General features: G+C 38.6%; 2 protein-coding genes and 1 long non-coding RNA gene across 50 annotated transcripts; 2 read left to right on the top strand and 1 right to left on the bottom strand.

Annotated features, from left to right (window-relative positions):
- Positions 1 to 25,716: 25,716 nt before the first annotated feature.
- LOC310880988 lies at positions 25,717 to 82,699 on the top strand. Its single transcript, XR_014572033.1, has 12 exons — positions 25,717 to 25,791; positions 27,594 to 27,675; positions 27,815 to 27,921; positions 32,813 to 33,060; positions 40,876 to 42,222; positions 49,878 to 49,938; positions 58,862 to 61,421; positions 66,153 to 66,318; positions 70,625 to 71,668; positions 72,149 to 72,347; positions 75,316 to 75,443; positions 82,585 to 82,699. It is a non-coding gene; the product is annotated as an uncharacterized lncRNA (long non-coding RNA).
- LOC310880987 (uncharacterized protein) lies at positions 25,769 to 137,750 on the bottom strand. 46 transcript variants are annotated; one of them, XM_083797571.1, is made up of 13 exons: positions 132,293 to 137,749; positions 97,313 to 97,458; positions 96,648 to 96,715; positions 91,918 to 91,969; positions 91,434 to 91,532; positions 88,426 to 91,015; positions 81,272 to 81,362; positions 66,555 to 67,623; positions 65,594 to 65,723; positions 64,139 to 64,312; positions 57,006 to 58,597; positions 54,652 to 54,827; positions 46,330 to 54,200 (listed from the first exon to the last, which is right to left on the bottom strand). In XM_083797571.1, the coding sequence occupies exons 1-4, from the start codon at positions 132,667 to 132,669 to the stop codon at positions 91,919 to 91,921; spliced, it is 642 nt and encodes a 213-aa protein (XP_083653697.1). In that variant the 5' UTR covers positions 132,670 to 137,749; the 3' UTR covers positions 46,330 to 54,200; positions 54,652 to 54,827; positions 57,006 to 58,597; positions 64,139 to 64,312; positions 65,594 to 65,723; positions 66,555 to 67,623; positions 81,272 to 81,362; positions 88,426 to 91,015; positions 91,434 to 91,532; position 91,918. The 46 variants fall into 46 exon arrangements, with proteins under 46 accessions (XP_083653692.1, XP_083653711.1, XP_083653690.1 ...); XM_083797584.1 differs by lacking the exon at positions 91,918 to 91,969 and having other exon boundaries at positions 88,426 to 88,632; positions 96,648 to 96,711; positions 132,293 to 137,750; XM_083797574.1 differs by lacking the exon at positions 91,918 to 91,969 and having other exon boundaries at positions 88,426 to 88,632; positions 132,293 to 137,748.
- Positions 112,787 to 117,681, top strand: SLITRK2 (SLIT and NTRK like family member 2; the record flags this gene model as incomplete). 3 transcript variants are annotated; one of them, XM_083797550.1, is made up of 2 exons in its annotated part: positions 112,787 to 113,268; positions 114,284 to 117,681. In XM_083797550.1, 2 exons carry the CDS (start codon positions 112,787 to 112,789, stop codon positions 116,829 to 116,831), a joined length of 3,030 nt encoding a protein of 1,009 aa, XP_083653676.1. In that variant the 3' UTR covers positions 116,832 to 117,681. The 3 variants fall into 3 exon arrangements, with proteins under 3 accessions (XP_083653676.1, XP_083653678.1, XP_083653677.1); XM_083797552.1 differs by having other exon boundaries at positions 113,179 to 113,268; positions 114,215 to 117,681; XM_083797551.1 differs by lacking the exon at positions 112,787 to 113,268 and adding an exon at positions 113,444 to 113,779 and having other exon boundaries at positions 114,215 to 117,681.
- Positions 137,751 to 144,179: the final 6,429 nt, after the last annotated feature.

Raw genomic sequence — 144,179 nt, 5'->3', positions numbered from 1 at the left:
GTGAATACATATATTGATAATTAGTCTTATTCACAGAGGTATTTTGATAACAAGTCATTCTGATTCTGTGCTATAAATTCAATTTATTAAATGGCTGTGCTGCTGTTTTCAAAACTGTTTGGCTTGGGTGGTCAAGAGGACAAGAAATGGGATAGTTCACATGGGGAAAATAGGAGTTCGGCACAAAACTGGAAAAATGATTTATTATTATTTTTTTAACCATGCAATATGCCATTAGTGTTGAACTTTATGGTATTGGAATTTGTTGAGGGGGGAAAAAATAGCAAGATCCAAAAAGCAGTCCAATATGTAGGCTAATAATTGGAGTATTCAGAGTAAAAGTAATTATTATTATTATTATTATTAATAATAATAATAATAATAATAATAATAATAATAATGTAGAAGTAATACCGAACCTTCATCTTCAACCTGTAGAGGTTTTTATAGCTGGAAAAATGGAGAGAGATAGTTGTTTCATATTTGGCTGCTTCCCTTTTGTAATCTAGTGTTGGGTGCTGGTGGAGATGATGAAGTAGGTGGGCTTGGCTTCAATCTAGTATGACAATGTTTCTGTTACCAAATTCTTTTCTTAGGCAAAGAAGTAGGTTGCCTAGTTTCAGAGGAATTAAATAGCTACAGTAAAGATTGAGGGTTAAGCATAGACAAGGATGGAATGATATTACTCAGCACTGAACTTAAACTTGCGTCTGCCCTGGAGCATCTAAATAGGTCATTTGGCTTTTTACATTTTTATAGTCTGGCAAATGTTCAAGTACTTTGTAGTACTGGGATGCAAATACCTCAGCAGAATTGTCTAACTTTGTCGAACTTTGTACATGTAAAACTAGGTAAATAATTTAATTTCTTGCTGCTACAGTTAGCGGAGAGATAACCTGTCTTCCTTCTAGTATACATATTACAATACTGGAGTACATCTTTGTCTACATCTTTGTCTTATGCAAAAGCCCTTATTGTGTTCTCACTGCACATCATTTTATAACTGTGCGCTTCAATGTGAAGAACACACTGTAGCAGCAAAACTTGCTGGTAAAAAAGTGAAAATGTGAAGTTGCATCTTGAAAAAATGCAAAATACTGTTTCAGCTTAGTGCCTCATCATTCTTCATGGAGGGTATTCTCTATTTTGAATTAGCAACACACCTGTTCTGACTGGGCAGATGAAGAATGAGATTTATAGATGGGGTTAATTTAGTCACAGAGGCATTGACTTTCTGCAGATTACTAGCATATGGAAAACTGGGGAAAATGTGTTTGTAAATTCATTTCAACCGGGGGAAACTTGAAAAATTCATATAGTCATTTGTCCCAAGAAGCTACCATATTTCTACATGTAAAAAAAAAAAAAAATTCTCTTCTATCCAATGGAATTTCAAAATATGTAAATCAAAACCCCACGCCTTGACAGCTGTATCATTTGGCATTAGTATTTGAAGAAATATAATATTTCTTCAGAAAGAACTGTTTCTTGAGGGAGAGATAGGCTACTGTTAATTAAAATAAGTTTCATTATTAGTTGCTGTCTCTAAAATAACTGGATGAAGTCTCATTTCCTTGGATTATTGGTAGGTGAAGATGCATGACATTGTTCTTCCTTTTATTTTCCTTTAAAAAGGTTAATAATTCATTGATCTCTTATATAAATTTTGTTCAATGCCATAAGCTTCCAATATAATTAGGTAATGTAACCAATTTGTGACTATTGAACTATCCAAACAAACATTATAAAAGTCTGTGCAAGATACAAAATAAAGATTTTCATGCTACTGCAAAAGCGAAGCACTAATTAGGAGGATTGCCTAACTGGAAGATTTTTTTATTTTTTTTAACAATTTAAAGTTGCAGTGATTTCTATTAATCGTAGTTCAGTGTCATGAAAATTTGCAATCCAATTAACCTGGGATTCTGTAAATTTAACGAGATAGCTGAAGGGATGTATCCACTATGTGGTGATTAGGAAGAGAATAAAATGGGATAGGAAACAGTGAAACATTTTCTTTATGCTTTAATTTATGAAGTTCCCATTCCAAGTGGAACTGAACTTTCTCTGTGGGACAGAACTTCCATATTTCTCATCAATGAACATGGAGATCATCAGCTTTTCTCTGTGAAGAACGAAAGAAACACCAAAATCCTAAGGTCAGGTTTAACCTTTAGCTATGGAGACTAGACATAAGTATAAGGTCTCTGTTTCCTGAGTTCTCATTTTAAATATGATAAATCAACTAGTTGATGACTCAGCTGGCCTGCAGCTAATCATTGTTGTCACTAGCACAGATTAGAAAACTACCAGCTTTATTAGTCTTACTGGTGTCAGCTGCAATGAGGAGAGACATTTTATATTATTATTTTTTAAATTGACAGATGAAATTAACTTTTCTGGTGTCTGTACAGCCTGTAGTTTCTGTGGTTAAGGGAAATCACTGAATTGAAAATGAAATTGGTGTTTATTAACTAAGATTTAGCTGTATTGAACCGATTAAACAAATGTTTCTCATCACTTCTATTTCTGACAAACATTTGTAGTCTGTATAAATGATCCCAGTTAAGACAGGGAAATCCGATTCCTGACAACAACTAGGCCAGAGCTTTACATTTTCAAAACACTGCATCAATTGTTTGGCATTCTTTTCCATCACTCCCCTGTCACAGATTCAAAAGAAATTGTTTGGTGGAGGCTGAGAGGTTAGTCTAATATGCCACTGATATGAGAAGAAAGGAGATAATTTGCAAGATGTATTATCAGAAATTCACATAGCTATTAACCGTATTGAACAAAGATAAGCAGATAAATAATTTGTAGCAAGTTCTCAGACTGACAGAATAGGCTTGAAATATTATTGATTTTTATGAAAGTTTCATCAGTCCATGCAAAATGGATCTTAAATAGTCTCCACTCTTAAGTATAGGAAGTTAAATCTCGGCCTTGTTACAATCAATACCATGTATCCTGTTGACTTCTCTGGGCCAGAATGTCATCCCAAATTTTCATTAAATATACAGCCCTATTAGCAGAAAAATGCAAGCTTGCAGGAGAGGTTGATAGTAAATAAAGTTTTTGAGACTAGTATGCATTGATAGTTTATTATGGTAGTTAAACTGGGAAGTATTACATAGTATATTAAATATTATCAAACTCTAAGAGGAAAAGTTATTTTTTGTTAACCCGTGTATACCCTTACTTAACGTAATGATGTTCTCTTTAAAGTTTTCATAAATGACTTGGATGCAGGACTTGAAGATGTACTAAATAAGTTTGTGGATGACACTAAATTGGGAGAAGCTGTTGACTCTCTTGAGGGTAGAGAGATATTGGCAAATCAGAGGGCTGGGCAATCACCAACAGCATGGAATCCAACAAGAGCAATTGCCAGATTCTGAACCTGGGATGTGGCAACCCTGGATATATGTACAGACCGTAGGATGATTATTCTTATTATTCTTCTTATTATATAAAGGCTAAAAATAATCTTTTGTTTTTCCACACCATTAATGAGTAATTTATACACACGTTTCTCTTTGTCAGAATCTTGTACATGAACATGCTTGTGTGTTTGATCCTGATGAACAAGGCTTATGAATTTGCAGACATCAGCATTATTAATTTCCAGTGGCAAGATTGATTTGCATGCTTTTTCTAGAGACATTCCTGATAAAGGATATGATAGTATGTAAGAGAAATCCAAAACACTTTTAAAAGTTATTCTGAGTTGAGTCCCAATGACAGATTTATGTTTCTAACGGCTTCAGACTAAGTCTGATTGCCAGTGTAATTGCTATTGCTATTAAATGTGTGTTTAATTAAATGTTTGTTGGACCACAGATGAGAATGGGAGATGAAGAATGGAAAACTGATTTTATAAACTAGCAGTTATGGCATTCAGCTGAGACATGGGAGAGAGAAGTCCAGGAAATTATTTATTTGCAGCACCATAATAACTTAAGCAGGAGTCAGAAATAGAAACTCAGTCCAAACTACCTCATAGCTTCATGGTCAGGCTATAACCATGGTTCACATCAAATCTAGTTATAAGTAGCTGCTTCCAACCAGACAGGATATTAATTTAAAAACTATCTTCACCTTTAGACCGGACAGGGTGCAGATGTACAGTTCCTTTTCATTGCCCTGTTTTTTGGGGGATGAGACCATATCCAATAGATGTAATACCTTTGAGACCACGTGATTTAGAAAGGAGATATTGATTTAGGAATAGCCCAGTGGCTATAAGTAAGAGATGGGTGTGAAAGTGCTCTATGGTATGAAGATTTATGTGGCTTTGTTTTTTGTTGGTTATTGAAGACCTAGGCAGATAGATGAATGCAAGCAGAAGTACTAAATCACTGAGTATAAACATCTAAAATCGTAGACTGTGTTTGTTAGAAACCTTTAACCCTTTTTTAGCTTAGAACTCACTGATGGTAGGCTTAAAAAAAAAAAAAGATAGTGAGTAGAGCTCTTTTAGGCAGAAGATATTCTATATAGTGAGAATAAAAGTCAAGAAAAATAGAGTGGGTCAATCTTGTAGTAAAAACAGTAGAAAGGAAAATCTTTAGTTCATCATTGAAAAGTCATACTTTGCAAAACTTTTAGGGCATGATCCCTAAAAAAGATCAACAGTTCTGTTTCTTATTTAAAATGTATAATTAATACCATCATGAAGAAAATTAATATTTAAATTCTGTCCATAACTATACCAACTTATTCCCAATTGTTTTGTGTGTAAAAGCAGCAAAATTATCTAGCAGCAGATCAACCCAAATTAATTTGAGTATTTATATATTTCTGAAGACACATGTGCATGAAGCTTTTACTGTTTTGCTTAGGACAATATAACTAATTTCTTTAGCTTGTGTTTTTATTTTATATCTGTGAATAATAAGGTGCAGTTTTAGATTTTTGTTGTTGTTTTTGAAACATTTCCCTCATATCTTTTTTCCCACCCTTACTGAAAAACAATAACAGACAGTAGTGAATTAGGTTATTCACAGCTGTCTTTCTTGTGTTCATAATTAATTTGTTTCTCATAACAGAATATAGAGAAATCTAGCTGTCTGTTAGCCCTAGTAGGGAAGGAACATAAGAAAGCTCTGTAAAGTTCCCTAGTTCCATAGTCAAGCTAACATTTGAAATTAGAGTGAAAGTTTTGGGCTAAAATCTGTATTTTTAAAGGATTATTTAGATATCCTGGTATCTAAGATAGAAATAGGTTAGAAAAATGAGTTTCTCATCATGAAGTTTTAAGTCTTTTTCAGTGTCTTCAGTACAAAACTTGTCTTCCTTATTTATTGACAAAAATTTCACATCTTCAATTTGCAAATTACAAAAATACATGATTTATGATGTAACTGATTTTAACTTTCTTTTAGAAATGATCAAGATGTCTGTGTAAGGCAGTTATCTATTTCCCAGAGAGATTCTCCTATAGAATATTTGAATTCTGCATTGTTAGTTAGGTGGCTAGTCACATGAATCACCTACTCTGGTGCACTAGATGCAGAGCATTTCATAGGACTAACTAAGCCCTCATTCTCTAAGCAGTTACTAATGAAAGTTGTCTTGAGGAATTCAGATATGAACATTTCTGCAAGCTTGGAGTCATGAGTTGGAAGAGAACCAAATCAGCAAATTTTCAATAAATATAAGTAGCTAGTCCCTATATCTGAAGGCAATGAGTTAATATAAATCTTTATAAAAAGGCTCTTGTGAGGTGATATGGAGAGCATGATATATATTTCCAATTTATTAAAGATAAAATTTACAAAGTTGATGACTCAATACAGTTCAAGGAGCAGTCAATGCATGTGATATCCACCTTCTTGGCTGTCATGCTGGGAACTGAAACAGGAACCTGCATCTAAGAATGAGTTTTTACTGTAGAGTTTCTCAAAACTGTCTGCTGGAAATCTTGCCTCTGTTTCTTTCAAAGTCCCATTTCAGTAGTTGAGCCAGTTATGGGGTCTTGGTTGCCAGCCTGAGTTCTTTGGCTGAATTTTGAACTGACTTGTGATCTGGCTCATAGTGCTGCAGCCTCTTGCATGGAACAGGTGACCTTTGGTTTCATCTACTGCAAAGCAAATTGTGAGTTAGGATTATAACAGAGACCCAGCTTCTGTGAATTGTGCACATATGGGGACATGCCATCCTCATGAAAAAAAAAAAAAAAAAAACCAACGGGTAGCGCTAGTGTATGAGATTCAGCCTCATCAGATTATAAATCTCCACCAAGTGTACCCGAGGAGGGTCAGGTAACTCCCTCTGAAGAAATTAATTCAAAAGTGAATTCTGTGGGTCACTTCTGTTAAACTGTAGCTACTTTCTCACTATCAATGTTTCTCTCCCTCCTCTGACTTTGTGTGTGTGTGTGTGCGCATTTGTAGAAAGGCTTGGGGTGGGAGCCAGGACTATAATTACCATTCTATTCAGTGTTGTACTGCTTGTTTTCCCCATGTACAACAGCGGATGTGGGCCTGCTGATGTAATAAATGGGTACAAAAGGTTAAATCCTGTTCAGCATATGGGAAGAAAATTTAGATAGGAGGAGGGTGCAGCCCCTTTGCCAAAAATCTGATTCATGCAAGAAAAGGGGGGAGGAGGGATAGAGGAGAGAAAGGCTGCTGTTATTCTTTAACAAAAGACACTAGAAGCACAATCAGTAGATTCTGTCTTGACTGGAATTACATTGTTTTGAGCACATAATTGTTGGAAAAAATTGTCTGGAAGCAACTAATGCTTGCTTTCCCAGAGCATCTGTAGTTAGTTGCATTTCATGCTAACAATCTTAATCTTTTAAAAACCTGACAAATTCATGTTATGGATTTAAAATGAAGCAATTAAACAAGAGAGGCTGAAAATATGGGAATTTGCCTTTTTCTGGCAATTAACTTCTGGTATAATTTTCTTTTGGTCAGTTGTTAAATGACTGACATTTTGACAGGTTGTATTATGCAGCTCCTTCTGGGGTTTTAGTAAGTTCAGTGATATTTGAGTTTAGCTCATACCTAAATCCCAGAACCCTTTATAGTTTTGACTGACTGATTTAGTTCCTTCTGTGCAGAAGATGGAAAGGCATGAGATCCCTAACACTTAGCATCTCAGGCGTATCGCTCAAATTTAGAGAATGAAAGACACAGGATAAGACAAGTGCCAGTAAAATTTCTTTTATAGCACTGAAACGCTGCTTTTGTCTTACCACACTCTTCTCATGAGAATATGATATTTTTCACATAAAATCAAAATATTAACCCCTGATTGTACCAGCATGGATTAGAATGCTAACCCAGAAAGGAGAGTCAGGCTGTTCTCTTAACAAAGAAGCAAAAGCAGCACTGAACTGAGTGGCAGAAAAGAAAGCTGCTGTTATGGACTGTGGCTCAGCAAAGACCACCTTATAAAAAACAAAAAGAAACGGGACCAAAATTCAACAATAAAAAAATAAACTTAGAAAATAGCAATAAAGACAGATCTAAAGATAACCATTTGAGGGAGGAGAGAAATAACTAAACCTTAGCAGAAGTGCAGCTGTAGCTTGAAGTGACTAAGGAACATAGAAGAAGAAGAGGCGGGGTGTTTGGATCCCTTGCTGGTAGGTGACTTAGCAATTGCATGAGTGGATACTGCCAGCTCTGTAGGACATGGCATTTGGTTGTCACTCAAGAGAAACTGCCATTTAATTCAAAGTGAGAGTAACAACAGAAAGAGACAGTTCAGAGAAGTTACTCTGGATAGATTAAAATGGAAATTTCAGTCCAAGTGACTGTGATGATAGCTATGTTAGCTACCTAACAATAAATTTGTATTTATTTATTTATTTATTTATTTTTAGGTTTGATGGGAGGACAATGATTTTATCCAAATTATAAAGGGCAACATTTTCAAAAGTTGCTATTTCAAAAGATGCTTAGACTTAAATTAGGTAACTGAAAATAAGGTATATTGTAGAGTGGCCCACAGACACGTTCTATCATGGGAAAAGAGTGAGAGGGGAGAGAGGAATCACCCAGAAGGATGGGCCTCCCACTGCTTCTTTTCATTAACCATAGGCACAATCTAGGCAGTTACTATAGACAAGATACTTTCCTGCTGGTAAATTCAGGTAAAATCAAATGCTGTAACTGGGCACTTTCGATTCTACATTATGTTACCATATGTTGTCTGAGGTAATATTGTCTGTCAGGTATTTTTGATAGCTCTATCTAAGATTGGTAAGCAGCAGTACTGGAAGCCATCAGACTTGGTATTAATTGTACTGTCTGTTCTGCAGACAATGTTAACTTTCAGCAACTGATAGCCTAAAAGAAGGGAAGGAAAAGACTAATTTCTAAAAGAAAAGACAATGGAGAAAAAAATCATTTGGAAATGCTGAAATACATATTTTCTATATCATAGAATCATAGGATGGCTTGGGTTGGAAGGGACCTTAAAGATGGTCTAACTCCAACCCCCTGCCAAAAGCAAGAATGCCACCCACCAGATCAGGCTGCCCAAAGCTCCATCCAGCCTGGCCTTGAACACCTCCAGGGATGGGGCATCCACAGCTTTTCTTGGCAACCTGTTTCAGTGACTCACTACCCTTACACTGAAGAATTTTCTCCTAATGTCTAGTCTAAATCTATTCTCTTTTAGTTTAAGACCATTCCTCCCTGACCTATCATTATCTACCCGAGTAAAGAGTCCTTCTCCAAAGGTTAAATGAAGTTAAATATTCTATTATTCATAACATCTAAATGATTAGTGTAGTAATAGTAGTAAAAGTAGTTTTATGTACCTTTATCATAATACAATTATTACATTATGAGAATGTAGATCTAGTTAATGTTTTCACTCCTGATTTAATAGGATACAATTTCTTTTAATGCATCTGTGACACACAGTTCCATGAAACACAGTGGAACTTGACTGCAATGAAAATGGTGCAATGCTTCATGGAAAAAACGTCTTCGGATCGTTCTGACTACAAAAGAAAGGGGGGTGGTGTGAGGCAGAATTGCAGTACACATTAGGAGATATATCATAAGAAAATGATGTTTGATACTTGGTTAATCGAAGTGAGATATTTTGAGGCAGTTAGATTGTCAGAATATCCCAGTCAATTAGACTTTCAGTAAAATGTTAAATTTTTATTAATCTCCAGTGGACAATCAACATCTTTTGGGAGAATTTTTGTTCTTTCCAAAATTGAATTTTATGTCAGAAAATCATTATAATAGAAGATTCCCAAATGATTTTACTTAAATGCTGATATGATCTGCCAATTGTTTCTAGAACTGCTTCATAACTGTCTTAAAATTTATAACCTCTGTTCTTCTTTTGGAAATGGAATATATTGAATGCTTCTCTTATTCTGGTAAGAACAGCATGGCCAACAAATAAATGTATTATCCATTCTCTTACCAGTCAAAATTTAATTAACCTCATGTTTATTCTCACCTCTTGGTCATCTCTCAGTTGTTGTGTGATAATAATTCATTTTGGTTGGCTTAACACAAGTTAAATTTACACAGAGTGAATTTGGCTGAACCTCAGCTGTATATGCCAGATGACATTTTAATGTATCTGTATTGTGAAATGAATTCTGTGGAATCTGCCCGTTGTACATTCAGGCATCCTTAAGGCTAACCACCTGGAGTACTGTGTTCAGCTTGGGGGGCTCCAGCATACGACCTATTAGAAGGGGTCCAGAGGAGGGCCACAAAGATGATCAGAGAACTGGAGCACCTCTCCTACAAAGACAATCTGAGGGAGGTGGGGTTGTTCGGCCTCTCCAGGGAGACCTTGTAGTGACCTTCTGATACCTAAAGTGGGCCTACAGGAAAGCTGGAGAGGGACCTGGTTGTTTTTTTCACTTTTGTTTTGACATTAGTTGCTGTCTGAATAGCCAAGTTTATGAGTCAGTTATCATGGAGTGTACGTATTACATTCAATGTGCAAACCAGGTCACGAAGAGAAGGAATTACCATGAACTTCTTTTCATTCCTGCACCCCCATCCCACCCTCTCCACCCCCCATGGTAAATTTTCTTATTCGGGGCCTATACATTTCCCCAAAAACAATATATATTTTATATGTATATATATATATATACACACACATATGTACACATATATTTTTTTTTCCAGAAAGTAAATTTTATCTTAAAAAATATTTAGACCAGAAAAAAAGTCCTTGTGCTAAACCCAGAAAATCCTTCAGTATGACATTTTAAGCTTTATGTAATTATTTGTTTCTTTAAGCATGTCATATTTCATATACATTTAGTTTACCCTATTTTTAAGAACTAAAGATCATACATGCAACGTATTTTCTGTATAACAAGTATTACTACATCACACGTTTCTGCGGTTATGAAGATGAATTTAATTTTTATTTACTTATATCTCTCATTAAGTACCATAACGAATCAAGCTAAAGTTGCTCTCTTAGCTCTGAGTTTATTCTAAAATATTCAGAAAAAGTTTTCAGTGCTGCTTTGCCTCCTTAAGTGCCACCTAGATTTTCAAGTATAAGAACTTAGAAACAAGCCTTTTTGCAGCAAGGCTTTTCACAACAGACAGTCTTTTTGTTCAGGTGTTCAGAAAATCTCTCTTCTTTCTCCTTGTTAGCCCAGCCAATCTTCATATTAGCTGATATATATTTGGTTTGTAATTGAATTTCAGTTTAATGTATTACTAGAAATTACTTTAAAAAAAAGAAATTTAAAAAGAGGGAGACAGAAAGATGCCTTGGTACCCCTTTACCAATCTGAAAAATAACTTCCCCTGCATATACACTATCCAGATTTATTAGCTTTGTCTTTCTAACACAGAACACAGGTTGCTGGGTATACACATACATATATGTATATATATATATAATATATATATAATGTGTTATATATATATGTAATATTATATATATATATATATAAACAATAGTTAACCTCTTGGGCTAAGGAAAATATTCAACTTTCACTCTAAGTTAGTTTTTTTTTTTTTTCTGCTTGTTGCCAAACAGTTGAAAATGAGAAAATTTGAGGAATGAGCTTTCTCTACGTGTGAGTACACAACAGTTGATGCTAGCAGGGCATTTGACAGTAATAAATAGTATCTGGAATGTAACTCTGTTCAGTTGTCCCTGTTCCTTCTATTCTGGGTACGGGTGGATGTATAGTCTTATTGTTTCTAAATGCCATCACCTTCTAGCTGGGTATAAAACATAGACTTATCTTCAACCTGGAGTCATTGTAATGCCATTTTTTTTAAACAGCATTTAAAATCTGCCAGTGTAATATCGATAGCAATGCCAGTTAGGCACTGTCTTGTTTTTGCTTCTCATTTAATGACACATCTATGCGCTTAATATTTACATGTTAGTCTGAAAAGCTTTTACTACAAAGGCAAACTTGCCCATTTTTTTTTTTTTTTAGTGGAGCAAATCATGTTCCTCTGTTATCTGTTTCCATACAGAGTTATTTCTATTGAGGGAAAAAAAAAAAAAGCAATAATTCTCAGGTTACTCTATTACTGTTTTTCATAATTAAACCATCGCAACTGAAACATACTACAGGCTACTTGTAAAATTTCTGGAGAATGTGTGTGTGGAATTTAATATCTGCAGCACACAGAAACATCTAAGCTACAAAGTTAACAAATAGTGTATAGGAAGGAGAAATGCATTCCCTGGTTAAGAAATAGTTGTGCATACTGGTCAGGGAAAAATTGAGTAGTAATACCAAAAGTTGCCTTCTTGATGGTATAAAATAAATCTATGGTTTGGATACCCAAAAATATATCTCAAGTGATAAAGCAGAACAAGGTTAATTTGGAGGTAGTAGATCATTAACTAGTAGACAATAAATATATTTCCTTTTTCATGCAGCTTAAGGCAAAAAGGTTTAAAAAAAAAAAAGGTCTTATCACGCTGAGAGCTCTCGGGGAGAAAAGGAAAAAAAAAAAGTGTTATAGTGGTGAATGAATGTAAACTCTAAATGGCTTCCTTGTGATTAACTTCATGAATTCTAATTCTATTCTACTGTATCATGATGCATGGATGCTATGTGCAAAGTAATTTGAATTAGAGTGCAGGGAAGCCTGCTTTGATATAAAGTAGCTGTTGTATTCTCTGTAGGATGTAAGAAACAGAGATATTTGCATCATCTAATCTGCATTCTGGCATACTACAGATTATTTAAATTAATTCTGTTATATCAATAATTAATAGCTGTGTGATGATATCAGATTAATGGGTTTAAAATATATATATTTATTTAATTTAAAAGTAAGAAAAAAGAAATACAGGATAAAAACAGAATATGTAATTAAATCAGTAAGTTGCGAAAGGAGTGATAAAGTTATGATGAATAATAGTCATATATTCAGAACACGATTAATCATATATGATAAACTAAAAAACTTGGCCTGATTCTCCTTCTGTCTGCTAAAATGCTTACGGAGTCAGAAACTGTGTGAGTACTATTTAAATATATGCTATTTTGACAACTTTGCTCATACTGTCATTATGGAAATCACTGGCTTGCAGATATCTTTAAAACACCATAAATCCTATATTCTGTATTATTGCAACACTTCCGGACTCAAAAATTGGTGGCAAATCTAATAATAATATTGCTGAGGCCAAGATTTTATTATTTAGGAATTTTAGATTAGAGTACTAATCAAAGGTACTAATCACACATAGGTACAGTGCTATGTAAGGGAACTCACATATGTATTGCATTTTATGCTTTCAGCACTATTGATATAGAAAGGAAGTAGTAATTGCCTCAGAAAACTTTAAGCGAGTCCAAGTTGGTGGCCCAAGGACAGCTTGAGCTCTGGTCAGTTAACAAAGGTAAAAGTAGTTTCAAATGCTACAGCTGCTTTTGATTCTCCTGCCACTTTGTAGCTTCATAAACCTTCCCCCCGCCCCCCCCCCCCCCCCCCCCCCAAAAATAAGAAAAAGAAAAAAAAGAAAAAAGAAAAAGTTGCTTCTTCTTTAAAGCTGTTGCAGAAACCTGCGGAAGTTGGGAGGGCTGATGAACTGCCCTTGGGGACTGTTGTGATTACCTGAACAATAGTAGATATGAAAAGAAAAGACAGAAGTGTCATTTTTTTCTTTTTTTTCCTACCAGTATTCCTTCAAATAATATCTATTTCCAAGTATGACATCTCACTGGAGGAGACTGTGATTAGAACTCTTTTCTCCTTCCATGTGCTGCTAAGAACCCAGAGGTTTTATAGTTACATAATAGCTAAAAAATCAATGGGTCAGTGGATTTAACTGGCCTCCACTGTATGGGAAATATGTGATTTCCTCTGTACCACTGTACTTTTTGGAAAGAAGGGAACAAGTTGATAAAATGTATTTTCTTTTAACAAGTTTAGAAAGAGGAATTCTTTCTTGTTGGAATAGCAGGTAATAAAAAAGAAAATTGAGAGGTCAGGTAAGAAAAAAGTGCTTGAAGATGGGGAAAACAATTGAAAGCTATTTTTAGTAGTTTTGCTAAAGTATCCATTGAAATATTTTTATTCCTTCCATCTCTGTCTTCAGAAGAAGGTTTTATAATAGTAAAGGCATCCTCCTCATAGCAACCAATGATATGTCTATTAGAGCAGCTGCATCTATGTTTTTCTTTCTGTTTTATATCATCTGTGACACTTCTTGTGTTTCTTCTCACCCACTTCCTAAAGTATAATTACAAAGAGATGGAAATGTTTGTGACCCTGACTTATTATTGTTAAATAGGTTATAATTGTAACCTGAAGTAACTGGCTTTTGCAGGAAAACAGTGTTAACCTGTCATAAGAATTTCTCTAATGGCCTATGCTTATGGTCATTCTAGATAATAAAATTCTAACCTTTGTTACACGTATCCTAGCACAGTAGTGTTAAGGCAATTGTCCCAGTCCTCAAAATATCTTTTACTTACATTTATGAAATAGACTAAAAGTATCCATGTTAAATGTCTAGGTTTGTTGCACAATGGATCTGAACAAATACATGTACTTTAAGAGATACATGCAGCATGGATAAAACTGGGGTAAAAACTGTCCTTAAGCTGGAGTTTTCAGTGCGTGGTTTGTCACACACAATGTGTATGATTGTAATACAATATTAGTGCAAGAACAACATACATCTGTACAGCAAAACAAGTATCAGTACCACTAGGAATGAAGCAAGTGTTTTGGAGATTACAAAATTGGTCCTTACATTGGGATAACTACCATAAATTCTGGATTTATTGCCTAGATTCTTCCTACCTAACGTAGTTTCCAACTGAAGCACCTGAAGTGCTGCCCTTAGGCTGTGTGTGCAGATCAGAAGCATCTGCAGAGGGTGATTCATGCCAAGCAGGACCTTGAATGTAATCTGGAGCACAGCTCCCTCCCAAAAGGCTATATACAGATGGAGATGAGGGTGATGAGACCTCTCATTTAGGCAGGTCAACAAGACACCCAAAGCCAGAAGAAGTGTAACAAGACTGAAGTCCCATATTGGCTGTTATCATTAATAACCTTTATCAGAACAATTCAGAGAACTTCTTGATCTCTTCTTTATGATTATTTTTCTTCATGATTAATGATACCTTGCCCACCCACTGCCATGCAAATAGATGTTTGTTAGTATCTCTGCAAAACATGGATCTGTGCAGGGTTTAAATTCCCACAACCACTGTAACTAAGCAAACATTGTTATCCCATTTTATACACAGGGAAATTGCAGTTCAGAAAAGAAAAAATAATAAAAATTAGCTTAATTGCCTAAAAGATACCCTAATGCCTTAAGAGATTAAGCAGTAATACGAGATTTCATTGAGTATAATTCTGCTCTGGGATTTCCATTAGTTTGTTTGCTTTCTTTGGCAAAGGTCTGAAGTTTTGATGCTCTTTTCCTCAGTTATGGTAAAAGCGTTTTTTATGTTACCTCCGATTCTGAATGCTGGAGGGTAGCTTTAAAATTCTGGTTCAGTCACGCTAGGAAAGTCTTCTGTGTATTGGATCAGGTTGTTTCAAAGCCAGAAAAGCTGCTTTAGTCAGTGAACAAGTGCTTGTAACACCTCTTCCATCATCTCCTCCAGCCTGCCTGATTTAACACATCCAGTGTCCTGAAGTTATTGGGAAGGCCTAGAGAAGCATTTCACTTGGTGCATCACTATCTCCAACTTGCTGGCTACAAGCCTTGTGATATATTACTATTCTCAATCTAAGCTTTAATTAAACCATCAAAACTTACTGGGACAATTAACACATTTTTCATGAAATTATTTAATAATACCTACATTATCACAAGATAATTAAATTGAATTGTAAACTTATTTTGACGGTTTCTGAACTTCCTACATTTTTGTCAAAGATCACCATTTTGATTGGCACAGTATGATTGATCCACTGCTTTCCTGAACTGAAATTTTGTTCACAATAACACTTTCTAGGTGTGTTTATAGCAGAAAGTCTTCAGTTTGAGGATTTACTCAGACATGTATGCATGCATACTCCTATTTGGAGTACAGGAGTTGGAGTTTTTGGGTACACTTGCCTGAGTAGTTGCATATTGTTCTCATTAATTTCCTTTTTAACTTTTGTGGGATGGAGATTTACAGCATTGGGCCATTGTTTTTTAAGGGTTTTTAATTCTTTAATATTATATAAATTTGTAAAGTTATTATTTTTTCCCCTTTTCTCATTTGTCTTGCATAATTTATTATAAATTTAGTCAGAACATACCATCAAATTGCACTAGTTCTGTCCAGTAATGAATAGCTCTTGAGACAGAGATGAGGATTTTCTGAATCCCTCATTATTGACTTACTCCTGCTTCCATCAAAGTCAATGGAGATTTTAGAGTTATTTAAAAAATAAAAATAAAATTAAAAAAAAAAACACAGTCAAATTCTAATAGTATTCTAATTGTGAACAGAAGAACACCATACTGAAATAGCAATATCAGAAGTAATGAAAAATAGTCTGAGATAACTGTAGCAATTTTGATGTAAATATAGACAGGGAACCTCAATGTATTTACTACTGATGTACATAACTTTTGATGACTGTAATCTACAGAAAAACAGGCTGTTCTTTACGTGCCCTGCACGAAAAAAACAGTGAACTAGATAAGTTATTCTCTCCACCTCTTTTCCCAACTTCTTTAATTAAGGAGTTAGATTAAAATAAATAAATAAATAAATAAATAGAATGTTTTGATAGAGAAACTGAATGTGTTACATCTGTATGAGTGAATAGGCACAAAGGGAAATATCCTAAGGAGACTGCAGCTATTTACAAGGACAAAGAATATATAGTTTGTTCTCACAGAACTGTATTATTTTATCTAACATTGTCTTGTAATTTTCTTTTCTTTTTTTTTTTGTCTGTTTTTGTAAGAGTCTACTTGACTGGAGACTTGTTCTTTTTTCATAAGGTGAAGAGCTATGCAATAATGAATGATACACTTAGAGAAGACGTTAAAATTGAACAATTAGAGAAATGCAAATATAAAAAATAAGACAATAGAAATATTCCCAGAGAACACACTAAACAGAATTTCTGAAAGCATTTATCTGTTGATTTGTCCTTGTAGATCAAGCCATGGTCCTTTAAGGGGATGTTTTCAGTTCATTGCCATAGACCAGGACTAAGAACCATGGCAGTAATGACAGAGGAGGAGGATGGACAAGTGGTAATTACCTAGTGAAAGTTTACAGTGTTCACCTTATTTTAAATTTGTTTATTTATTTATCCATGTCCAGTAGCTAATAGATCTGGAAAGTGCAATACTGCTTAGAAAAATAAAGACATTTCTGAAGAAGGAAATTAAATTTTTTTTAGATGCCACTATAAACTTTGGAGAAGACATTTGAGCTCTGTTTTTCTGGTTTTAAGCTCATAAGGATGCCATTAGGTATCTAACGGTTCTAAAAAGCGCTTTCAGCTGTGTGCATATCTTCCTGCTGTCTATTGCATGCCTGCAAGTTGTTTCACATTGAAAAACTCAGAGCAGGTATTTTTTGTAAAAAGTACTTGACAAAAAGACAGATTTGACAAAGAAAAACTCACATGAAACACCAAGGAATGAGAATGTAGTATGTGATATATTCAGTTTTAGTATCTGATGTTGAAGAATAAGTTGTAAGTTGCATGATAGAAAAGTGCTAATTGGGACAGGAGTGGTGAAAGTTGAGTAATTTTTAAGTTCATCTTAGAATTACAGAAACAATTGGAAGCAAAATACCATTCCTGTATTATAGCCAAGGCAAAATTAAGCACTAAGGGATACTTAAAATTAGTTTGCCCACCCAGTTAAGAAAATATAACTTAACGCTGCTTTCATGGGTGTGCTTGTCCTTGTTTAACAGAACACATAATTAAAATATTTCCCGAGTTTCAGAAGTAATTTTCCTTTTCATAGCTTTAATTCAGTATGAATACCTTTTGGATTTACAGGTAGCCCATACATTTATTCACCTTTGTTTTGTTGCTTAAATCAAGAAATCTTGCCCTCAGTCAAAGAGACTCAGGCACTGACTGATTCGTGAGCTTTGAATTCCCATTTTTTCTTCATGAGAGGATGGATCCAAATATAGTAACTGAAGTTTTCATTTGCTATAATTTTATATTTGCCTTGAATGTGGTGTCTAGTCCAATGCTATGTCGAAGGAAGGAAGTAGAACAATCAGGTAGAAAATGCCAACTGAAAGCTGAGATCTGACTGGTCCTCCTCTCCCATGTGGAGGTATACCTGAGGAAACACGAAAACTTCATTTTTCTGAGATGTAATCACAGGCTAATTTTTAAAAAATATTTTTATCTTCTTTTGTTGCTACAGGAGAAATTGATTCTAAAAATACTTAGTTACAATATTTTTGTCAAATGGCTAGTATTTGTATCCATCATCTGTTTCAGTTGTACTTCAAGGCAACATTTGTTCTTCAGTTACATACTGTGTTTAGATAGTTACACGGACTTTTTTCCCTAATAAATTTAGTTCATATGGAGTAGCAGCACAGACTTTGCTGACATACAGATAATACCAATAATTATACTAAACTCTTGTTATCTTGTGTGGTGATTTATCCTGAATTGTGATTTATATTGAAAGAGTAAGTGTCTGAGAAATAACAGTCCAAGTTTCAAGAAGCTGATGAGGCCATTGCCCGTTTATCTCATGCACACTTGTCTTAAAAATGTGTTCTTGTTTGTATTGCACTAATGCTCTTCAAATCCAACTTCTCGGAGGTCTGTGTGCATTGAAGAAATGTTCTGTGATCACTTAAGAAGAAAGGAATCACAGTCACTTGTCTTTTATTACTCATCTGCTTCAGAAAGGTACCAAGTTTCATGTTGTAAACAGTTTCAACATATAAATTCTTACAGAAAAAAAAAGTTTTTTTCATTCTTTAAGATTTTATACCTCTTGTTGTAAAAATAACATGGCTTTATGTATTTTCCCAGAGGAAATATTTATATATCAGTAGGAATTCACACTAGTTCTTCCCACTGGTAACACTGTATATCTGATTTCCAAAACAAGCTGAGTACGTCAGTCATTTTTTGTTGGTTTTGTTGGTTGGTTTTTAGCTGCCACTCTAAATTACAGGTAGGAGTTTCCATGAAAAAGATCTCATGATCTTTTACAACTCAAAAAAAAAATAATAATTGTCAAATGTTCAGTTGTTTACTTTGATCCATCTACTTGCAATTTGCATAGAATAGATGCAGCAGAAGATGAAGGCCTCACGGTAATATCATCAAAGGATGATGATTACTGAGCTCTCCCCAGTGGATGTAGCTGCTTGCTAGGGTGGGGTGCTAAGTAGTGGTAACTGTGCAGAGTGCACTGGGACAGAGCAGGGAGTCCAGCAGTGGGCTCAGCTGGGTGCGCTGTCCCAAGGTACGTGAGAGGCAGGTGTGATGAGCTGAACCAGAGCTAAACACAATGAGGGGGAGGAGTAGGAAGGAAATGCAATGTGAAGGTAGAGAAAGGAACAGTAGGAGTCTTGGAAGATATATGTGGAGATATATCTGGAAAATATATCTGGATATATCAATATGGAGACAAAAGCAAAGGTCTGTTTTTGCCTATTACTACACCTAAGAAAAATTAAGCGCTATTGTCTCTGCTCCCTGCAGAAATAGGGGCATGAATTTAAAGAAGCAAATAAGTGGGGTGGCTCAGGAGTTGGAGGGAGAGAGCAGCAGCAAGTCCCCCAGGGATGGGGAGGCTGGGAGGCAGCCCAGAAGGGCTGGAAGAGGTGGCAAACAGTGCAGGAAGAGGATGCCAGGGAATAAGCCTAGCCAACATAAAGTTTGGGAAACATAAATCTTCATTATGATAAGTACAAATGATATAGATACACCCTAAAAGGGTATATTAGTCAAAATGTAAAGAAAAAGAAACATTTCTTTAATTTTTGAAAAGTGAAATGTGAATATCAGAATTTACATCAGATGCTTTAATTTCTATCATTCTGTTTGAAAAACCTGGCAAAATGATTTCCTCTCTGTTCCTCTAGTTTAATACTATTTTGAGGTGAACGAATATTTTAATGAACTCATTTCATTTCAAATCATTAAATATATTCATGCTTGATAACATGCATCAGTTCTTTCGGGGGGGGGGGGGGGGGAGATTATTACTAGGAATAGTGCAGTGCATTAAAATTGTATTAAAATGTAGATTTAGGCCATATTTAATTTCCTCCTGAGCTCTGTGTTTTCCAAGAAGTGTACAAAACAGATGTAGTCAAAAGTAAAAATTGACAGAATCAGCTTGTGCCTGCAGGGGTCAGCAAAGAAGTTGTTCAAGTTCTGCCCCTCTCAATCTGCTCTGATTTCATTTGGTCTGTAGAGCACAGTATGCTCTGATAGAACCAGCACACACGTTTTGAATTAATCAGTCATCTCAGCATTAATAATGCAGTGCAAATTATAATAAGCTGATCTGCAAATGTACCTTTGAAAGTCAGTGGTAGAGCTCTCCTTCACAGTCAAGCTGCAAAATCTGAATCTTACTGGAAAAAAGATTGGAAGTCCCCAAAAACTGTTGTTATATTCAGAGTCAATTTCATAGTGTGACCTTTTCTGCTTTAATGAGTCAGCAGGGTGATGAAGAGATGATAAAGAATAGGATCTTTTTTGAAAAAAAAGATTCTCTAGCATTGTTGGTTTATCTGAGCTTCATGTGGGAGAGTCTGCATGCACGAGGATGTAAAGATAGACCTCTAGCTCTGGAAGACGGTAAGTAATATTAGTCATGATGGAAGATTCTTCTCCTCAAAGAGAAAAATCCAAAGATCTGTGGTTTCATTTCATATGCTTTCTCAGCACTAAACTGGCTTTCTTCTAACTTCAGAGTTTCTGCAAAAGAAAAATCTATGTCAGTAAAATTCACTGTCAGGAAATAATTTATTTCTGATCAACCTTAGCTTTTGTCTGTTTGAGCCAACAATAAGTAATGGGAACTGAAAGCTGGCCAAAGAGGGACAGGGTTTTGTGGTTCCCTCTGGACAAAAAAGTGACTCAGATAGGCCAGCTCAGCTAATGTCTGGATGAAATTAAAAATTTCCTTTCAGGTCAGCAATTGGAATGAAGTATTTCACTATTTTCACATGCATTTTTAATGTTATTTTATGCATAGAATGGATATAGCAGTAACAGTTATTTCAAGTTTGATTGAAAACAATAATAAATTCCAGGATGATGTGACAGAAGATTTTTTTTGGTCACTTTTGTATTAAATATGAAACAATAATTCAGAAGCTGATTTTTTTCTAATATTCAGAAATATAGTTAGCAATGGCATTTTGTAGAAAAAAAAAAAAAACACATTCTGGAAATCTTTGAAATAAAAGAAATATACATATTGAGGAATAAGACAATTACACTGCATACCATTATCCTTACCTTTCCTGAAGTATAGTTCTCAAAATGAACAACAGCTGATACTGTGGTCTCAGCCTGTGAAGTGGGAGGATTTTGTCCCATATCCAATAGAAAATATTCCGACTTAGGCATCTCCTTTTAACCTTATCTTTTTTTTTTTTTTTTCAGTAGCTTGGAATTATTGTTTCAGTCTGTGAAACATTACAGTTCGTAGATTCCTTTCAGTATGACTGTTGTCTAGTGAATTATTCCTTATCCAGTATGTTTGTAGTTTGGTTTTCCCGCCCAAGGGTCAAACAACTGTCTTTTTTTTGAATGGCATCTTAGTGTTTTTTTTTCATGGAATATTTTCTCAATGCGTCAAAGTCATTTTGAATTGTAAACCTGTCCTCCAATGTGCTTGCAGCCCCTCCCTGCTTAGTGTCACTTGTGATTTAAATAAGCATATTTTCTGTGCCACCATGCAGTTTGTAACAGTTTTTAAAGTTAAGGTGCATGTCCAAGTAATTTAATGTAGTTTATTACTAAAAAAAAATAAATCAGACAGTGGGCGGGTGTTGTTATTAGTTTGGCAATAACACATTCAGATTGACAAAGGCCCAGTCTTGGTTGTCCCACTGCAATATTTGATAATGAACTGAACATGTGATATTATTAGCAACTAAAATTACTAAAATAAAATGAAATTTGCTTGAGTTCCATTCCAAAACTATTTCTGGTCTATAAGGTTGATTCTAGTAAATGAAAGCCTTTGGACCCAGATTCCAATGTCCTAAATTTTACTACAGGCTCTGTGCCTGGTGTGACTTTCATTCAGCATGTTCAGCCAAAGGGAATTAGAGGGACTTAAAGGATCCAAAACCAACACACAATCAATGCCAGAGGGCATTTCTTCCTCTCCTCGGAGAGACTCATTGACTAAAGAGGGAGCCAGAGTAACTGGTGCAAAAAGGTGTGTGGTCACAGCTAGCTGAAATAATTCCCACCACATCATGTCTCTGCATATTTTACTGTCATGATGTATTCCTAAATCCATCGGAACCTAGATCTACCACTAGATAGCATACAGCAATGACTTTCAAGCCTCAGTTCTTTTGGTACTAATAGGGAAGTGGATTGAGAGTATAGCAAATAAATTAAATTAATTATGTAGCAGGCAGTGAAATATGACTAAATGCATTGGGATCTTGTTGTTGTTCCTGATGATGCATGTGAATCATTCACATCTTCTGAGCTGTTCTGTTTTCTGGTGGATGCACTCCTATGAGAGAGTTCAACGCTACCTACAAAGTATATGCTTGTGTGAATCTAATTTAGAAAACATTAGCAATTATCATGGAAGCCCTGGTTTATATTTAGATTGTAATCATTCACTCAATTTATAATGCCTTTGGACAGGGACTGTCGTTCTTTATTATTGGAATCCTGTGACTATAAAAACTGTAATCAGAGTCGCTAACTTTTGTTTTCGCACTACAGGTAGGCAATAGCTATGAAAGAACAGTTTTAAGAGCACAACAGTAAAAGGAGGTTTCACATGCTTAAAGCAAGACTCTAAACAAAATAAAAAGTGCAGGAGAAAAAGATGTATGAATTTTAAGAATTTTAGATTAAATATCATGCATTGGAATTTAAATCTCTGGCAAAGGTAAAAATAGCTGCCAGTGGTGATCTCAGAGAAAAAGTCTACATAGTTGCACCTAATCTCATCACTTTCTGTGAGACCTGACAGGTTTGTCACACTGTATTTGGCTAAATATATATATATATATATATATATATATCTCAAATAAAAAAGACTGTTCTTTACATTAATTAATTCAAGAAAAATAGGAAGATGGGTGAAACACTATAAACAGACTTGCATGCAACTTTCTGAGCCAGTTCTCTCATCATTTAAATATTCTTTGGACAGAATGTTCCTGTCCTGGACGTGACTGGTCTCTATTAGGGACTAGCTGTGGCTGCTTTTTCTTTGGGAACCATTTTCTCCTGGGGTCTTTTTACTGAGATTGTATCAGTCTTGTATCAGTCCTGCATTTGCTTTAAAATACTGATTTCTATAGTTTTTTTTCATATATTTTGTTCTTGTGTGATTTCAGACAATGTGACATCCTTAAATTTAATCCAGCTTGTCATCCTAGTTTGTTTTCGACTAGATGGGCACTTAAGTATTTTTTATCTTCTGTAGGGGATATCCTCATTGGGAAACGGCCAATGTAGCCCTATTGGCAATGTTTATTGTGTATGAACACTGATATATTCAAAACACAGATAATAATTCTCAAATTGTATATAGAAATGTTTCTCAGTCACTTTCTGCAAAGATCCAAGAACCAGATGAAGCCACTGTTAGCCACTGAAAGACTGGCAAAGAAATAATTTTGTCATCTGCTTCTGCAAAACTTCTTTCAGGTAGGCTTTTCCTGAAAGCATTTGCTGAGCTGATTAAGGTTACTTCTTGGTTGCTAATGCATTGCAGTAAGGTTCAGGTGGTAAAAAGCCTCTAAATATTTCTTTGGTTTCTAAAAGTCATCCTTATTATTTATAATGTACCAAGTTATTATATTGTTTAATATTTAAATGGAATGGTATTTTAAGCAGTAACTCAACAACAAAGTAATTTAAGTTCTGCTATGAGATACTACATCTCACCCATTTGTGTGCATCATGCTTGCTCTAAATCAGAAGTAATTTATAGATCTAGAATCATTTTTCTGTAGTGCTTTCAATTCATTTTTCCATTTTTAAACCTGTAACACCTTTTGCGCTAGCTACACATATTCACAGTTCTTTCTTGTTGATATTCCTCTAACTCTGAAGTGCAATTATATTGTATTTCCTTGCTATTTGCAAGCGTAGAAAGTCTTTATTGACCCTAGTGTGATAGAAACCTATCTCTGGTATAGTAACCAATAAATCTTGGAGTTGAAATATGTCTGCTTTAATCTTCACTGTAATCAATTAAGCTCTGAGGTTAGAACTACTAAGATTTAATTCAGCTGAGTGTTTGCAGAAGTCTCTGAACTGCCTTTTCTGAGGAATTGATTGTAATATTAAGATACGTTAGTAGAAGAGCAAATCTATACACAAGATCTAAATTTGGTCACAGCTATAAAATAGTGGTTGAAGTATACCACTGGGTAATGTATTATGTCCACTTTTTGGTCAAAAGGTCAATAATTTATAAGGTTTAATGACATAAGTGATTTCTAGTTTGTACAGAAAAAATGGTATACATGTGTTACTAAAGTCCCACGCAACTTGTTTTTATCCAAGCAATTATTTTTAATATGAGTAATGACTCATGCATTAGTCAGACTGTTGATATGAATGGTCATTTCTAAATGCCACGTAGTAACAGTTCCTGCTACTACTTCTGCTTCTGTTATTGTTATTTTTTTCTATATACTCCTCCAAAATTCAACTCTATGATCCCTCGCTGTCTGTCACTCCTTCAGAAATAACAGTCAGGCTGCAGATACATTTTAGCCTTCAAGACACTTAATCCAAGAGCCTCAGGGAACCATTAAACATTTCCTCAGAATGGCAAATGTGATGTTATCCTTGATTTGACCATTCAGGAGAAGCACCCATGAGCTAGATTGCACCATGGACTTACAAGGACCCAGGACCTAGAGAAGATATCCCTCCCAAGAGTCTCATCAAACACTGTTGGAGGAGGCATTAGTCAAAAGGGTTACCAGCCATCATGGCAAATTTCAAACATGGCAAGACTCAAATCATCCAAGGCCTTAGTGCAATACTGTCAGTCCTCCCCATGCAAGCTCACTGCCCGTGACTCCTATGAGGGATGTATGGAATGACTGTGATGGAACCTCTGTTACCAGCCTTGACTTTCATCCACCTTTTTTCTCTGCATACTTCGCAGTTCCTCTTCAATCTCTTCTTTCATTTTCCAGCGCAAGCCCTGGCTGTCTGAAGCTATGTTATTTTCTGTCATACAGGCCATGTTTCCTCGCTGAGCTGATCTGTGTGTAGCAGTATGGGTAGAAACCTTGCATCTTGTAAGTCCCTCATAAGCTTCCTATCTCTGCTTCAAAACTCTTCAAAGAAGAGTTCTCATCTGTCCCCTCCATTTCCTTTATTATTATCTTTTTCTTGGCTCCACCAAAATAGAGCAGAGGATGATGCTGGTCTGGGGAATAAACTCCTTTTTTCTTGTGAAATGTAAAAACACTTCAGTTGTTCATTTTTTTTCCACCTTCCATCCAAGCCAGGCTTTGTCAAGCCTGAACAATAAACGTCTCATGTTTTTCAGAACAAGGTGGTATCTCTTTTTATCTCCCTGACTTAGTGGCAAAAAAAAAGAAAAGATTCATCAGAAAGCAAAGATTCATTTAAACTGAAAAGCTCTTGTGGTGATATACGAGTTTCACCAAAAGTTTTCTATTGGAGAACAATGCACAAAACAGCAAGGCCCATCCTTTCCCCAGGCAGCTGGGAGAACAATGTTTAGGGCACTTACCTGGCTTGTAGAAAGTGCAGGTCCAGCTTTCTGTGTTGCCTAATTTAGAAGAGAGACTGAAACCAAAGTCTTCCAGCACGCTGGCTGCATGACCTTAGAGTCAAAGTGCTCAGAACATTTTTCAGTGCCTTGCAGGATTTTTCTAAGACTTTTATAAGGTCCTAGTTTTAGCTTGAACATTTTTGCAAGATAATAAATCTTTATTTGCTGTGCGTTCTAACATTGTACCTCATCAAGAAGAGATTCTAAAGAATGTACAGCTCTAAGAACAGTGAGTTGTTGTGAAATACAAGCTCACAGTTTGATTATTTTCTTACATGTTTTCTTAATTGTCCTTAATTGTCATTTCTACAGACAGAAACTCTGGAAGAGGCACCTGTTAGATCATGAAGTAAAAAGAGAAGTAAAGTGTGGAAGAAATGGTGTAAGGTAAGGAACAGCACTGCAATCTTCCAGTCTGCTGAAGCTGTGATGTGGCACCACTTATTTCCCTCTCCAGCCTAATTCCTTACCTCTACTGGCAGAAGTAGGCATCCTCCTCGTTGTAACCTTTGATAGTTTTGTTGATGTTGTTGCCATTTTTCTGAGTCACTTTTCAGATGGATCATTTCCTCGGCCTGGTTTATCATTTAGCTACATGCATGCTTGAACCAGTTCTCTAAGGGTAGAAATGTACAGATAACATAGGAGGAGTTGAAGGAGCCCCCAGTCAGCAATGTTATTGTGCATATTAACTTAAACTGAACATAAAACAACAGCACAAATCTCTAGAGGAGATCCATTATTGATTAAATTACTTGTCTACCAAGTACAGAATTTTACAATGACTCATGGTGGTTGGTTGAAGTCCTAGCTGTAGTGAGGAGATCAGTGCACTCCTAATAGGAATTTCACTAGAACCAAGGATTCAAAGTCATTACTTTGAAGAGGCTTCTGTCTTCCCTGAAAAAAAAAAAAAAACCTTCTGTCTGCATAGAGCTGTTCCTGTGAGTGGTGTCAGAGATATGCCAGGAAACAAACCTATACCAACCTACAAGCAGAAATCAACAAAGATAGAATTTAGGAGCAATAAACATCACACAAGAACTAGAAACTAGAATAGCATGAGTAGGGACTGCTAAGGTTGCATTGCTGCCTCCTACTGTTTTTCAACTGTGTGCCTCTTTGGTTCAGTTTATACAACGTGCCATAGGGTCATGTTGATGACTTTTGCCCTCATAAGCATTCGTTGTGTACTGTGAACAGAACTCTGCACTGAACAGGAGCGTATCTTATATAAAAGGCATAGAAAAGCAAAAGGATATGTGCTAGCAGGGCAACACAATAGGAGAATTTGCACTTTCAAAAGAAAGACGAAGAAGAAGAAAGCTATTTTCTGTTGAAATTCCACTGCTGATAAAGTTTCCATTGTTGCATGACTGATAAATTACTTTTTTGTGTGTGACATATGTGAATACATACATAAATGAGGAAAAGAAAGTGATTAAATTGTTAGTATGTTCTTGTTTAATTTAAAAAGACATTAATAATAATAAGCGCCTGTTTTATTCTTATAATGAAAAATAAAAGGAGCTGGTATCTAAAGCACTGTATATGAAGGTTTACTCGTTTTATGAATATGAATATGAAAATATGAAGGTTACCTCCAGGTTCAGTGAACTCACTGTGCATGTTCTATTATTCTGATGATGGCTAAAGTGAATGAGGTGTCTCAGGTCTCAGACAGAAATCAGGTCACCAGGTAGCACAGGCTTGCTCCTGACTGTGTTGACTGAAACAGCTGGACACAGAACTCTACTTCTTTTTGACAGACACCTTCAGTTAGTCTTAACATGACATACATAAATAAGGTAAAAATAATGCATAGGTGGAGAATATGTAATTTTCAAGTAATTTTTGTTTCTGATATAATGAAAATATCACATTTGAGAGCAAAACCTAAAAGCTTACTAAATAGTAAAGGGTTCTCTAGTTGAGCTTTTGAGAAATTTTCTGCAGCATATTTTTCTTCAGGGAAATACTGTTTTGGAAATTCTGCATGACCTTTTTTTTTTTTTTTAGGAAAAAAAATAAACATCCCATTTCACTGTGAAATCACTTCTTAAAATTATAACATTTAAGATGCTAAAAAGCCTCATTAAAGAAATCCACCAGAATTGCAATATTTTGGGATGAAGGAACACTTATGATTTTCTTATGAAATCTTTAAAATCTTTGCTAACTTTTCTTAGTTTATATCGGGAAGAACTACCTTAAATTACAAAGAAGCCTTCAGTATGTTCAAGCCTGTTTATACACAGCTGTATACATGAGGTAAGTTGTATAAGACAGCAATTCAAAGTAAACCCAACCTTGTAATTTGAGTGGCTTTTCGTAGTAACACTCCAATACCTGACTTTTCTCATTATTTTCTCATTATTATATGTATTTTTTCTTTTCTAAAACATCACAGAAGAACTGATCTGAGCATTTTGAAGTTTGGCTCATTCCACTGATTTTAAGAGGCTTTGAATCCAGCGCCACTAGTTGGCCATTGGCCATTGTTTCTGATATTCAAGGGTATGTGTGTATCCAATTTTCCAACAACTACTGGTAGATGCCTCATCTCATTTTAGTGCATGATTATAAAAACACTAAAGTAGCACATTTCTTAGCTGGATAGATATGTTGCTATTTATGGGGGTTTAGTCATGTATATTTATGAGCTTCTAAAATTGTATATCCATTTTCAGAATTTCTTTAGTGTCTAAATCTCATGAATTATAACATACATGTTTTAATATGCATGATTATTAACAATACATAAGAAAATACAAGTAATATTGTGACTAATTTCCTGTGGGGACTGATAAATTGCCCGTATATTTATTTCTTGTAGGAAAATCTGACTTCATAATTTCATATGATTCCTAGGTAGAATATTTGTCTTTGACATTTAAGGCAAAATATATTTGACATCCATTTACTTGCCATTTAGAGAGCTTGGTGTACATTAATAGAAAAATACCAACTTTTTTTTTCTTTTTTCCAGCCAACAGGATATTGACCTGTCACTTAAAAATGATAAGAATTTATTTGGTACTATTTCCACACCTTTATTGTTTTCATTTATGGACTGATTAGTACTTTCATGAACCTGTAGCCAGACTCAGCATCAGCTCAAGCTTGCAAGGGTGTCATTTATTTAGGAGAAACAGATGAACACTTTTCAACAACCCATTGTTCTCACTGCTGAAATTTTCTGAACTTGTTTATCACGCCCTGTTAACAAATGCTGGCAATATATAAGCATTTTAAATGTTGTATATGAATTAAGAGATTTATGTATGTGCTGGCTTATGCTTTGTTGTTTCTAAAAGTGTAAAATGATTCCCTTATTAGTTACCTAAATAGCCACAAATGATATTTCTCTCTGCATAGAGTGCCTAGTGTCATAAGGGATGAACTCAAGCCGCAGCTTTAGAATAATTCAGCTTAAGATTCCTTCAGCCATGAGATACAGATCCCCTGGGAATTGGGTTTTGTTCGTTAGTTTCAGAAATATTTGTTTGAAAAATACAATGATTTTTAAAGCAAAGGATGAGAGGAGACCTCTAGTTTTCGTTACAAAAATCAAACAATCACATTCCCCCCTCCCCCCAAAAAACAAACAAACAAAAACCACACATTTGCCATAATGCACAACTATAGAAATCTCAAAAATATCTGTGGCATGAGAAAGCTGTTTCCTGCTTTTCTGAGGAATCTCATGCCTTGTTTTAAATGTTCAGTAAACAGTTTCTGCTATCTCATATTTGATAAATGTAATTTATAGCCAGTTACAAAACATGCCTCAGTGAAGAGTACTTAGGAAACCTCTGTTACACATCTACGGTTTTATTTCTTGACTGCTACCATTTCTAGCTGTGATATCATCTCTTTCCACATCAAAGTCGCTGCTGCTTATTTTGTGGAATGGGATATAAAAGTGGAGTTTCAAGCAAGGCATTCTCTAGTATATGTGGTAGATGTAGTAGCACAGAGACCATTCCATGTAAGCTTTTAGCCCCCAAGTTTCTAGATTATCATCCAAAATGTTCTAAAGAGCATTAATGATTAAAATATTCTCAAGCTTTTCTGGTAACGACAGTTCTGCTAAACATAGATTTGGATAAACTGCTAAAATCAACACTTGCTTGGATTTTGGCAAGAGTATTTTTCCACATTACAGAACATATAACAATTTCAGGTAATTTGATTTAAAAGAAGTCCAGGTAAGAGCAATTTGCAAAGCACTTCCTTGTTAAAACTTTGACGGGTTGTATTGTGTAAGGAAGCACAGGTAAACACACTTTACATGTACACAATAACCGCGTCATTAAATTCGGCAACACAGAGTAACCGAGTTTGTCTTCTTTGTGTTCATCATTGCACAGTTGCATTTTCCCATAAATTATGACCACCCGAGTTAGTAGTGTAATGATAGTAGTGTATCAGCTAAGGATTCACAAAAAACCTGCTTGTAGAAAGGCATGCTAAAAAAAAAAAAAAAAAAAAAAAAACAAAAAAAAAACCTGCAGTGAATTTTAAAGTTACTTAATTGTATCCAAATGGGATGTGGAGAAAATAGCATTTAAACCAGGCATTTTTGTAGTATTTTGGATTGCATATCTGGGAAGGATTTAGCAGTCTAAGATTGCAAGTGAAGAAGTGATTGTGAAAGCAGTGACAGCTGCAAATATGAATACTTAGCTTGCCAGGATCCTGTCTTTACTGAAGAGTTATACTTTAAAGATGTCTGCAGTTGACTGGGAACCTGAGCTGTGGCAAGAAATTGCTCTTCCTAAAAACACTCTACAGTAAAACATATGTTGAATGAATTGTAGGCTTGGGTTAGTGTGAATGTAAAATGGAAATTTTAAGGTTTAAAGTTATATGAAAATCCTAACGAAAAATGTGTATTGTTTTATATTTTATGATTTGTCATCTTTGGTAATCATTAAACAAAGTAAAGCTAATTTTAAAATAGATTTCAGTCTTAATGTAAACTTAAATACTGATATATTTATTTAATAATACACAATCTTACCCAATCAAGAAAAGAACCTAAAATATGAACTCAGACCAGCCCTGTTTCTTTGGAGTAAGTGGCATATGCCTTATAGCATTAGCTGAGTACAAGCCCCATTATATCACCTGGTTGAACGGTATAATTTCCTGTCTTTCTCCTTTGAAATCTTTCTCTGGGTAGATTGCAGACCGCTAAGTTATGCTGTAGTCTCTTTTCTTCCACAAGTAAAATCATTTCTTCACTGTCAGCTGGAAGAGAATGACTGGTTGTTAAGGCATTAATGATCGAGTTTGACATGGGGGGAAAACGTGCATGTAAAGGATTTAATTAGACTCATCCCTTATTTTTGTGTGACTGACAGTGCACGTTTATGATATAATTGGGTTGTTTTTCAGTCTTGTTTTGGGAACAGCTTTGGAGTGAAAAAATCTCTTTTCAAATCTAGTGCATAAGTTAAGAACAGAATTGCTTTCACCATCATTAGCTAAATTTCCTGTCACAGACACCTGTTAAATACTGTAAATATCAGGGAAATTCTGGCTTTGGGGAATTCTAAGGGTAACAGGATTGGCAGAAGTGGGAAGACTCCTGGCTCTCATTCAGCTACTGCACCACGTTGTCCATCGTGCACAGCTTCGTGTTGTCTGTTCTGTCTGAATCCCATACGGGGGGTCTGACAGCATGATTTTAGTCGCTTCACTACCAGGTTTGAGCAGAAGAAAAAAAAAAAAAAAGATTTTAATTCAGGCACTGTACTTAAATTTTGAGAGAATTTCCAAAAATTGCGTCTAGCTCTGAAGAACTTCAGAACTCTCTAGAACTTTTTAACTTTAAAAATGTATTGTGGGTTTCTTAGTCTTATCGCCTTTGTTAGCTAGAGGTTAAAATTAAAAATCATCATCCTACAGAATTATTAGAAGGGAGTGATGCATTTACCTTTATCAGAAATGTGTTTAATAGTCTGAGTGACATAGGTAGAATTTGAACCTAAAACTATTCTAGAAGCTCATACTGCCAGTCATCTAATTGCATGGCAGCTGAGCTTCTCTCTCCTACTCTCTGGGCATATGCTCCTTACCTTCAGGAAATCCCTGTAATTCAATTTGGCTTTGCAGTTAGAGGGAGTTTAAGAGGGTTACACTGTGTTTGATTCCTGAGGGTACCAAGCTACCCTGAGTTTGCAAAAAAGACATTTACAGTTACGCTGGATGAGTTGAGAAGTGGTTTCTTCTTAGTTTGATAGTCAGTGTGAGCTCTAATAATGTGTTTAAGAAGTGTTTTGGGATTGGTTTGCCTTTCCTTTCTCAAATAAAGCAGCCATGATGATGAAACCAGTGAACAAGTCTGAAGCTGGAAGAGAGGATGATGCTTAAAACAGAAATCTGTCAACTAACCACCACCACATCCCTTCCCTTTTTATCATTTGTAAGGTGTAAAGATCAATCTTTCCCTTGGTGTTACTTCAGTTCAGTAATCCACAGTGCCAAGCACCAGCTGCAAGCATGCAAATTGTGCCACTATGGGAGGATGCTGCCTTTCTGGCATCCCACCTGTGGTTGCAGAACTGGTGACATCTCCCCTTAAAAAGCATATGCCAAGGCACTGTTGCCATATGTCAGAAAGATGCAAATGTTTTAGAGGAAGTGACAGTGGGTAAAGATGCACATGTGCTAAAAATTATATCTAATACAGTGTGGGGAAAAAAAGGTATGGATAACACCACAGGAGAGACAAACCAACAAAACTGGAGCCTGTCTCAAGAACCTTCAACCCACACATACATCTAAAAAACTCATTATTTTATGAATTAAGACTGCCATAACAGAATATCAGTAGGTATGATACCGAAATTACTGGACAGTTGAGTTTGAGAGGTTTCTGTTGTCACTGTTGTTCATTAATAATAATAATAATAATAATAATAATAATTTACTTTGTCAGAGGAAAACAAAATCAGACTCAGAAAATGTGAAAAAAGGTGCTGGTTCATCTCCACTAGTTAGAAGCCTTAGCACAAAACCTGCTGTGGTAGTGATGTCGAGACATTTTGGGAGACAGCAGACGTCCTCACCTTCCTTGAAGTGCAAGAAAGGTCAGAACTGCATAACTTAAGCGGAGAGACTCTCAGAGCCTGCAGGCTGTGTGAGCAGTCATAACCCAAGTAATTCAGCTCTTGCTTCTTCCCATCTGTAAGAGACAGGTACTCAGGGCAAGGGCTAGGTTGGCTGGCCTGAAAAGTCTTTTAAAAGGAGGGGATGATACAATTATCATGGGAATAAAACTTTGTTCTGTTTCCTCTGGCCAACTTCGTATCTGGGATGCCTGACTCCTTTTTATATCTTTGTATGTGACCTTTTGCTTGTTTGTTTTTGAGAGGCTAAAATCTGAAAACTATTGCAGGATTATTTTCAGTACCAATTGAGCTGAATTTTGGAAGCCTACCTGCTCAGCCACAGTCTAAGAACACCTTCATCCCAGGTCGTCATCTGCAGCTGCAGGGCATCTTGTTTGTCACTCCTAGAGAAGCTTGCTGAGAAGCTTGCTCTGAAAATAGCTGGTGATGTTCTCCAGAACTCAGCAGACCCTGCCCCAGAGCAAATCACTTGAACTGCTGTTAGCATCGTCACTGGAAGCCATGTAAGGATCAGGTAAAGCATCTCTTAAAAGGCCAGCAGAAAGCACTCTGGCTATCACAAGTGAGATGTTACCTGCAAATTTTTATTGATTTATATTTTCAGTACTAATTTGTCCTGCTTCTGGCATCTAAAACAAATCTCTTCAAAGTAGGAAACTTTCTGCCTGGTCTGGCACACCCAAAAGAAAACTCAAACTTTTTCTACTTTTTGTTTTCTAGTGGATACAAGTTATAATTTGCATAGCAGTCACATGGCATAGTGCCATGTCAATCAAGCTTTTAAAAACAAAATTTGATTTAAACAGTGCTTGCTTAAATCCTATGTCTACACAGTCCTACACATCTAAACTCTTGCTGAAATGAGTAGTTGTCAAAAAAACAAAACATGCATTATCTATTCCTTATACAGACTTGAGCAATAATGAGTACCGTTACAAAGGAAGACTGTAGGAGATATGACAGATTTTTTTTTTTTCTCATCACATCAAGAACACTGGATATGAATTAAAACACAGCAGTGTGTGTTGGGAGGGAATCAGATGTTCTCTAAAAAAAAATTTGCCAGGAGAGTTTTGTAGGAATAGGAAACATCTTTATTAGTACAAATAACTGCTGTTCAAACTGCTGTTACCTGAAGAAAGGTTTGTGCCTCTAGAAGTGCACCTCAGAGTTGTCCATTTTTTTCCTATTGAATCATTTGTTCTAAGAAAATATATTAACTCTCCTCTGCAAACCTTGTATCATTTCTGGTCTCATGGGCATCAGCTACTGGAACAACCCTACTGTACATTGGATCATTTGCAGATGTATTTTGAAAGTACATGCAAGCAGTTTTGTGTCTGTGAATTATGGGTGCAGCAATCTCCCACTCTGTCAGGAGGGCAGGGTAAGGATTGTACTAAGTGCCTGCTGGAGGATCTGCCTGAGAGCAGTGGAAGAGAACTAGTTGTTGTATCCCTGTCTGTCAGTGATAGGCAACCATCTGCAATTTGATAAATATCCTCCATGTGTTCTTCACCTCTCTCTTGCCTCCTCATTCACTTTGCAGTATACACTTTCTGCCTGACCTGCCAAATGTGTCCAGTGAGAAGAGACAATTTTTCACATTTTGTTTGTTGAGGTCATGACAGCTCGTTCATTTACAGCTAGAAGCATTGGTTCTGCCCCTGCAAACAGCCCATCTAGTTCACAGTACTCAAACTTAGCCTTTATACTGGTTGTAATGCACTGTCCCTTCTGTCCACTTCACGACAGCTCTTGATCCTACAGATTCAATGGCACACTTTTTTTTTTCTCTTTTTTAATTATTTGTTTAACAGCCAGTGTTACATCTACAATAAGCTTTTGTCTATAGTGCTCACTATGTCACATTATCTGTATGTCCTGGGTGAGGCCATCAGAGCTCTTGAAGGAGTGGACCTAATGAGCCTTGAGAACAAAATTCCTTTAGAAGTGGATGTAGAGGATTCTCCAGGTACGGTCTCTCTCAATTATTTGACTTCGCAAGCAGCTACAAAGAAATTTTAAATAATTAAAGATAAAAGGGATAAATAAAGGATATAAAAGAAGAATATCCTCAGAGACTTCTAGAGTATAGTTATGACTTTCTAAAGTCAATTTTCTAAAAGCTTGAAATCCATGCAAGGAGGTAGTATAATCCACGCACATTTTTCTTGATTTGAATGAAAGATACAAAATCAAAGTTGGATTTATACCTAGTTTATTCTTCACTTTTGCATACTCTGACTATGCACCTTTTCTCCTTTCCTTCCTGCCTCCCGACTTCTCGCTTATTTGCATTGTTTTTGCTGCATAGTAAATCTTGCAGTAATATTCATCATGAGTTGGTCATTAAACTGTCTTGCCTACCTTCTGTCTAACAAACACAAGAAGGGCTCTTGTTTCTGCAAAGGCCCAAGTTTCTTGGTTCATTTATTTTATTAAGTTTAAATGGGGGATGAAGGATGCTATTCTTTTAAAAGAAATCAATTCAAGGATACAACAGAAAGGGCTAAAGTAGTACTGTTGTTAGTGCACTTTATCCAATCAAGGTATAAAAAAGTTTTCTAAGTTCTAAAAAGCAGACTCTTGCAGATTAGACATTTTCCTTGGGCTTTTGGTTCAGCACCAATACTGCCATCTTCCGTTGTAATTTTCTTAACTCCTCAGAGCTTTAATTCAGCTGTTACAGGTGTTCCCCTTTTTCTCCTTAGCAGATCAGTTTCAAATATAAATGCTGTTGCCATGTTTGATGCTATCTCGTAATTATTTTTGGGTCTCTCCTTAGTGGTTCTTTTCTATTTATTTGTTTGTTTGTTTGTTTATTTATTTTGATGAATTTTTCAGAGACTAAAGACCTAGTACAAGGATTAACTATCTGGGGCACCTGGGCTTGACCTGCATCAGGCAGATATAGAACTCAGTACTGTTTGGTGGGGGTAACAGCTAACTAAGACCCTTTTTCATATTTATGAAACCAGAAAAGAGCAAAGTTAAGCCATTTACATCTCGTAATCTGCCTCTCATTGCTGTGTGCAATTATTTATTAAAGTGCTAATTCATTTTATCTGAATGTTTCAAGCACAGTACAAAAATAGAACAACATTTTATCCAAAAACTAGTCTACCTGTTAATACCCTGGACTGGACATAATCAGGAAAATAGGTTCAGTCAGGCCTCTCCTCTCTCTCTCTCTCTTTTTTTTTTTTTTTTTTTTTTTTTACAATGACTTGAACTAGGTGTTATATGGCTTCTGGGTGACATCTTGAGATTAATCACTAAACAACTCCATATATTCATAATGAAACTTTTCTCACTTTGAATCATTTCTGGTGTGCGTGGCCCCTGCCACATTTAATTCAACTCAAGGAGGTGAAATTCATATCTTCCTTGAAAAGATTACACATGTAAACATGCTGACTGCACTGCCTGTTGTGGATTGAATTCCTACTGAATGGTATCAAAGTAAACTCTAATTTTCTCTACAGCAGGAAGTACCTTTTAGGAATATGAATCTTTCTAACCTCTTTGGTAGTCCTCAGATTAATGTAGTTTATGTCATTTGAGATTACTAGTAGATGTCACTGAATTCAGAAGATTCAGTCAGAGAGGGACTACCACAGACATTTGTTAGCAAAAGATGCCATTTCTGGCTTTACATGCCTCTTCTAAAGCTTGTTGGAGCCAATATGTTTTCCATGGACATCAGAGAGTTATATATAAAACCTCACAAGCATAAACAAAATCTTAACACTGACTTATTCTGGAAACAATTACAGAGATTCTATTCATAACAGTGCACAGTGATGTCCTTCTTTTACCTACATCTGAATATTCAATGCTAATCCTCTTACTGCTTATACCTTGCTTTAAACTATTTTGGAAAATGTGAATATTGAATTATGAATGCATGAATATTATGCTAAAAATTAACTTTGGGTAACTTGTCTGGAAAGATGTTGTGAATGTGAGCTGATGACAAGCTCAATTAACATCAGTGCAAAATGTGAAAGATGAAAAAAAAAAAGGTCAGCCAAGAAAGTAAAATTTAAAAATAACTAAAATAAAAACTTCCTGTCAGACCATTTCACGTGAACTAACCTTAGCTGAAGCACTCTGTATCTGTTCATGTGAACAGGTACTAATTGTTGGTACCAGCTGCGCAGGGGGTCCTGCTGCATTCTTGTCCTGCTTGGCTATTCTCAGTGCAGCCTTTGTACGTGTTGAGCACAGATCAAGAGTGCTTTCCTCCTCCCTTTTTCTCCTCTGAAGGCAGAAGTATATGTCCTTTATTCCACTGTGCTTGAGATTCAGTTCTGAAGTTGGCTGAGGGGGCTTTTGGCTGAGCTTATCAGAAATGGGAACATTCAGTTTTGCCCTAACATTTCTGTCTGTCATGATCGCCAATGAAAAGACATCATGTGGCACTTGGATGTTTTCACCCTGTTGAAATCCTTTCCAAAAGGCAGAAAATGAAAGGAAATACACTGAAATGGCTACTTTGAAAACAAAACCACACTTCAGTCTAATAGGAGCTGCTGACAATCTTAATATCATTGGAAAATTTGAGAGATGTAAACAATAGGTCAGGCAAGAAGTTAAGATTAAATATATATACATAATAAAAACTCTTGTCAGACAATTTCATAGTACTTTACAAATGATTATGAGGGAGAGCTAAAAATCATCAGTCTTTTTAGGAATAACACAAATCCTTCTTTATCCTGCCTTTGGCAACTGTACAGATTTTGTTTTGGGGGCACTTTTGTTATCTGAGGAAGTAGTAGAGCATTCTTTCTGTAGGTAGAATCTGAGTTATATATATATTTTTTTCCCCTTTTGTTTTGTGTTTTTTTTTTTTCTTAGAAGCTTTCAAGAAATCATTTCTTGTTCATGTTTTCCACTAACACAATTCTAATATCACACCAGTGACTTATCCTTATTCTATTCCCTGTAGTCTCATAACCTTATTTTTTAGTCTCAAGAGAATAATTGCAAAGAGAAAGGCTGATATTTTTGTCATTTTATTATTATAGAATTGGAAGTACTGTGCATATACTTTTACTCTATACATGTCTTCAGTGTACCTTGCCATATGAGTACAAAATTTAATATAATAAAGTAAGCACAATAATAAATAAATAAACCATACCAAGATATCGGATTTGACTGTAATATGCTAAATTGGAAAAATCTGTCAGTCTTATTAAAGAGTCCTGCATTACAGGGTATTGTAATAAATCAAAATCTGTCAAGAACAAGAAAAAAAAAAAAACATCGCAGAAAGGTGCTTTGATGCTAATTCTTTTTTTACTTCTTAAAAGAGGATTAGCTCAGGGTCTTGAAAGTGCAAAGGAATCCAATCTGTCAACTTAAAAGTCTTTTTCAAAGTGCAAATAAATAGATGAATTTCCTTAAAAAGTCAGTGTGTCACCTCCAGGTAATGAATCTCATATTTTCCTCTAACTCTCTGGGAGTGGTAGATACATGTAGTCTTTTCTGATATTTCTTTTCCAAACAAAACTCCCCTTACAAATTCCTTTTCAATATTGGAACAATATGTATGTAGACTCCTAGTCTGACATACATTTAAAAAAAAAAAAAAAAAAAAAAAAGAGAGAGTACTCTGGGTTTGCTACTTATTTAATATTTTTAAGGCCTGATTTCAGTGAAGGGTTTCTAATTAGTCTGATTTATCTAAGAAACTGTTTTGCAAACACTGCTGATATTAAAGATAATGATTGAATAGTTTCCTAAATAACCATGAAAATATACTTTTGAATATAGAACATTTTTCCACCAGGGGAAGTCAGATGAATTAAGGTACCTACACATAGTGGTGTGTCCTTATGAGAAGACACTATCTCTAATATTACACAGCTACTTGACATTTAAGATTTCGGACGCTGGTGTGAGTTTGTATGTAAGACTTAAATCAATTATATTAGTGTGACATTCTGCAAAGCCAAGGATTAAATGCACATCTGAAGTGCTTAGGAGTTTTGAACAATTCCCAACCTTAGTCTTTGACTTTCTCCAACAGAATATATCTAGTAAAACACCCATTTAACAAAGATAAACTCATATCTGAGATCTTTTTTTTGCCTTCAGCTGTATAAACATTTTTATACAGGTATGACTTTTTTTTTTTTTTTAGTAAAGCAGAAATCCTTTGATTTTATTTTTTTTTTAATCCTTTGTCATGTGGTGTAATAGGAAATAACAATGTTTTTTAGAGTCCCTCAGCATGTCAGCAAATATTCTCTGAGCTGACAAGACAATCTTAACATATTGTCTCCTAAATGTATATTTCATTCAAAGCAGTAGACCAAACTGTCTGGCTCTTTCAAGAGTTCCTAAGGATCTTGGCTGCCGCTTAAGCACAGTAAGCGTTAGCACTTAACAATGTTGGGTTTGCTCTGGAAGCTGACTCCTACAGAAGAATACAGAGAAGAGAATTTAATCTAAATGCAGTGGTAATTTTCCCAGCATATACATTCATTTAAGAAAGAGGCATTGTCCTTTTGTTCAAATGATTAAGGTTATATTTTCAAGAGAAGGGGGCAGAAGATGGAGATGCTCTGAGGAGAAGATTTCCGAGATGAAGATAGAGAAAAATCAGTATATAACATTAGAGAATGAAGAACATGAGAAAAATGTCATATTAAAGGCCTAAGCGTTTTTAATCTATTTGATCGAGAGACAGACAAACTGAGTAAGACAATCTTATAATCAGAGCTCCAGTATAAATAGGTAAAATCCAAATTAAGGAAAGGCAGAGGATGGTGAGGAAATGTGATTGTATAAAAATGAAAAATCTGGTTGAGAAATTCTTCAGTTAGAATTATGAGGATAGAAAATAGAGTAAAAAGAGCTGAGCGCATTACCAAAAGGTATGGGTGCAAAGCTGGTGCAAATCAATGGGTTCAGGAATATTGCAAGTCATTACGTGCTATGCTTCAAGTTGGAAGGGGTCTAATGGACAGAAAAATAATTCATAGACCTGTATATTAGTTCTGCCTTGCCCAGCATGACTGTAGGCAAAATGCCTCTTAGATCAAAAGCCACGTGCCTCAGCTTTACTTCATGTGTGCTGCATAAATGTGATTTCCCTTAATTCTTGTAAAAGTCCTTGGTGTATTTTAAGTGTAAAATGTTATAATGTATTTAGGACTCTGCCTGGAAAAGAACAGCAAGTCTACTTGTTTGTGTGTCAGTTTTCCCATCCATTAACTTTTTTGACTCATTCACTTGTTTTCTGCTTTTTCAACATTTTGCAACACCCATCTAAGCCAGATCTACTACATTATCTGCCATATAAAATGATAGCTCTTAATTTTCAGGACTGAAGGTAGTTAGCTTTCTTTTTATTTCCTCCTTTCCTTCCAACCAGGCATTCATCGCTGCTTCTTTTTAAATTACAGTCTTTCCTTGTGCAACTGTTTCATCATTCTTAGAATATCTGGCTTCAAGCCAGTACAAGTTTTATTTGTCATTCACTTCTGGGTATTAATCATCCCATTAATATTGCAGTTCTTAATGGTGGGTGCAGACATTATGTTAATGTCTGCTGTAACTTTTTGGTGACTGGGGAGCATTTCTAGTGATAAACTGTTCCTAGAGGGAACATCTGAAAAGTTAAAACTGTATAGCAAATTAAACGCACAAAAACTTCCAGACATATTGGAAACATATTTTGCCTCTTAAGTATTGTGACCTTTGAGTTATTCTACTTTAATGTCTTTTTTTTTTTTTTTTTAATTATTTTCTTTCAATACTTTATACTTTAAGCTACACGGAAAGGAATTACTCACTATTGACAATATCCATGCAGCAAACATTTGTTTTAGCCCGTATCTAGAACTGTCTCATGTTTCAATCAAGCTGGTGAGCTGACTACAAATCACCTGTATGCAGAGAGCAGCACAAAAGGGACTCAGGAAGGACACACCTGCCTTCCACTGAAAATGTTGCTCTGATTTATTCACAAATGGAGCAGAAATACTTCTAACACGTCTAAGTCCTAGAAAGACCTTGTCGGTTCTGTAATCCATCAGTGTCCTCAGAACAGTGATGAAGATCATCATGCACATGACTGCTATATTATGTGCAAGAAGGCACCTAAGAAGATGACTGATGTAACTTCATCACATGAGGTCATTTGCCTTATGTGATGAATTGAATCCTCTTCTGGTTCCAGGTCTCACCTTTTGTCCTCTGTGAACTTGAGTAAACAAAATTGTCAGTTGCTTCCCAGAACATATTTGTCAGATTTCTGTTCTGTTTCTTTTTTCCTTTTTTTTCCCCTGCTCTCCCCTTTTTGCTTTAGAGACGAACTGACATCAATGGATGCTGTGAACTTGTATTTCTACTGTGCTGTGCTGCCTCTTATAATAATACCAGTGCCTAGGATTTGGCAGGCCTGGTAAAACACAAGAGATACACAGAGTGAGGAAGATCTGGGTTCATACTGTCTGGATACCTTTGGAAAAATCACTGAGTGTGGGAAATCAGGAATTTATTTTCTACCAAACCTTAAGTCACTAAGTAAATATCTGCAAGAAAGGTATGTGTACACCTGTGTGCCTGCTACTAGTAACAAAACTGTAAAAAAGGATGAGCCTAGCTGCCCTGTGGCAATAGCTCTATTACTTTGATTTTCTCAGCCTAGTAATTTTATCTTTAAATACAGTTATTTTTTTCACGTAAAGATAATTTTGTCTCAAAATCAAGAAAATGTGACATCAGTTCTTTCTCATTTTTTTTCTTTTAACACCTTTAAATTGTAACATCTTTAATTGCAGTTTATTGAAGAAAAATCATTTTCTTTTCTCTTTTTCCCCCTTACATGATTTGTAATTTCCTTATATATATTGGAGAGTCAATGCAGTATTCAGCTGCTAATGGAAATGCATGTGACGTGTCTGACTTATGGCATATTGAGCAAAATTTCATTGTCAGGTTTGTATGCAATATTTCACATTTCAGTTTAGTATGCCAGTGGTGAAATATTATCTAAAGTGTATTGCAGTTATTTACTGTTTGTTTTCAGACAGGCATGAACATTACCAGATAAACAGGGAGAAAATGTACTCACCTCAGTTCAGATGTCCGAGTATCTTGTACAGAATCCAGTGTGTTTGAGATGTTTTAACAGTATATTTAAGGAAATGATAACACATATTTTAGATGCTCTTGGAGCTCCCAAATTCACAAGAGAGTATATTTTCCCCCCTCACTGCTTCTACATATATACTCTGATTAATGCAGATGTGAGTTATGCATTAGCATCAAGGGGAGAATTTTACACAGCAACTGAGGCGCAACAAGCCTGAGTGGGTGGTGAGGAGGAGAGAATAAACAGTGAGTTTCCAGTAGGAGTTTGAAAAGGCTGATGAGGAGTCTGTCTAGAGAAAGACAGCTCATCTCTTCTCTTCTGCTGTATTGAGACTGTTAGACTAGACACCTAAAATAATGCACATTATCAGGAGACTGTTGAAGGATCCAGTGCTGCCCTTATCTGCTATACAGCAGATACAGATTGATTTTTGTTTGTAGGTAGAAGAATTCTGCAGACTTAAAATTCCAAGTGGTACTCAGTCTGGAAGAGTAAGCAAAGCAGCTCCAACAGCCACTGAAGACAAAGAAAAACAAGACAACTAATTTGGTCAGAGAGGTCAGTATTTGAGACTTGTAGGGCAAATGGGAGTTGAAAATGTAGTGCACAAATATTTGGAAACCTGTGTTTTAATAACCGTCAGGAAGAATTATTTGAAATCTTTCCTTATTCTTTCTCCCTTCCCCTCCCCTTCCTTCCCTCCCCCCCTTTTTGGAACTTTTTGAAAGCATGAAATGGCTGTGTAAACTTTCCAGTAGTGATTTTAATGACTTCTTCCTTCAATGTATTTCTCTATGGTTTTAATCAGCTTTAACACATAGCAACTGTTACCTTGGACAAGTGCACAGCAATGAGAAAACTAAGGAGTGTGAGACAAAGTAGAAGGAGAAACAAACAAACAAACAACAAAAAAGAGTAGAGGCCATGCTCAGAAATTGTGACACTGATTACACGTGGAAAAGTTTTATATCTTATTAACCATTTATGATTGTGTCAGAGGGCTTGGTTTTCACTGAAATATGGAAAATCCTTGCTCACAAAGTTTAATCCTCTGCTACTGCAAGAAACTAGCCTGTTCATATGCTCCTCAAGCTGCACTGTGTAGTGAATAAATTACCTGGTAACTCTACCAAGAAAGTATCCATCTGGATCAACACGACAACTTATTTGTTCTCTGAAGGGTGACGGTAAATCCACCAGTAAATACAGCCTTTTCCGATGCCCATCTCTTCCAATGCCACAAATGCTTGCGTGGTTGCCAGGAGCTGCTCCTGGAGGCAGCATTGGTAGGGAAGCTTTGGTAGGCTTAACCCTGGAAGGTTGTCCATGCCTCTGGCTCTACCTGTGAGAGCACTTGGAGGCATACAGAGAGACATGAAAGCATCCCTATACCCAGATATCCCTTGGATGGGAGCTTCAGGACACCCTGCATGAAGTAACGTAGTCGTAACCAAAGCAGATTTTAATCAGAGTAGTGAGCAGTACAATCAAGAGTCTTTCTAAAACCAAGAACTGACATATCCCTTTTAACATTGTTAACAGGGCTTTAAAATCCAGTCCTCAGGTGGTATTTTGATAGAAAACTAGAAAATAAAATAATTGTTCTTTTTAACACTACACAGTATTCTTCACCAACATCTAAACTCATTTAAAGAAAAGAGGACAAAAATCAGTATCTTTGTTTTCAGACAGGAAAGTGAAGGCACAGAAAAGTGAAATAGCTTGTCCTAGTTTGTGCAGAAATCTGAGTGATCCCTAGTGATCATTAGTAAGAATTCAGCCTATTCTTGGCTAATGAGGCCAAAATGTAAGACTTTCTGGATGTGGCTGAGACAAGCTCAGAAACAGTTTATTAAACTGGAAAGTTTAGTACATATTCTAACATGTTCCAGTTGTATGGCAGAACAAAGGCAAGAAAAAGAAAATCCTCAATTTGGGATATTAGTTAGAATAGGGCTGTGCATTGTTTTCAATTATTCATGTCGAGATATGTTAGAAAAAAATGGCAGCCAGTTTACAATCAGCCTAATTTAACAGTATAACCTTAAGGTTATGCACCAGTCTAGACTGATTTATTTTAAGTTTGTTTAATTAATGTGGAGGGTTTATTTTTTAAAGTATTTCAATGATATCCATATTTGAATTCGGTGGAAATAGTAGAGGATTCCATTAAGCTCTGACTTTACTAATGTAATTTGATGGCTCAATATCTCAGTGTGCCTAGTTTTCACTATTTGTTCTGCTTTAAGATTTGACGTGATCAGTCAGATCTGAGAATTATAATTATGCAGTCTAGAAAAAGATTTCTAGTCCCCATAGAAAAAGCCAATGGGTATGTAATTAAGAACAAGAAAAATGCTTGACCTACTTTTTGTGTTGAATCTAAGCTTCTGATTGATCTATCTTTATTTCTTTCTATTGATCTATTTATCTGCCTCTCCAGTCTGTCACTAATAATCTTGACCTTATTTTCCATTGACTGATCATTTAAACTAATTTCTAGTCTGAATGCTGGTAATTTAATAATGTGAACCAATTAGGAGTTAAATAGAATCAATAAACCCCTCTGTGACATCACTGAGAAAAACATTGAAGTACCACTGTCTCATTATCCCCTTCAGCATATCCTATTAATATTTTTAGAGCTGGAGTCAACCAAAGATACTACTGAAACTAGGAATATAATTCATGACATGATGTTACATTTTAGCTATCAAATTTTTCCAGCTTCATATAATAAAAGCCAGCAAAGGCTGTTATTTGCTTAACCTCAGCAGGTACTCTTCATCTAATCAACACCTGCCATGGGAAAAAGAAGTGTTTTACGTTTCAGTCCCACTTTTATCATGTCTGTAATCCTTGTTTTCCAGCTGTTGTGCCCTCCACATTTCTTTCAGTAATAAAAAAAGAGCCTGGTATCTTCTAGGCCAATCATCTCACAGCTCAGGTCAGTATAATTCAGTGAGAAGTCATCATTTTGCTGAGAGATTGAAATGTTTCCCCCACAGAAAAAATGATAATCAGTATTTCTGATACTGGAAATATCAGAGGTAAAGAGATGGATAGAAGACAGTAAAACAGATTGTTCATGATAACTGCACATAATCACGTGCTTCCTCCATCTGAGGCATGGTAATCATCATGGTGTCACCTCACAGGTACATACAAATATTGGATTCATTAAGAATCCAAATGGAGCTGATCCTGTAGTCACATGCTTTCAACTACTTCAATTGCCTTTATACGATTTCTGCTTTCAAAGGAAACTGATGGTCACTCCATCTTTTGTGCAACACTTTTTGCTAATTTCTGGTTCTTCCAGCAAGTACAAAAACAACCCAAATACCCAGAAAACAGTTTATAGCCTGAAAGAAGCAAGATTACAAGATATGTTTGGGGATATTTGTAAAAATCTCCTCCTAAACCTGGCAAATATTATGGGGAAAATTTTGGAGTTGCTTGCAAAGCAACAGGACCCCTTTCTTACTGAATATCTTGAAAAAAAAGCTATTTTCTTATCTATCTCCTGTGTATCTAAGTGAGCAAATAACCATACAAGAACCTAAGAAAACCTATAAGTGTCTGAGATCTCTTTAAGTTTTCTCTTACAATATTTATGTCCCTTTTATTCCTAGATTAAAAGGTTTTCTCGTCTATCCATTGTTTGTATTAGATGGATTGTAACTATAGTTTCCTGCAGGCTTGTGTACAATTTATCATTCCCACCTCTGGCTGGTGACAGACACATTCTGCTAGCCCAAAAGAGCTGGACCATATGTGTTAATAGCATACATTAGCACAGTTGTAAGCTTGTTTACTTTCCCGTGAGCCCTATCAGATGTTGCTCTTTTGTTTTGGAGTTTACTTCGCTTCATTTTGTTGCCTGCCTGATAAAACAGTCCTAGCAACAAAACCCAGATTATTATGGTTTTAGACATAAGCTTCTGTGAAGGTGCTAGATAATGTCCATGTGCCATTAAGCAGCCAAGCTAATCCTTTCCCTAAAATCTCTAATTCTTTGTAATCCTCTCCCTAAATTCTACTTTTCCAGATGAAAGGACAGTAGAGTGGTACTGGCCTGCTCCTCACCAGGTTCTGATTTAGGGTTGTTAGCTCCATTCTGCACGTGTCTCTTCTCTGTGCCAGAACAGATTAGCTCTACTGGCTGCTGTGTAAATCCAGATGTTTGCCACATGGATAATTCTTAGTCTGTCTGAAAGCCCAAGACACAGGAGGGGAAGGACAGCACATGCCAAATAGCTGCCTACTGGAATTCATCTTGCCAATTACCTCATTTGGGGGGAAGCAGGTAATGTGTAGCAGCCAGGCCCACGGATAATTTGCACATCAACACCCACATCAGTATCTGCATGACACAACCACCTCCCGACTTCCATTCTCTTATGTTAGCTCTTTTTTGAGTTTCAGCTGTCTAAATTGTGGATGGCATGAACAGAACAAGTGAGAGGCACAGCAGTGGCATAGCAGACTGTGCCAAAGTATTACATGCCTTTCCAAAAGCAAATCAAACTTTAAAAAAAAATAAATAAAAGAAAAAACAAAAAACAGAGAAACAAAGAAACAGAAAAACCAAACCCACCAAAACCACATAATAATAATAACAACAACAACAATAATAATAATAATAAACAGCAAGCAATTAAGGCAGTATTTTAACAGGCTTCTGCAATAAAAAAGGCAAAAACATCACTGGACTGCATGAGGGAATGAGAGGGAAGAAATATCGGGGTATTTTACTGCCATTACAAAACCAAATTATATGTCCTCTTTTTCAATTATAGATGCTCAATGTTTTTTAATCTGTTGTGAAAATGAAGTTTTACCATGGGGCAATAAAAAAGTTTTTTGATATTGGAGGTGTAGGATTGGGAAATATCTTCTCAAAAGAAGTGTAGGATTAAAGCTGTATGAGAATGCTGTTAGGATTAGAAGCATGGTCCATCTATCCTCCTCCTTTCCTAGTACAATGACAGCTGCAGAGTTATCTGTGAAAATAGCCTTATTTTTTCAAGACTGTTGTCATTTATGTGCCAAAACCACATGTACTGTTGTACCGACTAAAGTTAGAGCTTCTGACCATTAGGCTTCTTGGATACAGTGATCCTTACCAGGTTGGTCTCAAGGAAACCAGACAGTATACAGCAGTGTTTGACACTGTTTCTGAAGCTTCTGGATTGATAGCTTTACAGTTTACTTCCATTGTGAAAATTGTTTTTCATGGTGTCCAAAGGGACTGACACATAGAATTTGCAGGAAATAACATTCCTGTTTGACAAACAAGCTCATTGGCAAGAAACACTGACATGAGATCCAGTACTGAAGAGAGAAACTTTTGTGATAAAACCTATCAGATGAACTATGTCTCTAATATCCTCTATGCAAGCTTTTGCTTTCTTAAGCTCTCTTGAATCACAGGATGGTCATTATTCATCACTTGAGGGAAGAACCCCAGTAAGATGCAATTTTCAGTGACTATGTTGTATAGTCAACTGAGTTTACATATACACAATTTTTTTGTTTCCTATCTTGCATAGCATTCCCTAATAATAATGATCCATCCTGCAAAGCATACCAGATTAGGATTCATAATGAGAGAAATTTGAGAATAAAAAAGACGGGTAGAAAAGAAGGTTGTAGAGGGAATGCAAGTTCTGAAGAGGGAAAACTTGGATAAGTACAGTGAAAGAGTCACAGTAATTAAATGGTAGTTCCACTCCCATAGGCATGAGAAAAGGGAGAAAAAAAGATAAACTAATAAATTAGTCATACATAATTTGTTGTTGTTGTTGTTTTATCACAAGCTATTCCACAAATGGAAAACCAGCGCAGCTCAAAATAAGTCCTGCATTGATCTACAATCTAATCTATAATCTACATATTTCTATTTTTCTTCTGGTTTTAGAAGCTAGTTCAATTGAATGGATTTCTCTGAAGAGCAAATGAGGGTTGTCCATTTCCCCTCTTCCCAAATCCGTTATTAGGGTTATTCTTTTAATTTCTTTTTCATGTAAGCTTCTTTTTGCATTATTTCTAAACCTTGCTATGAGTGGATTTGCAAAAAGTGAAATAAAGTCTCTGGAGACTCCATTAATGGAGTCCATTCATTAATGATAAAAAGCATTGGATAAAGACTCTTGCAACAGTGGAGTTTTCTAACAATATTCAAGATGTCTTCTAGGCACTCTTCTTCTTTATTTACTTTTTTAAATTTTTATTATGTGATTTCACTTCATTTTGTTACTGTTCCATAAGTCTTTGTCCTTCATTTTGAATTTTAGTTTTCTCTATGTTAAACATAATAATAATAATAATTAAAAAAAAAAAAAAAAAACGTGAAAAACCTACACTTACTTAACTACCAGCTCTTCAGAGCTTTAGAGACCAAATTGCCTTGGAAACTAGAGGTTTAAGTAAGGATAATGGATTTCTGTTATTTGACAACTAAGCTATCTAATTATATAGTGACAGATATAGTTCTGATTGCATCTAAATTTATGATTGGTTAAAATTTCATTTTACAAGAATAGATTAATGATTAAATATCACATTTTCTGTAGATTTTTGTATTTTGATATGTTAATCATTCCACAAATCCAAATAATAAAATGAAAAGAGTTGCAAAAGCTTGTTTAAAAATTAACAGAAAATTACATATTGAAAACCAATCCTGAATTTTGCATGGGACATCTTTAAATTGGGTTATAAAATATTACATATTTAATCTCTCAGAGATAAAGCTGCTGGTGGATATACCCAGGTTATTCAAACTCAGTATTCAAAGTGGATATAAAAGCATTTGAAGTACCCATGTCAACTAAAAGGATAATATAACTGCTTTACACAGCATGGGCACAATCACTGGTGTCAGCTTTGTATGGAAATTCAACTGTGGTTCTCAGTCCCCTGAGTCAGTGCTGTGTGGAAGATCTGTAAGACTTCCCCAGGCTGTACGCGCTGAGGTATATCAGTGGTGCATCTAAGAAATCCATTTTCTCTCCTGCGAAGTCAGAGCACTCCTCTTGACAGTTGCTGTGAGGAGGAACAAGATGGGCTGGTTTCATGCTGCAAAGATGCAATTCCTTCATACTGATATCCAGGGAAAGAAGCAATAGGACTGACAGTTTAGCAACCTAAGGTGTGAACCTTGGAAAGGAAAGAGCAAATATGCTTCTTGCTAATACACAAGGAATAAACTTTTGTGAAACAAACAGGAGGTTCCTAAATAAGATTTTTATTATTATTATTATTATTATTATTATTATTATTATGTTCAGTGCTCTGTTTGATCTTGTCTTATTTGACCATGCCTTGAGATCCTTTTAAGTGAATACACGTGACTGAAGGCGCGGCTTGTGCCCACGTTTGACACTTGTGGATTTATGCTCTCAACATGCAGATCACCACCTGGGCTGAGGTCTAATACAAGGAGTTAAAACAAATTTTGGATAAAATATCAATTTAATGTAAAGCCTGAGGTTTCTGTTCAGATATGCTTTCCTTGCAGCTGTCTATTCCTAGCCACTCTCTATTTCCCCAGTTATACCTTCAATTGTGTGTACTTTTATTTTCTTTGTTTTTCTGTGCTTCAATATGGGTGCTATTAATGTTCTATATTTTGATTGAAAAGTGAATATTTTATGCAAGGAGAATATCTTGGAAAGTATCACCTTAATTCATATAGCAAGCACACTACTCTACTGCAATATCAATTCTGCCTAGTTCTTACAAATATTCAGAGAACGAGTTCCTTCTATGTTCTAAAACCAGACTCCAGGATCCATCTGCCTTACCATCTCAGTAATGCATCTGGGTGGAGATATTTGTTTTTGTAATCATGAAGAGAACTGTCATGTTAATGCTGGTAGTAAGAGGCAGCCATTGAAATGAACGCCAGAATATGTATTTTTAACATTGTTTCATAAATCAGAGGCCTGAAGGCATTTTGTTCAAACTTTCCCAGAGTTGTCACCTTCAAATAGAAACAAGCATTGATAATTTAAAAATAAAAGATCTGTGGTTTAGAAAATCTTGAGGAAGGACTTCCAAGTTTTGCTCATGAGAGGATGCTAAAACATCAGAAATCAGTTTAGGAGGGCTGTATAACAAAATCAATCTTCAGTGTAATGCCTACATTAAATGCAATGTCTCAAGCAAGGACTTCCTTTGAAAAGTCTTCTACAAATTCTTTGCAGGTTATATGTGACCTTTTGGAGTCCTCTGGGAAGCCCTGGCTCAGAGCACGTGGAAATATAGGTAAGTGATATTATTTGGCTTTGCTATACTGCCTATTGATTTCAATGAAGTTTAAGATGTGGCAATAGCACAGACAAGGTAAAGAAAAGTTCTTAGCAAATTCTCTTGACGATACACTTTTTGTTGTTAAAATTCACAATGCCAAATGATGTGGAAGAACTTAGCTCAGATGCACTGTCAGATAAACCTGACATAGGCTGTCTGTATGCTGGCTGGAATGGAAATGAGGTGCCCTTTGATCACTATCTGCAAAGGAAACCTCTGTTTTTCCAGTTCTCAGATTATGTCTCATTTTGAGTATTTCATGCGTTTATCACTTGGAGGTGGTGCATATAGAGCAGTAATGAAGAAATACGCCAGCCCTCAAGGTAGCATGCCAAAATAGAAGCCTGTAGTCAGCTGCAGCCTTCTGTTTGTCCTGTTGCCTGATCCCTGAGACCATGTTACTCAGTGGGAGATGGGAGATTTATCACAAAACTGGTAGTGACAAAATAAGCTGGGTACAGACTCTTCAGGCCCTTGCTCATGATTCCCATCTAATACTGGGTAGATGGAGAATTCTTTAAGGCCAGTATCAAGAAAGCATTATATGCAGTACCAGCATTGACACACAAACCTCTTTTTCCTGTGTAAAAATTATAGCATAATAAAGATTAATAAAGAAATGCAACAGTATTATTGCAGCTTCCGTTAGCTTTCTCACTTTCACTCAGGTCAGACTGATTCAAAGGGGATCTCCTTGTATATTGTTACATCTCTGATGTAGAAACTACAACCCTTCAAATGAAGATTAAATTAAATGATAAAAAGGAACATTAAGTAAAAATAAAGCGATAATAAAAATCAGGAAAGTGAGCTAGATTCGCTTTTTGTACTTGACTTACCCAGTTGATCTTAGGCGTCATGATTGTGGCTGAAAACTGCATCATCTACCCTACTTCAGTAGAGAGACTTACTTGGGTGAATGCACTGAATGTAAATGTCTCTGGGCTTTTGGGTTTAAATCAGCCATTAGTACTGCCTTTTATTTTATCCGATTAACATTTATACACTCAGGAAGGGAATACTTTCTTAGCCTAGCAATAGGGGTTTTTATTTTCCTCTTTACATCCTCAACTACAGACAATAACCCCCTAATGAGAGTTGAGGGTTTTTGTTTTTTTTTTCTTGATACATTCTGAAGGAAGAGATTTTGGTGGGAAAAAGTAATTGGTGAGGGGTGATTGTCGCTTCTTCCTTGAAATTTTGCTGGAACTCTAAAAAGGCAAATAAGTGTTAAAGGCTGTCACATGCCTCGAGCAGCAGTTTATTTCCTGTGCTATGTGGGAGAACTGCTACCATATACAAATGAAGATCACTCTGTTATCTTAACTACAAAGTTTATGCACACTGTGTCCTTTAGTTTTAAAAGCTGTATGCTGCAATGAGTCAGCTAATATAGAATAAGGTTTAAAAGAAGCTAATGCACCAGAGAATGAAGCAGGACCTCATTCAGCTTGATGAACTAACCTGCTATGTTCGGTAAGGAATATGGACAATAATGGGAACACAGCTGGGTACTCTGTGGACCAGGGTCTTGAACCAGAGCCAGAGAGATTAAGCTAGCCTAATATTAATGATCCTCTTCTTGTAGAAATGTTCAGTGGAATTACTTCATGTTAGCCCTGGAATAAGGGGTGTCTGCCTAGCTCCAGTGTCCTTGGTTATATGGGAATTTTGGAAGGGAAGAGAATGGGCCAGCACTGCTCTCTGCCACAGACTCTCTTTGTAAGCCTCAACAAATCAAGCATCTCAGGCAGTTGCTAAGAAACACAGGCAATAATCACGATGTCTCAGTCCCACATTAGACAAATAGAGTTAAAACCGTATCTTTCATAAGAATGTACTCAGATGCATTGTGAGGAACATACGTGCAGATCAGACAAACAAGGAAGAGGTATCAGATGTGCAAAGATGAGGAGAGGACAGGAGAGGAGAGGAGAGGGCTGGACAGAACAGGACTATACTTAGCTCTATCATAGATTAGAAACAAACAAACAAACAAAATCTAAGACTACAGTTTTCGTAAACTTTCACATTCTCTTAGGAAGATTACTCAAAAATTATCTTTTATAAAAGTCTCCTTAGGTACTTTTCTAGATATTATACTTTAAAATATATAACTGTAGTCTTCCTGAATTTTAGGATGTTGGGTGAACTGCTGTTGAGGATGTGCAATGTAAGAATATTTCACATACATTAATGATCAACTTGCTGTACCATAGGTTCTCCATTAATAACCATTAAGTACTCAAGTTTGAATATATACATTTTTCTATTTGCCCAGTGACACGCTGGAGAATCCAGGCAGGCTTTGTGCAGTCGCCATTGAAGCACAAGCCTGCCACTTTCAGAACAGAATAGCTTGAACTTTTCACAGCTGCAAACCAGATTTCTTTGTCAGATCAGTGATTTTTAAAAGGCAATTATTTTCCTCTTTACCTAATTCTGTCGCTCCCTGTGTAATACATATAAGCAATTGAAATATCCTGGTTTTATCTTTAGATTTTCAGCTGAGTAGAAAATAAACAAGCAGGCACTATTCTGTGACAATGGCTCTTGGGAGAAAAAGAAGTACAGTCACTTTTTTTTTTTTTCTTGTTCTGCAGTAGATCCCCATGTAATTTGTCCAGGTTATTTTATATAGTCAGTGTAGCTTCCTGACACATATGTTCCTTTTTCCCCAGAGCAGGGGACACAATAACTCATTACTACTGTAGGACTCTTCCTTAGTGATTTAGTCAAGTTGCTGTCTGACTCCCTGATTAATTCACACGGCTTCCTCACAAACTCTTACTTAATATAGTGACAGAGCTCTGGCTTGGCAGGTTCTCACTCTCTAGCAGAATAATCGTGTGGCCTTCTGCAGCATGCAGGCTGCTGGAAAAGCTTCTGGGCCTGGACAAGCTGTTTGAAAAGTGACTTGGCTGCAAGACAAAGCCATGCTGGCTGAACCTCCATGCTATCTCCCAAGGAGATTGCCATGGCAGTGCAGATAGCCTATTAACAACCTTCTCTGTTTGCTTCTGTCTCACTGGGCAGCAAAATTACTTGTTTAAAGGCAAACACAAAGGCTGTCAAACTGAAAGGGAAAATAAACAACTGAGGTCTGATAGAACATCCCAAATCATGTATCAGTAGCCAAGGGCACATGTGCAAATTGCCACATCATGCTACACAAACGCCACCTCCATGGAGCAGCCATTTGTCTTTGTTTTCATGCTCTTGCCCATTGAATTCATTATCCCAAGGCTCCTCAAGCCACTGAACACTTCATGCACATCTGCTAGCCTGCCCTTTGCCCTTCCCTAACTTGTTCAAGATTATGCATTTTCACCTTTTGCCTAATTGTCAGTTGTTGTCTCAGTAGATACATTTGAATTTTCTGTTCTTTATCAGCAGCCTTCTCCCTCATGGCCAATTTCTGTTTCATGATATGTGGAAACAGAATATATAGGTAAAAGAGCTAATTAGGAACTTTGAATTGAGTCTCAGAAGACCCAAGTTCTGTGGTTGGATTAAAAAATACTTTTTGTCTGCTGAATATAGATTTGACAATATTTAAACTTTCATACCATCTTAGATCAGAGCATAGAAAAAGTCTGTTTCTTGTAAATACACTAGGGTTATTTTGACAGGGGTTGGACAAAATCACCTCTAGAGGTCTGTTTCCAACCTCAACCATTTTGTAACTTTTATTCATCTGGGCAAGCACATTCATGTCTGAGGATCTCATATCTTACTACTACAATAACCCTGACAAAATAATCTTTACTGTTTCACGCATGTAGCAATTATGTCTGAGAGAAGGCAAATCAGAAAGTTTCTGTGCGCCACAAAATGAACAAACTCAGCTGGAACTGTGAGGTAGGACTGGGAATGCCGTCTTAACAACAGAGTGCAGTGAGCAGGGCTTGAACCTATTTATTAACTCATTCTGAAGGCATCTTTTCACAGGAGTATTTGTGGTGCATGCTCTTAGATTTATTTATTTTTACTCCTCTTTTAAGATAATGTGCATAAGTAAGAGGTTTATAGTTTGGCAATAGCCACTCTAGCAGGAAAACATTTAACAGTATGTTCCAGAGAATCTCTTCAATAGCTATGAACAGTGGTTAGGAACTTTAGAGTCCTCTTCTTACCATCAGATTAATTATTTCTACTGTATAATCTTGGACAGGAGTGGGCAGGAATCAGGTCTTCTGTATTGTGAATATCTACACCTATAAGAGAAAAACATTGCCTTAAATAACTTCTAGTTATATAAAGTGTAAGAAATAGACTTAGTAAAACACTCGAATGCAAGGTAACGTTACAGTGTAGTTAAAGAGCACAACTGTGTTCTTTATGGACTCTTCAGTTCAGTGGTCGATCCAAAAAACTATGGGAACAATCTTTTGGAAGTTTCCCCTCCAAAAATATTTTGCTCAAAAACAAATTAAAATTTTAATTTCATTTTCTGTTTGGGACATTTTTTAACTCAATTTGTAACAAAAAATAATTTCATTTTCGAATAGAAGCAGTTCTAAAATTAAAGGTTGAAATGCTATATTTATAAAATGCTTACAGCAAGTAATTGCAGTTATCTGACGACAGCCTCTCTTTGGATATTATTGGTTTAACCATAATTTGGATCAAATATTTTGTAGGCAGTATGATATTAGGATACTTAACACTTTTCTGAACTGTTTCTTCTCTTCCATGTACTTGTTGCAGGAAGACTATCAGATGATATTCAATAAGATGAGCCAGCCAAAAGATTTGTCTTCTGTTCTTTCATACATTTACCTCGTCATGTCACTGCCTACATTTTAGCAATCTCTCTGATGATGAATAAGGAAACAACTTATCTGCAGTATCAGAATAAAAAGGGAAGCCAATGTAAAACAATAGAGGTTTTTGTGAAGATTTGATCTGTATGATTTATACTTTAATTATAATAAATGTAGATTAGAGAGGGTGGGGGTGGCATTGGGATTGGTTTCTCTGCAGGCTTCTGCTATCTGGAGCCTACAGAGAGTCACTTTTGAAATAGAGTGGGAAGAAAAATAAAATACAGCCAACTATAGAAGACTATTTATATACTCTCTTTATAGATATCCTTAGCATTCTCCTAAGCTCTGATTCTGAAAATATTTTTGTTTGGATTTAGTTTTATGCTTTGTTTTGCTGCCCCAAGTGATTTCAGTGATTCAGGTACATCTAAATAACCTCAGGTCTTTCTGAGATAGAAGCTAGGTTTGTCTAGCTGGATGCTTGTCTCCAAAGGCTTTCAATGAGAGCACAGAATACCTTGGGTAGTATATCAAGCTCTGCAGAACATTCATACTTAGTTTAGATTGCATATGAAATTTAATTTTCTAGGGCTGATGTTGGAGGTGCTAGTGGCTGCAGGCAGAGGTAATTTTATGTCTCTTATATGAACAAGGAGGACCTAGATAGGTAAATATTGTCTATTCCAGCAGGACAGAGTATATTCTAGAGTCAGCTGGAAAACATGTTTTCTGTTCCATGTGAGTCTTTATGAAGTGGTCAAAATTATTGAGTCTGGTTGAGAAGAACAGAGCTGTGCAAAGCAAGCTCTAAGCTAGTGTGACTTTGTAACCCATTTATGACCACCAAAGGGTTGTCAGCCACAGCTTGACAACCATTGGCTAGTAACTTGGCTCTGGTCATACTATCATTTACTCCAGAAACTCAGTTAAATTAGACGTGATTAAATCCAGTACAATTAAGTTCAGACTTGGGCCCAAGTCTGAAAAAAAAAAAATTAAATCTTTATTCAACACATTTTTAAGCTAAAATGCTAGTAAATGTCACTAAAATGTTAGACTGAAATGTCACCTGTTTGTTCATTACCATCACCATTTTGTATCAGGTTGTGTTGACGTTTGTATATCAGTAATGACACAGACACCATTCTCGTAGGCGAGAGAGAAAAAGACAGACGTAAAACAGACAAAAGCATGTTCACTGCACAGAAGAGGGTAAAGAACAAACCAGAAAAATACATATTTTAAAATGGTTGTTTACAATTGATTGGAAAGGCTGACCTTTATTGCATGGGCATGTATTTTTTCTAATCTGCAAGAAAGCAGAACAGTGACTGGTGCTAAAAGGAAGATTTAATGTGTCGGAGTATAATGTACGTATAATTTCATAGAATTATTTTTTCCTCTTTACTGTTTATTTTCTTGTTTCTGTTTTGAAACCTATAGTTCATTTCATTTCATCTTTCTGTATTCTGTCTGATGAGGCAGAATTAGACTTAGTCATTTTCTAGTAATCTGTTCAGCACAGAGGCATTTTATGAAAGAAATTTGAATACAGTAAGACATAAAATAATTGTAAATAGTTTGGAGAGGTAAATGAACACACAGGACCACCTAGTTCTGCTTATTCTTCAGTAGTTTAACCCCATTTCTTGTAATGAAATTGATTGTTTAACATTACGCTGCATGTATTAGTTTCTTTTAAGATTAAATAGATGTTTTTACAAATAAAAATTAGTCAAGAACATATTAAAATGTGTGTATATGCCCATTTTGTGTGCATACATGCACCTATGTAAAAAGGAGTGCAAATGTGTGTTCTTTAATCAAACAAGTTAAAGCAATATGCACCAGGAGCATTACCTTGCAGTAACAGATACCAGAAATCAGAAACTGAAAGATAAAATTCCTTCTACTAAAAGATAATACAAGCGCCCAAATCTTTCAGCTTTCTGTCTCCTCACTTTTTCCAGCTTTCTTTTGAAAGATGAAGAACAGGAGAAATTAGTTCAACAATGTCTTTGAAGTAAGACCTGGAATTTATCATAGTAAGTTGGGGATGACTTCTGTGCTCCCTTGTATCTCTATCCATCTATATTTTCTCTCCTTACAGTAGTATCGTAAGCCCTCCTGGGGCATGAAGTAGGTTTTATTCTCTGTGATGGGAACTGTTGTTGTGATACTGTAGTGCAGACAGTAAAATATTTTGCTTATTTCAAGGCAGAAACATGCTTTTTCTCCTTTACCCAACACTACCCTGTGGCCAGTAGACAACTCCCCAAATCCACGGAAGCAGAGGCATTTCTGGAGTAGCCTTCCCTGCTCAAGTGATGATTAGAAAACAGATAAAGTCAGACAGACAGCAGTAATACTCCTGAGGGAGAGACCAAAAAGTAAATCCAACTGAACAAATAAATCTCCCGACTTACGGTAATGACTTAGGAGGGAACACATCCTCCGTCAAGCTACCAAGTGCAAAGTATAAGTAAAGGAAGTTCCCAGCAGGTGTAATACACAGGGTATTAGAACTCCTAAAAACCCAACTGAATTTCAAGCAATTGAATTTCAATGTTAAGATTAAATACAAAGATATTAGAAGAAAAAAAGAGTGGACAGGAACAGCTCATCAAAGTATTTATTCTGAAAGGGGCATATAGGCCCATACGGGCATTAAATCTCAAGAGACTTATTAATGAATTCTTTTCCTTCAATTTTTTAACCTAATTAGTTGTGTATTTTTCAGGCTGTGCAGTCCAGCATTATGCTCCATGGGAGTCAAGTTCTGAAACTGCTTAAAAAAAGCAGCAGACAACTTCTTCCAGTGATCAAACTCACCATGAGCAATCACTGTAAGGTAGCAGCTCTGTTGCATTTACTATCCCCAAAATATTTCAGTGGTGCAGTCCACATATTATTGCAATTAAAATAAAGGGACAGAAATGTCCTTCCCTTATTATTTTTTTAGGCAGCTGAAGCAGTTTTCAGGCTTGTTCGTCAGTGATCCTCAAGCCAGGGAGCATAATGCAGTCAAAACTGTGCAGTTGGGAATGTGTGATTAGAAGAGCCAAACAGTAGATGAAGGCATTGAGGATAGAAAATGGAAATAAGGAGAGCCTTAGTTCGCTCTTGGGAATAACCAAACAATAAAGACATGATAAATATGATAGAGAAAAGGGGTTGAATTCAAATTGAACACTGGATGACACAGAGTGGCAAAGAGCCATGGAGTTGATTTAGGGTTTGAAGCATGTCATAGGAGAGATTGAGGGAGTTGGGACTGTTCAGCCTGGAGAAGAAGAGGCTTAGAGGGATCTGTTCCATGTGCATAAATCTCTGATGGAGGGAGAGAAGAAGATTGAGTTCTTCTCAGTGGTGCCCAGCAAGAAAATGAGCCAATCTGCACAAACTCAAATACAGGAAATTCCATTTAAACATTTAAAAACAAAAACAAAACAAGCAACAACAACAACAAAACACCTTTTTACTGTGAAGACACAGCGCTGGAAGAGGTTGGCCAGAGAGGTTGTGGGGTCCTGGAGATCTTCTAAGCCCGAATGGACATGTCCCTCAGCAGCCTTTTTTAGCTTCCCTTTCCCTGACAGGATAAACTGGTTGGTCAGAGGTGCCTTCTCACTTCAGCTGTCCTGTGATTCTGTAAGCTGAGTTATTTGTCTAAAATCAATTAGATTTTTAGCACAGATTGGTCAATGCTGTAAGTTGGTCAATTTTCCTCCAGGTACATTTGTAGAAGCTGCTTCATAAGCAGGGAAACAACCCATAAAACCCTGTAGTTGTCACACAGGCATCTATCTTCTGATCCGTCTTTTAGGAGAATCACTATGGCAATGCTATCAAAAAAGCAAGGCAGTTTGGGTTACTTTCAGATGATGTAACCTGGAAGTTGTAGCTGGGCACCCTTTTTATTTTCAGCCAGTTTCAAATTTGATTGTTTTCTAATAAAACTGTACTCTTTGTTTAAGAAAAATAAATAAAATAGTTTTTCGAAACTTACTTTTCCTTTGAAAATATTTTTGCTGGATCATTTTTTAGCCTCCCTTAATATGTTTTTCTGCTTTGTATATTGTACTTACCTGTTTTTTCCCATCTTACAGGATGAAGTCTGAAATGCAACTTTCATCTGTGTATGTTCAGCCAATGACCGGCATGAAGTGCCCCGTACGCCTCCCTACCTGCTAGTACCCTAGAGAGCAAATTAGTAGTGGAAGCAGTAGCCATGATAAAATTGATGTTTAATGAGGTAATTTTCCAAAACACCAACATTTATTTGCCTGAGTTTTTGTAAATAAGCAGTTTTACCTGCTCTATCTGCTGTGTTGTTGTATATCCTTCTGTGTTTAATGCAGGTTCTACTGAATATAAACATAAACAATGATTTCTAAAGTCTTATTAAGACAAGCTATAGAATTTGATTTGTGGGGACCTTAGTAATAGGGGTAAGCTATAACATTTTATTTTTTCTGATTTATGGGAAAGCGGAAGCAGCTCCTATTGTTACTACAGTTCTCAGTCTGGGAGGAGGCACTCGTCTTGTTTCATAAGATTTCCTCTGCTATTTTCTTTGCTAGTCTGCCCTTCATGTAGCTCCCAGGTTTTCCTGTTTCTCCTTCTCCTTGTGTATTACTGTGAATACAACCCACCATCAGGGCAAGGAGAAGTAACCTTACCCCTCTTCTATTAGAAAAATCCACGTGAACTGGCTGAAGACAAATATGCAATAGAATCATCCACACTTCATCATACTGCTTGTAAGAATTTGTCATCAGCTGTTGCTCACAAACATACAGACAGAATAGGAAAGTGGGAGACTGTGAATCAAAGACTGTGATCTTATATTACTGTAACTTTGCAATATAATCAGTATATACGCACTAGTTCCACTTGTAAGGTTGAGTAAAGAGTGTAACTCATATTTACTGCTACCTGAGGGGATGGGTTTGTAGGAAAAAGGTAGGGGTAAGAAAAATAGCTAAAACACAGTTAAATGAATTGAATTGTTCAGAAGGTATAGAGATTTAAAAACAAAACAAAACAAAATAACAGCAAAAAAAACCCCACACATATTTAACAATAACACTGATTAAGTTTTGCTTAACAAACTGATCTTACTCCAATAGTACTTTTTTGTCTGAGTTCAGCATTGTCTACCTTGCTTCCAGGGATCTGCAACTATCTATTCAGAAACATCTACAGCACGTGTTAAAATATATACTAAAAACTAACAACTTGACAGTTATATGGCTTATTTGACTTCTACAAATTTCAGTGAAATCACAGCAACCAGTGGTGAAATTCAAGCTTATTGATCACCCCTTTTAATTCCGTTTTAACCTGACTGGCCCATAAATTTTTGTTAGGTTCGATGAAAAAGGAATAATTTAACTTGTAGTGATTAAAAATCAGCAAGGCTATGAAATTTCCATGTATATTTTGCCAATGCAAGGCAAGCATTTATAGTGAAATTATCTTTGGGATTTTCAATCCTGTTAGCAGAATGTAATAAGGATCAATTGTACTCTACTACATATCTATGAAAGCAGCCACATTCTCATCAATTTGTTAGAAGGAGGTATAATTGCTATTCTATCTGAGAGGTCCTGGGTACCACAGAAAATTAAATACTGTATTTGTGTGTGAATCAATACTTAAAACATCACTGTCATTAAGTACTAACTAATGTGAGTTAGGAGATGATGGCCAAAGGTAGCTAAGCAGTGGAGGTTAGCACATGTGCCATGTGTTTTATCTCTGGAATGTGCAGCACACTTAAATCAGACTTAAAGTTCGCTTAAGGGACAGCAGAGAAGAGCTTATTATCATGTACTCTCCATTTTCAATAGGCTTTCTGCAGCAGGCATCCATGGCTGTGAATATCAATATAATCCAAGTGTGCTTTCAGTTGTACTATCCTGCGTGGTACCAGAGAGAGCTCTGCAGAGTACCATTAATCACTTCTGATAGAATGAGCCCTAAGAATATGAAGAACCGTCTGTGAAAGGGAGCACGAATAAAGAACCAGGAGCCTAGATACTTTCTACTACTTTCATTATTGTAGTGGAGTGCATGGGCACTTGTTATTTATGTTTGTTTGACTGATTTTCTTTATGCTGGAAAAATATTGTACTTGGAGATTTTACAATGCCAGGAAGGAAGCAAACTGAGCCACTAGGAAAGCAAAATTAGTATCTGGATGCTACTATTTCATACTCCAGAAGATCTATGCTTGGCTGACATCTACAGGATTTAAATAGCGCAGGTTTCAATCTTTGGTAAAAGATTAAAATGGATGGATTTGTGTCCTGGCACAAGCACTTATGTTCTCTCTTTGATCCACTGTCCTCCACCAAGTGTAAGATGGACATAAATCGTAATGACCCACAGGAAATAAGATCAATGCTGCTAAGTGATTATAAAGTTTTTTTGGACAGAATGCATTATTTGCACTTTTAAGTAATGACAGCCTTGATACTAAGGCTAGCTTAGCAAAAACTATGGAAAGTACTGGAATATAGTAGGTACAAAGACCTGATTTTGTTTTTATTTCCAGAGTAATGACCACTTTGTGGCTCTTGGTGCACATATGGCTCACAAGCAGATGAATTGTGGCTCTCAGAGTTTGCCTATGAATTTTCCAGGAGTTCACTTGTCCTTCAGGTATGTGATCTATATCAATTGTTTTCAGCTATATCAAGCATGCAGCCTGCAGCATCAAGATTAGTGGACAACTTTGCATTAACTAATGGCTTTGGACCTGTAATTTTTGTGACACAGTCTCCCATGTAGTAGCCATGTAGCCAGAGTCCTGAGAACTCTAAAATGAATAATCCTCCCTAAAAGCTGTATGCAATACACAATTCTCCAGCTAATACATTCTTTACATCTGTAATAGTATCCAATGGACAGGAGTTTGTAGGTGATCAGACCAGTTTACAGATAGATTCCACCTGAATGCCTTGAAATGGGAGAAGAGTTTTGTTCAATCAAGCAGAACCTTTAAGACTAAAGACCTAAACTACTTGTAAATGATTTATCCAATGAAAATACAATTCTCTTTTGATGGCAAATCTCTCAGTAGAAAATAAAAAAGCTAATCTCTAGAATCAGAACAGAAGACGGTAGATGGTCTGGACTTTGAACCTGATTGTTATGTTCCTTGCTTTTAATATTTTTTTCCAATAAAACAAGTCATTTAGAAAAGGATTTGATGGCTCTCCCCACTGCTTGCCTAGAGTGGTTTATAATAATCTAAGAGTTTGCTTGATGATGATCTTTTCTTCAAGAGCTAATCTGACAGCGAGTCTCAGTATGATATACGATACATGCAGTGGCAAGAATGGCTCAGTAGCAAGCTTTTGACTGTATCACCACATTTATTTCACATGATGAATATTTTTTTTATTAGGAGTAGGGACTATAGATTATGCCTTGTACTAGTGGTTCATCATGGACATGTATTTTGTGCTGCATTTCAGTGTGGGCATAGATATGTCCCTGATGATTTCAGAGACGCTGAGTATTAGTCCTTATTTTTATCAAATGTAACCTGTAACCTTCTGGTTAGTTTTTACTGATACTTCTGGACTGAAGGAGCTGGATACTTCTACCTCACAAAGCTATTCAAAATATGTGCATTTTACATATAGATACTTTTGCCAGCTCCTTGTATGCCTTGCTTGTAAAAAGGTGATTTTTTTTTAATAACTTTAAATAACTTAGAGGTCTGGGGACCAGAAAATTTTATTAGTCTTGTTTTAGTTTATGATTGCCTGTTCCCGGATTACTCCAAAGAACAACCTTGTGAATGATCATCAATTTTATATCTGATCCAATTACTTTTACGCAACTGCTGGTTTAATGATCAGAATAACATTTTACTGATTTGGGTGAGATGTTAAAACCTTGCTACAGGTGTAACAGCATTTTCAGACAGAAAAAGTAGAAGGCCTCTAATTCTATTTATCCACTTAAGCATAACCTTATTTCAAGAAAACACCTCTTTAAAAGACAAAGATATATAAGGATACGTTCAACATTAACTGCATTCTTGAAGCCATACTAACATCAGAGCCTTCCAACAAAAGAGGCTAATTGCTTCTTTTTTTGGAAGTTGTAGGGAGAGGAAGTTTCTGAAGTTTTATCTTTTTTTTTTCTTTTAATATTTTTTAATATTTATTTATTTATTTCAAGCTAGAGTCAGGATGTAAGTTCAAATATTTGGCTTTTATCTTTTAACACCAAAGAATATCTACTATACCTTAAAAAAAAAAAGAAAAAGAAAAAGAAAAAAAAAAACTGAAATGGTTTCTTTAACATATGTGCACTCTAGTATGATGGAGGGGTTTTTATATTGCCTGTTGTACCTGAGTGAGTAACCTCATCAGTGATCTAGGGTAATTATATATTGTTTAATTTTCATCAAAAAAGTGAAAAGTAAAATTATATTTGATAATGACTTTACCTGGAAGATATTGTGGAAGGTGGCTTAGTTCAATCCATCATTATAGCAGCTAAGCTATAATGAAATGTGGGGGAAATTGAATTTGCCAATTTTGGTTACACGCAGTTTAATTATAATTGATTTAGTGCTAATGCTGTATATCTCATGCAGAAGGTTGACTGGATAAAGGATTTCACAGAATTCACCGAAGCTCTCTTTCTCCCCTGCTTTAACATTGCAGATAGTATACTTTTAAACACAGACATTGTGATTATTATAGCTGGGCCCTAAGTACTGTCCAAGCACCACATGAAATGTTATCTTATGTCTACATATCTCCTTCCTCCCCTCTCTACATCAGATCTGACTGTCAAAACTGGCCAAGTAATTGGGACAATTAAGGTGCCCCTGAGATATAATTATCCTTTATAATTTCTCTATATGTTTAAGAAGAAGGATGATTGGCTTACAGAAACAGGCTCCCTATGGTACAGTGAGAAAGAGGATACTGGAAATGAGCAAATCAGCTTTAATGTCTTGTACTTAAATAGTCCCTAAAATAATTTAAGCCCAAACTCTTCCTTCTGCGCCAGTAACTTTACACCACAAAGCAACACTTTGAGTGTGTGTAGCCAAATAAATGAGGAACATCTCTGTACAAAGGATCCTTTGGTGTATTAGGATCCTGGTAATGATTCCCAATTGCTGGCATGAAGAAGATAAATGTGACGGCTGTTTTCCCATGCCCCACCGACTTGCTATTCATCTAAGTAAATACGTAGATGGTCCTCCAGCTGTTAGTGAAGGCATCCTCACAGCTCCTCTATGGCTGAGCAGCCTTATTCCCACTTTCATAGAGGAAGAGCTCATTTGGACAAATGGAATGTCTTTCCCTTGTAATTTGTATTTTATTGGGGAATGTCTGAATACTTACCTTGACCACGTAACTTCTAGACCAGCACCACTCACAAGGCCATGGGGGCATGACCATGCCTACCATGAAAGCGACAGATCAGAGAACTGGCCCTTCACCACAAGCATCCAGGGCTCCTCAGGCATGTCATTGTCCAGCCCAGAAATGTTATTCTTCCCCTCTCTCTATCTCCATCTGATTACAAATTATAAAATGGGAATAAAGATTTTAACTTAATTCCGAGAAGAAAATTTAGATGAATAGCAAGCAGCATTATTATTGCTTGGGTTAAACAAAAAGCTGGTTGCAAAATACCTTTTAACACCAGTGCACTAACACAGCACTGTCTTGGCTTGAGACTTCAAAATACAAATAGAAGACTAAGGAGGTAATATTTCCCTCAGGCAATCGAGGTGCACCACTGACTTCAGTTCCCAAAGAATGCATACATTTAAAAAGATAAATATGAAACAATGGTAGAGGTATAGGTGCATTCATGAGAAAAATGTTTATATCACATCACTCCCCTAGGCAAGTGCATACTCTTTCCCATCTCCAGACCTAAACTGTATGTTTCTACAGATCCACTTGTTTAAACAATTGCATTCCTTAGAAAGAAGGAATAGTGACTGCTTTAAATTCATCTTTCACCCCAGAAATGGTTTTTACGCATTGCAGTGGCTACTGAATCATTGAATTCCCTGACATGAAATAAAATCGTATTTAAAACACATAGCCCTATAGAAAAAGTCTTCTCTTACAGGCCATAGGTTAGAAAGAATCAGTAAAACAGAAAGCAAACTTTGAGGAGGCTGTTAACTGCATTCTGTATGCAGATATATCTTGCCTTTTGTATATCCTAAATACTAATTCTGTGCAGATTGAAGATTTCAGGAAGAATTTACTGTTGCTTTGCATCTTCCATGTTCAAATACATTCAACAAATTGTATGAATACTCCACCTGAATGAGATGGTATTTTACATTCAGTTCACATTCTCTTTAGTTGACTGACAACACATATCAGAAGGCAGTTTAAATTCAGCACCCAGCATATATATTATCTTCTAATAGGCAAGGAGAGCAAATAGTGGCTACTTCTTTCACCCCTTCCTCACCCATGCCTGGGCTTGCTGAATGAACTTGAAGACCAATTTACTGTACGAGAAAAAAAGGACAAAAGCAGTCTCTTGAGAGCAAAAGAACATGATAAGAAAAAAAAAAAAAAAAAAAAGAACATCCTCTGTTAAGACAGAGGACAGTTATGTCCAGATTCACCCAGCCTAAATTATACCGAAGTCTTTGTACCTTGTGTTTGATGTGTAGGTCTAGAATCATCTGCTCAAATCCATGAGGCCCAAATTGGCCCTTTCCATCTCTACCAGACCTCAAGCACCCAAAGGACCAAGTCATCCCTATCATCCATTGCAATTTTGGCCTTGAAACTCCTTGTCACCACCTATGTACATGTACTCACTTCCAGAAAACTTGTTTTCTGTTCCGTTCTGGAAGAAGGAAAAGAATGTGTGTTTCTCCTTTGTATCGTAATTTTCTGTGCTCTTTCCTGGTTACTTCTTAATTCACTTGCTGCTCCTGGACTACACCAGCTGCAAATATAAAACGGAAAAGAAATGCAGCTGACTACATTAGCAGGCAGGAGTGACAATATGCAAGAGGGTTGCTAGTCTAGCCAGTGAGGCCCAGATTCTTCAAACTTTGCTTGTCATTGTCCCTCCATCAAATGTGTCACAGTTTAGCTGATTTCACTATTTGTTTACCCAGATTACACGTCAAAATATAAAAGGAGGCTCTGGGATTTGTTTATGCCTTCTGGAGAAGCCATTCCCTTGGTGCCCATTTTATCAATATATTTACCTTGCCCTGATCCTCTCCCAGCCCTGGTATCACTCTGTCACCATGAACTCCTTCAGGGCAAATTTGACCCATTGTGCTGGTAATACAATGACATTTCAATTGCAAAAAATATATTAAGTTGCACCATCATCATATAAAATATTTATATTTCCATTTGCCAGAGGAAAGGAAACACTTCAGAGCAATTTCTTGGGTCTTTTAAAAAAAAAAATAGCAGGACAAAAGCCAGAATATATTCCCTGAGGAATGCTCCGAATTGCCGAGAGGTGTCTCCCAGTGGCCATTGACATGGGATTTCTATAGCCACATGAAAATGCTGATATTGAGGTATGTACACTGTTTACCTGTACTCTGTTGTAGTTTATTTTGCATTGTCTTACAGAAGTTTTGTGAGGAATATTATTCAGTAGGGTTTCTAAAGCCTTTCTTTGTAACTGTCTTTTCAGAGCTGATCTCTGTCAGTATTAGATGTGTGAATTTGTTGTCAGATCAGGGATTTTGAGATGTCTATTGTTCTGGTTTTTATATATACATTTACATATATCTATATATTAAAAAGTTACATTAGCGTGCAGAAGATTTGTTCTATTCCTGTTTTCATCCCCTTGGTAGAGGCTGGAGGTGAGCTGAGACAGAAATTGTGGTCAGTTCTTCTACTTTCAAAGAAATAAATGGCAGCTTGCAGAGTGGACTGGAAAGGCCTCAGAGAACATGGAGATTTGGAGGGAATAAAGGGAAAAGCGGTTACTGCTGCGATAAAATACCACACCCAACAGTAGCACTAATGGAAATCCATAGCATCCCTTCTTCCCTCTTTTTTCATTTCTCTTACTCTCTAATTAATGTTACGAGAAAACTGTAGAACTGTATAAAGTATATAATATATACTTTAAAAAAAGATATAAAATAATAAACTATTCAAAGTTGTTTCAAGCTTACATTTTCAGATGAAATCCCTATTTTAGCCTTTTAGCCTGGTGTTTTGCAAAATATACAAGTAATTTTCATGAAAAGAAAATAGAAATTCACTCTTTTCATTTACTTTCAATTTTATTATCTTTCCCTTTGTATATCTTCTCCGCCTTTCTTCTGATTTATCTCTAGAAAACACCTTGGAGCAGAGAGGGAATTATATGTATTTTAAAGGCCTATTTTCAAAGAGTTTTAATGATAATTTCCATTGTAGTAAGAAGCTCGGCTTTCAAGTGGTCTTTTAAGAATCCCTAAATATACAGGCTTCCAATCAAATTTTTGGATATATCTTAGTAACAATAGTCATAATATATAGAATACAGTGGTAGTACCAGAACCTATTGATTTTGCTAAATGCCTGAATCTCTGACCGAACTAGTACAACACAGCCACTTTTTGTTTAGACCTTGAGATATTTCAAATATTGGGGTAGTTCTGAGTGGCAGGAGTGAAAAGAAAAGATAAAATTACCTTATTGTTATCTAACTTGCACTGAAAGCATTTCTTTAGAACTAGCCTGGTAATTGACTTCAGTAATTGCCAGGCTGCTCGGTATACTTGCTGTATTATTTAAAATCCTGGGTCATCCTTCTGTAATTTCGATCAGCATGTTTTTCACTGTGACACAGTTTTCACGTTCTATGTATTACATGGCCAGTTCTGCAAAGCACAAAAGATAGCACATTGTATTATCTGTGTTATTAAAATGTATAATGAAAAAGTGCGTTAACAAATTGCATCTTTCAAATTAATTTTTAAAGCAACACCCTCAGCTTTAACGCCCCACAAATAATGTATTCCAGATTCCCACTCCATATTAATTTGGTCTGCACAGCTACTGAGAAATATAGGATATTAATAGAAGATTTTCATTAATTATTTGAGATATCTGATGATAAACTAACATAGGGGTTTGTGGCTGTGGGTACAATTGCTTTGTTTCCAGCTTTACAGCAAGTTTAATTCTGAAATGTCAATTATCTGCTGATCAAATGTACACTACCAGAATCCAGTAAACAATGGTACGCATTTGCTATTTATTTTGATATATTTTTTTCCGTATGGATTTGGCCATTGTGGGAAACCTGGGCTAGTTTCAAGATATTTCAAGTGTCTGTGAGGCAGAAGTGTCTCTCACTAGTTTGGGAGATCTTCAGCAGATTACTGGGAAGCATGTGATACCATCAAATTCACTGAAAAGGCCTGCACAGCTTTTAAGTGTGCTATATGAATCCCAGCTTTCTTGGAAAGTTAATTTATGTATTAACAAAGTCTCTTTTCTCTTTTCCCCTACTTGTTCAGTAAGTGTACAAACCACTGAAAAGCCTGTAGGTGATAAAAGTATCCCTTGAAATCATCTCAAATAGAATGTAGCCACAAGGTAAAATTCTTCCAAGAGCAAAAATTGGTCACACACAATTACTTTCTGATGCACAAAACACACAGCTCAGATTTTATATTGTCATTAAATAAATAGGAACTAACAAGAAGATGTTTTTGTTTTTTGTTTTTGTTTTTTCTGTCTGTATTACTGCATAATATGTTTTGACAAAGTTTTCTGAGTGAATTTGGACCCAACTCAACCTTGTTTTTATTCTGTATAATGATTTACAATGATAAAAAGAAGATATATGCTGTTGTATTTTAGATTTCATAGCTTCTTACTTCTGCTTTGGTAGTCATGTACAAGACAACTGAAGGAGTGACCAAGAGAAGCTCTTCTGCAGTAACACTTAAGAAATGTCTGGTCCTCACTGCTGGATCTGTCATTGATGGACCAGAAAGCTTGACACGAACTCTAGACATGTCTTACCTTCTCGTTATTAAAAAGAGTAAACTGCCTCCTGATTTGTTATGGGCAACATCCTGCTAATGTTAACAGAATAGAATAGCTCAGTTGGAAGGGACCTATAAAGATCATCGAGTCCAACTGCCTGATCACTTCAGGGCTAACCAAAATTAAAACATATTATTAAGGGCATCTAGACCCCTCTGCAAGGCCTCCCATCCCTCCAGGAGTCAATAGCATCTCTCAGTTCAGCATCAACAGCAAACTTGTTAAGGATACATTAAACTTCTGCATACAGATAATTGATAAACATGTTGATCAGAACTGTCCCTAGAACTGAGCCCAGGAGAACACTGCTGGTGACCGGCTACCAGTCAGATGTGGCCCTATTCACTACAATCCTTTGAGCTCTGCCATCAAGCCAGTTCATCACCCAGAATAGCATGAACCTGCTTATTTCACAGTTGGACAATTTGTCCAGAAGGATGCTGTGAGGGGCAGTACCGAAGGCCTTACTAAAATGGAGAAAGATTACATCCACTGCCATCCTTTCATCCACCAAGTGGGTGACTTTATCACAGAAGGAGATCAAATTACTAGGGCAGGACTTTCCCTTTATGAACCCATGTTGACTATGTCTGATAATTGCTTTGTCATTTAACTGCCTTTCAATATCCATTGAATAATACCTTGGTCTCTCACAAAGTCAGTGAAGCTCATTGCAGAATGTTATGTGATATGACCAAGCATTTCTGAATAGTCTCCTTTTCAGAAAGCCGTCTCTGAGGGCAGAAAGCACTGGCTCCTGCTTACTACAGTATGTATTCCATGGTATTCTCCTACAAAGTCCTTGGAAACAATGACAGCTAATGAGGGCCTCTAGTGCTACTGATGCTCCTTTCAGTCCTGGTACTGTGACCCCATTATGTCACTGTGTGAATGACAGTAAATTGGTGCATGTTAAAAAAAAGCAAGGTGTTGATAAAGGCATGGCCCTTTCCTCATCTCACTCAGGTCATCAGCACAGATTTACAAAGTGGTTTACTGAGCATTAGTGCCTCCTTCCTTCCTCTGCCTTCCCATTATCCGTGGTCAGTTCAGCTTTCCTGCCCACACCACCACAGCCCTGCCACTCTCTCTGTCTCCATCACAACTACATCCCTCCCCAGACAGTTAATCACCTCTCTCCGCAGTCAGTTCCTTTCAAGTTGTTTATCCCACTCCTGAAAGAAGATTCTACTACAAATGAAAAAGGTACAAAGTTCAAGAAATATATACTGTATGACTCAGTGGTCAGAAGAAATGGAGTTAAGTGCTGGTCTGTAAACATTTAATAGTCAGAACATTAATCAAATGATGTGAGGTCATCATTGTCCTCCAAGATTGACCACAGAGCAGTAAATAATACATGCTCCACATGTGAAAGTGAAGAAATAAGACTGAAATCCAGATTTTGTGTAGACTCTGGCCCTTTCGATCAGAGTTTAGTAGTTCTAAACTTCACTAAAGTCTCTGAAGATGCCAGGTGAACTCTGAAAGGGAAGCGGAGCACTTCAGAGACGAAATAGCTGTCAATCCTTCCATCTGTGCATTCAGTACTTGAAAAGAGTATCTTCCTGCCCCCACCCCCACCCCAAGAACGAACAGGTAAATCTTCAAATAATAATTACCACAACCACTTGATTTTTTTTTTTGATTGTGGTGTTATAATTCATTTGTCAGAACACCGAAGTGTTTATGAGAGAGAAATCCCATTTCCTTGGGCTGCTGCTCAGTCATGCTTTCACTGAGCCCCTGGGACATACACTGGCTAAGATAGAAGGGAAGTCAGAGAAGCAGAGTTAAATAATTCCTTCTTTGTGTCCATGACAGGGAGTAAGCTGTTTCACAAGATGCGAGATTACTGACTCCTCATGCAAGCAAGGACCTCGGAAAAAACAGGGACTGAGTCATGATTTGCATCCGTCTGACTGCATTGACTGTTTCACTGTGCACTCAGGATCAAAGCAGCCAGGTGTCAGCCGGCAGCTACCTTAGCTGCAGAGGCAGAAGAAATGCTGAAATGCATCACAGACACTCTTCCTTTCTGACTGTGAGATGAGCTGTAATCCTGAGAGTAAGACCAGCTACGAGGCTGTGGTTCAAAGTCAAGTTATAAAACCCAGAAACATATTCCATTCCCAGCGTGACACTAATGGAATATCTCAGTGGTGAGTGGTTGTTTCAAAGCTGTTATAAGAAAGAACATAGATATAAATGATACTTATGTGCTGCAAACTTCAGGAAAAATGACAAAGACACTAATTCCTGCTACGATGATTAGCTATGGGTGGAACACGCTGGTCAGTTTGGATATTTTTTGCCTGTTGAAAGTACTCATGGCGTTGGGTGGGGGAGGGGGGCGGGCAGGAAATTGTCCCATATTTCCTTTCTTGTGTCTTCCTTTAAAACTGTAGACACCACAAATGGAGAAGCCGTCTGAAAAAATTAAGTTAGACCCCATTGCTGGTGTGTTTGTACGAGCATGACAGGGCTCCTGGGTCTGGGTCATGCCCCCCCAGCCACTACCAGTGAAGTTCTTCCTGCAGGCCTTCAGTGCCAGGGATGTGGTTGCTTTATTTTTGTTCAGAGAACTATGGATTCTGTTTAAGGCTACCAGCTGCATTCAAGACAATGTTTGTACTGGCTCACTAGCTTCTCTAAAACTGAAATATCTGACTGTTGTGCCGTCTTTGATCTGACCCTTGACTTGTTTTCATTCTCCTGTCTCTAGATGCTGACAAATGGGTAATAGCCCATCCAGAGGCTGAATTGCCAGGCAAAGATCTCTTACCATACCTAGACAACTCATCTGATACAATGCTACTGAATTAAAATCAAAGACTTACATTGATTTTCTAGAAGGAGAAAAGCTAGGTGAGTATATTTTGCAGTCTTGCTATATAGCCACAAGGTTTTCTTTACAGAATGTAGTGTTCCTGTGTGCTTTTTCATAAGGCCATTGATAGTGCACCCAGACTGTGGGTGCTTTTTAGTTGTAAGAAAAATGCTGGTAAAGCTCACTAGATTTCATGATCTAAGGTATTCCACATTATACAATGAAAGTGGAAGGTGCATTAATTTTGGAAAATAAATTGCCTATTGCATAAAGGCAGTATTTTTTTTTCTACTCTGAGTTACTGAAACCTGATTTTTCTATTATTTCCTGGAAGATCAACATAGCAGATCAATTAAGATAAAATCCTGTAATATATATATCTATATATTTATAAACATATACACACACTGTCTCTCTGTCACTGTCTCATACCTCTCCTTCATCACCCGGAAAAAAAAAAAAAGTTTCCTGAGAAAACATGTACAATTGTATTCTGCTGTATTTTGCTTCACCTTTAGGTAAAGATGGATTTCCCACCCAACACCAAGGAGGAGCACAGTCACTTTTTCACCATGGATTCTATTATCTTCTTGCCTGAAGAGCTTAGATCTATCCAACTGTGAAATAACTTGTCCCCATGTTATGCAACCTTGATAATTCTCTGTTTGGCATTACTCACAGATGCTCAGGGTGGGAGCACCACATCTAAAAAGGAAGGTAATAAGTTGAATGTACCACCACAACTTTAAAGAATTAAAAAAAAAAAAAATTATATTTCTTAGGAAGGTGTAAAATAAGAACACAGAAAAATTGTCTTTAAAATTTGATAAAGTGTCTTTGAAGAGAGTATGGGACATTTTGAAGAGCAAATCCCAGTTGACTGTGGAATTTTCCACTACGCAACTGAGCGTTTCATGCAGGCAGATAATTTTTTCCACTGTCTAGGCTCAGTAAGAAATCTAGTTTGTGTACACGTATACACATGCTCACACATTATGGAGATGTTAGAAGTATTGCCACAATTCAAAATGGTAGGTTGAAATGTACAGTTAACACAGTACTAAAATCTCTTTTCTTCAGTGACTGAATTTGGTATCTACCTTTGATAATCTAACACTTTAGAAGAAAATTTAATTCTGGCTGTGTTTTTGTTAAATGTCTTACTGGCTTGCAGAGGAAATCTCTTCTGCCTTCTCTTCCTTGTTCTGTATTTATAGGTTGGATTAATCATTTCAAAATGTTTGGGTTGAATTTTTCATTTAAGATGTGTAGGACATACATGATCCTTTCCATAGCCAAAGGCAACTGTAGGACATTGCAAACGTTTCAGTATTCTGTGCTTCACGGTTTCTTCTGTGTATTGTACAGGCATGTGTGAATGTGTCTGTGTGAATGACAGGGAACTCACATGGACAAGTGAGGCAGTAGAGATTTTTGCAAAGCCTGAACAACACCTGGGTTTGACCTTGACAACAGATTAAAGAAGTAGATTTTTGAGTTAAAGTGGCAATTGAATGAAGTTTGGAGCTATAAACAGAAAAAAAAGGGAAAAAAAAAAAAAAGAAAAGAGCCTCACTTGATTCTTTGTATGCTCAGAACAGGCTTTTGTACCCAGTTACCAATAAACAGAAATGCAACAGTTCCACCATTTTCTCTTAACCAGAACACACTTGACGACACTAAATATTCATTCCTCTGCTTGGGTCAAAATAGATACTACAGCCCATATCCTTCCAGGCATTCTCATCCTATCATCCTAAAATAGCATTTTATCCTTCTGCTTTCCTGTTGATATCATACGCAGAGTCTAACAATATCTTGAACATAGTCCAATTCTGACATTTCAAATGTGAGCAGATTTAGTCTGTTTTTCAGAATACTTTACACACAAAGATTAATCAGTAACCCTGCCCCAATCTCCAGCTAGATTTTTCACCTTGTTTCAAACCAATGTTTTAGACCAGGACACAGTTTACTATGAATACCAGTATATGAATACATAGTATACAAGAAGGAGAATGTATGTTAGTACTTGGAGTGGCTGGAAGCTGAGAAGTGGGCATGGCTTTGTATAAAGTTGATGAAATTTTGCAGATGGATAGTTAAATAGCAGCAACTATAAGAGCTGTGTTAAATGAATGCATACTGGTATTTGTATGGAGCCTGCAGCTAAGTCAGATTACAGTTTTTTGAGGAGAACGTGTCTCTGATTCCTCCCCCATGATGTCAGCTGGGCATTCCCGAGCACAGAAATGCCGGTGGACATACCCATCTCCAAGAGCTTTCTGATTTCCATCCTGTTCTTTTTCAAGAGTGATAACATATTCTCTAAAATAGTTTAAATGCTAGATGTTGTTGTTTCAATTGGTTCTGTAGAAAATCATCTTACTATATACAATATTTTTCATTCCTTCAATAATTTAAAAAACAGCTTGTTTTTACTGTCTTTCTGCTAAAATACTGAGAGCATTAGAACAGGTAAAATATAAATTTGACAGGCAAGAACATTTTAAAAGAATATAGTTCTCTGTTGCATTACACAATGCTGTTAACAATTATAAACACCAATTCCAAACATACTCTGAAAGGTTTTCAAGGAATTTGACAATTTACAATGTTCATCTATATAAAAGCGGCGTAATTTTATGAATTGACTAATTCAGACAATGACTTTTGGGACCACTGGAAACTTATTTCATCAAATTAGACCTATTGAGATCTCAGTTCAACAAGCTACCAGCTGTGGGAAGCCCATCTCCTGCACCAGTTGAGTTTCTTGAATCACTCAAATTGTTCTGCTGAGAGCGTGTGCTTAAATATTTTGCTGAGTCATGAACCGTACGTTTTTCTAACAGTATTTATGGTGTTAACTTACACTGATTAATCAGCAAGGTATTTAAGCATTTTATGAATAGATTAGATTTGCTCTAGAAAAGAATAAAGCACAAATAAATTCATATGCTAAATAGTGGTAGTTCACTAATAGCGGTAGTTCACTAATAGTGGTAGTTCACTAATAGTGGTAGTTCAGTGAACTAACAATGAATCACACTTGATTCATTGTTAGTTCAGTGAATACTATAGTGGGAGTGAAAAGTTGTTGTCACCTCGAAGGGGACTTCCACTTTGTGTATGACAAATATTTCTACTTCAATCCTCATCATCATCATAGCAAAGCCTGTGACCCATCACTTCAACACAATCACTAGTCTCTCTTAATTTGATTTTAGAGTTGAAGTCCCGAGGGACAAAATTAATAGTCTGCTGGAGACAATGCAAGTATTGTGAGGTCTTCCCCCATGAGAAAATGTAGTATGTAGTGAAGTACTTCAACATGGAAAATGGACTTTGTGACTTCTGCAAAGTCATAATCTTACTCTTAATGCTTTGGTAGTCTAATTAATGTAAATACCCGCATCTAAATAATTGCTTTGGGGTCATCTTAATTAGAACTTCCATCTTTTAATTGGCAGAGAGATTAATTAAGATATACCCTCAACCGTCTACTAAATATCCATTATATTTTATGAAGAATTATTCCAGATCTACTCAAATGCAGACCAAGAATACTAATCCTACTTCACCCTTCCACTCTGTCACTTGTAATGCTAAACAGAAAAACTTCCTTCCACGTATATGCTAAATCACAAATAAACTCTGGCACCTGGCTCTCTGCTTCTCCCAGGCATGGATGAGCTATGGAAGAACTGGCTGTCACCACTGTAACCCCTTCCTTGGATGAGCATTAGGTGTGTCCAAGCCTTGTCAACTGCCGCCAGCCCCTGGAAGAGGAACTGCAGGCCTGCAGCCATGGTAGGATGCCTGGGATACTCTCTGGCTTAAAGTATGGCTGATGTGAGGGGGTTTTATGCACAGAACATGTGAATTCTGATGGACTCCTCAAAATCAGCGCTATAATTTGGGACGAGTACATCTGCACTGAATCCTGGGGGAAAATGTGAAAGCCAAAAAAATTTGGAAGGTGGCAATTCCAGCCATGTGCCTCTGCAAGGTTTAAGACTTTCCGCACCTTTTTACAGCCAATCCTCGGTGCTGATGTTCAGCTTCTGTTCTTCAATTCAGATGGGGCTCTGGTAGAGCTCTTAGGACAAACTAAAGCCAGGCTGCTTTGGAGTGCACACAGCACTCATTCAGTCCAGGGAGAGGCATGCCTCTGCATAAAAATTGAATTTTTCTGATGAAAAATGAAATCTTAACTACCAACCTATGGCAAATAATTCCTCTTCTGCTACCAATCATGCAAAGAGCTCTCAAGATAGTCAGAGTGATTAAATGTAGTTGAAATGCTTGTGGAGCAAAGAGACTAGTTAGCAGATTTGTTGCCAAATCAGATACTTCTTGATTAAACACTAGAACAAAAAGTCAACATTTCCTCTTTCCAATAGGGATTCTGTCTTGTCCAGTCAACGTCAGATGAAAAATGTGCCCAAGAGTGTTGAGTTATACTTCAACAAATGGTGTCTTTTGAAATCCCATTTACACAGGAAGTGTGATCCCACCAGAACTCCTCCATCACCTTAGAGAAAGCCAGGAAAGCAGATGAGTTGAGATTGCTGCTAGAGGATATGGTTTCTATTAGTGTTTTCCTCAGAGGAGAATGTATAAATAACTCACTCATGGACTGGTACAATCTGTCAGGGGGGCAGCAGTTATATAAATATGTTCCTCCTGTTTCTCTCTCACCAAAAATAACCCATTTCTACCACAGCTGCATACAAAATTTAGGTAAGTTCGAAGGTAGGATTGAGACTTTTTTTGCACAACAGATTCAGACTTCTGCAGAACAGCTCAGAAACTGCAACTGTGTATAGTCTTTTTTTTTTTTTCTAATAAAACTGCACATGCCCTGCCATGAAAAGAAACACCTTTCTAGTGTTTCCTGCAAACACAGATTTAGAAACAAAAAATACATTACACTACCAGATAAAATTATGGAAAATATGCTGCTTAACCTGTGAAGCCAGGCACACTGTATTAACGTTGTATAGTAAAGAAATAGTATAAAACAAAACCACTATATTAATAAAAGTATATTTGCCTTCCAAATTATTTTGGTGATCCAATGAAGCCTGAATTAGCAATGTACCTTCATTACTGCACCGAAGTCAGGTCAGAATGTTTATTACTTTTAGGTCAGATCTTTATTACTTTTTCATTAAAAACAAAGCAAAGAATATTTTGTCTCACACTTTGCTAATCAAAAGAGATGACAGAGTTCAATGTATAGGATGTGACCCAGCTGGCTTTTTTTTTTTCCTCAATATTGAAATGCTGCTAAATGTTTACATTAAAAAGGTGCTAAAGCAACCTACCTGCACCTATCCTGCCCCAAGAAAATCTGTATGAAGAGTGACTCTAGACCACTAATTGTGGGGACAGAGGATATTGCTGTTGTAGGAGCAATGTGTGTGTGTGTACCTAAGTGTGTGTGAGACAGAGGGAGACCACACCTCTACTTTTCTGAAGTGCAGACTTGAGGAAAAAACAGAGAGGGGAAAAAACAAACACGAGAGGACATTTCACCCTGGCAGACCAACATAAAGAAGCTGTGAGCACTGTGAGCAGAGATGCTGCTGCTGCTTGTTTGATTCCTCCAGCATTCAGGGAAACATGTCTGTTTTCTTAAAAAAATCACAGGTCTGCTTCAAAGAGCCACCAGCCTTCAGCACACGTTTCTTCTCCTAAGCAGAACAGCCTGGAGAATCCTGAATGTGTCGCTGAATGCTCAGGTCAAAGGAGCAATTGTTGCTTCCAAGCTCTTGTCATCTAAGTGCCACTACTAAGACAAAGACCTCTGAAGGATCCTGGCAGTGGGGGACCACCCACAGGCCGTTTGAAGAAATAAAAGTAGTCCAATGAGGAGTGTAATTATATTTCCTTTTCTGAAATGGAGACATCTGTCCTGACCTCCTGATTGCCCAGAGTAATTCCATCATCGTTGCAACACGTTCATCTACCCTTGGGCAGCCTAAGGTGCTTTAACTGGAATGTTTCTCCCCAGGGAAATAAAATACAAGCAGATTGGGATTATGAGTGAAAGCCACTCATTAGAAATCTTCTCATCTACAACCTTCCCTCTCCTCTGGGTATAAATATCCCTTCTCCAGGCACTAAATCCTGCAGGGCAGTATCAGTATGTCACTGCGATGAGCTATAGCCAAGTGCGTGACTTACACTGGGCTGATCCCGTGAGGAGCTGTGGAATTGCTCTGCCACAACCCAGCTGTCCTGAAATGATATAACAGATAATAAAACTAAGACTGGTACTGAAGAAAAGTTACCCTTAGGAAATATGTATGGGACTATTTTTTGAAACAGAACCATAGCCTTCTTTAATTCCTCACCAAACAGAAAACATGTTCAAGCTAGAAGAGAAATAAGTAGCAGTTTCCAAAATCACCATTTTTCTGCTTAAAGACAGTTAGTGACAATCTATACATTTGTATGGATCTACACTTTTATGTAGGCTTTTGTCTGTCTTAAAGGACCTGGGTAAGTAAACAACAGCAATGTGAGAATGGAATATAGAATTGACATCATATAGATCCCCTTCCTTGGTATCACATAAACCAGAGGTTTTATGGTAGATAAGTCGTCTCCTGCATAGTCTTCAGTAAAAATAATTCTGGATATTACTCTACTGTCTTGTCTAAAAGAGAGGCAGAGCAAGGCTGGAACTAGTCTGAGACTCACACTTTGCGACTTGCCTATGGTAGCAGGCAGGAGGCAACTGAAGCAGCAATTTTGTGGGTACTTCCCTGCTCAGTGATGACTTCACTCAATCCATGCCAGATGGACCAGACAGCACGTTGAATGGCTACATCGCTGCACCCAGAGGCTCCAGCGATGAGGATGACCTCTTCAGGACCATTTGGGAGCTGCTTAGCATCTTGTAAGCACACACAGCTGAGCTCCAGACATCCTGTTTAGACCTTCCGGTTAAGAAGTTACAAGGAATCAACCACAGAAATCTGTTTGTTAACAGTTTGAAGAGGTCTCAGGTTCTGAAACCACCCACATCTCTTTTGTTCTGTTTTTGCTAAGCATAAAATGGTGTTTTGAAATAGAAATTCAGATTCTCCTTCTGCCAGGACTGCTTGATTTTGGTTAAAGCTGAAGAAAACTGAAAGCTAATTATTTCCTGCTTCAAGCACAATAGAGAGTTTATTGGAATGTTCCCTATAATCCTATCAGAAGTGTTATAGGAACTCAGTAACAAATGAACTGCCAATTAATTAAGTGCCATATAGACAGGCCACTCCAGAAATTGTTGTTTTTTTTTTCCTCCTCCTGCATCAAATCAGTTGTTACAAATCAGGAAGAAGGTATTCACTGGAGTTTAATTCAAAACATTATGATTGCAAAATATTTCACTCAGGGTGAAATTCATCCTTAGTAAATTAATGTTAAAAACTAAGTAGAAATATGATTAGTTCCACCGTTAAAATGTAATTTATTTGGGTACAGTTCTTGCACTTGCATTTTTTTTTATTATTTAGGCATTCTAAAAATGGGTAACATTAAATTGGAACTTCCGTCATTTTTAATAGGATTTTTAATAACATCTCTCCCTAATTGCATTTAAATTACATTTTAGAGCATTAACATTCATTCTTCATCAAGACAATCTGAAATACAACAGCATCTTTTTGTGTGTCAGGAGGGAAAAGAGAGTGATTGTTTTTTGCAGATGTTAGTAGTAGGATAAAGGGGCCAGTTTCAAACCATCTACGTGTTTGAAGCCAGTTTACTACAGGTGTTTTGGAATTGGAAGCTGTGCTCTGAAAGAAATCCATGTGGACACTTTTCTGCTTTACTCAGCTAAATACTCCGTGCAGTTGCAAGGCAAAAAAAATAGGCTGCTGCACAGTCTAAAGAAAACTGGCCTTATTCATTCAGTGACAGTACTAAGAAGATACTAAGGGATAAGGGTAAAATATATCAACTATGCTATGAAGATATCCCTTTGGGGTGCTCCGTGTTAAGTACGCCGTGGGGAGTGCATGAAAGGGGAGCGACCTGTTTGGTCTTGCTCTGGGACATCCACTGCCGGGTAGCAAGTGTACTGTGTGTTAATATCTCAGCTGCCCCATGTGCTAGATAAGGCAACTTATTGTGACACTTGTGTGGGGGTGCTCATAGGTGCAAAGAGAGGCCCAGGGCAGACATTCTTGAATTATCTGTGCTTCGGGTCTCTTGTTTTCCAGGAAGCTCTGCTGGCTTGTATACCTACATGCAGCCGCAAAATCTTGAAGACATCTACTGAGTTCCTGATGAGTGGAACTCATCAGGAGTCTCATCATTTTGCTCAAGCGAAGAAAAAGCCCTTAGGAATGGTGAAAAGAAAGGAAAATTTTTCCTTTGCTACCTAAAAACGTTTCATAAAGAACAATCAAAGACAAACAGAAGGATAGATGTAGATGTGTATGGTGTTTTATACCTGAGCTACAAGACTGAGGATACTGGAAATGCTGATTGGCACAACAACCCTGCTGCAGGCCATGCTAAGCCTTTACAATAACTTGGGGCATGATTTTGGATTTGCAAGGCAATATCAAGCATTCATTGAAATAGACATTGCTTGGAATATGGAATAAAACATCTGTGTAAGAAAATTTCCAGGGTCTTACTAACAAGGTGGAGATGAAAAACAACGAAAGAAAACAAACAAGCAAAAATTCCTCATTCCTAACACTCAAATTAAAAATGTGTCTTCTCATCTCAACAGACTGACGCTAGTGAAACAGATGACACTGATTCCTGAAGTCCCTCCAGCACAGAGCCAAGTAGCAAAGTTGTCTTTTAAAATAAGGCCATTTGCAAGCACATCCAAGAAGTATCACTGAACAACCAGGAAAACAAAAATCTGTTCCTTTTGTCCTGGTGTTGCAGGCTTTCCTGAGCCAGTCAGGTACTGACAGAAATGCGGCCTGGGATCCTAGAGCTAGAAAAAGGGAGGAGGCTGGACAGGAAGGCTGACGGTGTGGCAGAAGCAAACACTCTCTCAGTCTGCATTGCTCTTGCCCAAAGTCCTGCGGAGCCAGAGGGCTGCAAGAGGCAGGTGCTGCTTATTCTCCCCATGGAAAGAGCAAGGCTGAACATACCAAGTGCTCTGGGTAGGACAGCTAAACCCCAGGATCTGGTGCATCAGCATCCGTGTTTTATCCTCACAGTTACTTGGCTGTTCATGGCACTTTTAAGCTGAAGTTCCTGCATGGGAAGTCATTGTTAAAACATTTTTATCCCGGACCTGTGTTGCTGCCTGCTTTGACATGGAAGATACAGAGGTTTAGCTTAAAGCTATTGGTCTGTCTACCTTTATCTCCACTCACAGCAACCCCACCTTGAGCGTAAGTCTCAGCAGCTGGTAGATTTTGAAACATTGTGCACAGCCCTTGCTTTGAAGCTGATCCCTGGTAAGAAATAACTCATTGAAATCTCCCACTAAGGCACCGACTTCCCTCATCAAATATTCTTTATGAGTGTTCTTTATGATTTTCTTCCCCTATAATTTATACCGGAGAATATAATACTGAACAAAAATTAATAACAGCAGCCCCTGAACACACTGTGGTCAAACTGATCCAGCTTTTTGTTAATGGCCCTTGCGTCTGACTTACCATTGTGTCTGACTGCCTTCCAGTCATTTCTGTGTGCAGCCTGTGCTGTAGGCATGGCTGGAAAATCTTGTATTTGTTTAGAGAAGCAAAACTGGAAGAAAAAAAAAATCTCATGGGCAAATCCACAGAGGAAGAAACTTAGTAGCAAAACTACGAACTGGATTTAAAGTTTAATCCAGGATTTTAAGTATGTATTCTGTCTACAGTTTGGCATAACTGACAACTTTGATTGCCTGAGCCTTCACTAATGTTGGAGTAATGTGGAAAAATGACTAGATTGTTTTCTGAGATGAAGACTGCTTTGTTTGCTGGCATGCCCATATTCTTACTACATTTGCTTTCCATGATGGTGCCAGGTAAAAACAGGAAGAGATGAATATTTATAGGGAACAGAGCTTAGAGAGACACAGACAGAGGATTACACTGGCATTTCTATATATACCAGTTGGGGAGTGGCGGTCATATTCATCTCATAAAAGGCTGAAGCTTGTGAGCTGCAGGAGATCTAGCCTCAGCAGCTCTTCAGGTACCCATTATCCATGTGTTTCTTCAATTTAAAAAAAAAACATGGTTAAAAGGACTGTTTATACTGTTGCCACAGAAGACATTACTCATACACAGATATTAGTCATAAATGACGGAGCCCTTTATTAAAATTGCAGGCAGCTAAGTTTGGGGAGTTCATTGTCTTTTTTTTTTTCCTCTTATGAAGGGGCAATCAAAACGGCTGGTGCTTTTGGAGGGTATGTCTCAGTTGTGGTGCAGTCATGTCAACCAGGCTGTAACGAAGAATGACATTCTGGTCAGAGAAGGGCTGGTACTGTATTGTTTATCCGCATGGATTTCCATTGAATTAGTTCCATTTTAGTGTCTAGATATATTTGACACATCTATTTCAATTTTAAATGTACTGTCCAGAAGACTGCAAGTGTTGACAGTATTTAAAATGGCATTTTAAAGACAAAAGACACCCATGTTAGGGAGAAGTGATGGCTTAAGAGAATGACACCAGAATGACACCAATTAGCTTATGAAATAAGAGCAACCTTGTAATGGACATGTACAATAACAGGGTCACTTGTTACCTTTTGAATAACTGGGCTAATTGATTATACAGTTAGATTATAGCCTGATCCAAGGCATAAATCAGAGGACTTTTGTTTGAATCGCAGCATGTCTTTTAAGAAAAAAAAAATCCCAACTTTATTTTTACATCATCTCGAAATCCTTAAGAAATTCAGGAAAGGCTGCCAATAATATGAAATATGAAAGACATGCTCTTTCCCTTTGTCTCTCTGTCTCTCTTGCTTTAGAGATACAGAAGACTGCATTGAAGAGAGTCTGCAGTTCTTTCCCTGGTAGCAAAGAGGAGCTGCTCCAGCTGAGAATTGGTGTACTAGAGGTAAGCAAGACTCAGCTGGGAAGGAAACATCCTCTGTAACACCATCAAGTGATAAAAGCTATGGGCTCTGGATTTTACTAGCCTTTTAATCTCTTGTTTTTCAACCTTTTGAAGAAAAAGCTTCACATATTTTTGAGCCCACTGGCACGTCCTTATGAACTGTTAAGAGTGTAAAAGAATTTTGTGCTGCACTTTGTGTAACTTAAATTCACTATGAATGCTTGTGGGAAGAGCAAGCCTGGGACCAGAGATAAAACTGATAGAAAGAGACCTGCTAGAGATAACTGTGTAGAGCTCCAAGACTCCACAGTGGGCAGTAGTTGGTATCTTACATTGGATCATAAATTATTTCAATCACTTTCACTCAGTCCCCCGTGCAGCCTTACAATTAAAAAATACATTATTATCCCCCTCAAAAACCCATCAGAGGTAGCAAGAGGAGAAACTATTACTTATTAGACTGGATGGATACAGTAGGGAAAACCAAAGTTGCTCTTCAGGTCTTGATGGAAAGTGGGTAGAAATTTTGGTGACTTCTGGGTTCTGAATGTCAGTATGCACACTGTTAGATGGTCTTTCTGTTTTAATTCATTTGAACAGTTAGTAGATCTGATGAAATACTGAGGCTAAAATTAACTGAAATATTCTAAAATGGTATAGAATTTACATTCATGCAATTACAATTGGCTTTTCCCCAGGTATGCCCATTTTTTTTTAAGCCCTAGCACTGCCCTCCTTGTTTCTAAAGGATTTTCAACAATGCTGCGAAGCCCATCGAGAAGTTCTGACGTACTGTCACAGAACTCTACAGTAATCAGAGGTGTTTTTCATTACTGGAAAGTAACCCTGGGAATGACTAGAAATAACTATAACATTGTGTTTAATTTTGTGTGAAATTCATTGTATGCATTTGAAAAACGAGTGCGTTGGTTACACATATTAAAGTGTAGATTACTGAAAAAGAAGATGTTACTATTAATCAGTATTTTCTTAAGCCTTGGTAATGCAAATTCAACAATGAGTGCAAATAAGCGAAAGTAAAAGCATTGGTGTCCTTATCAAAACAGAGAAGCTGCCAAATCTGACATCAAAGCAGTCCCTGCTCAGTGGCTACCCAATGACAACAATTTGGCCCCTTGAACACAAAATACAGAGTAACCGGGATTGAAAACAACCAGGCACTGACAGTGCACAGCAGACAAAGGTGAGGAGTCCCTGACCAAAAAAAGACGCGTGTGTGTGAAAATGTGCATTTCTCTGCAGGTCTTTGCAAGTATCAAAGTTCCATGTTTCACTGTATAGAATAAAAGGACAAAAAATCTAAGGCTTGTGATCATGAGTTTTAAAATGTTTGAGACCCGTAACACTTTTGTTTGAAGACGCAAACTACTGCAGCACTTTCATATTTGTGATACACCACCCAGTGTTATTTGGACATCATCAAATCATTTTACAGTCTCAAAATATTTTTCAGAGATACAGCCTGAAATTGGAAGATGATGTTCAGGTATTTTTTTTCCTCTAGCATGTGGCAATTATGATGAATCAGAGTTTATTCTGTGCTCTGTTGATCACCATAGTAACCTGTACTCCCTGCATTTAATAGGAAACAAAAAGTTATTTACTTGACAGGGATGGAGTTCTGGGAAGCACTGGTTTACGAACACTGGCAAAATATTTTAATGGCACTATTTGCTTCTCAGGTGGTTATGTGTACCTGTAATTGGATCTTCATCTGTCATACAGACTTCACAAGAAGAAATTTATTGTAGTGAAAATTCATTAATTAGGAACACAGCTATTTTCTACTCTTATCTGTCATTATATAAAGTTAGACAGGACCCTATTCAGTCCAAACTATTTACATATACGTAAAGCATAGTAAAGGTACATTGCTAGCCTGTTTGGCTTGTTTTGTATTCTCAGGAACCAAAGAGATTCCTAAACTGCAAACAAGAGATAGCAATTGCTTACTGGTACTGAATGAAATCATTGCCATTTAGCATCAGACCTCTTCAGGTCTTTTTTTTTTTTCCCATCCAAAACTGTGACATTGCCTGTCAAATTTTAATAGTTCCTTTGGTGGTACAAATTGATTTATTTTATGAAATGACTTTCTTTTAGCAGGTTAATGGATCTTTCTGACTGGTTACTCTTAACATGAGATACTGACCTGGTTCTTAAAAGTGGCCTCGCATAATGCAGAGATGGCACAGGGGCGATAACTGGCATCCACTGTGGGGCAGAGGAAGCTGAGGGGAGCTGAAGAGCTAATTCTGCCCAGCCCCTTGCTCTGTGGGACTCAGGCACCAAATCTGGCTTCTAAATGAACTGCTCCTTCAGCAAAATTTAGAGTGCAAGCTGTGTGGAAACTAGGGCGATCGCCCGTGCAGTTTTCCTTTGTGAAGAGAGTTTCTGCATTTTCAGTCCCCTGTTGGAAACTTCCCATAATATGACATAATCTCAGAGAAGTTGATAAAGCAATTCATCAGGAGAAGATACAGCCATTACATTTCTAACCACCTCTAGCCGCAATGAATCGTTCGTTATTGAACTTCATTATTACAATCACACATTACTGAGGAAGTCTCCAGTCCCTCAAGCATTTGTGTATTCTACCTACCTTTTGTTAGACATTTTATCATGCTGCAGTGAACCGTATTTTACAACGCATACAAATTTAAAGCTTATATTTCACTAGTTCTGTAGGGACCGTTTTACCCAGAAGGGTGCAGTTCTTCCTTCTATCTCAGGAAAAAATCTGATTTTAACTCTGAGACATTAAAATGTCCTGAAAAAAATGATGGTAGAACCATTTATTAATTCAAAACTTTTACTTTACTGGGATCACAGGGCTAACAGTCAGTATAGTTATTTCATATACTTAAATAGACATTATCTCCTGTAGTAGCAGAAGCAATCAGTACTAAGCATCAAACAGTATGTGTGTATTAATTGTACAAAAATACCCTTTCACATTCATATTATCAAATATGTTTTTCTAACCTCTATTCTTAGGAATGCAATTTGGAGGATGTGCATATGTGTGAAATGAGCTATTATTAACACTTCAGCTGTGTGTGTGTTGTCACTGCAGGCTACCAGTTTTGCTGAAGTAATAATTTGGTCATATCAGAGGATGGAAAATAGGATCTTCAAAGCACTAGTCAGAAGGAATTACTGAGTAAGCCCATCGTGTGGTTTTTGTTTTTGTCTTTTTCCTGCTAAGAGATTAAACATCATACCTGGATATTATCTCATAAATACCACACACAGAATACTTATGAGACAGATAAGGGAGGACTGCTAGCACATGCAAAAATCAGAGACACTGGAAGTTAGGAAATGTTACCTGTGATGACAGATGCATTTTTCTAGCATAATGAGCTACTGGGAATGCAGTAGTTTTGCTCTACTAAACAGTTCTTCAAAAGATTGGTGATGGTTTTTGTTCTAAAATCCTGCAGAAGAGAGGGGCCTGGGAATGGTGTGTTTGATGGTTTAATTTTGGAGACTAGGTTCAGATTTTTGAGCAGCTTTTATAGCAAGCTAACACTGTATCGTGTCTACTTGAAATGCTAATGTAAATGTAAAGATACAGAAACCTTATTTTCAAAATTATTTAAAGCAAGTCTATTTAGGCAGGTGCACAAAGAGACTGGTTTGTACGAGGTATGCTCCAAAATGGCCAACACAAATCAGTTCTACACAGGAACCATACAGGTATGGCTAAGCTATTACGCCCCACTGTGCTTCCTTGAATGTCAGGATCAGCCCAAGTGCTTTAGCCAAGTGCAGTATCACTGAAGTGTACCTTACCTCCTGCAGAAGTAATCGCTACTAGGCATCAAACAGTACGTGGGTATTAATTGTACAAAAAGGCGTTCGCATTCATATTATCAAAACCATTTTTTCTAACTTGTATTTTTAGGAATGCAATTTGGAAGATGTGCGTATGTGAAATGACTGCAAGAATCCCACGAAGCTCAACAAGGAGAAGTACAGAGTCCTACGAGTCCTGGTGGACGTGAGGTTGAACACAAGTAAGCAATGTGCCCACAGTACTCTTGGCTGCATTAGGCAAAGTATCTGCAGCAGGTGAAGAGAGGAGCTCCTTCCTCTCTACTCAGACCTGGTGAGGCCACACCTGGAGTGCTGTGTCCAGTTCTGGGCTCCCCACTACAAGAGAGACCTAGACATAATGGGAAGGGTCCAATGTAGGGCCACCAAGATCAATGAACTGGAGTACCTCTCCTATGAGGAGAGGTTGAGATGGTTGGGATTATTCAGCCTGGAGAACATGAGGCTCAGGGGGTTCTTAGCAGTTACAAATACCTATGAAAATGCTATTTTCAGTGCTGCCCAGCAGCAGGACAGGAGGCAATGGGCACAAACTAGAATACAAGAGGTTCCGTCTGAACACCAGGAAGCACTTCTTTACTGTGTGGGTGATAGAGCCCTGGCACAGGATGCACAGAGACAGTGTGGGGTCTCCCTCCCTAGAGATATTCAAAAGCTGCATGGATGTGGTCCTGGGCAACCTGCTCTGGGTGTCCCTGCTTAAGCAGGGATGGGACCAGATGGCTTCCAGAGGCCCCTTCCAACCTTAACCATTCTGTGATTGTGATCACAAGACTCATGCCTGAGTAAGAGCAGAGGCAGGTAGAATTTTCATTTGCCCTCAAATCTTTATGGGTATACAAATATTTACCTTTTAAAGAGATGTGGCGCATTTAAGTAATTTCATATTGGATAGAACATGAAGATCTTGGATAGGAGACTGCCTAAGTGTAAAGCATTAGATCATTAATGCATAGTTCATGCTTCTAGTTTCTGATGACCAATGTATGCAAGTATGCTTTTTCTAGAAAAGAATCATTTCTGAGGTAATGGTGAACAGCTGGTAGAGAATTTATATGAGTTGTACATAATATACACATTGAAGAATTTGCATAGATTATTTCATTTCCTTCTTAAATGTCATAAGTAGAGATCACTGGTGAGTGATACCACGTACAATCCACCTTTTGTTAAGTTACATAGAGCCACAGTACGTTGATCACACATACCAAATAGAAGACTTTAGCTCAAGAAAAGAAATATAATTGTGGAATGGATTTGCTTGCACAAATTAATGGGAAGATTTCCACCAAAGCAAGAACGTATGTCACGGTAATATTGATTTTGGTATAGCCACCTCTTAAAATACAGGCTTTACAGAGTCAATAGTGCCTTGATTTAGGTTCTAACCCAACCCAGAAGTCTCAAATTCAGTTCTATCCGCTTATTATTGATTTGTCTGGCATAGTGTGGGTGGTTGTTGTTGTTGTTTTTTTCCAGAAATGCTTTTCTGCTCTCAAATTTTAGCTAGCTCTCCCAGAAGAATGTCTAATACAGTCACAAAGAGCAATTATATTCCTTACAAGTGAACTATTGATGATCATAATAAAAAGGAAAGACAGAAGTCATGTCAGTTTAGCTTCTGTCAGGACCTTAGAGTGCTCCCTCATTCAAAAACACTTATGTAATCAACAAGCAACAAGTAATAAGTTGCAAAATATGAGCAGCCCTTTATTTCCTATCAGGTAAGATAACAACTTTGTAAAGCTGTGCTATTTTTAAGGAATAAAAGACCTTATAACTATCACCAAGACATCAGTTCTTTGCTATTCTACTATCATACCTCTTTTTTTTTTCTCCCCTGCTACCTGACATTTAAATGCCTATAATTTTAGACATCAGGACCACATACCTGCAAAAAATTTCACCAGCAGTGAGTTGAAAGACATTATTGCTGCCATTTGTAGACAGCAGTTTCACCCAATGTGCATCTTCAGCACCTTCTTTGTCTTTCCTTGGGGTGGGGGGCAAGATGATGGAGCACAAAGAGACAGCGCAGCTTCTTTAATAAGCCCTAACAATTTTGCTTTGATTAAATTTGTACAGTGAAATTGAAATCCTTTGGGTAGGAGTTGATGAATCATAGAGGAAATCAAGAGAGGAAATAAAGCCATGGTTAGAAGAGATTAAACAAGCCATAAAGTTTTCAATAAAAGTAGCACTTAAGAACTAGAAAAAGACATATGTATGTGATTGTACAGGGTGAAAATGTATGTGTGTGCAGGAGGAAAGGGAAGGGCAAATTTGTCTGGGGAGTAAATCCATTTAGGTCATTATGGTTCAATATGGCCATGATCCAAAAAAACACTTGAGCATATGTTTGATTTTAACATGTGACTGGCTGTCTTGAAACCTCAGCTCTGCTCACTTGTCAGGCTCAGGCTTAAGTGATTTCATCCTAGCCGGGCTCCTCTGCTGAATTATGTCAGCCCACTGCAAAGCCCAGAAGCCAACGGAAAGTTCAAAATAGCTTTGGATTGGGTATATCTATGTGAAGAATCTTTTTTTTCTGTACACAACACCCTCTGCTTTCCAGCAGAAGTATGCTTACATGAAGCTGGAGGATGAGGAATGGCTGTGGCAGTCAGAGGGGCTGTGACACTGGCACTCTGTGAGCTTCTAATTTCTGCAGAACCGCACTGATATGATGTGTGAGGTGGCACAGGAAAAGCCGTGCCTGTGCTTGCAAGCTGCAGGGTTGGAGTGAGGAAGGGCTGACTCAGGGCAGGCGGTGGTGCAAGGTTCCCCAAGCAGGAGGCAGAGCATCTCCTCCTGGCTCCTGGGGCACAAGCAGGGTCTCCCAGGGGTCCCTGTGAAGACAACTGATCCTGCACTCATTAGCTGTTGATGACAAGGAATGGGGTCTTTGATTGTTCTTTCTACCCCAAGTTTTGTGGGGATTTCTGGCCAGGGCAGAGGAATGACTTTGGGCAAAGTCTGACCAAGACCATGGTTCTGGACCACTAATTTGAGCCACTTAACTTGGGAAAAGAGTGCACGTTTAAATCTCGTGTATTTTTCCCTATCTTCTCATCCCCAGAAGTCTACTTTGCTTCCCCTCTAAGTTCCAATTTTCTACTTCCTAGAGCAGAAAGAAATACCATTTTGGCTTTTCAAAAATGAAAAAAGTAGAAAAGATATATACACAATACTTGTCAGTGTCACCAGGTACCGTAATATTTATTTTTCTAAACTCTATTTCCTGGAGAAATGGGAATACAGAAGACTCACAGCTTTCATTGAACAATAAAAGTTAATTTCTAGTTCTCAAGGTTTCACAAAAAAGCATTAAAGCATGATTCTTGCAATGTCACCACAAATATCACATGGACTTTTTGGATTTTTGCTTACTTCTGATCTCACTCTCGGAGGATGCAACAATTCACTTATACAAGCAATTTGCAGAATGGGAATCTGTTTATCTAATATGCCACAGACTTTTTTTTTTTTTCCTCCTAGGAAACCACATTGATACAGAAGAGCAAACATCTATATTTTCATATGACCAAAATGTTTAAAAGCTATTTTAGAATTCCTGCATTTTAAAAAAGCTACTATTAAATGGTTTCTTTGAAGCAATTCAGAAGTTCAAAATCAAAAACTGTCTTTTTCAGCACCTTTATGTTTCATTTACTGTCAAACTCTCAGTCAGCAGGATGAGGTGACTGATAATTATTCAGGGTTGCCAATTAACCTACTTAGCAGGTCACATAGGTAACTGGCATAGATTGTGTCAAATCTCATTATTGGGATAATAATTTAATCAGCCCAGTGCATTCACTGAAGGCCAGAGAATAAATTAAACAGGAAAATAAAATCAGTACTTAGATATTATATTTAAAAACATGAAAACACGGTTTCTCATGAAATTATAAATCATACTACTTGCTAGTAGAAACCCGATAAAAGAAAGAGAAGGGTGGTCTTTGGTGGTTTAGAGGGTGTTTTTTTTCAATCATAATATCCAACATGACAAAAAATACCGTATGTTACCTTGCTTTTATGAATGAAAAATAATTTCATACAAAGAAGCCATGAAAATATGTATTATTCGTTCATGTTTAGACAGCCATGCAATGTAGCACCATGCAATTGTCCTTAATGCAATGTTACAGAGCAGGACTGCCCAAGTGTATCTGTTTTCTGATTGTTCTGTGGAAAACAATCCTCTTCGCCCCTTTCTTATGCATCCCAGCCTTGTCCAGTTCTTCATGCCTGGCTTTAAAGCAAAGCCCAAGGAATTTCAAGTAAAAAAAAAAAAATCTCAGAAAGAATAAAATAATATTGCTGGATTGAAGGATGGACAGGAGAGAAGAAAAATTACAGTAAGTGCAATTGTCAAAGTCATAGAGTCAGTGAAAAGGCTGTGCTTTCTCAGTACAGTAATGCTCTACACTTAGAAAGTGTCTGAGCAAATAGGAGGTAGGAGGAATGGAATCTGTCTGGAAAAAGAAAAACATTTTCTGGGCAGATAAAGAAATGCTAGCAGGAATAATAACATTCTTAAAAATGAGTTTGAATATAAAATACATATTTAAATTGGCTTCAAAGAGAGGAACAAACTCTACCAGGAATTACTGGAGTTCAAGTATTACACATATAGTCTGGAGAAAAAAAATACCATGACTTGTGACAGGACCTGCATGTGTGAGTTGTGAGGAGCCCCACAGCACCGACAGAAGTACCTGCAAAACTCAGGGAAAGACCCGAGTATGGTCAGTGTGCCCCTGTCTTCCTAGTATATAGCAATGGTTTACTGTCTACCAGAACAAGAGGGTTATAAAAGAAGACATCACTCCTCCGAGTAGTGGATCATTCAGTTTAAACATATAGGTCTTATGGTCAAGAATTACAGCTTACCAAGGACTCCAGCTCCAGGACGTGCAATTTATTCAGTCAGTAGGAAAAAAAAGAGGATGGAAAAAAAAAAAAAGACGATCACAGCAGCTCATCATAGGCCTGCAAAATAAAAACAGCCGGCATGCAAGGATAGCCAGCATGTCAGCAATGAATGCTGATCTCAACTAGCTTTTTTTTTTTTTTTGAATAACAATAAGCAAGAATACATGCTTAAGTTGCTAGATGTGACCTAGACCGCTCATGTTGTCAAATGTATTATTTTGAATCATAAATTGTCTTCCTACTGAAACAGCATACATTATAGCAGAAAGGTTGAGCATATATATCACAGTCCTGGAACTATACAAACAGCATGTAGCTCCTAAATGTCTATTTTAACTTCTGCCTACAGAATATAAATGCTATAGTAGTCAATAACAGATTTGAATTTAAAAATAAGAAAGACTAAAGTAAGCCAGCACTATTTATGGATGCTACCTCCTACCTCAAGACTGCCAGATAACAGGAACAGCTTGCAGAGGAAAAAACACTTTCACCTAATTAGTACAAAGCATAACATTAATGAGTTAAACTTTCTCATTAAAACTCTCCCTGATAAAGAAAGCAACAAGCTTCAAGATTATCATGTTTTGTTGTGCTTTTTTTTTTTTTTTTTTTTGCTCGTGGTGATGGTGGTAGGGGTTGGCTGGGTTTTTTTTGAACATAAAGCAGAAGCCCAAAAATACCAGGTATGTTCAGAGTAAGGGTCTCAGGAGGTGTCAGCTAGTCTAAATGAACTTACATTGTGCTAGACGTTTGGAGGCTAGACTCCAGCTGCCAGCAGTCACTAATTTCTGTGGGCAGAAGGCCCACAGCTCCCATTCTACTTTTCCAATTCCTCTGAACATTTCCAGTGTCTTCAGATGACTGGTAATTTTCATATATTATGTGCTAAGGTTACAAATTGGTAATCAAATTACACAGGCTACAATCACAATAAAGAGTGATGGTAGATAAAGAAACTCAATTAGAATACTGAATATTTCACTATCTAGCTATCTAGATCAATCCAATTTTACAAATGCTTCAATAAGGGCATGTCTAGAGAGCTGTCACAGAAGCAATCATACATTTCTATGTGCCTCAGAAGTTACCTTAAAGCAATAATATAGCCGAGGCAGCATGGTTCCCATACTGTGAAGTCAGGACATATTCTCAGTGGGGTTCAAGTCTGGATGGAGCTAAGACCAAGAGAGAGGAACGATATGGGTAAAAGCATCAGTAAGAAACTTTTTGTTCCCCTTTCATTTATTAAATTTTCAATTTTTTAAAAACATTATATTTTTCATTGATCTCTCATTTATATTTCAGTCTGCAGTTGTCATAACCCCATTGTATTGTTGTCATAGCACCCTTTTACAACTCTTTTTTTTAAAAAGGTGCTTTCCAGTGACACTATTATTTCTTCCATTGACAATGATTGCCTACGGATTTGTTGCACAAACTCAATGGGAAGAAGTACTAGCTGATATTCAAGTATGGTAACACAATACAGTATTTTGGACACATCTGGATCAGTTAAAAATTCATTCATCCCCCTAAGAGCATCCAGTCTTGACTACTCCTGTTCAGTGCTTATCTTTTTCATCCCTTTCCTTACTCAGACTAATACTGACTTAACGCCTATCCCCGTATATAGGTGATGCTTAATTGCTAGTGTGCTTGCAGCAAATTGAACCATCTAATTCCCCCAGGGACAGTTGTGGGGGGAGGGCTTTTTCTTTTTCCTCTGGTGAAAATTATGACTGCTCACGGATGCTCGTTTCCACTGAAGAGAAAAAGCAGACAGCTTCCAGCTTCTAATGAGAAGGGGGAGAGATGGGGGAGGCTCTGAGCATCCCCAGGGTTGGTGCAGCTCCTCTACAAGGAAGGTGCTGGGATGCTCTCCAGGGTCTGTCCCCCACCCCTGAACTAAACGTGCTGGGATCTGGGGGCATGGGAGCTGCTGCTGCATGGCCTCTTTGCCTTACCACACCCAGCTCTCTCTTGCACCCCCTCCTCATGGAATGCTTTCTCATGGGGTACCCACTGGGACCCGTACCTGAGCATCCAGCTGAATGCCAGGCCGGGAGAGCAAATGGGAGGCTGCATCTTTTTTCCCCATCTTGATTGCCTGCTTTCTGGGCAGCAGAAGTGGTTTTAAATCACTGTAAGCTGCAAAGAACCCCGACCGCTCTATCCCACTCCCCGGGCAAGCATTTTATCACTAGGTTGTATTTTTTTCCAAATAGATACTATATATTATACTCAGAGAACACTAATCCCACTTCAAGCCCTGGTGAGAAGAGTAGCATTGGAAACTTGGTCTAGGACACAAATTAGTCCCATATAACTTCCCACACAGAAAGGTTCACTGGCTGCCTGCATCTGTGCTGGGCTCTTCTGGCTTCAGAAATGACAAGTCTTTTGGTTTAGGACTGCAGAATATGGATGATTTTTGTTTGCCTCTGCGGCTTTCCCACTGCTCACAGAAGAAAGCCTTTATCTTTCAGTAAATGTGCAACTGAACTAATAGATTGTCAGCAATTCATTGCAAAAGGACAGTTTACTGTCCAAGATAACTCTGTAGATTCACAAGTGTAACAGTCTGCAATAAAATGTGGAACATTTTAAATGTAGCACAGTGATTAACCATGGGATTTCCATAATAATCATCGTTTAGCGAATGCACGAATAGAATAAATGCAATATTGAAGCAAATAAATGACCTCTGACACAAAAAATGGCTTGCATTTCATATTACTTTACTTAGCTGCTCCGTCCTTCCCCCACAAAACAGAAGCGTTATTGACAAAATGTACTCTGGTAATTTAGTCTGTAGACTTAAAGAATGTGCAGCTCTGGGAAAAAATGAATTACGGGTTCTATTTGTAAGATGAGGAATGGCATGTAATAACTTAATGAACAGGAAGTTTATTAGTTGTTAAAGAGAGAACTAATGGAATGCATTGTTTATCAATCTTTTTTTTTTTTTTTAACTTGAAGATGTTATTCAGGTGGGTAAGTGCCACATCCATTATGTGTTTGTTATCTTATTAATACAAATATGCTCTAAAGCATGTGCTAGATTCTCAAAAAGGTACAAAAATGTATCTCAGATTTTAATTTAATGTGTATTTGATCAGTGAGTTTTTCTCTATAATAACCCAAGTCATTACAATTTCTAGTCAGATATCTGGCCAGCAAAAAATTTCACTTGAACACAGGAGCTACCAGCTTACATCATCAGAGGTTGCAGCCCTCTGCTCCCTGTACATGCTGTATTCATCAAAATGGTGAAGGGAAATAAATGCACATGCTATCATGGTGACAGCCTTTTTTCAATAGCTGTTTAGTGCTCTATAGACACAAATACAAAAGGATGGTAACAAGAAACATGTAGAGAAACCACTCACATAAAATGTAAGGATCAAATCCTTGCCTGTTTGAGAAATTTCCTTCTCAACAGAAGTAAAGAATAGGGATTTATCTCAGCTACAGTTGCTCGTGGACTTGTTTATTTTGCATATTTGAATGATTTGCCTCAAAATTTTTTGGATCATGGTATGTATGTGTGAATATGCAAAATATTGTCAATAAAGTGATCTAAAATGTGTTATGATGCTTCTCTCAGTCTTAGCTGATATTATATCTTTATGAACACAACACAACAAATAGAATTGAGCCCTAGATAAATATATAACATATGTGCAGGTAACAAAAATAGACTGAGGGCAGGAAATTCAAGTCAATGTATATGAAGGTATAAGCAGAAAAAAGCAATAAAGTTCTGCACTATCAGCCCCAATATTTCATGTTCTGCATAGATCTTCAGGTAATTTTAACCCTGCAATGAATTTATCTGTTTGCTTTCATTCTCTATTCCAAAGATGAAAATAAGCAAAGAAGGAAAACCTGCATTAATCTGTGCGCTAGTAGGTTGTTGTGGGTGGGTCTTTTTTGCTATATTGTTTTGTCATACAGACAGCCCAGCAGCAGATGTCTTATGTATATTTAGCTGTATAAAGACCAGTCACAGCCACTCCACTCAAACAGGTAACAGGAATGCTACTGACATTAGAGCAATTCAATATATTTGTTTTCTTTACCAATTTACATTTCACCTCAGAAGCTCAATACAATGGGATTTTGAACCATTTATGCTGAGCACAACTGGAAGGCCAGTAATCCAGTTATTTGATTTTCTTGCTGAAGAGAACAGAAGTCCGGGAAAGCCGTCTTTCCCTCATGCTGGTGAGCAAGCTGCAGGCCTGCATTAGGCTTTAAGCTTCCTGTGTAAAACATACCCCAAGGGCAGCAGAAGGCCACTTAAATACAGCTTGGAGGGCATAAGTGGGACATGGCTGTGACACGCTGGCTTTCTGCCCAGGAATAAATTTTCACCATTACCATCAAACACTCATCCCGAAGCTCTTATACTGAAATTAAATGCCATCTATCAAATGAATAAACAATAATAAATTAAAGCAGCGTGAGTAAATTAAAAAAATAAATTGCAGTAATTTATACTGCGGATCATCTATTCTGGATTGCTTTTCCAGACCGCACACCTCAGATTATCTTTGAAGGTTTTTTTCATTATTGTATTTTTGCATGTGTAAAATCCAATGCACAAATTGGATTTATTCACAACCTAGTCCACATATTAATAAAAATAGAGTTTTACATAGTATTTGCTTTTGTCATGCAAATAATTTTGTTTACTCCTGCTAGTCAGCAGAATCTGACTCACTTGGTACACAGGTTGAGTGCGTGAATTGTACTCAAAGATAAATTCAGACAACAAAAATGAAGCATGCGAAATGTTGCTTTAGATGCTTCATCTGGAACTGCGCTTTCTGGTTTAGAAAGTCAAGGATAACTTTGGCAGGCTTCAGGATTCAGGTAGCTGTGAAGTTAAAACGAATCAGTCCTTTTAAAGTGCTCAGAGGAATAGCAGGTTGTATTCTGGGAGAGATTTTGAAAAGGGAATTTTCAGTAAGCAGAATTTAATTACCTAACTGGAATTTTGCCATGATGCCCTGGCTAAACCTTCACTTTTTGTGAAGAAGAAAAAAAAAAAAAATCAGGGAAAATTATTATGCTTTATCTGAACCATTCCTTTTATAGCAACAACTTCAGCCTTGCACTGGGATGGGACAGTATTATGAATAAGAGCAAAGGGAAACATCTCACCTGCTGAACATTAGTCTCATTTCCTGAAACAAGTTCACTCTTCCCAGGAGCTTCTTTCCCAACACTTCCTTAGGGTATGAAATAATTGGCTATTAAACAGTGTGTTCTTGACCCAAACAATGGAGCAGAAACCATGCAACACTTGTCATTATTACAAGAAGAGATAGAAGAGAAATCAGAGCTGATGTCTTGACTGAGCCCATCCTGAGCAAAACCTTCTCACTGCTGTTTACACAGGTTAAGTGCAGCCTGCAGCTGTCTTGATTTGGCTAGTTGAGACTCAGAGGGTTGGGTTGTACCTACATTTGTACCAGGGCAACAACAACAAAACAAAAAAAAAAGAGGAAAAAAGCAGGCAGAAAATGGGAGAAGGGAAACAGAAGGGCACAACTTCCTCCCTTTTCACATTTCTTTCCTGCCTGTTTGCCCTGCATTTATAGTGGGGCTGTGAGAAAGAAAGGCTGCCAGCAGTATAGCATCATATTGCTGGTATAGTGGGCAGCCCGTCTCACCTCAAGACAAAAGAGAAATTATGAAAAAGGTGTCTGCACAGTAATAAAAAAAAAAATGCAAAAATATTCCTTATCACCAATCCTGTACACAGTCTCCTGAACAAGTGATGGCTTCCTTTTTTTCCCTTGTAAGTGCAATCACCTGTAACCTACCGAAACCTCTGCAGGTCCCCCGTGGGCTGCCCCAAGCCTCAAGCTCTGGCAGGCAGCATGTCAGGCCAAGCTGCTGCGTGCAGGCTCCAAATACCACGCGAGGAGCGGACGAGGATGCTGGCGCGCGCGGAGGAAGTTCCCATGGCCTGGAAGGATGAAAACAACTTGTTAGTATGCAGCACACAGCACCCGAGGCTGAGACTGCTATTAATAAGTACTATGCAGAGGGCTCAGGTCATGGTTTTGTAAAATTCAGTGCACTTGGTACACCTGTAAAACAAAACACCAAAAATGCAGCTCAGCTCACAGAGCCGTCTGGGTGCAGCATGTTATAACTGAGGTGCTGAGGCAGCTGTCTTTGAGATGTCAGTGAGATACCTGCCCCTCCACGTCACGCTGTTTGTTACAACAGGAAAGGGCTGTGCAAGTAAATGTGTCTTTATGGAGCCGGTAGGGCTGTGGCACTGATCACTGGGCAGGACACACTGCTGGGTCATACTGGTTCGTAATGGGTCACAGTAAGTGCCTGCACACTAAGGCATTCATCGCAGGGACAAATGGGAGGTATGAGAGGTCCTGGGCAGGACCAGGATCTCGCTGGGGTCATAGTGATGTGGGGCACTAGTTGGGGTGCACAGACCCATGCCTTGGGACAGACAATAAGCCAGCTGCCAGTTTATGGGTCAGGATTAGAGGGCAGCCCAAGGAGACATTGGGCCCACATTGGGGTGGGCATCTGCTACCGACTGCCTGCTCAGGGAGAGCTAGATGTGAGCTGGAAGCGGCGTCACGCTTGCAGTCCATCAAGGGTCAGAGTACTCAAGCTACATCTAGTACTGCTAACGAAGTAGCAGAACACAGGCACACCATGAAATGCTCATGGTAGATCTTATTCTGACACTATCCACCTTAAAAAGAGGCTCTAAGCCTCTGTGCAAGCATGCTGCTGCCTTTCAAAGGACGGTTCATCTTCTGTCCTGCCAGGGTGTCCTGCAGCAGAAAACAATGGCTTCTGGCTCCTCCAGCCTTACCCTGTGGATCAGCTGGGTGTCCTGAATGTGTAACACCTGCAAACAGGACGCACTGACCGCAAATTCCAGGACAGCATTTCTTTTCACATGGGCAAAAAGGAGGTTATGTGTGTAGGAGGTGTGTGCGCATGTACCTGCTTTAAATAAAGCTACCCCATGTTTCCAGGTTAGATTGCACTTTATTTCCAAAGCCTTTACACACCATATTCCCCAAAGTGTTTGAGTAGAAAGAAAGGGGATTGGAAAAAAATTACTGTAAATGGAAAGCTTCTGAAACAGGTATTTCAGCAGCTCATATGATTCCTCCGTTCCCAGCCTTATTGAGTGAAGGAGGCCTTCAAGATGGAGATAAGTGGTACTTAGCTCTAAGACAATACATTTTCATTGGCGATGAAAGACAAGACTGAAGCTGGAGGGGAAAAGTAGTATCCCCAGCAGTATGTTTCCCCACTTACCTCTGTGGCAGGAATCTCTCTGATTTTATTACAGCCCGAGTCCCCTATACCACAGAAGACGGCAGTCAGAGCTAGCTTTGCCTCGGTATAAGAACGGTCTTTACATGTCCTTATGGTGATGTGTTAATTCCCTCAGGACCTCTGAAAAGATTGTGCAGCAATCAGAAAATCCTGTAGTATCTCCTAGGGACATGGGGCCATTTCTAGAGAAACTGAGGGAGGAATTCTAATATATAGGGAATAGCTGGCAAGGATGCAGTTTAGCTGCAGGAGTCTTCCCTCCTCTGCTCTTTATAGCCTATACCTTCAAACAGAAATTAAGACCTTTAATATTCTTTAAACTGTACGGCAAACTGTTCAGATTCAGTGAGTGCCTCAGGATCTTGCCTCTCTACACACTTCCACACAGATACATGCCATCATTGCTTTGCTTATTCCATATTTCAGTAACTCTTAATTGCACGATGAGTTCTCTCACACTGCAGATTTATCTTCACTGAGCTAACTTTTGATCTCGGGCATTAGCTCTGATCAGCACTAAGGCAGACACGGTCTATCCAATTAGCAGGTGGCAGCCCCAGAAGCTCACGACACAGCACTTCTGTTACTCTGCCTTCCAGGAGCTTTGACCTCAACAGACACACTTGGTGAACCTGGCCGTGTTATTTTGGCTGCCTACCTCAGCTCATCTGCTTGGATGGCATTTTGCCTGTTAGCAAGGTAATACACTGCTTTCAGGAGATGCCAGAAAAGGAGGGGTTTACATCCATAACTTGCTAAGCTGTGTTAAAATAGCTTTCTTCTGACATTGAGCAATTACACAAAGCATCTTGACTTTCTCTTTATACAAGTGACTCATTACCAGGCATTCCCTTGTATGGAATCCAAACTACTTGTTTTCCAGCATCTGCAAAAACAAGTATATGTTTCAAAGCAGAATGGTTTTGTGCTCTTTGGAGGCTGCTCTAACATTGATGATGACAAAGAATCTCTTTTTCATTACACAGTTAAAGCTGGGGCAATGACCATCTTCTTCACTGATTTCCCACGCCTATGGCAAAGGAGTCTGAGTGACTGTCGAGGTTCCTGGGCACTGCACTGATACCACCAGCAGTACTGTATTAAATGTCACATAATCCTGGCAGTCTGTTTTGCTGGCAGTTTCAAAGCCATGGGGAGAATCCACGACTCAGCCACCATTAAAAGCCACTAGTTAGTTATGAACACTCCTACCTCACTGTATTTGTACCTCCAGGTAATCTGTTCGTGTCTGTTTGTGTCAAATGATGCCCATTTGCTTTGATGTGGCAGAACACCAAAGCTATGAAAACAAGGAGAATGCCAAGCCTTGAGAGTGCTCTGGGAGTTGGCTGAAATGAATAAACTTTCAAGATGTTCCTGGATGCCCGAGGATGTGTCAAATGAGGCTGTGCTAAAACGATCTCAAATCTTAGATGACATCAGGTGTGAACTGCCTAAGTGTGAAGAGAACACTGCAGCAGAACCATCCATTGGCCCCGTTCATGAACTCTTTTGTAGCTACTCAGCATTTGCCTCAGTTAAGGATCCAAAGCAAAGCTGATCACAAGCGATTACAAGGAACTAAAGTCTTACATGCTCAGAAATGGTTTCAGCCTGCCTCTTTGGCACACCAAATCTGTGCTTGCAAAACAGAGGCTAGAGTGGAAAAGCAGATCTCTTGGCTATAGTAAAAGTCAAGATAATTTCTGAAGGTAACACTAAGTGTATGTCGTTTATTCATCACCTCAAGTCAGTCATTAGCACTGAAACCCAAAGGTGACCATGCAAATAGAGCACCACAACATCTCAGAAAAATGCAAGAACCTGTGTTCTTATATTAAGTCCCACTCGTTTGCTTTTGCCCAGTTGGGAATCACCACACTGTGACTGTCAGGGTCCTTAGCAGGACACGACATAGGGCTAATGGCAGAAGACCGAGTTACATTGCCACTAGGGCCAAAGAAGCAGGACAAAAGATGTATTGGTATCTCCTGGTTATCAACAGACCCAATAGCTACAAAACAGAGAGCATCCCTGTGGCTGCAGAGATTCCCAACACAAGAAACAAATTCCAAGAAACAAAGCAAAGTGCAGCATGCAGAAGCTCATAAACATCATTGAGACAACAGCTTACTTCAGCGTAACACTAGGACAATTAGCTTCAGCACTGTTTTACACTGACATGGCTTCCAGTTCCAGCATTTGACTATTCCTGATAGCCCAGGAGTCTCCAAGCTGTGCTCCTAAAAAGGAGTTGCCCCATTTTTCTTTTGCACTCCCACAGCAGTCTCTCCTCTGTGCCTCTTCCAGTTTGACTCTTTTTTTTTTTTTTTAATGTGATTGATCAGAAGTCTATCTTGTCAGTCTCTCTGTTCAGTCCTGCTCTTGCCAGGCATTTTACATTCAGTACAACAGATCTAAAACCTAGAGCTGAGATGAGAAGAAGGAGATCACAGGAATAGAAAAAAAGGATCAGGAAGAAAATCCTGCAGTCCATTCAGAACACCACTCTTTCATGACTGATGTGTGTTGTGTAGCAACAGTAAAGAAGCCACAAAAAACTGCCTTAAACTAACAAGGAGGAAGGAACATCATTAGAATGAGAAGAGCCATATGATTGTTGAAATTACAGTGAACTTGCTCAAGCCACCACATGCCTGGGTTATTGATACGGGTTTAGAGAAGAGAATACGCAGTACTCTTAAAAGGATGTGAGGACAAGGGTTCAAAGGGAACACAACACAGGGAAACCTGGAATGGGGAGGACCAGGAATGCAACTTCTTGCACCCACAAAATCAATTCAACTACAGTTGAATAAAAGAACAAGCTGACGTCTCCCTCCTACATTACGTACTCTTCCTTATGTATACTGACATAAGAAGGGTAAGAATGAGAAATAGCTCTATTTTCAACCACACACCAAAAAAAAAAAAAAGTCGAGGACATACACAAAAGAAATTGACTGACTCCAGTCAACAGTTTGCTAAATTGACTGCCTCAAACTTAGCATGGTCTCCTGCAAAAGGACTGGCTGTGCTGGCAGCAAGGAAGACTTTGAAAGCCCTGTTTGGGTGTACAGAAGTGATTTTTCCACTGGCACATTTCTACCAGCAGGTCACTTGACTACTGATACTATATGAATACAAGGAGAATATTTTCATGCAGCCAAAGGCAGCTTTCCAAGCACAGTTCAAAAGAAATAGGTTATTTACAGTTCTGAATCTACAGGAGGGTCCACAGCAAGTACATTAGGGGAGTCTGGAAAACTTGGTTGCTAAATCCACCACCTCCACCAAAGACTTTTTCAATGGTCATAACCTGAACTATTTTCAAATAGTTCAAATAGTTTCAAATAGTTCAAATAAATACCTTTCTTTATTTTCCAAATACAATGTAACCAACTGAAAATCAAATTTTCCTTTAGTGCCCATGCAGTGAATAATATTAGTGCTCGGTTAAATATGAATAAAGATTAACTGTATGGCTCATATTAATATATAGGAAGATCTGATGCATAAATGTTAACACAATGTACCAGCACAGCGTTCATTTTAGTTTAAAATCAGAATTAGTAGAATCTGTCTATCAAAATGGTTTTTAATAAACTCAAAAGTACATGGTATTTTTCCTTTAAAGGGAAAAGCATATATGAATACGCCAACAGAGATGAAGGTAATTATAAAGGCTCCTAAAGATAGGAAAAAAAAGACAGGGAAAACAACTTCAGTTAATTCTCCTTTTCAGGATCTAATTAACCTTAAAAACTGTGAGTCTTCAGCCTTTCCCATGCATTTCAATGAAATGGAGAATGTCCCATGCTACAAACTACAGGTCTGATTTAATGGAGTTTTGACTGAGGATAAAGACAGAAGAGTCAGTCTGTGGTCCCCTCTCTTCGCACTGAAAAGTGTCCAATTCCAAAGGCAAATGCACTCAACTCAGTCATCCCAATTAAAGTGTCGGCTGCTATTCAGCATAAGCAAAGATAGCACAAAGAATCCAAAAGAATCGGTCGTTATGGCATATTTACAAAGGCACCACAGAAATTCACATTCGCTAGAGACAGCCAAGGAAAATACACATTATTTAAACAAACATATGTGCATAAATATATGTACATATGTACACATACAGAGCTCCCCCACGCCCCATATATCACATAATAAAATTATATAAAAAGGAGAAAATCCCTTTGCTCTCTCTAGGTCATTCTCTCAAATCTTTTGTGTATAAAAAATAAGTGGAACTACTGCTGAAGCTGCAGTATCTGGCTGCTGAAACGGTATCTTTTTGCTGGAAGTAAAAAGCGTTAAAAAAGACAAAATTCAAGGACCCATTTCTTCATGGGTGTCTATAACAACTCATCTAATATGCAGAGCACACAGAAACCCTGATCTTACGCTGATGTCAGCCTGGCATAACCCCGCATGCCTCTAGAGGAATTTCTGTGCTGAGATCAGGACCCAGCCCGATGCCGAGCGGGTCATACCCTGCAGTGGTGCCAGGCACAGATCTCCCACTGACATCTCTGGAGGTTGTGCATGAGCACTAGTGGCAGTCCATTAGATTCAGGTCAAGTCATCTGAAAAGCTCCAGCTTCCCTCCTTCCCAAATGCCTACCAATGACGGTATTTTTATCAGAAAGAATGAGAGGGAGAGTTCCCTGCCAAAGGTTATCTCCAAGTTCATACTGTGTGTCCTTATGCTGCCACAACCAATAAATCGCTAACAGCCATCTGTAGTAACCAGGCTTCCCCGGGACCAATTTTGTGAGGCCGGCGCGAATTTGTGCAGGCTGCTGCAACATGGACGACAAGCTGGGCTAGCACCACAGCTCTTTGCGGCCATGGCCAGCCTCTAAATGTTTTTGAAACAATCCTTTGAAGTTCAGATTTCGAGAACAAAAGCAACACAGACAATTGGAGTATGCTCAGAAAGAATGAAACTCATCCAAAGGAGCAGGGCACATTCCCAGAGTCTCCGCACTGGCTTCAAAGGCCCCACAGATGGGCAACAAATGCTCTGCCCCTCTCAGCCTCCCTGAGGAGCATCAGAACTGATGCTAGGACCCACTGAAGGAGCCACTTCAGGGATTTCAGACTAAGTGGATGTTTGTGCCCACACAGAATGAGCTTCACCCACTACTGCCCCCATTTTGAGGATCAAAATGACTGGGGGGGGGCTGCACTGTAACACTGCGGCCTCCCCATAGTGGGTGTGAAAGTCATTTCAGACTCCTCCAATTTGAGAGGAAATTCACTCCAAAAAGGTAACACAAGACATTGCTAAAGTCCTTCTTAAGCCCTTGAAGACCCTCCTCAGTTTCCTGTGCAACAGATGACATGGGTTTGTAATACATGGGAAAAAATGGCACACAGCCCATGTTCTTGTACTTGGCATAGTGGTGCACTTTGTGCCCTTTTTATCCTTTATAAAGCCAGATGACCCAGGCAAGCAGCAGGACGCCACCCCAAAGCACGATTATTTTAGAGCTTCAATTTATTTTTGGGGATATCAAAATTTATGACAATTACTAAAGCAAATTGATTAAACCTTAAGCATAAACACACCGTGATAGAGAAGCTGTTTTGCTGGCATGCCAATGAAGCATCTATTTGCAAAGTACGTGGCAATATCAAAGAGCTCTCTATTGATTAAACTTTGAAAATAAAATTGCACCACTTATCATATGCTGTTTGCAAAAATGCCAATCATTATAATACTCACATAAGCATACTGTGTGTTCCCCCTGAACTCGTTACATTCATTACTAAGACTCTATCCTAGGCTGCCTACATGTGGAAAAAATATCTTTCAGATAACACATTAACATTCATAACCAGCATTTAAAGCAGTGCATGGTGCCATCTCAAAAGATAATGGTGTTGTCAGCACTTCCAGTGTAAGCCTCATTTCAGGGGATGGAGACAGGGAGTGGCAACACTATTTCAGCTATTTTAAATGACACCAACAAAGAAGCCTGACATACAAGTTGTCAATCTAATTGTACGTATCTTTCAGAGGTTCTTCCTTCACCTCCACATTAAGTTTTAAAAAATAGTGAAATTCTCAGTCTATTATTGTGAACCACCTGGCAAGTGCTATCATTCTGCTTGTGCATACAGCATCCTTTACAATTATAATTCAAGATGTAAACCTTCATATTACAAAAGCTTTTAAGGTATCAAACAAAAATGACACGACCACTTTCTCACAGGTATACTCACACTCATCAAAAGAAAGAAACAGATAAGCAAAACAATAGGTAACAATACAACGATGAGGGCTTGGTCCATGAATCGTGTTATTAGCTGTTCCTGCAGTACCAAAACACTAATAATACTGAATACAAAAATCGATGACAAAATGGGTAAAAATAACAACAATTAAAAGTTATTTTGCGGGGGAGAAATTTGTAGGTGCAATGCTTTTGAGCCCAATCCTGCTACAGATAATTACAGTGTAAGGTATGATTTGCAAAAGGAGAGGCATTAGCTCTCGATGGTATTGTATTCTGTTAAAAACAACATTTTTTTTGTATTAGTGTGTGTATATATATAAAGTAAAAAAGCAGTTGTTGTAAGGGAAGAGAGGCTTCAGAAGGCCATGACAGCTGTGGAAGATAAATTATTTCAATGCTTATACTTGAGATGATCAGGCCCATTGACCATAGTTCATAGCCAAACGGAGGATGAGGTGGGAACAATCTCATCCCTATATAATTCCAAGTGCATTAGTATCACCAGCTAGAAATACAAAGTCAAACACTTCTATGTGCAAAAGCGACAACAGGATTTCAAGTTAGAAAGCTCAAATGCTAACCAGTGTAGTGACTGCAAAGCAAAAATACTATGGAGCAAATATGTGCATAAACATTGTTACCCACAATTTTCAAGAGTCCTCACCAATTCAATAGTTAATTGCCAAAGACAGCTGAGCTGTCCTTTTCTCTATCAGCTTCCCTTGCTCCTCAGTCATGAAATGGACATTAAAGGCTCCTGCTGTGCAAAGGATTTTATTGCTTTACAGAAAAAAAGACCGCCTATTTAACATATTCAGGTTTCCCCTGGCATTCAGGCTGGAAGTGAGATACCCAAATGTCTTCAGCATTCTGGACCCCAATGACCACAATATAAAGTTGAATATTACCATAATCTCTTCCCCTTCTGTTGTCCCTTCAGTTCTGGTGCCATGTTCGGCACATCTCTAAACTCTGCTTTGAAATGAATTTAACAAGACAGAGCGAGCTCTGAGAATGTCCGGGAAAAAAACTTCAGGCCCAGGTAAGCTCCAATGTTAAAAATCGGGATATCAATTAATTTTAAGCATCATCCAAATTAGGTCACCGTCAATAGGGAGGAGACTCTGGATATGGCCATTTATATCTGAGCACCTAAATCTTACCATAAAATGTCCTAATAGACACAAGATTTTTTGTGTCTGTATTTGTGTGTGTAAAATTCCCAGAGCAGAAGTCACAGTTGAAATCCAGGCCCCATGAAGACAAAGGGAGATCGGTCAGAATTCTAGGTCAGGAATTTATGCATGCTTGTATTGTGTTTTGTGCAATAACAGTTCTGGGAGCTACTTTAGATGCTAAATTAATTTTAAGGTTTCCTTGGAGTCTGACTTTCTTTATTTGAAGTGGTTCTCCCCAAGATATAAATGCAACCACAACTCTTCTATGTTCCAATTGTCTCTTCAATTTCTGCTCATGACACTTCGAGTTATTATACATCATGCTTCAAAGTCATCATTTGTAACAGACCGTCCTCCACAAAGAGAAATACTATAGGGTAGCTTTCAGATAAATGACTACTGTTCAGAGATAGCAAAGTTTCTGCCTAAAGTGATGTGGGAAAGACTGACGGAAAACAGGGATTTTTTTTTTTTCTCTAGCAGAATAAAATCCTTATTTTCTCAGAGACTTAAATTTTCCTATCATATGAATGCCAGAACAGAAGCCACCTTTTCCTGAAAGCTACATCACTGTTTTTTTCTTTTGTTCTGACTTATATCCCCCTTTTCAGAGATGAACTACTTGCCTTTTTGGTGTAATTTCTTTTCTTTCGACTCAAGGCAGCTTCTTGGCCTGCACTGTATTTAGTAAGCCTTGTCCCCAGTAGCCATAAGCTAGCTTCACCTGTGACACCAGAAACCACCACCTCAGCCCACAACCTCTTTTGCACCTAGGTACTTGTACACAATGAAGTACTCACGTTGATCCTATGCATAACCAAGACCTTGAACAAGCCCTGCAAATAGTGGTGAATGTCTGATCTAAAAACATTTTCCTATCATAGAGCTATCCCAATTATTACCATTTGATGTTGCAGGAGACCGCAAACAACAAGGCAAATGCTTATGAACAGCCAGACATCTACAAGTACTGTATACATACATAAAGGACAATTACAGTTCTATTAGAAACCAGACGGCAAGCACAAAAGCCAACGAGTGCCCAACTGCCCACAGACATCTCATGGAATGAACTTAAAGGAAAGAACTTTTGGGAACACATGGGAGTCTGAACAGATACTCAGGTTTTTCTGCTCTCTACAGAGCAAATACAGAAATATGTGACCTCTGTGCGTAATGACAATTCAATGACATGCCTCTCATTCTGAACGTGGAATATGAAATGCTCACTGTGAACTGCTCAAAAATAATCCCCAGGCCATGATTATTCATAGAAATTATTTGGTGAGTAATTTCAATTAAATAAATTCAAGGAAACAAGAAAAATAGGCTAAACCAATAGACTGCATTATTTATGATGAATAATTCATCTGGAGGAACTCCCCCTCCCACCTTTGCATAAAGCCAGCTCAAGGCTTAGGGCACTGAAGTCCCACTTAAGCCCTGTTTTGAGGTCTTAATTGGGGACTTTCATGATGAATCACTCTGGGCTGGCCATCTGCCCAGGACTGAATTTCACCCATTGCTCCTGCTCCTCACATATTGTTAGATACACCATTAGCACAGTGGGATTTGGATTCTTTTAACTGTACTTCCATAAAAATCATGATATGGAGAAAGTTCATTATGTTTCTTTCACTGCTAATAAATAAAGGGAAGAAACCTCTCCTATCAACCCATCAGACTTTCAACAGTGAACATTCAGTGTACCCATACATCAACTGCTTTTTGCAAAGGTGAGTCCCATTACTAAGGCATTGCACTCAATAAAACAAGAAGACCTGACAACTTCAGCAAGATTCCCTGAATGACTAAAAACATTTGTGCCCATATGCACTTTCATGATGGGATATTTCCAGTTAAAAACATTCACAGAATGTAATGTAGATTATGACTCTGAGGAAATATAAAAAATTGCACTTATAAATCGTAGTGGTAAATATTACTGTAGACATTCACTCGTTTGAAATGAAAGACATATCCACTGTTGTTTTAGGGATGGAAAAAAAACTTTCCTTTTTTTGCTTTTGATGCTCAGCAATGTCAGCACAGAATCTCTCTCTTTGGAAAGATTCATCTCACTGTCCCTATCAGAGAAAAGGATCCACTGACATGATGAATCAAAGCACTTCCAAAAATATTTGACCCACTCAATTAAGTAAGACATATGTATGTGCTTTTAAGTTACACATTTGTTCAAAGATCTGATCCAAAGCCCACTGAAGTTCTTCCCACTGAAGCAGGAGTCCTTCCACTGACACCAAAGGGCTTTGGCTCAGACATACTACTTTGCTGAATAGCAATGAACACATCCATAAATATCAACTGTCTAACAGTACTTTGCTGGGTTCCATGCTAAATGGAGTGTGTGTACAAAGGCAGGGGAGACTGGTTTTTCTATGCAAGAATTAAAAAAAAAATTGAACCAAAGCTAAAACAAAAAGCAGTCTTAATTACCCAGAGGCGAGTGATTCTGTCTGTATCCCCAGTGTGGAGGCTACCTGGGATTCTTTTTGACAGGCATTTTCTATAACACATTTCCTGCTGAAACTGACATTACAGCTCAGAAAATATGCGTCTAATTTTTTAGAAAGTCAGGATTCCACATTAATAACACAAAACATCAGAAACTGATAGTTTTACTGCTGTGTTTTTCACCACCAGTGTAAAATCCTGCTGTGCTGACACAAAACAGATTACCCCAGATATACTGAAACAAATCATGGTGAAGTCTCTTTGAAAAAAAAAATTATCCTAAAATTAGATAACCGTTCTCAACAATGTGTATCCTTGGCTAGGATTTGAGTCCTTGCAGGAAGCAGCAATCGAAGGAAGAATTACTAAGCATGTTGATTTCAAGTCATATTTCATTAAATTATTTTATTTATACAGTAGGTAAGAATGAAGTGTCAGTAAACAATATTCTGAAGCAGCCCATGACCCTCCAGATGCCTGAATGGCTGGGGGAAATGGAGCTAAAAATGCATGTGGAAATGAAGGAGCATCATTACAGGTAATAGCAAAGGCCATTACCGACTGCCAGCAAACTGCAGCTCGGTAGATACCGCACATAAAGAAGCCCCCGTCACTCAGGTGCCCCTCTGCCCACAGGCTGGAGCACCCACTGGCTCTCCTTCCTTGGAGGCTTTGCCACAAGCATCCCTCTCCTCTGCCCCTCTGGGAAACACATCGCACCAGTTCACTGTGTCTGTGCTAACTGATGGGCAGGGATGGACGCCAAGGCCGCAGAGGGCAGAGACTGACAGCTGCTTCCTCCCTGGCCTCTATACTCACCCTCCTTGCCTTGCCCTTCCCTTGCCCAAAGGCAGCCAGTGAAAGCCAGAGTCTCCTTCTTCGCCCTCTCCTTTACAGCACACTTTCCAGTGCTGCTGGATGATCTAAAAGCTTGGATTACAAGTAACAATTATTTTGCATGCTGCTCACTGCTAAATCTGGAAACTGTTTATTTCCTTAATAATCACTTTTAAGTGAGGCACAAAAATATCCCACTTACAGTATAGGAAAGATTCCAGAAATGTAGATACTCATGGAAAATGTCTCCAGCTACAAATAGGCACACATACACGCACAGGCATACAGGGAAACATCCCCTCAGAAAGTAAGCCTACAGGGAACTTGTTGACTAGCAATGAAGACTATGTCAGAACCCTGAGCTGACATGGAGTAGGCATCTTGTGTTATGCAGTTCAGGATCGCAGGATAAGGAACACGAAATCACTAAACACCTAAATCTACAAATTCCACCACGCTAGTCACCATGTTTTGTTCACAAAAATCAATATTGGTATCTATTTATACTACAGGAATAAATCCCTCCTTACCCTCTACCAGCACCCGAGCTATCTTGATAGTTTCTAATGATCAGTACAGCTTAAATCCTGCCCTCCACCCAATTCACAAGGGTTTTTGCTTAGCATGTGTTTCATTCTTTTCCATAAGCCCATTGATGGATATATTAGTGACTTCTTCATTTATAAAAAGAGAAATAGAAACAGATAAATTGATAAAGATATGTGAGAAGTGTTTAGCATCCATCTGTAGATAAAATGTGGAGAAAGAAAAAGACCGCCACATTTCCAGGCTTATTCTGCTATTCTGCTCCTTGATATTTACTCTCACAGAAGGACAACAGCGTGATGTGTGCTAGGCAGTAAGGGTAATGATCTGTGCCAAATTTTATGCGCTTATGCTTCATGCCGTGGTTTGGCATTTTTTTTCCTGCCAGCAGATAGATGAAGTGGTGGCTTTTAGGACCATGAGGGAGTCAAAAGCTGCCCTGGTCTATATAATAGCACAGGACTAACGCAGACTCTTTGAAGTTGGTTTGGACTGGTGTCAAACAAGTACTTTGTTTATACCTGTACTGGAGCAGCCTGTGAGTGCCCCCATGGGAAACAGGTAGGGGATAATTAAGAGCTCTTCATCAAGCAGGCAAGGATATTACAAGGATAAAAATTTCAAACTGATGGTAGCCAGATGCAGAGTTGTAGAGAAAGCACAATTTTTTACCAGTGGGAGATGAAAGCTAATGGAACAATTTACCAAACATTGTGGTAGATTCTCATCACAGGCAATTGCTAAGATATGCCCGGATATGTTATTGGTTTTCCAGGGCTTTTTGTTTTGTTGTGTCGGTTTTTTTTTGTTGTTGTTTTGTTTTTTCCTTAGGAGGTATGATCTAATTTAAGGATGAATTAATTCCAATTTAGCTGATGGCCTTCGTTATGCAAGATCCTAAAGTCACAATGGTTTCTTTAAGCCTTATAACCTACAAATCTGTAAGTTTATGTCTGTAAGTTAAAAGTCTTCATAACTTTGCTCCAGAAGGAGCATGACAAAACACAGTGAAGTAACTGGGGAAGAAGAAACCTTCACAATGCTCACAAACCAGGTGTAGGACTGTGTTTTCTCAAAGCCTTGCAGACTGCTGTATCAGCCTGCCTCCTGGCCTCCCACTTCTGGAAGCTCCCAGACAGTCACGGCCTGAAAATGCTCCTGCATTCACCACACAAAATAAAGCAGGTGGGGAAGAAAGCTGTTCTTTTATATCCTGTGTTTTTAATTGAAGGGATTATAAAACACTTTGGGCATGCTGAGGAATCATGACTTTGTTCCTAAATAAAAAGCTGTAGCTATTTTTTTTTAAATCCCTGTTTTTCCTCCTACAACAGTGGTTATTATATGCATACATTTGCAGTGTAATGGAATCAGTATCTCTGTGTATTATTACTGTTGCAATCCCTTAACATGCTGTTCCTTCCATCCCACATGAATCTGGTAATTACTGCTGAGGCATGCCATGTGTACACCTTCCCTTCCCAGGCAGCATCAGCAGTTACCACAAACACATTTCCCATGTACTAGTAAACACAGGCAAGTGTAACGCTGTATGCTGTCCCACGAGCCAGTTCCAGGTCATGGTCCTTGCTCACCAGAAAGCTGCACATCAATGAAACTCATAGACATGTACATTGTCAGATGAGACAAAAATGCAGTGGACTTACTTCTGCCTTCAGCTTTTGCTGTGTGTTGGAGTGAGCCCTGAGAGTGCTGGCAATGCTGTGCGGGGCTGTGCGGTGAGATGAGTTGAAGGCAGGTTACAGGAACACGTGTGTGCCTCTGTGTGCATGACCACATGGGCAAGCATGTGCATCAATGTGCTCCCTTCTACAAAATAAAACAAAATCAACCTGGGCCTACTTTTGACTTCTCCTTTTAGGCTCATGCCCCTTCCCTGTGTTACAAAGACCTGAACATAAGATTTGGTATGTTCTGTAACTAGTCCAATTTTGCTCTCCTAACACCATATTCTAACGCTTAAAGAGAAATCAAATGTAAAACAAGCAAAAAATCTTGCAGCAAAATAATCTGGCTGCTGATGCATTAGTGTTGTAAAACTCCAGATCTGCTACAGAGATCTCCCCTGATCTTAGCTAATTTTGCTCTGAATTCAGCTGGACAAACAGCATTTGCACGGAGCAGCTCTGATCACATATTAAAATCCCAATCTTGTTGAAATTCACACAGCAGCACCCCAACAGCGTGCTCCAGAGCAGCAATGCTCCTGCGACCTCACCAAATTTTAAGTAGGGAAGTTGCAGCTGCTCCAATCCCGAGCACAAACTCCAGGACTTTCCTGCCCAGCAGCACTGCAAAGGTATCTGTGCTGGCTGCTGCAGGATGCTACCTTTCCTGACACCAAGCCCCCCCCTCAGAACAGACAATACATCTCTGCTGCTCCTGAAGTGTGGGCTCTGATACTTAATGGTCAAAGACTAACACAAAATGACAGCACCAATCTTGCCAAGTCCAGCAGTCTTTTGGCAGCAAACCTCTACATTCTGGAGACTCGCTGCTTCCAGCTCCCTATAAAAATCCTACAATAATGCCCCCTGCCATATTAGCACTTTAAAAATTCACTGTGGATTGTCTATTTTGTATTTTTTCCCCAGTGTGAACCCAAAGTTTTACCTTCTAGATAGAGATCAAGAGCAGCCATCCTTTCCTATCTATTCCTTTCGCCTCTATGCTGAGGGCATGGTGCTTAAGCGAAGTCACAATAACCCATATCCAACATCTTGTTCTTTCAACGTGCAGCCAAATTCTATACCATAACATCTCAATTTGGCCGCGGGATGGGTCTAGGCACTGTGACGGGTCACGCTGGATGTGGTCTCAGCTGCTCAGCACCCAGCTGAGCTTTCCAGAGCGCACAGGGCTGCGGGCACCCGCTGGCCGAAAGGTGTTGAACTTCCCTGGACGCTGGGAAACGTCACGGCCCCGGACAGGGCTCGGCGAGGCAATTTGGGGATGCCAGGAGCGGGGGAGAAGCGCTGATGCCGGAGCCGGCTTTTGCAGCACCCCTGCTCCGAGAGCCAGATTGTGTGCGGCGTGTGCGTGTGCGGTGTGCGCCAGCTGGCTGGCCGGCTCGTGCCAACGCGCCTCCTTGCCTCACTCTTCTGAAAGCACGGATTTCGGGACCCGGAGCCCCAAATCCTCCGGACCCAGGTACCTCCGCTCGTCGCCTCCTTCCTCTCCCCGGCTGCCAGTCCCCGCGCTGTCCTGCCGCTGCTGTCAGAGCGCTCCGGCGCGGCTGGGCTGGGGATGGGGGTGCCGGGGGTGGTGTTGGGGGGGTGGGGGGGGGCTGGGAGAAACGTGTCCCCCCCGCCCCCGGCGTGACGTCAGCGCGACTCCGTGCGGGGCAGCCGGCAAAAGCCCCGCGCCGCGCCGCGCCCCGCGCACACCGCCCCGCTCCCGCAGCGCCGCCGCTGCTCCGAGCCCCCTGCCCTGCCCTGCCCTGCCCGGCCCGGCTCGGCTCGGCTCCACGCCGAGCCACGGCACGGCACCGCCTCGCCGGGCTCCTCCCGAGGCGTGAGGCGGGCGATGCCTCTCGCCGCCGGGCGCCTGGCTCCCGGGGCGCGGCGGCGCTTGGCGGCTGCCCCTGCTGCAGCCCCTCCTGCCCCTGCTGCTCCTGCAGCCCCTACATCCCCTGCAGCCCCCTCGGGCGCCCCGAGAGCAGGTAGGTGGGAGCGGGGGGATGCTGCGGGGTGCGGGGAGCCGCGGGGGCTTCGGCTCGGAGGAGCCCTTCTGCCGGCACGGGGGTACGGATGGGTTTTTTCTGCCTCCCCCGGCTGAAAATAGCGGTAGCGGAACGGAGCTGGGCAGCGGGGGCTGCCCCGGGCCGCTCTGCTGGCGGCAGCCCCCGGGGAGGTGGTGGCGGAGGGGCCGGGGGGGGCAGCGGCGGGATGCCGGTGCCCGGGGCTCCCCGAGGGGCTGCCCCCAGCAGAGCTCGGCTGGCACTTCCTCGGGGGGAGGATTTCGGAGTTTGCCAAGTCGCTGCCTTGTCCCCCCTCCGCCCCCAGCCTGGCGACCTGCTCTGCCCGCCGCTTGCGGTCTCTGCTCCTGGCCGTTTTCATTGGGGGTTTCTTCTTTCTCTCCTCACCTGCCTTAAAAGGTTTGACTGTAGGTACTGAAGCGGGGATCGACGGCGCATAAAGATGCTGAAGGGTGTTTGGTTGCTCAGTTTGTTAACAGTGGCTGGGATCTCGCAGACAGAGAGTCGCAAACCTGCCAAAGACATTTGCAGCAAGAGCCGCTGCCCTTGCGAGGAGAAGGAGAACGTGCTAAATATTAATTGTGAAAACAAAGGATTTACAACCGTCAGCCTCCTGCTGCCGCCACCCTCCAAGATCTACCAGCTCTTCCTCAATGGGAACGCGCTGACCCGCCTGTTCCCCAATGAGTTCGTCAACTACTCCAACGCCGTGACCCTGCATTTGGGCAACAACGACATGCAGGAGATCCGCACGGGGGCCTTCAGCGGGCTCCGCACCCTCAAGAGGCTGCACCTCAATAACAACAAGCTGGAAGTGCTGAAGGAGGACACGTTCCTGGGCTTGGAGAGCCTGGAGTACCTGCAAGCCGACTACAACTACATCAGTGCCATCGAAGCGGGGGCTTTCAGCAAGCTGAACAAGCTCAAAGTGTTGATTCTCAATGACAACCTCCTGCTGTCCTTGCCCAGCAATGTCTTCCGCTTTGTGCTCCTCACCCACCTGGACCTGCGGGGCAACCGGCTGAAGATGATGCCTTTTGCTGGTGTGCTGGAGCACATTGGAGGCATCATGGAGATCCAACTCGAAGAAAACCCTTGGAACTGCACCTGCGACTTGCTGCCACTCAAGGCCTGGCTAGACACCATCACCGTCTTCGTGGGTGAGATAGTCTGCGAAACACCTTTCAGGCTGCATGGGAAAGATGTGACCCAGCTCACCAGGCAAGATCTCTGCCCTAGAAAAAGCTCCAGTGATTCAAACCAGAAGGAAAAACACCCTGTCCTCTCAGACCCACATATCTCAAGATTACTGCCCACAGCTAACTCTGCCATCAATCCCACCAGAGCCCCAAAAGCCAGCCGCCCCCCAAAAACCAGGAACCGCCCCACACCCCGTGTCACTGTGTCAAAAGACAGACAAATATTTGGACCTATCATGGTTTACCAGACAAAGTCTCCTGTGCCCATCACCTGCCCAGCTGGCTGCATCTGTACTTCACAGAGCTCAGACAATGGACTAAATGTGAACTGCCAAGAGAAAAAGATAAGTAACATCTCTGATCTCCACCCTAAGCCAACCAGTCCAAAGAAACTTTACCTTACCAGTAACTATCTACAAGTCATTTACAGAACCGATCTTGTAGAGTACAGCTCTCTGGATTTGTTACATCTAGGAAATAACAGAATTGCAGTGATACAAGAAGGTGCCTTTACAAACCTCACAAGTTTACGTAGACTTTATCTTAATGGCAACTACCTTGAGATTCTGTACCCTTCTATGTTTGAAGGGCTGCAGAGCCTGCAGTATCTCTACCTAGAGTACAATGTCATTAAGGAGATCCTGCCACGTACCTTTGATGCTCTGAGTAATCTTCATCTGTTATTCCTCAACAACAACCTGCTCAGATCCTTGCCCGACAACGTCTTTGGCGGCACTTCCCTCACCAGACTCAACCTCAGAAACAACCATTTCTCGCACCTGCCGGTGAGAGGAGTCCTAGATCAGCTCTCGGCTCTAATTCAGATCGACCTCCAGGAGAACCCGTGGGACTGCACGTGTGACATTCTGGGGCTGAGGAACTGGATAGAGCAAGTCACTGACCAGAACAACCACCAGTCAAATGCCCCTGTTGTTATCAACGAAGTCATCTGCGAGTCTCCCACCAAGCACTCTGGAGAGCATCTGAAATTCCTGAGCAAAGAAGCCATCTGTCCAGAGAACCCCAACTTGTCAGACTCTTCTCTCCTGTCCATGAATCAGAACACAGATACCCCCCAGCTCCTCGGTGTCTCACCCAGCTCCTATCCGGAAATACACACTGAAGTTCCACTGTCTGTCTTAATTTTAGGCTTGTTGGTTGTGTTTATTTTGTCAGTCTGTTTTGGGGCAGGCCTGTTTGTCTTTGTCCTTAAGCGCCGGAAGGGGGTGCAAAGCATGCCCAGTAGCGCCAACAACTTAGATATAAGTTCATTTCAGCTCCAGTACGGGTCCTACAACTCTGAGACCCATGACAAAACTGAAGGACATGTTTATAACTACATTCCCCCTCCCGTTGGACAGATGTGCCAAAACCCGATCTACATGCAAAAAGAAGGGGATCCAGTTGCCTATTACAGGAATCTCCATGAGTTTAGCTATAGCAACCTTGACCACAAAAAGGAAGATCCCACCAGTCTTGCATTTACAATCAGTGCAGCTGAGTTACTGGAAAAGCAGTCCTCACCTCGGGAACCAGAGCTGCTGTATCAAAATATTGCAGAAAGGGTCAAGGAACTCCCCACCGGAGGATTAGTTCATTATAACTTTTGCACCTTACCCAAAAGGCAGTTTGCCCCTTCGTATGAATCCAGACGCCAAAACCAGGACAGGATAAATAAAACTGTTTTATATGGAACTCCCAGGAAATATTTTGCAGAACAATCTAAACCTGAGCATCCTTTACTCCAAGGAAAGCTACAAACAGAACCAGACTACCTCGAAGTTCTGGAAAAACAAACTGCAATCAGTCAGCTGTAAGGGGGGAGGTGGGAGGCAAAGGAAAATTTTTAAATGAGCTCAGCATCAAATTTGATTGATTCTGAGCTCAGTGCTGATGTCATCTGTCGCATTCCCAACGTTTTCACTTTTTAAATTAGAGAGGGAGTAAGAGAGAGAAATGGAACCCTTACAGCATAGCAGGGATATGGTGTTGCTTTTGCAACGCTCCCTTTAAGTTATTTCTATATCTCTCTCCTTTTGACCCTTCTGTAGGAACTGCCACCGCAAATGTATGTTTCTGTAATAAATCTTGCGTAATTCTTTTTCATTTGGAAGGAAATGAGGAAGGGGGTCTTTGGGTTTTTCTGTTGTTTTTTTCTTTTCATTTCAAAGTGGAAACTTAATGTATTCTGTAGAAGATCTCCAAAGATCTTTTTTTTTTTCCTGGACTATGACTTTCTTTTGTAAATAATAATATACAGTACTGCTGTTTCAATTACCAAGTATAGCCACTGGGCGTCACTTTTTTGTGTTAAAGTGCCTTTGCACTTTAAGTACATTATTACTTAATTGTTGCTCTTAGCTTTGATAAATTGAACCTATTTTAATGTGTTGTATTTTTGAAATTAAAAAAAATGTAAAATAGACCTATATGTCAGCTGCATTAAATCAGAAGGTTTGATTTATAGGAAAGCTGCCCATCTTTAAATGAATCTAGTTCTAGGACCTTACAAACTGAACTGTAATTTATTGGGGTATATTTTTTTTCCCTCTGGGTTTGTTCAGAGTGATTCACTGAAATCAACTGAGAGGATTTAGCAATGGACTAGAGGTTATCAAATGCCTCAGCTGGGAGTAACAGCTCATTAATAAAACACGTTTAACACAATATCATAGTGAACTGAACAATTAATGTCCTTCTTAATTCATTGCATTGCAGTTCTAACATGGTTCAGTGGTTTAAGATTATTTTCGTACTTAGGAGAATATTACAGTATTTTATCCATTAAATTGGGTATTTTTGTACATTTTATGACAGCATTTATAACTTTTTTGGACTGAAATTAACATTTCATTTTCCTGCTAGATACAGCAACTTTTTTTGTAAGCAGGGACACCAGCAGGGGTCATCCCACACCTCATTACTTTTGTTAACATACAGGCAAATGAACCAACGCCAAAGGTAAAATTTGAACCAAGGTCTTTTCAAGTCCTCCAAATGAAGGTAGCAGAGATCGCTTTGTGCATCATACTAACTTTCAGTAGCCTGAACTATGTCAAGTTCTCTGTCTGTAAAGCAACAGTAATAATGCAGCGATTCTAGTCTACTAGAGGAAACTTTCTATTAAGTCCATTATCTTAAGTTTTGTCAAATGTTCTAAGCTAACTGAATTCACTCAACGTGAGTTTTCGTACGCTCATCAGTGAACATACGCAATATGTATTCTCCCTTCCCATTAACTCAGGCCTGTTTTACTTCAAGATTTACCTTATCAACTTCAATTTGCATTTTCTTCCTGGAGAATATCGAAACCATTTTTATTAACAAGTCAAACTTTATTGAGCCTTATTAGCTTCTAAATAATTTTTAGATGCAAACATTATTGTGTGATTTTAACAAACAGCCCTTATTTACAACAAAACCAGTTTTGTTTTGTCTATTGTAAATCCTTATGCAACTGGGATGGTGATCTGCATATAAAGTAGGCCAGGCTTTTCAATTCCTTATTAAAGCAATTGATGGAGCCTGAAAGAAGCACACTGTTTCCTTTTCATAAATAGGTTACTGCACATAATAATCCTTTATTATCATGCAGAGATTGAAGTGGCCTCTGCTGACTGATTTTTAGAGCTTTACTATAGTTAGTAATACAGTATCTACAACTCTGAGAAATTTTCAGCAATAGCATTTGAGCTATAAATGACTACAATCAATGTTGTTCTAATCAGGACTTTGGCAATAGGAAGTCACTTTATATTTTAAAGCTAAAGAGACTTTGCATGTGTATTGCCAGATATCTGAGTCATTCAGTAAACTGTCTTCTAATGATTGATGTGACATCTGAGTACACTACTATGCTAACATGTCGATTCTTTATTTTTTGAGTCCATAGCATCTATGTCTGTTCATTAGATCAGGTTTAAAACTGGAGTGCCACAATGAACTACTGAATAATCAGTCTTCAAAATGGTCTCACTTCAAGAAGGAGACGAAATGGTATCACTTTAGTTGAACTTGGAACATTTGACCGGAATAGCATCCATCTTTGAGTGAGGTATTTGTCTGAAATCTTCCAGTAGTGACTGTCCTATTATTGCTTCTTTTCCTGGGTGCTTAAAAGCGTTTATTGCTGAAACCCCACAAAATGTATAAGTCTTATTTTAAAGTTATTAACTCTTTCCAGGCTTGATTTTAGTATTGTCTGCAAAACAAGTACTGTGTTATATCCAGCACTCTAGCAGCTAGGATATTATCTATTATTGTCTAGAAAACCAGAACAAATTACATCTTTTTTTCTCAGAAAAACGCTATTTTTTCCTACAAAAATTATTTTTCAATTGTAAAGTGTTCACAAACAACAGACAGAGGTACTGGATTCTTTTAGTGACTTTCTCTTATTTACTTTTACTGTTTGAGTCTCAGGCTGTCTTTCATGCTTTCTTTGGTAGCATAGCAATATTTTAGAGGTTGCTGTTGCTTTACATTGCCTTAGCTTTCATAGTGGAATTTATTTAGTGACTGGATTTTAGTTTGCATCACCAGTACCAACTTAAAAATCATTATAGCTGTGGATCTTTTATGTTCGTTTTTATACCCTCCAGCTGACATCTATTAAACAATTCTTTTCATAGTGTGTATAGGTGAGAGAGAGAGATATTTTTTTTTTCAGTTACACTTAAAGAGATTTGTTTAACAGGGAAAGCGTGTTGGCAGCTTCGGTGTAGAAGGTCTCTACGTTTCTTTAGCTGTGCAGCCCTGGAAGCCACTGCTTGTTAGGGGAATGCTGTTTGTCTGACTAATGGCTTGATAATGAGTCTGAAAAAAAAATTCCTTCAGAGATTCAAGATTTAAGCTGTCAACATTATGTAATCAGGTTAGTGAAATATTTTTTTTGCCCAGGAAAATGGGATACAGATATTTTTTTCTTCCTAATTTTTCATTTGTGAGAGTAGATACAATGACCTTTACAGAAACAATAACAGTACAGACAGAAACAGTATTAAAAATATACAGTTATCTCCAGTGCAGATAAGGGACAGTACACTTCCAATGCATGAATTTGTTTTGGGGAAGGTTGTTTTTCTGCGTAGCCATGAAGTTTGGCAAAGTATGATCTTAGAAATTGGATTTCAATAAGTAACTTCAACAGCAAAATGGGGAGAGATGCTAACCTTACACTACCTGTGCCCAAATTGCCCTGTGTTTCCTAGGCAGACATCTGTCTCCTCAGACAAACCCGTGGTTTTGCTAGCAGTAGAGCACAGCCAGAGGATGACCCATAAATTCTGACAAAACAAATGCTGCTTTTTGCAAAAGGGTCTGCATTTTCTACCTTTTCTCAAGTCTGCTGCAGAGCCACTCCAAATGCCCCTTGGTAGTTCTCCTTTTATCAGTCTCGCTCTTCAATCAGATTTCATCCTCTCAGGTTCCAGCATTTGCTTAGTTCTTACCTCACCTCCAATTTCTGTACTTCCCAAGCTCCCACCATGTAGTGCTCCCGCCTCTCCCCTCAAATCTGTCCCCCTGGGCTCTTTCCTTTTCTTCCTAAGCTAGCTGTAGAGGACCTATTTCAGCGTTGAAGGAACTGAATATCCCTGCTCTGCTGAGAGCTCAGCACTTACCTCTTCCTTTAGCTATTAAAATTAAAGACTAAAACTCATTGTGGGTCTCTAGAGTCACTAGCAAAAAACAGGCCACACAAAGGTGACTTCTTCCATTCCAAAATATATGGCATGAACTAAGTTCCAGATATGCCTGCTTTTTTTCCTGTAACTGTAGCGAGTATACCTGATGAGCACTGGTTAGATCGCTAATTCCTTCATAGCTTCAGTAAGCCCAGCCTGATCATTTCTAGCATTTCCATGTACGATATTTGTGCTCTGCTGGTTACCTGCCAGTCTTTACCCTAAGACATTTCTATTCTGTCTATGAGAAAAACGTTCCCAGTGTAGTTTATGGACTGCTTCAGTCAAAGGCTCTGACTTTTTACAACACATTCTTGTACTGGTAGAGAACTGTACAGTAGGGTTTGTTTGGTTTTCTTCCCATCAACAGTTGAATGTGTAAAATGAAAATCAAACTTAAGAAAAGTTAGAAGCTGTAATTAGTAGTGTCAAGATGAGGGTACCAGCAAGTTAAATTGCCTAAATAAAAATCTTCTTATATAGGGATACAAATGCCATAATTTTAAACTGCTCATGAGTGAAATGAGATACTGGAAATGTTAATGAAACTTCTTACAGGCTAATCACTGATACAGTTTGTGATTTTTCATATTACTGTTGTTGCAGACAGTAAATGTCATTTAATGGAGAAAATAAACTGTTTCCCAGAGTTCCCTCCCCAAACTGTAGAACTCCCAAACCAACAGATAGATTAACTTATGCAGATGATGTGACATTTCTTGTATTTTTCCCTTCATTTTTTCAAAGTATTCTGCAGGAGAAGTCCAGAAGTTATTCTTTTGTAAGAGGATCATTAAGTCTGTTTGGATTATTGATCTCATAGCTTTTCTGGGCACAAGGCCAATCATTTTGACTAAGGTTTTTAATCCTAGCTAATGAGGGAGGAGGATTAATGAGAAGTTTTTGTTGTTTCTTCTTGTTGGAGGGTTGGTTGGATTTTTTTGAAACCATAGATTGACATGTTTATGAATACAGATGAATAGATTGTTTTGAATGAAAGAAATGTTGGAGCCGCAATTGGAGATGCAATCATTCTAAAGACCAAACAGACTCAAGTGAGAGTGAAGTCTGAAAAACAAGACATCAAAATTCAGTTTTCTTCCTGAGATCATAAACATGGAGGGCCCCCATTTGAGTACAACATCAGCTTTTGTTGCATAATATTAAAGATTTAGAAGGACGAAATTAGGTGCCAGATGCACCTCCCTTATCTTTAAAGATGTTCAGGTACTAAAGTGTTCATTTAGAATCTGGTTCTCATCTCTACTTGTTACCCTATTTATGCATGCATCTAAGTTACCACTGGTTACACACTGTGCTTGAAAAAGTGATCAGTGGGAAGTTTGGAAGAGTAAAGCTAGTTGCAATATTGCCAAATCTTTTTTTATCTGTATTTTTAAAAATACAATGAATTAACTATCTGTGTTAATAATGTCTTTTTTTAATTATTATTATTTCTAAGGACCTTTGCAAAAACTGACATTTCAGCTGTTCAAGCCAATATATGTGGCTAGTTAGAACAAGAGCAACACACAACTTGTTGCTGATTTTAAAATGGAAGCTAGCACTACCATTTAGAAACTCAGAGAATTTGCGTTAGTATTTGCAGTGTAACAGCAATTGCACCAACAACACGTGTCTGCAATACGACGTCAGGGTTCTTTATGGTGACAGAACAAGTATAGATTTGGGTCTTAGCAACACAGATTTCTTGTATCTTCTTTTCTCACCCTCCACATGAATTGCTCCCGAGAGCCAGAAGTGTTAGGCACCAATTATCTTCTGTGTAGGAGGCAATACAGCCATTTTAAGAATGCTGTCTGCATTGGAAAAGGCACAGCTAATGTATATAGAAACCTGTTGCAGTTATCTCCTCTTGAGATAAGAGCTATTTCTATACAAAAGCTTAGAAAAAAATCCCCTTGAAATCACTGATAATATGATAGAGTGTATTTTAAGACTCATTTTGACTTAACTCATTTTTTTTTTTTTTCTTGAGAGGCAGAGGAGTTGGAGTTGAAGCAGATTTTTCCCACATTATAAACTTTTTTCATCTCTCCAAGTATTTGTTACTGACTTGCTCCATGTGAGTGTCTTACCTGGACAGTTAAAATCCAAATGAAAAATTGAGAACTGTGAAAAAGCAGTAACTACATAAATTCTGTTCTAATCACAAAAGAACAAACAATATAATACTGAAGTGAGATTGTCACAGGCTTTTAAAGGTTTCAGGCTACAGTGCAATCTGAGTGATTCAGGTGTAAATGCAGAGTACCTTTGTTCACTTTACACCTGAGTGGCCTCAAGTGGAGTCCCCTGGGATTGGCACCAGTGACAAGAATCTCACCTACTACAGGCAGTCACTTAAGTAGGAGTGGGAGAAGAGAGAGAAAAACACTTTTCTTCTCTCACCATCACGTTACATGCCATCTGTGATTTTTCCAGACTGAACTGTCATTCACATAAATCTGAAGTCATCATACTCCCAGTTTATGCCTAGTATCAGATTTTTAGTAGTTCGAGTACTCCAAGATGTGACCTTTTGGCTCACAGTGTGGCCAACATCTTAACTGCCATCACCTCACTGGCTCCTGGGAGCATGAGGTTTTGTTTGGAAGCTCAAGTTTATTGTATCTCTGCTAAATTTTAAAACTTGAGTGTTCCTCACTGTATTCTTATTATGCAGGACAAGTGAAATATTTTTTTCTGTTTTTCTTTATTTTGTTTCACAAGAAGGCATGTTCCTCAGTACCAAGGCAGCTGGGACTTGAGCCACTCAGAAGAGTTTCAGAAACTCAGTGATCCACTCAAGTGAGCAAAGCTTTACCTAAGCTTTACTGCTTTCATCCCATCTGCTGTGCTATGCTAAATTCTTCAGATGTATTCCAGCTTGAAACTCATACACACTAATAAATATCTATGGAAAACCTTAAAATATCCAGCTAATATGCTTGCTCACAATAGAAAAAAAAGAGGGGGTGAGAGGTCAGGAAAAGCCTTTCAGATTTTCTGTGCTTTTTTCCAAAGGTTTCAGAGGGTCTTATTATGTTTATTAGTAAATCAAAAGGAAATCTAACCACACTGTTGTGTGATTGTGTAGGTTCTTTTTATGCAAGAAGGGCATGCAGAGGGGAGTAAAGATTTTAAAAGGGAACTACCATAAAGCTGCAAACTTAACCACTGATGATTCAAACAGGTTAATGCAAATGCCTATTTGTTGTGGAACTTCTGAAGGGAAACAGTAAACACATTTGCTAATGGCTAAGGGAACGGAACAGACAATTCTCTTGGACAGCTGAGAAATCCCAGCCTTAAAGTTATACCAGATTTACTGCAACTCAGACCTAAGCATGGCTCATGTGAATAGACAATAATAGGGGGAGAAATGTGTAATGCTCTAATTCACACTTTAACTAGCAGTGTAGTTTTCAGTTTGTGTTTTCTCAGACCATATTTACCATCCCGTCTAACTCATAAGCCACTTACCAGAACTTAGTGGCTAATTCTTATTTATTTATGTGGTCTCCTTTTCCATAATGCACTGCTTACAAATTTCTTAGCTGGTGACTTATGTTTTCCATAACTTCTTGTTGTTCTCCACATAATGTGTGGGAATAATTTCCTAGTTGCAGAGTCTAACAGACAATTCATAGTGAATGCCTAAAATTGAGCTACCGTGGACTTTTTTCATCCTATTGTATTATTTGTTTTCTCTAGATAGGGAAGCAGTGGGCCTACTCATTGGCTGAGAATTTAGAAATTAATGCTCTCCTTTTAGTTCTGCCAGTGACCTTGAACAAGGCATACCTGTGTCCCCATGCTTTAATTTCTGCATCATTAAATGAGTAGGATGATACTTCTTGCCTTAATCTAGTGAGATTTACTGATGAATGCTCAGTGTAATAGTTTTTCAAAGCCAGTGCTTATGGCTTTGTAGCTTCATCCAAATACAGTAATAGCCTACTGCTTTTCTTCAGCATATGTTATTCTTATCTAAGAATGTGATGTATGCATTTCAGATTTAGTTTGGTTTTCTGTTTTTGCAGTTAAAAAGAGACCGTGAACATTACTTTTTACAGGAAAAAGAGATGACATACATGGAATGAAATGAAAAAAAAGCTACAGTTTGTTTTTAAGCTTTTGAAAATGCACAGCACCCCATCTCCTAAATTTTCCCACAGATCACGTGAGCTGAATCACATTATCTGTGTTTCTGCTCAACAGCATCATTTCAGCAATAGTTCTTAACATACCATTTATTTTTGATTCACTTTTTTTTCTACATGAAATCGGTTTGGCTACTGCAGACATTTTACGCTAGCAAGTGAGCCAAAAGAGGCTCTGAATGGCAGACAGCTGCTGAAATAAGAACTTGGCACTATGGGGAAAGAAAGAAATTCATTCAACTTTCTTTTTATCTCTCTTCCCTGTAGTCTGTAACCTCTCATTTTTTGTATCCCGTAGTTATTGTAATAATTGCCCTTTGAATGTAGGATGATGGAATGTTTTCAATATTAGAGCCCAGCTACAGACTAGAAAAGCCAACTACTTGTATTAGGCTTTCCAGCAGGAAAGAGTACCATCTTCCACAGACGGTCATCCATAATATATGTGGACAAGTCATGCATAGCAATCTGAGGATGCTTCCACACAACAGAGAGCTGATTTGTAAATCTATGACTAGGTACTACTAGAATCTGTGGCATTATATCCATTCAATGCAATGGAGTAACAATTTCAGCCTCATCTTTAAATTGGCTTTTGATTAATTTATTAAATTTCATTCACTGGCTAGAAATGTTACTCAGGTTTAGGTTTAGATTGTGTGACCATCCAAATTTTAGGCTGGTAAAACTGAGGCTCTCACTTTTATTGCTAATTGTTGAAATGGGACATGCGAGCAATTGCTCTTAAGTTTCTACACTTTAAATTACAACGTGGTGTTTTTTTGGCTGGCCATGGTAAGTTCTCTGATCCAATGCAGACTTACAGATAATCAGTAGATGTTTAGAGACCATTTGTATAAAACTTAAAATACAGTGAACAGCACAAAATATTTCTACCAGTTCTGGTGTTCCGTAAACCATCTGTCATGGACCAGCAGAAGTACATCAGAAGCAGTACTTCAAACGGTCCTTCAAAAGACATTTTCTCTGTAAGTTTTGGGAAAAATCTACAAACATTCCATCATCCTTTTAATGTATTCATCTTAGAGATTTTAAGTGTTAACTTTGCTACCCTAAAAATAATGTTATTATTTAAATTAGGGTATATAGCTCCTCACCTACTGCAAACAGTGTTTAGCTCCATAAACATCCCTGTAATGGTTTATAAAAGCTGAGGATAAAGCCACTTTATTTTGTAGACCTCTTAACCTAAGCAATCAACAGTTATACTGATAATGAATCAGCACTATAAGTAATGCACTAAGTTGTTCACTTTAATTTCACTATTTTAAAATGAATACAACGTGCTGCTGTTTTGGAATTTTTAGTTAGATCTAAAAAAAAAAATCAAAGTTCACACATAGTTCTTTTGGGGATGCAAACAAATAATTTGTGCTCTAAAACTAGTTGCTATATTTAGGCATTTGGTGATTTATGAAAACAATTAGTAGTACAAAATACTGAGATAGATCTGGGCAGGATGGGCCGATGGGCAGAGGCCAATGGGATGAGGTTCAATGTGGCTAAGTGCCGGGTCCTGCACTTTGGCCACAACAACCCCATGCAGCGCTACAGGCTTGGGGAAGAGGGGCTCAAAAGCTGTGCAGAGAAAAAGGATCTGGGGGTGCTGACTGATGCTCGCCTGAACATGAGCCAGCAGTGTGCCCAGGTGGCCAAGAAGGCCAACGGCATCCTGGCTTGGATCAGGAATAGTGTAGCCAGCAGGACCAGGGAGGTGATTGTCCCCCTGTACTAGGCTCTGGTGAGGCCGCACCTCAAGTACTGTGTTCAGCTTTGGGCCCCTCACTACAAGAAGGACATTGAGGCCCTGGAGCGTGTCCATAGAAGGGCTATGAAGCTGGTGAAGGGCCTGGAACACAAGTCCTATGAGGAGCGGCTGAGGGAACTGGGGCTGTTCAGTCTGGAGAAGAGGATGCTCAGGGGAGACCTTATTGCTCTCTACAACTACCTGAAAGGAAGGTGTGGGGAGCTGGGGTCATCCTCTTCTCATAGATAACCAATGACAGGACTACACAGAATGGCCTCAAGTTTTGCCAGGGGAGGTTTACGTTGGAAATTAGGAGAAATTTCTTCTCAGAAAGAGTAGTCAGGCATTGGAATAGGTTGCCCAGGGAGGTGGTGGCGTCACCATCCCTGGGGCTGTTGAAGGAAAAGGTTGAACCTGGTTAGGGATATGGTTTAGTGGGTGACATTGATAGGTCACCCACTAAATCTTGAAGGTCTTTTCCAACCTTAATGTTTCTATGATCCTATGATCTTTGTGTTCTTTATTTGGTACTTGCAAACTACTCTACCATACCCATTCTGTCCCCTTCAAAGTTTGGACATGAGTCCAAACTGTAATCAATGGCAACTGCACTCATAACTGCAAATGTACATTCAAAAAACAAAACAAAACAAAAAAAAAAAAGGAAAAGGAAAAAAAAGTAATGAAATAAAACTAGCTGAAAAGTCTTGGGACATGCACAAAGTCACACTCAGAAAGTCATGTTTTTCCCAAGGATGGCTACAGCTGTTCCTTCTTTGCGAACAACACATTGTCTTCATCTAACATATATAACCTTATTATCATGTAAATATTTATGCCATATTAGAATCAGGCTTGCTCTTTTCACAGTAGATAAGCTTTCTGTATTAATACAGATAACAAAAATCCAATTTCTGAAAATGTTCTGTTATTGTTTCATTTATCCTCTCCTTTTTATTAGTGAACAACTTGTAATTACTTGGTCTTATTCAGACTTTCCAGAGGAAGAACTGAAGAACTGAAGTCATATTTCCCACACACTGGGATTCTGATCTTCGAAATTCACTTCTTTCTCTTCATCGCCTTTAAATAAAGGAATGTACTAGGGAAAAGACTCGTCTCGCTCTGGAATGATACAAGTGCAAGTCAGGAATAATTGAAAATAGTTTTGATCACCCTTTGAAATCCTAGATTAAACAGTTTTGCTAACACTCAAAGAAATTCACTGGAACCTTTTGATTTATTGCACAATAGGTAGAAAGCTTCTTTTCTTCTTCTTCAGGCTCTTACCCTGCCAATGGATATTTGTTCTGTAAGCAGCACTGACATGAAAAGTCTGAAGTTGTCCACTTTTCTCCCTGTGACCACCATTCCCTTGGTAAACAGAGCACCACAAGGAAAGCGGTGTTAATCCTCTAAGTTTAGCTTTGTGAAAAAGCCGCTGTGAAAGCTTTGAGCAAAATTAACAAAACTTTGCAAGACTTGCCAGCATCTTGAGACTTCTGACTAACATATCCCAGAATACTTGCCATTATATGAGATTCCAGTTTAATAATACCCATAAGTTTCTTCCAAATTAATAAAATATGAATGTGGAAAGAACAAGGGCTATACCCTTAGCTGAAGTAACTCTGTGTAGCAATACAGATTGCAATGTTGATTGCAAAGCTGTTTCTCTGATCTGTTTAATTTTGTTTATTAATTGAATTAGTTGAATTGATAAATTTAATTTTGCTGCCTCTAAGCTGAAAAGTCAGGCTGGGTAAGGGCCAGGCTACTTCTTCAAAGGGAAGTAAGGGACAGAAGTGGAACAGCAACACACAGAAGTACGGCCATAAAGCGAAGGTTATGGCCACCAGGAATGTAAGCATTGTCCTCCTAGGAGGGACCCCTTGCTCACATGTAGAGGAAGGCTCCCCCCCAGCACAACATGCCATCCCACACCCTCAAGTCAGGTTGTGGTGTGCTTTGGTGTAACCAAAGCAGACAGCATGGATCTGGCCTTTTTGCTTCCCCAGGAACTGCCTGCAGGGCATACAATTTCCGGCGGTTGCTCTGGGCAATGTCTTCCAAAGCTGTCTACATTCTCTTAAACTTGGCTAATTTGATAATAAATGAAATAGGCTGGTAGAAATCCTAGGGCTAAGGAATTCGTTCTGGAGTGCTCTGTGTTTCAGCTGACAGCACCCACAACTCTCCAGCTATCTCCTCCAGAGGGAACACTAAGGGGATGCCCCTAATCTCCTAAACTCGTTGAACTAATCTGTCATTATTATTAAAGAAAACTTAAAATATAGGTAAGATGTCTTCAGGTAACAAGGGCACGGAGGAAGATAAATGTTAAAATGGTTATATAAGAGGAAGTATTTGGTGTTGGAGGCCAAACAGGAATCCAGTGGTAAAGCTGCTAAAATAAGAACAGGCATCACAGACTACAGTGCCTTGAATAGTATGTGTTGCTGCTCTGCCTGACAACAGGTACAGATGCCACCAGATAGGAAAAAAGAAAAGAAAAAAGAAAAAAAAACACAGATCAGAAGCTTCCTACAGTTTCCAAAGACTATTTTTTTCATCATTACTCATGCTGAGTTGGAGTTCTCCCAAATTTATCCACTGAAATCAGTCACGCTGTTCACAGAGTACATATAAACATGGGAGGCAAAATCTGGCACTGCCTTCCTTCTAAGGGGCCTGACTGGCCAAACAAATGAGACTCCCCCTTTGCTGCTGCATTTGAAGATACTGGTAGGAATCACAGGGTGAAGCTCTAGTGGGTGAACACACATTATTCTGATTGCAGTTCCAGCCCCTGGGGAGGAAAATCCCTTGTCAGTGCCATGTTATTCACTTAGTATTGTTTCCCATAGGATGGCAAACATTGGGGACCACTTTAAATAATCTATTCTTCCTCCTCTTATAATAGGCAAACAGGCAAATGCATGGTACTGTATTCCAGTGGGCTTTGTTTCCTCTTCTATAAATAACATAATGTTCACAAATCAACCTATTTTAAAACGGAGCAACAAAAAAGGTAGAAATGACAGGGAATGCCTCAGAACTAGCCTTTTGTTTCTAGCCTGAGATTAATTTTTATGTGTCCCAAATTTATGTACAGGACCACTCTGAATAGGAGACTTACGATGATGGGACTCCCTGAGGACCTCAAAATTGAAGAACAGATGAGTCCTGTCTTCTTTATTAACTGTCTCTGGCTCCAATTGCTTTCTGATAGCACAGGTGACAGAAAGAACACTGCATTATCACTGCCCTTGGAATAAAGTGGGTCACATAGGACCATCAATTTTTAAGTAAAGCTGCTCCCTCAGAATCAGTAGTTAGCTTGTTTTTAAAAATTGTGCACTGATCTAGCCTTTAAATGTCCAGTAAACAAAGACAATATCTATACCAAGCAGAGCAGTACTGTATTCTCTAGTCCAGTGCAGCAAGAGAATAAGGCACCAGTGATATTACGAAAGTGTCCTTTAGCAGATGAACTGTAGGCATTATTGCTTCCACAGACAGTTCTGTATAATATTTTTTTTTTTTCTGTTTGGTTTTGTCATTCACGTGGAATTTGTGTCATTTAACTTGTAGCTACCTAAGCATGAGGTGTCTTGTCTAGTTAAATCATCTATGTTCTTTTTATAGTTAACAGGAGAAATCAGCCCCACCACAAGTTGATTCATCTCACCCACATCAGCAAATTGTCATTGTCTGCATGCCATTTATGTCTTTGCGAGTTAGTTAAGACTTCTCCCTGAGTTAAATTAAGAAATGAAAGTCCTACTGAACAGGAAATAGATGAAACCTCCAAAGCAGTTTTTACTTTCTATTTTCAAGTCGTAACTATATGGACCTTCAAATCTTTTGTAGAAACGTGAATTGCCTGTGCTTTAAGGGTAAGGTGTTGCTCTTGTAAGGAGAAGTCAAGGGACAGAAGAAACAAATCTTCTTTTATATAAAATAATTCTTATGAGTAGGGCATCCAGTTAATGGCATGCAGTTCCCTACACCTTTTTCCTTCATGCCTCAGCCACAAATTCTCAGGGCTCCCTGTGTCCTAAATCTCCTCCACCCACTTCCCTTGAAGACACCTGGCTCAGATAATGCTGTACCACGTTCTCTGTGCCCAGACTTCTCCCGTGATATCCGTTTTTCCAGGAACACCTGGTTAATCCCAAAATGCCACATAGATCCCTAACATGTAGGTACTCATCTCACTCCTAACCTAGCTACAGACAATACTTTTTTTCAGGCATGTGACTCAAGATTTGTAGTCCCTTTAAAACACAAATACCCTATCCACAAATGAGGTTTTGTAGCAGACATTCTTCAGTGGCAACACATCAAATTAACAGGAAAATTATATCCTCTCTATTTATTGTAAGTAATGTTTGGATGTATTTACACAAAGGTAAAGATCTAGCATTCTTAAGACGGACAGTCTTACATATCTCACACAGACTTGCACATCTCATATACAGGAGAGGGAGAAAGTCCTCTGGAGTTACTACCGTGGAGGTACTGGAAGTGGTTTTGTACTGAATAGCGAGCAAGATTCCACCGAATGCTGCCAGTCTTCACAGTGATAACTCTGAGACAGTGCCAGCCACACACAGTTGCTGTATCTAGCAAATGATAAAGCGATTCTGCTTAGCCAACCATTGTCTAATGATCAGCGGCCTATCATACCAGTCTCTACTTATAGACAGTGACCTCACTTTGCTATTACTGAGACAAATCACTCCATCTTTTTACATGTCCTTTTGTAAATGAAAACGCTTGGGAAGAAAAAGCAGCATTTTTAAAGGCTTGCTGGTGTCTAAAAGTTGAGATGAACCATGAACTCTTGGGCAGCCAGTCAAAATAAATACAAAGGATTTTTAATCAACTAATGCTCCCTTGTTTCTCAAGCTCTGAGCAGTTTTGTAAGACATTCCTAAACACCCACTTTACTCCAGAAATGCAAACAAGAATTATTGAAAATAATGCTTGTATGTTGTCACAAATCACATATGCCCAGATAAGTGCCTCAGGTATTAAGGAACACTGATCAGAAAAGCACACGCAACCTCCTGTTTCCCTGAGGCTGCTGTCCCAGCTCATGAGGTGAAACGCAAGTCTCTGAGCAGCTGCAGCCTTTCCAAGACGCTCATATGAGGAAAAAGGTGTTCCTGCAGCCATAGCAGTTTGCACTGTATGACTTCTAATCACCCCTTTTGTATGAGTCAAGGAAAGATAAATGATCAATTAGCTGAGGACGTCTAGACCACCCTCAAAATAGCCTTGCCTCCACCCGCCTCTGACTAGATGTGTAATGCAAGGCATAAAACGAAGATTTTCCTTACTGGTCTTTTTAACAGCTCACTCACTGATTCCACACCATTAATCTTTGTTTGGAAGACCATGGATATTACTTTCTATAGCAAGTAAATAATCATTTTTTTATTACTTGCTCTCTGTAATAATAAAAATGCTTATTTTACTCCTCTGTTTTATGCTAAGGAGACAGACAATGCAGGCTGCACTCTTGCTTTAGATCAACCCTTGCCTGCCCATACTTCCCTCCTGTTTTTTTATAAATAAAACTAAACCACCAATAACTACCTCTCTTAATGCATTAATGTTGGCACCACATAAAGAACACATTCACGTATCACCTGATCAAATTGGGCAGTTCTTCCCCGGCGGCCATTTTACTGGGGCGTAGCCGCCATTTTGCAGTCACTCGCTGAGGCGATCGGCTCGGGGGCAGACGCGTTCTGAGGGGGCAGGAGTTCTCCTGCCTCGAGGCCACTCGAGGGGGCCGCGAGGACCCGGCAGAACCTCGCGGGGGCGGCTGACGAGGCTTGGAGGGAGCCAGGAGCGCCCCCATCTGTAGTACAAAGGCGCAGGCAGGGCGAGCAGGGCTGGTCATGTTTATGTTTGCGTTCGGGGACGGCCTCCTGAAGAAATGGTGTCCGCCCGCCGAACCTGCCGGTCTGCGGCTGAAACCTAGACGGGGGTGGGCGCAGCCTCCCCGGGCAGATGCCTCCATACGAACAGACCTCCCGAGGATCGAAAGAGGGGCCCAGACCCTCAGTTCTGGGGAGCTTCAGTCTCTGGAAGCCCCCCTGGGGCCTGAAGGCAGAGGAGGGTGGCGTGGGTTCAAGTGTGCCCAGCTGGATGAGCTCTTCAAACAGGTGGCTCAGTTGCGAGAGAAGCTCACCAGGCAGCATAGCATTAGGGAATCTGAGCAGGAGACTGATAAATAGTATTATTATACATTGGCACAGGCTGAGCAGCAGCCCTGCCTTAAGTCCAGGCAAGGGGTAGTGAAACAAGCTTGCAGCCCAAAACAAGCACATTTGAAAGGCTCACAGGACAAGGGAGAGTGGACCCTCATCTCTGATCGGAGACAGAGGAGGAGTCTCCCCTCTGTCCCTAAAGTGTCCCTGGACAATAGATACGCGGTTCTAAGGCAGGAGAGAGGAAACTCTGGGAGAACCAGTAAAGACCTCAGAAAGAGCAACCACAAGGAACTCAGAATGGCCGACCACACAAAATTGGCCCAGTCTCCCAACGGCATCAAAACGAGTGCCAAAAAGAAGGCACGAAGGGTGTTAGTCATTGGAGTCTCCTCTCTGAGGAGCTCCCGAGGCTCCCATTTGCCATCCAGACAATCTCTCCAGAGAGGTTTGCTGCCTGCCTGGGGCCCTTATTCATGATTTCGAAGAAGCTAACAAGTCTGGTGGGTCCCAAAGACTACCACTTTTCCAAGTAGGATCAAACAATGTTGTAACAAGGAAACTCCAAAATATTAAAAAGGATTTTATGTCCCTTGCAAAGATATTGAAAGGATCAGGAGCACAAATAGTGTTCTCCTCTGTGCTCCCATTTGGTGGCTGGGATCAAGGAAGAAGGAGACAAAGGGGCCGAGTGAATGATTGGCTGAGAGGCTGGTGCCATGCCCAAGGTTTTGGGTTCTATGACCTTGGACGCGTTTTTGAGGAAGTGGGCATGCTGATGCCGGATGGGGCACAGCTGTCCAGGTGGGGCAAGAATGTTCTGTGCAGTAAGCTGTCTGGACTTATCAGGAAGGCTTTAAACTAGATGTGGTGGGGAAAGGGGATGCACCTCTAAGTGAAGAAAGCATACCTGAGAACACTATTACCCTAAGTAACGGCAAGGAAATACTTGTGAACTATCCTGATGCAATTAGGAAGAGTTCTGGGTGATACGACCAGTTGTCCAGCTGAAGTGCCTCTACACCAACGCATGCAGCATGGGAAACAAGCAAGAAGAATTGGGAACCATGGTGCAATTAGACAAATATGACCTGATTGCTATCATGGAAATGTGGTGGGATGGATCACATAACTGGAATATTGGAATAGAGGGCCACAAACTCTTCAGAAAGAATAGACAGGGAAGGAAGGGACGGGTTGTTGCCCTCTACATTAGAGAAGGGATTGATTGTGAAGAGTTGTCTGAGAAACAGCCACAGACAGGTTGAGAGCTTGTTGGTAAGAGTTAAAGACCGTACCAATAAAGGACATCTTGTAGTTGGGGTCTACTACAGGCTGCCTGATCAAGGGGAGGCTGTGGATAAGGCATTCTTGCTTCAACTACAAGAAGCGTTGTGCTCGCACACCCTCATCCCAATGGGGGACTTCAACCACCCGGATGTCTGCTGGGAAAACTACACAGCAGGCTGTAAACAATCTGGAAGATTCTTAGAGTGTGCTGATGATAACTTCCTGGTCCAGGTATTAGACAAACCAACCAGAGGAGAAGTGTTACTTGACCTGGTGCTCACCAACGCAGAAGAGCTTATTAAAGAGGTTAGGACTGGAGGCAGTCTGGGCTGCAGTGACCAAGCCCTGGTTGAGTTTGTGATCTTGAGGAGTACGGGCCTGGCAAAGAGGAAAATCAGGACCCTAAACTTCCAAAAAGCATACTTCAAGCTATTTAAAGACCTAGTAGCTGAGATGGCCTGGAACATTGTCCATAGAGACAAAGGAGCTGAGCAGAACTGGAGACATTGCTCAGAAAAGAAAGGCTAAGGAGAGTGTACCCCCCTCCGATGGATGAGAAGGGTGAACTGGTGAACAGACATGGTTAAAGCTGAGGTACTCAACAGCTCAGTCTTCACTGATAGTCAGGCTTCCCAAGTCTTTCATTTCCCTGAAGCCGTAGATGGAGGCTGGGGGAGCGAAGTCCTACTCACTGTAAGTGAAGATCAGGTTCGAGACCACATGGTGAAACTAAACACGTACAAGTTTTTACTTCTACAACGTCGCGTGCTGGAACAAGCTCCCCAGGGATGTAGTCACAGCATCAAGCCTGTCGGAGCTTAAGAAGCGTTTGGACTATGCTCTTACTCATATTGTCCAAATTTTTGTGTAGACCTGTGTGGAGCCAGGAGTTGGACTCTATCCTCATGAGTCCGTTCCAACTCGGGATATTCTATGATTCTATAAAGTCTGTGGGACCTGATGACATGCATCCCAGGGTCCTGAAGGAATTGGTTGATGTAGTTGCCAAGCCTCTCTCCATCATATTTGAAAAGTCATGGCAGTCAGGCTAAGTCCCTGGACTGGAAAAACGGAAGTGTCACTCCCATTTCAAAAAATGATAGAAAGGAGAACCTGGGGAACTACAGACCGGTGAGCGTCACCTCTATGCTTGGCAAGATCATGGAAAAGATCTGCCTGGAAGCAATGTCGAGGCACATGCAAGACAAAGAGGTAATCTGAGACGGCATGGCTTCATCAAGGGTAAATCGTGCCTGACCAGTCTTGTGGCTTTCTACGATGGAGTGATTGCATCAGTTGAAAAAAGAAGACCGACCAATGTCATCTACATGGACTTCTGCAAGGCCTTTGACATGGTCCCACATGACATCCTGGTCTCCAGATAGAGAGATACGGATTTGATGGGTGGGCCATTCAGAGGATAAGGAGCTGCCTTGAAGGTTGCACCCAGAGAGTGGTGGTCAATGGCTCTATGTCCAAGTGGAGGCCAGTGACAAGTGGTGTACCTCAGGGGTCTGTCTTCAGATCGGTACTGTTTAATATCGTTATCAATGACACAGACAGTGGGATCGAGTGCACCCTCAGCAAATTTGCAGGTGACACCAAGATGATTGATACGGTTGATACAGCAGAAGCAAGGGATGCCATCCAAAGGGACCTGGACAAGCTTAAGAAGTGGGCCTATGTGAACCTAATGATGTTCAACAAGCCTAAGTAGAGGGTGCTGCACCTGGGCTGGGGCAATCCCAGACATGAATCATAGAATCACAGAATCATTAAGGTTGGAAAAGACCTCCAAGATCATCTGGTCCAACCATCCTACTACTACCAATGTCACCCACTAAACCATGTCCCTAAGTGCCAGGTCCAACCTTTCCTTGAACACCCCCAGGGACGGTGATGCCACCACTTCTCTGGGAAACCTGTTCCAATGCCTGACTACTCTTTCTGACAAGAAATGTCTCCTAATTTCCAACCTAAACCTCCCCTGGGAGAAGAACTCATTGAGAGCAGCCCTGCAGAGAAGGACTTGGGGGTTCTGATGGATGAAAAGCTCGACATGAGTTGGCAGTGCGAGCTTGCAATCCAGAAAGCCAACTGCATAATGGGCTGCATTAAAAGAGGAGTGGCCAGCAGGTCGAGGGAGGTGATTGTCCCCCTCTACTGTGGCCTGTTGAGGCCCCACCTGGAGTACTGCATCCAGGTCTGGAGCCCCCAGCGCAAGAAGGATGTGGAGCTGTTAGAGTGGTCCAGAGGAGGGCCACAAAGATGATCAAGGGGCTGGAGCACCTCTCCTATGAAGAAAAGCCGAGAGAGCTGGGGCTGTTCAGCCTACAGAAGAGAAGTCTACGAGGTGACCTCATTGTGGCCTTTCAGTAGTTGAAGGGGATTTATAAAAAAGATGGAGAAGAACTCTTTGCTCGATCAGATATTGACAGGATGAGGGGGAATAGTTTTAAACTAAAAGGGAGGAGATTTAGATTGGAGGTTGAGAGGAAATTTCTTCACTCAGAGGGTGGTGAGGCACTGAACAGGTTGCCCAGGAAGGTTGTGGATGCCCCATCCCTGGAGGTGTTCAAGACCAGATTAGATAAGGCCCTAAGCAACCTGATCCAGTGGGTGGTGTCCTTGCCTATGGCAGGGGGGTTGGAACTAGATGATCTTTGAGGTCCCTTCCAACCCAAGCCATTCTATGATCCACAGAATAACTGCATAGTTCTGAGACTATCCAGAAGAACTGTAAGGAAGGTAAATAATTCCCCAAGGAAAAATTAAACAGAAAAAAAAAAAAAAAAAAAGGAAATTTGGTAAATGTGCAAAAATAAAATGCAAGTTATTCATTTCCTTCTATAGCAAGAATATCAAACTGAGAAATCAAGTAACTTAAAACAGATCTTTAAAAGTCATATAAATAAGTCATATTAATAGTAGAATTATTCCCTTATTTGCAGAAAGGGTGCATGTATTTTTCACAATTCATTAGATTCCATCAGCTAGTATTTAGCTTGAGACTCCCAGGTAGAAAGAGCTATTGAAGAGTAAAGTATGCATTGTTAATGTTGCTCATTGTTATTTGATACCCTTCACATTTGACTATAAGACATGCTAAGTATAAAAGAAAATTCAGGCTGTAAGAACAACTCTTCTAAAAATATCAGCTCTTTATCTACTTTTTTTCTCCTTTCTATTGAGAAAGGATGAAATGCATCCATCCAAGATATTATAAGCCATTTGCACCCTTCTGACGTAAGACTATATCACTGAAGTCCATGTAAATTCAGTAGGAGCAGGATTAAAGACTTTACTGGAACAGCAGTGATGTATTATAGGAAGCTTTTATATAATTGAAAATCCTCCCAGCAACAAAGTGATTTGGAAGGGGAACGCTGAGTTTGTGGCTGAAAAGAGAATTTTAAACCATGCCGCATGTGCCAAGCCAATGGTTTCCAGTCCTGCATCCGTCCCATGGAAGAAGACTACCAGTTCTGCCATACTCCTCAGCCTGAGAATAACTTTATCCTCTCTCTCCTTCTTGCTATGAACAGCTTCACAATGAAATCACACCACACCTGCAAAAACTAGCAGTGTTAATGAGCATCCTAGATATGACACCTTAGAGCAGCAGACTTTCCTCTGCTGCTCAGCAAATCTCTGCTGCTGAAAGATTTTGATGTTAGGTTCAGGAAAATAAAGAAAGTTGATTTAGCAACTGTTTTTGAAGAAGCTTTTTAAATCTTAGAGCCATATAAAGTGAATTCACAACAATCCCAGAAGATAGATGCACATTTCCGACTTTTCCAAATCAAAAATTATACATAATAAGAGCCAAATTCAACAGCAATATAATAAACGGAAATTTTGTCATCAAATATAACAGGGTAGACATAATCCCCACCACACATAGGTTCTAGAGATTTCTACAGGAGTTTAACGCACTTATTACACAGACTGGAATGACAGCCCTCATTTCCTCTGTCCTTCTGCTATCTTCAAGTGGAGTATTCACTCTTGCTCTCTCTTTTGTTAGGGGTTGAACAAAAGCTTACCTATACAAAACATGTAACTCTCTTTTATAACTTGCTGCTGTTAAATGCTTCTACCCATCAATTATCCCATAAGATGATCAACCTAAAAGCAACCATATATTTTATGGAAAAGGAAATTGCTCGAATGACATATAGCTGCTTCTCTGTTAGTAGAGACTGAGTGCATAACGAAGGTTGAACAATTTCCTTCTGAAATGGAAACAAAAACACCTCATTTTATGTCAGGGCCAGTCATCTGCATTTGGATGGTTATGGGATCAACTTAATATCTCGTAGCTGTACTCGTGGGGAATATGCAAAGCCTTTTTGGCACTGACTGACTTTACTGTGGCAAAATAGACACATGAAGTTTGCTATTCAGCAAGTCCATTCAGTTATCTCCCATTTTTTTAGTCTTCTTTCAAAGTCTTTACTCTTATAAGATTTCCATTAGGCTACTTAAAAAGTACTACTTTTAAAAAAGTACTGCTGAGCCAAAACAAAATAATTTGTATTAAAAAAAAAAAAAGATAAGCAAAAGAGTATCAACATGCCTCTGAGATAATTATATCTGATCTCAACACAGTTTTATTTTCTAATAATACACACAGGATGAAGCTGTCTGAATACTAAGGAGCATTTAATTCTGCTTTTTATAATTTTTCTAGTAAGGGTAAAACCACCTAATACACAAATACACACATTTCAAGCAAATGTGACAGAATGAGGGCATTATTTTGATACTTTATGTATATTTAGAAGTGTGGGCAAATTTAGTAAGACTGCTGCAGTTGCTTGAAATACATATGGTCAATGCCATCCTCTGAATAAGAGAAAAGAGCAGGAAAAGCTTGTTAGTTACAGATAAAATCAGGAATGAGAGACCCTCTAGAAACTGGGTGTATGATTCAGAATCCCAATCAGCTGCAGCAAAAACCCAGCTTTCACTCCACCTTGCTGTGACTCACTGCACTATCGGTGCCACGTACCTGCCTGGTGCCCTGCACAGAACAAAGTGAGTAGTACAGCTGCATGACTGGATCCACACTTCAGCCTATTCTGTGAACTTCTTACAGTTGTTTAACTGAATGAGTTAAATGAAATTTAATGTCAGGCTTCTGTCTCCTTCAAGGAATATGAAAGTTTCTGCTCATCTATAATCTGAAGGCCTTATCCAGCTCTCCTGGGCACCTGGGTGCTGATTGGAATGGACTCTGGACCTGGCTGCTGTCTTTAAACTGCTTTGGTCTAAAGAGAGATTGGCAATGCAGAGCTGAGTCTCTGTACCTGAGAAAAGACTCTCTAACGTCACGTCCCATGCCCAGGACTGAACAGGATGCTGCATGTGTCAGGATCAGGAATGGATGTAAGCGCTGCAATGCCTGTGTCATGAAATGGCTTGCAGAGGTCAGCTTATGCTTATCTGACTCTTTATATCCGCTTGCCAATCGGATAAGTTTGAACCTAATTAGGTTCTTTTAATTAAGAACCTAATTGTTACGATGTATTTGATAAGGCCTATTCCATATCCTTAAATGGACAACAGTTATTTATTTTTTTACCAGACAAAAGCTTGGCAGCTATATTCAGGGTTATCAGAATGACAGCTGTCTTAGTCTAAAGACCCAGAGAAAGCAAGGTAACCCAGGGAATATGACTGGGGTTAGCAGACCACCCTCTTCTCCTAGGGCCCCGAAGGTTATTCTAAGACCAAAAGTTTGTCTGCTTTTTCTGTATACATAAACAGTGTAAAAAAAAAAAAAGTTTTTTTTCTTACAAAACTTGTATCTTTATAGGCCCACAGAAGGAGAGTATAACTCCTCATTAATATATGGGGTTATAATGATGCAAGATAACTGTAATTTTCCTATCCTTGACTATTTGATTATAATTACCACATCAAAAACAGCTCTACAGAGAAGTAAGTTTTGTGAAACATGTACATTTTTAGAAGAGGAAAAACCAGGCTTGTAGATTGTTTTTAAAGCATATTTTAAGAAGCAAGTAGACCTGATCAAATATCAAGAACCAATTTTTTCATGTGAAATTTGACATCAGTAGGCTCTAAAAGTCAGCGAGAGCTTAGTTTCTATTTTACAAGTCCTGATCATATCAGTTCATGCTGCTAGATTAACTTGCACACTGAACTTCTCAAAGACACGGGGTAGAAAAAGATAAAGGGGAAAAAAGTTAAGAGAAGCCTAAAAGAAAGAGAAAAGAAATAAAAAGAAGCTGGAGAATACAGAACTGGAGAAGCTAAAGAGTACAGAATTGGTAGGATTTAAAAAAAAAAAAAAAAAGCTGGAGGGGAGAAGGGGAGAATAGACAAAAAGATGGGAGGGAAAAACAAATGTTCTACAAGAAAAGAAAATGAGAATTTACCAAGAGAGACGGAGGGTAGGCAAAGCACTGAGTATTTCGTTGTCGCTAGTTAAGGGGCTAAGACAAACACCAATACATTTGTTTTGCCCATAGAGCTAATTTCCTAGAGCCGATTATTTCCATTTCATCTAAATGTTTTGTCCATGCCACTCATGGATTTTATGATCTTTCTGCTTTTGCATCATCCTGTGGAAAATCTTTTTACAAATGCAGTAGGTTTTCTGCAGTTGTAACAAGATTTGTAACAAGATCTCTGCTCAGCTGTATTTGCTTTCTCAATGAAATTAATAAACAAATTGTCACAAGGTCAAAGGGAAATTCTGTGTTTAAGCTAGTTTGGATCAGATCATTAGCACTAAAATTATTAGGATCCCCAAGGAGGCACACTAATTTTACACCAGCGGGGAATTTGGACTGCATCCGTTTCAAAGTACAGCCTAAAGCAGATACCTAATAGAAGTACGAAAATTAAAAGTGACATCATTTCATTGAAGTGAGCATATTGAACTGAGGCCAGTGGAGTCCAGATATAGTACCCAGGTCCTACAATGCTTAGCTCTAATTATTCACTTCAGTATTCTTTTTTTTTTTTTTCCAGCAAATTTCAGAAATGTTTGCACCTTTCAGCACATTGCAAGCTTCCTGTAGTTTAATCATATTCATCATATTCTTTAGTTTCTTTTTTTTTTTTTTTATTTTTACAGCATTTTGCTCTGATCTGTGAGATTCCTCTTAAAGCACATTGTCCAGACCTTAGATCCATCAGAAGAGTCTCATGTCTAAATACTTTTCCATGGATGGTTCAATTTTCACCTAGCATAGGAAAAGAGCAAGAATAAAGGAACACTATACTGGCTTGATCCCATGGTTCATTTAATTTTATAATCCCGTATCTTTCTCTAACAGAAGTCAGCACAACATATTTTTTTTTTTTTCAACTTGTGGCATAATCTGTTAAATAACTTCTTTCTAGGATAAGCATGGAAATGAAGCACCCACTTGGTTAGCTTTTTCAAAAATTATCTTGGATATTCTTGTTATTTATACAATTGACCTGACTCTATGGTAAAGTTGTTAAATTTGGGATCTGATTTTTTTTTCCCTTTTTTTTTTTTTCCAAATCAAATTGTACATTTTGTTCAGAGTTATCAAAATTACCGATTGCTGAGGGAACATTTCCCAGTCAGGTCTAATCATAAGATTTTCTGTGGTATTCCCCACCCCATTCCTAATACATCTTAATGCTTATTTGGTTTTCTGGCCACAGCTAAAGTCTTCATTAAGCTGTCTATAACAACATCGAAATCGCTTTCCTGATCTGAATAATTAATTCCAAATCCTTTCCACTTTTATAGATGTTTTAATGCTTTGCATTTATTGATGGAGAGTCTCATTTGCTGTCATGATCCTTGTGAAACTCATCCATCAGTGCATAGCACCGAATGAGACCACAGGGCCAGCAAGTATAGGAGCACTTCACCACATAATTGATGTTCAAACCGGAAAAACCTTTAAGAATATCTTCTTTCCATTCCCACACCCCATAAATCAGTCTTCTCTGGTGGTGACTAACTCCTACATCTGTACCATCTGCAAATTTTGCTACTTTCCTGTTCACCAGCTTTTTCAGGAATTACTAAATATATTAGGCAATGTTGCACCTAATACAGAAACTTAAATTATTGATGCATTTTATTCATCAGGAAGAAACTCTTTATTTCCTGTCTCTTAGCATATGGAGACCCAGCCTCAATGTTTACATAGTCTGGAAGGCACGTTATCAAAAATAAATTCTATGGAAGTCAGTGGAACTGTATTCTACAATTTTTATATGCATTTTGCTATTGAAGCTCATAAAATATTAATCAGGATCAGGAGGAATTTATGACATTTTTTCACCTGTAAGAGAATATTTTCCTATAAAGAATAAATTTAGACTAAGGTATTATAAAATGCACTGAAATGCAGCATGGAATAATCCAACTGCTTTCGAAAATAGAGGGTTACAGCACAGTATCAAAGTCATGAAGAACTCCCTGTTTTGTTGTTCTTTGAATTTGAAAAAAATAATTTTTAGTTTAATTTTTAGGTAACAGAGAATCTGATCTTTGGATATGAGTTTTAATAACTTAGGACCCTTTAGTAATCATGTCCTGAAGCTAAAAAAGCAGAACAGAAAATCTTCCACAGAAAAAAAAAGGGTACTTCTTTGACACTTCTTCACCAGTACTTCCTTAATTCCTAGAAGCCTGTTCACCTAAATTATATATGAAAGAGATTCTGGCACTTTGGCATATGCCTAGGAACAAGTGGAGACTCAATTCATCCACACTTCATACCATTCAAATTTCTAGTCCTTGCCAGCACTGCAGAAGATAATTAAGTGGTTGTTCATGACCCTTAGAGCTTCTGAGATCCCTTGCTACATGGAGAAGACAACATACATCATGTAGATAACGAGAGGGAATCTGAGCCAAACTGCATTAAACATGACAACAGTAATAAAAAGCTTCTGTAACCTGAGATTAAAATCTGGTGAGAGGTCTGAAGCCCCTCAAAGTAATTCAACAGGCTAGTGTCTGACTAAACATGCATATGGAAACTCTGAAACTTCCTACTGCTTCTGCCTACAACTCCCACAGACAAGAGATGGCATTTGGAGCCAGAAAACCAATGTCATTGTAAATATTAATCAATAGAAAGATAAGATTTCCCTTACTATGTCTGGCAATCCAGGAAATCAAATGGATTTAATTTACAGAGACAACAATGATTTATAGCATTTGAGGAAGATTCATTATCTGATTAATTATCTTAAAAGTAAAGAATGCATTTGTGAATATGTGTAAGGAATTGGTTAATCCAGTTTTCTACAGGGCATGAAAATGCTTCCTTAGGAATAATTCGCAGGTTTGCATATCAACCAACTACACTGGTATTATAGGACTAAGTACAAATACAGGGAGGCCGTACACAAATAATGCATGATTGCCTACTATTTACAGCCTGTTGAGTTCATGAGATGCAAATAATTAGCAGAGTTCTGGGAACAGTAAAAAAACATTCATTTTTTAATATTAAACCATACTTTCCATGCACCAAACACCAGGGCAAGACTGTGCCCCAGGCCTTTCACGAGAAGCCTCCCCACATCCCTCAGTTCAGAGCCATGCTTGAGAAGCAGCCCCATGGGACTCAGCAGGCCACTCACAAAAGTGCTGTGCAGAGTGATTGATGGGAGCACCACAAGGCCTTGCAAGAATGACAGGCAATTTACACCTGAACATGAATTTTTTAGAAATTTTTTTAAATGACCTTTCACAGTGTGCAGTTAAAAATGCCCTTATTCTTCTACGAACTCCATGTAGTTATAACTCTGCTCCGTACACAGTCCTAGGAAAATACACAATGCTGGTATTTGCAGACAAAGGAAATCATATACAGGCTATGACTTTCCTTAACTTGTACTAAGAGGATAACACAAATAAGCTTCATACAAGTTGACAATGCAGATTTATGGCACATTTGTCAAGTGAAATGTCTTTGCTGAGGAACTAAACTACAGATTGTAAAAACTGTTGGTAGCCCCACTTGTATATACCTGGTTTTGCTGAGGTGTAAGA

The sequence above is a fragment of the Anser anser genome (assembly GCF_964211835.1).
Source record: "Anser anser genome assembly, chromosome: 13".
NCBI classification, from domain to species: Eukaryota; Metazoa; Chordata; class Aves; order Anseriformes; family Anatidae; genus Anser; species Anser anser.
The sequence above is the reverse complement of the archived record's forward strand: the minus strand, read 5'-3'. Positions and strand labels throughout refer to the sequence as shown.

What these genes read in the sequence shown, in the direction of transcription:
- LOC310880987 (XM_083797562.1), bottom strand. Translation starts at nt 132,669, where the DNA reads ATGGAGGCATCTGCCCGGGGAGGCTGCGCCCACCCCCGTCTAGGTTTC. An exon ending in GAACTGCCCAATTTGATCAG is followed by an intron (nt 97,459 to 132,292) that starts GTGATACGTGAA and finishes TCATCCTTCCAG; the next exon opens with GCCATGGGAACTTCCTCCGC. An exon ending in GGGGACCTGCAGAGGTTTCG is followed by an intron (nt 96,712 to 97,312) that starts GTAGGTTACAGG and finishes ACCCTAAGGAAG; the next exon opens with TGTTGGGAAAGAAGCTCCTG.